The sequence below is a fragment of the Sitophilus oryzae genome, unplaced genomic scaffold (genome assembly GCF_002938485.1).
Source record: "Sitophilus oryzae breed Bouriz unplaced genomic scaffold, Soryzae_2.0 scaffold_1436_pilon_pilon, whole genome shotgun sequence".
Lineage (NCBI taxonomy): Eukaryota > Metazoa > Arthropoda > Insecta > Coleoptera > Curculionidae > Sitophilus > Sitophilus oryzae.
Window position 1 is genome coordinate 5,127,304 of NW_022146100.1, and position 126,547 is coordinate 5,253,850.

At 32.8% G+C, this 126,547-nt stretch overlaps 4 protein-coding genes across 6 annotated transcripts; 2 read left to right on the forward strand and 2 right to left on the reverse strand.

Annotated features, from left to right (window-relative positions):
* Positions 1-2,005: 2,005 nt before the first annotated feature.
* LOC115876526 (putative nuclease HARBI1) lies at positions 2,006-3,775 on the reverse strand. Of its 2 annotated transcripts, none has more exons than XM_030892337.1 (3): positions 3,435-3,775; positions 2,798-3,379; positions 2,006-2,736 (listed from the first exon to the last, which is right to left on the reverse strand). In XM_030892337.1, exons 2-3 carry the CDS (start codon positions 3,371-3,373, stop codon positions 2,212-2,214), a joined length of 1,101 nt encoding a protein of 366 aa, XP_030748197.1. In that variant the 5' UTR covers positions 3,374-3,379; positions 3,435-3,775; the 3' UTR covers positions 2,006-2,211. The 2 variants fall into 2 exon arrangements, with proteins under 2 accessions (XP_030748197.1, XP_030748196.1); XM_030892336.1 differs by having other exon boundaries at positions 2,012-2,736; positions 3,449-3,775.
* Positions 3,776-16,097: 12,322 nt separating this feature from the next.
* LOC115876527 (guanine nucleotide exchange factor MSS4 homolog) lies at positions 16,098-30,710 on the reverse strand. Of its 2 annotated transcripts, none has more exons than XM_030892338.1 (2): positions 30,368-30,710; positions 16,098-16,447 (listed from the first exon to the last, which is right to left on the reverse strand). In XM_030892338.1, exons 1-2 carry the CDS (start codon positions 30,560-30,562, stop codon positions 16,193-16,195), a joined length of 450 nt encoding a protein of 149 aa, XP_030748198.1. In that variant the 5' UTR covers positions 30,563-30,710; the 3' UTR covers positions 16,098-16,192. The 2 variants fall into 2 exon arrangements, with proteins under 2 accessions (XP_030748198.1, XP_030748199.1); XM_030892339.1 differs by having other exon boundaries at positions 30,437-30,697.
* A 1,137-nt stretch (positions 30,711-31,847) lies between these two features.
* LOC115876528 (BLOC-1-related complex subunit 5) lies at positions 31,848-34,441 on the forward strand. The gene is made up of 4 exons (XM_030892340.1): positions 31,848-32,208; positions 32,445-32,655; positions 32,714-32,861; positions 32,918-34,441. Exons 1-4 carry the CDS (start codon positions 31,980-31,982, stop codon positions 33,131-33,133), a joined length of 804 nt encoding a protein of 267 aa, XP_030748200.1. The 5' UTR covers positions 31,848-31,979; the 3' UTR covers positions 33,134-34,441.
* Positions 34,442-39,575: 5,134 nt separating this feature from the next.
* Positions 39,576-120,674, forward strand: LOC115876529 (outer dense fiber protein 3-like). Its single transcript, XM_030892341.1, has 4 exons — positions 39,576-39,743; positions 39,801-40,016; positions 97,124-97,325; positions 120,281-120,674. The coding sequence occupies exons 1-4, from the start codon at positions 39,725-39,727 to the stop codon at positions 120,552-120,554; spliced, it is 711 nt and encodes a 236-aa protein (XP_030748201.1). The 5' UTR covers positions 39,576-39,724; the 3' UTR covers positions 120,555-120,674.
* The last annotated feature ends 5,873 nt before the right edge of the window (positions 120,675-126,547 follow it).

Sequence of the window (126,547 nt, forward strand, 5' to 3'; positions counted from 1 at the left end):
TTTAAGATTTGGCGATTCGCAAGATTTAAAATTTGGGGGCGGGAAAGAATGTTTTCAACTTTTGCGAATATTCGCGCGATTTGGGTACGCGTTTGCGCAGAATGGTGTTGTGATCCGGTTATCGATTATTTGACGACGCTGCACCGTAACTTCAAGCATTTCTCCAGTTGAAATGGGTTCTCGTACATAATATGTTTTTGATATATGGCGACAATTTTTCCTTCAACCAAGTTATCAAACTCCTATACAGACAATCTGAAAATTCCAGTACTATGTTTCTTCTTTATTTTGAATTAAACTGCGACAAGCACCTTGTTGCTGAAATTTGAATATTTCTGCATGTCCCCAAATGGCCCATAAATGACCTATAAACCTGTGCTATAAACCCATTCTCTTCTACGTTTAACAATAAGTAAATAGCAATTTTACACCTTATTCTATTCCAATCCAATCGTAATCGATATTCATAATTATTAAACAAATTTAAACTCATATTGCATACTTTATAAAATATAAAATAAAGATCGTAAACACGAATAAATATGTATAAAACAAATTAAGTTATCTCCAGGTTATGATTTTTTTTTGGTAGCTTTCAGTGGAGCAAAAATGAATGTCCCTAAAATTCGCGACTGTATGAAATAGATTCCCAAATTTTGCGAATATTTTTAGCGAATCGCTTTTTCGCAATTCGCGATTCGCGTCTATATGAAACAAGCTTTACTGGTTGCATAGGCATTCTTCTTCTTTTCATTTATAAAACTAACCTTACTTATTATTTAAATTTTCGTCTTTGCTTTTACTTTTGTGTTTATTTTTCTTACACAAAATGGATAAAAACAGTAAGTTTATTTATAGAAACATCTTTTATATAAAATGATTTATTAACATATTACATTATTTTTAAAAGATAACATGCCTCAAAAATTAAATGAATTTATTATTATTAACGTTAGTCTGACGATTCATCTGTTTCAAAACAATCAGACTTATGGACCTGGACAACTAAAAATACAAAGAATGATTGATACTTATGCTGAACTAAAGCCGAAGTTAGGGTACTCATGCAGTAAAATATAGAAGATTTAGTAGGAACAGCTGAAAAAATGAATGGGCCAGTTACACCAGCTCAGTGTGAAAATAAGTGGAGAGTATTAGAAAGAGCTTACAAAAATATATAGATAATCAAGTACTGATTTGTGCTAGAAAGTTTTTTGAATAATATGCAGAATGGACTTGATATTTAAGGGGGAAAAAAATGTGCAGCCTATTTTATTACTCTCTGACACCACAAAAGATGATCTTTCAAATTTAGTAGAGGATGATTTAGACAGTTTTTGTGAAACTAATGTGGATTAAACCATCGTCTTAGATACAAGCTGAACCTGAAGTAAAACAAAAGAAAACACTTTCTCCAATCCAAGCACAATCGGGCTAGGTGAAAGAAGCAATCCCGTGTTAAATAGGAATATTACTTTGGAGAAAATGAGACAGGATGGAAAGAATATTACAATGCACATTCTACAAGAGAAAGCTGAAAAGATAATCTCTTGAAAAAAGAAAGAAATACTATCAAGAAAAAATCAGAAATTTTGAAGGCAAATGTCTAGAACATAAAACTGAGTTTAATAATACCTGTGTAGGTAATACCATGGTACAAAAAAAAACAGGTATGATTAATAGAAGCAATTACGTCATCGCTACCATGTTTCCATAAAAACGATTGGTTTTTAACCAATCAAATAACAGAACGAGAGGAAGTTTCTATGGAAATGTGGTCACCACATGACATTATTGCTTCTATCAATCATACCTTGTTTTTTTTGTACCACGGGGTAATACCAGTTTGTTGTTATTTGTTACTTTAATTATTGTAATACCTATACTTACATACTTATAGACTTTTTTTGTTTTGTATGTTTTATAATAAAAATTGTTAAAACAAACAGTTAAAAATAACATTTATTTCAAAAACGTGTAAAAATATGTAATAATAACAAAATAATAATGATTATTATATTATTGCAAATAATAATCTAAGTAAGAATACATTGTGTAGGTTGCACAAGCTTCGAAAAGGCAATTTTTCTTTTCACAACTGATTTTGGCTAAGCGAAAATTTAAATTTACCCGCATTTTCTTATATCTCCTAAAATACTCCTGGGTGGTTTAATAATATAGAAAGACCCTGTACTAGGCCTATCACTTGAATTATTCTAAAGTATTTACAATCATGTTTCTTTTTTGTACAGCATCCTGATTTGCGTGTTCTGCAGCATCTTGGATATCAAATAAATTTACATTATTTTCATTTGCTTCTAAATTATTATCACCTTCTATGTACAGAAAATTATCATTCAGTCCTAAGTTATGAAGTACACAACATGCCCTAATAAAATGAACTATTGTACGTATATCTCTTAACTTAATATGATATAATTGGCGCCATTTTTGTTTTAATAAGCCATTGCAGTGTTCGATACAAATCCTATTGGACGAGTGTTGGACATTATAGTTAATTTGGTTTCTAGTTAACATTCCCCTGTCTGGAAAAGGAGTCATAAGATTGTACATTAAAGGATAGGCACTGTCTCCTAAAATATGGAATTCATTACACTTCTCTTGGAGTGAATTAAATAGGTCTGATGTTCTGAAAACACGTGCATCGTGTACCGAACCTGGATATCCAACAAATAAATTTGTTATTTTTAATTGATGGTCACAGACAAGTTGTGCCTAAAAAAAACTGAATGTACTTTTATAAATTAAGTCTATCTAATAATTTTAATATGCTTACCTGTATTGAGTAATACCCTTTCCTATTTATATAAGAGTCTGGATCCTCCAGAGGCTTGTCTATTCTGATGTGGGTTCCATCTATAGCTCCTATAATTCCTGGATACCCATTTTTTTGGCGAAAATATCTTTCAATATCAGCTTGCCTTTCATTGTTAGGCCATATTATTATTTCAGGCGCTAAATTGCTTAGAAAATATGTCATTCGTTTTACTACTTTATGTAGGGAACTTATGCATATATTAAATCTATCTGCCACATCACGGAAGCTGGCACTTTGATGCCCCGCAAACCATAGAAAAATGTGTGTCTGCTTCAATGAGGTAAGTTTTTCATGTGGTCCCAATTGCCACTTATAATATTCACTATTTTCAAAGCGAACAGCGATGTCGGCAGCAACATCTTTACTTACACGGAAGTGTTCTATGTGTTCTTTATCATTAAACTGTGGTACAATCTGTTCAAAGAAAGTTTGATTTTTAGGCCGAATTCTTTCTTCTAACATAATTTCCAGATCTGAATCTGTTTCAGACATTTGGGAGAATTCAGATGCATCGGATGAAGAAAAACCAGACATTTTTCACTATAACAAAATTAGTGCATTAGTGCGCATAAATAACAATATTTAATATATTTACATTAAATTACCTACCACAAATCACAATAATTGTTTCTTTGAATTGTTTTTTGTTTTAACCTCAAACACAAAGAAAGATTTCAAAACAAGCTTGACTACGCAGAGTGACTACGCAGGAATATAGGTACAGTGATTGTCCAAAATATAGCGAATTGCGCATGCTCCAACTCTTTACTTGGAGATAATCCGCAAACTCTTCTTGCTGCTAGCAAACTGTCACGAATTGATGTGTGAACAACCGATTCTTAGTTTGATAACAGCTAGAAAGTGATGTGTGAACGCAAAAAAAGGTATTGCGCAGAATCTAAACATCAGAAACAAGTTTCAAACTGATGTGAAAACAAACCTATTTATCACGAAGCGGCTGCTTCTCACAAAAAAATTGTTTCCTAGGATGCGGCGAATTTCACTTCTAGATGCGCGACGAAGTAATTGGCTCCATTATGGCTATTATGAATGAATTTGTACCGGGTGGCCAACTAAGAATGGACGCCGGCTGTATCTCAGAAACTACTTATCGTATAACTTTGGGAGAAAAATCCAATAAGTATATCGACCAAGAGAAATCGCTGGAAATTATTTTCAAGTTCGAAAAATGTCCGCTAGGGGGCGTTTCTCTGATAGCCAATCAGAAAACAGGGTTTTTCTCAAAAATATGCAGGTGAACAGGTATTTTAAATATTTCTATTGTAATCATCGAGAAATTTGTAATTTTTTTTATATAGAGTATTTTACTCTATCTAATAAAATAAAGTGGTGGGGGAAGGTTAAACTAGCTTTTATTAAAATAAGGATTAACTCTGGTTTGGGTTAACCGATTTAAACAAACTAGGGCTCGTTTAAAAGAGCTTTTCTTCCTTAATGATATCCAGTATAAATTTTGTTTTCATAATTTTTTTCGTGGTAGCTAGAGGGCGCTGTTTGACATCATAACAGATATTGCGCTTTTGCATAAAAAATTTAAATAGAAGGCTATATTTCTCTTTGCACAGTTAAATAGAGCACAAAATTTCCAAAATATTAGCGCAAACTGCAACTTTCTACCTTGTCTCTAACCGAAGATATTAAGAGAAAAAATCATGTTAGGCTGCCGCTTAGAATTATATGGTCTAAAAATTAGAGTAGTAGGCTAGGAAACAAAAAGAGGTAAATTAGTTAGGTCAAAATATCAAAACATATATTTTAATTTCATTTCAATACCATTTAATTGTTATTTATCCATGTCCGTTCTTGCTTCGCCCCCATAAATTAAAACCCAGGCATATTGAATCCGATGACCTAGCTGGCCATGGAAATATGCCGCTCCAGCGTCTCTATCTACTAAAGTAAGTTGTATCCAAGAAGCCCCACACATTCATAGCAGAAAATGCGACCAAGCTGCACCAACTGCATCATCTACACCAACTGCATTCATGCTGATGAAATTGCAACAAATGCAATTTCATCATGATGGATCCCCTAACAAGATTGACAATTCATCTCTTAGAAATTATGAATAGTTCATTTCATTCAGATAATTAAAAAAATCCAATCATTCGCCATCCTAGAATTTCTGCCTAAACATGTAGGTACCGACCAACGGTCTTGGTGCTGAACTACTTGCATTCAAGGTAGATTTGGACCAGTAGTGCATATTGTTAAGATTCGCCCCTTCGGGTGTATATGAAAAGTGACCCAAAAGATATAAACTTTATAATATAATAATAAACAATACAAACAACAGGTAAAACACGAAAACAAGTGAAATCAAGAACGAACTTGAATTAATAGTTAAATGATCTTACATGAAATAAACCCTTAGTTTCGGCCATACGAAATTTGTTATTGTTAAAAGCAATATGGCGGCACAAAATTCCTAGAAATTTTAATAAAATTATTGATTGTCCGACTTATGGACATTTTAATCTGGACATTTTAACCTGCGTATAATTAACCAAGAAATTCGTAAAAATTATGTGAATGGACGATAATGTTACATAAATACGTTTAAAAATTTATGACGTCATTTTTTTAAGAAAACGCCCGAAATTCGAATGCATGAAAACTTAAACGTTTTGATATTTTGACGTAATCAATTTACTTCTTTTTGTTTCCTAGCCTACTACTATAATTTTTAGACCATATAATCTTAAGCGGCATCCTAACATGATTTGTTCTCTTAACATCTCCGGTTAGAGAGAATATAGAAAGTTGCGGTTTGCGCTGATATTTCCAAAATTTTGTGCTCTATTTAACTGTGCAAAGAGAAATATAGCCTCTTATTTAATGTTTTATGCAAAAGCGCAATATCTGTTATGATATCAAACAGCGCCCTCTAGCTACCACGAAAAAAATTATGGAAAGAACATTTATACTGGGTATCATTAAGGAAGAAAAGCTCTTTTAAACGAGCCCTAGTTCGTTTAAATCGGTTAATCCAAACCAGAGTTATCCTTATTTTAATAAAAGCTAGTTTAACCTTCCCCCACCACTTTATTTTATGAGATAGAGCAAAACACTCTATATCAAAAAAATTACAATTTTCTCGGTAATTACAATAGTAATATTTAAAATACCTGTTCACCTGCATATTTTTGAGAAAAACCCTGTTTTCTGATTGGCTATCAGAGAAACGCCCCCTAACGGACATTTTTCGAACTTGAAAATAATTTCCAGCGATTTCTCTTGGTCAATTTACTTATTAGAATTTTTCTCCCAAAGTTATACGATAAGTAGTTTCTGAGATAAAGCCGGCGTCCATTCTTAGTTGGCCACCCGGTACAAGAATGATTCAGCAAGGCCCGCGCCGCACGGCGAGGAGAACGGCGAGTAACGTGGAGATGTGAATTGCTCCACTATGTTTTTTACCTTTAAGGTAAACATTGTTTTGTTTTTAAAATACGTTACATTAATTTACTTCCGTTGCATAATTTTTCAATAAAAGGTAACATATATATGGGTGCAAACATTTTCTACCTGATCCAACCTTGACCTGGTTTTGTAACGTCCCTTGCATGGCTTCAGTGGTATCGTTGCGCTTTTATCGTCCTTTTATCTTGGTCGCTATGTCATTGGTTGACACGGGTTGACAACCGTCGCCATTACCTATGACCACAAACTACCACTATGACCTATGGAGAGTGGAGGTACATGGTCATTACAAGTCTGAGTTATAATTTGGTCATTTTAAAATCTTCCTATGTTAATCTGCATCATCCGTTACTATTTCATCGGAAAAGGAAAGAGTTTTGATAGTCCACATTAATCTGAAATAGAATCCTTCTACCATCAACCCCTATTTGTTAATAGGGGTTGTTTTTTTTAATTTGTTACCATACTCCTCCGCACTGTTGCCAACTTAGCGGTTTTCCCGCTAGATCTGGCGGTTTTATTTTCTGTTTAGCGGGAAAAAATATTTAGCGGCTAGCGGTTTGATTTTTTGAATATTAACAATTGAATTATTAAATAAAATTTTTAACGATTTTTTTTGAAAATTTGTACTAATAGTCACGTAATTATCATATATTCTTAAAATATCTAGGCCTAGAATCGCCTAGAATCTTCGAAGTCTCTTAAAATATGTCTTATCATGTGATGAGAACCTTACCAAAAAGTTCACACAAAAATAGGCGACACTACAAAATTTCAGTTTCAATGTCGCTCCTAGCGGATTCTAGTGGTTTTTAATATACGAATCTAGCAGGTATGCAACTTCGAGCGTTGGCAACCCTGCTCCTCCGAAACGGCTTGATCGATTTTACAGTAGGTCTTAGAATAAGTTATCTATTTTTTATACCCTTAAGTGATAAGGGTGGCCCACCACAATTTTTTTTTATTTTTTAAAAAAAAATATTTTTATTTTTATGATGTGGCATTACAAAATACAGGCAACCCTAAATTTTCACCCTTCTACGTGCTTCTACCATCAACCCTTATTTGTTAATAGGTTTTTTTTTTTAATTTTTCGTTACCATACTCCTCCGTAGAGAGAGAGAGAGAGAGAGAGTACTCACTTTCATCACTCAAGGGACCACCTCTGTGCAAAATTACATACTGCCAGGACGGATTTTACATAAAAATTATACCGTATATAATATATACCTATATAATATACCGGGTGTTTTGGTTTGTAATCCCATGTAAATTTTAATGGGGTCAATTATTGGCTTCCCTAATTATTTTAGAGAATAATTCTATTTAGGTTTATTGAAGAGCACTAAAACCCACATTCAAAAGAATAACTTTAGATATTTTTGATTAGATCGTTTACGAATTATCGCCGATTTCTTTTTAAATATTTCTCCTTTCTTATGGCCCTGTATTTATTTATGAGCACCAGTCAAGGTAAAAGATAACTGTCAAATGAAGTTGTCATTTGAGAAATTTACCTATTTAGTGCTTTATTATTATTGAAAACTCATTCCTACATCGGAAATCTTAAAGATGTATTTATAAATACAAATTAATATGAATTAAAGTAAAATAAAGTAATCAATTACTTTAGGTTAATTATAGTATTATTACAATATCCAATAACTCATTAATTTAGGTACTATTAAATGACAACTTCATTTGACAGTTATCTTTTACCTTGACTGGTGCTCATAAGTAAATACAGGGCTATAAGAAAGGAGAAATATTTAAAAAGAAATCGGCGATAACTGGTAAACGGGCTAATCAAAAATATCTAAAGTTATTCTTTTGAATGTGGGTTTTAGTGCTCTTCAATAAACCTAAAGAGAATTATTCTCTAAATTAATTAGGCAAGCCAATAATTGACGCCATTAAAATTTACATGGGATTTCCTATGTCCCGCTCGACGATGCAACACCCGGTATAATTTTCAACCCTATTTTACTATTTTATATTTTCCAAAAACACAATTTTCTCATTAAATATATAGATTTTAGACATAGGAAGTACTTAACAAAACAAAAAGATCAAACAAAACTTCGTTCGATTAAGAAACAAAATACAGGGTGATCCATTTAAAATAGTGGAGAAAAATACATTTAGTTTTGACTCACACTGTATATATAAAAAAAGATTGCAAATATTGTTAGATTGAATTTTAAAGAAGACACCATTAAACACTACCTCAGGCTAAAAAAAATTAAAATTCTTCGAATTTAGAATTTTTAGAGGGCTTTAAATAATAAGCAGTAAATTTAGTTTTCAAACGGTTATATTTCAAAAACCACTCGGTAGAGTATATGACATTATGGTATTTTTGAAATGGGAATTTAATGGTAAATCCACTGAGCTAAAATATATACAGTAGTATTCCATTTAAAAATATACAACTTTTGTTTGAAAATATATTTGAATCACCCTGTATGTTGACGAGAAGATTTTCAAAACGTACGGTACTATTACCCCCACATTACGTAGAAAATAAATTGAAACAATAAAATGAAAATAAAATATAAATGACAGTTAAAATAAGGACACTGTATAGGTATAGGTAATACTATTGTATATGTATATGTTACGGTTAAGGTCCGATGTCCGGTTAATGTCGACATTACCCGCTTAATCTCGAGAATAACACCCAACAAAACAACCAAAAACATAACCTAACCCAAACATTAACGTGTTAATGTCGACATTAACCGGACATCGGACTTTAACCGTAACTATTGTAATGAAGTTCATAAAATTTCTAGGATACCCTGTATATTGTGTTAATATTATACTAGAATAATAGAGACTTCATTCTCTTTTAATAATGACAGTCAATGTATATTTTATTGTTAACTCATTATTGTAATGAACTTCATTAGTGTTCCTATTGTTGAATTAAATAAGTTAAATATTTAATTGCCATTTGTTAAGAGAGTTTTGATTGGTTTTGGTCGCTATAGTTTAATGCGAAAAACCGAACAGTTTGCGCCGCTCGCCCTACTCTGCTAGTGCAGGCCCAGTGGAGGGGAGCGTCAGTCGAGTACCCTGGCTGCAGCAGCTCCATGTAGTCAGTTTGTGGTCGCACGTGAAACCAGGTGGATGACACTTCTTATGGGAGAACTGGAAATGGTTGAAAAATTGACTACAAGCGATTTTCTAGGAATCTTCCTTACCGATAAATTATTGACAAGAGTGACAGATAAAACCTTGACATTCTTTCAGTATAACTGTTCATCTCTTTTTCTTTCTGAAGTGTGCGTTGAAAAGAGACAAAAACAATTTTTTGCAACCCATAAATTGTTATTCGAACACCACTTTTCTCCTTGTCGGGTCGTTGAAGTTGACTTGTCGCCATTTTATTTCTTTTGTTTACACGCTGCAGTTTGCTTTGTAAATTGAATACATAAATTATTTAGGCAAATATAGGTTTTTGATAAAACTCCTTGGACTAACGTGTAGGTAAGTGTTGATAAATAAGTTTTTTTTCATCTTAACATGCTCATTGTCATTCTCCTGATTTAGGTGACAGAAAAGGATCATCAAATGAAATTGAATTTTATATTTTTTCATCCCAGGACCGATAATAAAATATATATTTTATGGATACCTTCCTAAATATCAACGAGATGAGCCATCGGAAGAAAGGGACCATAGTACAAAACAGAAAGGTGATCTTTTTTCTTTCCACTTAGGATATTGAAATTATTATATACTGTAGTCGTGTTTGGCATTATGCTCTTAGAAATATAGGTAAACAAAGAAGAACAGATATAAAGCATCCCAGAGGAAAAGAGAGGCAATACCTGTACTCTCTCTCTGATATTTGTGAAAGTTACGGCAAAGTATTGTTGTAAATGTCATCTTTTTAATCGACCTGAAAACTTCGAGCAAAAAGATGACACTTTCAACAAAACCCTGACAGATATCAGAGACGATACAGGTTTTTCCTCTCTTTTTCCCTGGAATACTTTTAATTTATTATTCTTTGTTTATCTAGATTTCTCAGAGCACTATGAACGAACTCAGCTTGTATGTTTGAAATAATCGTCCAGTTGGCTTCAAAATGATGATCGATGACATTTCCTATATAATTTTACTTTCAAAATTATGATATATATCGTCATTTCTAAGCCATCTATGACGCCATTTTTTTCAGTTTTGTTATAATTAATTTTGTCTCTTGATCTACTTGTAACATTATTTTTTAATTTTATTAATTTATTGTGGTGAAATTAATTTCTGTTGTATATTTGATATTGATATTAAACATATTTTTAAAAAATGGTGTATTTTTTGTGTTTTTATCTATGTCATAATTAAAAATAAATGAAGAATTAAAATTTTTTATTTTTTTAAACTTCCCGCCATGCGTGACAATCTAGTCCGTAGTTCCTACAAGCGATATTGGGGGCGCTAGTAGCAGTAGACTTGTCAACAGTGTCAAATTTAAACGTCAATTTCACTTTCCAATATTTAGCAAGGCGCTCGCACTTCTCCTTGTGTATGTATTTTGTGCGTGAAACAGTGAGTTTCGAGTCCGGAGTGCCCTGCCAAGTGTCCTGCTGCCAGCCGCCTGTCGCCGCACTGTATAAGGTAAGCACCCACCGCCAACGTGATCGAGAGTAGGTCGTATTCTTTTTATTGTTAATGACGTTTACTTTACTGCCTTAACGCGTTACAGGGATAAGGGAGACAGAGATATTTATATTCGCTCAGGTAGGCCGACTGTCCTCTACGGAGGTTGGGGGCTATTTGACCGAAACGCACGAACGCAAAAAGATAGGAAAGCTTATATTCGCTCAGGTAGGCCGACTGTCCTCTACGGAGGTTGGGGGCTATTTGACCGAAACGCACGAACGCAAAAAGATAGCAAAACTTATATTCGCTCGGGTAGGCCGACTGTCCTCTACGGAGGTTGGGGACTATTTGACCGAAACACGCGAACGCAAAAAGATAGCAAAGCTTATATTCGCTCAGGTAGGCCGACTGTCCTCTATGGAGGTTGGGTTGGGGATTTTTTTTTGAAAATTTGTACTAATAGTCACGTAATTATAATATATTCTTAAAATATCTAGGCCTAGAATCGCCTAGAATCTTCGAAGTCTCCTAAAATATGACTTATCATGTGATAAGAGCCTTACCAAAGAGTTCACACAAAAATAGGCGACACTACAAAATTTCAGTTTCAATGTCGCTCCTAGCGGATTCTAGCGGTTTTTAATATACGAATCTAGCAGGTATGCAACTTCGAGTGTTGGCAACCCTGCTCCTCCGAAACGGCTTGATCGATTTTACAGTAGGTCTTAGAATAAGTTGTTATCTATTTTTTATACCCTTAAGTGATAAGGGTGGCCCACCACAATTTTTTTTTATTTTTAAAAAAAAAATATTTTTATTTTTATGATGTGGCATTACAAAATACAGGCAATCCTAAATTTTCACCCTTCTACGTGCTTCTACCATCAACCCTTATTTGTTAATAGTTTTTTTTTAATTTTTCGTTACCATACTCCTCCGTAGAGAGAGAGAGAGAGAGAGAGAGTACTCACTTTCATCACTCAAGGGACCACCTCTGTGCAAAATTACATACTGCCAGGACGGATTTTACATAAAAATTATACCCTATATAATATATACCTATATAATATACCGGGTGTTTTGGTTTGTAATCCCATGTAAATTTTAATGGGGTCAATTATTGGCTTCCCTAATTATTTTAGATAATAATTCTATTTAGGTTTATTGAAGAGCACTAAAACCCACATTCAAAAGAATAACTTTAGATATTATTGATTAGCCCGGGCTAATCAATAATATCTAAAGTTACTCATTAAATATATAGATTTTAGACATAGGAAGTACTTAACAAAACAAAAAGATCAAACAAAACTTCGTTCGATTAAGAAACAAAATACAGGGTGATCCATTTAAAATAGTGGAGAAAAATACATTTAGTTTTGACTCACACTGTATATATAAAAAAAGATTGCAAATATTGTTAGATTGAATTTTAAAGAAGACACCATTAAACACTACCTCAGGCTAAAAAAAATTAAAATTCTTCGAATTTAGAATTTTGAGAGGGCTTTAAATAATAAGCAGTAAATTTAGTTTTCAAACGGTTATATTTCAAAAACCACTCGGTAGAGTATATGACATTATGGTATTTTTGAAATGGGAATTTAATGGTAAATCCACTGAGCTAAAAAATATACAGTAGTATTCCATTTAAAAATATACAACTTTTGTTTGAAAATATATTTGAATCACCCTGTATGTTGACGAGAAGATTTTCAAAACGTACGGTACTATTACCCCCACATTACGTAGAAAATAAATTGAAATAATAAAATGAAAATAAAATATAAATGACAGTTAAAATAAGGACACTGTATAGGTATAGGTAATACTATTGTATATGTATATGTTACTGTTAAGGTCCGATGTCCGGTTAATGTCGACATTACCCGCTAATCTCGAGAATAACACCCAACAAAACAACCAAAAACATAACCTAACCCAAACATTAACGTGTTAATGTCGACATTAACCGGACATCGGACTTTAACCGTAACTATTGTAATGAAGTTCATAAAATTTCTAGGATACCCTGTATATTGTGTTAATATTATACTAGAATAATAGAGACTTCATTCTCTTTTAATAATGACAGTCAATGTATTTTATTGTTAACTCATTATTGTAATGAACTTCATTAGTGTTCCTATTGTTGAATTAAATAAGTTAAATATTTAATTGCCATTTTGTAAGAGAGTTTTGATTGGTTTTGGTCGCTATAGTTTAATGCGAAAAACCGAACCGTTTGCGCCGCTCGCTCTATTCTGCAAGTGCAGGCCCAGAGGAGGGGAGGGTCAGTCGAGTACCCTGGCTGCAGCAGCTCCAGGTAGTCAGTTTGTGGTCGCACGTGAAACAGTGAGTTTCGAGTCCGGAGTGCCCTGCCAAGTGTCCTGCTGCCAGCCGCCTGTCGCCGCACTGTATAAGGTAAGCACCCACCGCCAACGTGATCGAGAGTAAGTCGTATTCTTTTTTATTGTTAATGACGTTTACTTTACTGCCTTAACAGGGATAAGGAGGCGTTACAGGGATAAGGGAGACAGAGATATTTATATTCGCTCAGGTAGGCCGACTGTCCTCTACGGAGGTTGGGGGCTATTTGACCGAAACGCACGAACGCAAAAAGATAGCAAAACTTATATTCGCTCAGGTAGGCCGACTGTCCTCTACGGAGGTTGGGGGCTATTTGACCGAAACACGCGAACGCAAAAAGATAGCAAAGCTTATATTCGCTCAGGTAGGCCGACTGTCCTCTAGGGAGGTTGGGGGCTATTTGATCGGATCACGTGGACGCGAGGAACGATTTCTTTTGTTAAAAGGGAGAGAGTGAGCCAGCTAACGGTTAGGGTAGTACAGTAAACGCACGGGTCGCGAATGTTCACGGAGCTAAAACAAGACCTCGCCCAAATCCCGAGGCGGGTTTTGTAGCTCCCGTATTTTCTGGGTGTGTCGTCCGGACGGCACCTTGCATCAGTGACGCTGGACGGGATCTCGCCGAAATCCCGATGTTTTTCTGACCGGGTGGTGTGTGTGCGGGCTGCGCTTATCCAAACGACGTACAACTCGCCGAGACGTCGCTAACGTCTACGTCACTCCGGGACTCGCGTTTGTGTATCCCTCGGGACGCGGTTAACTTCGCGATCGATCCAGGGCTCGCGTTTGTGTATCCCACGGGACGCTGTTAGTTTCGCGATCGATCCAGGACTCGCGTGTGTGTATCCCACGGGACGCTGTCTAACTTCGCGATCGATCCAGGGCTCGCGTTTGTGTATCCCACGGGACGCTGTTAGTTTCGCAATCGATCCAGGATTCGCGTTTGTGTATCCCACGGGACACTGTTAATTTCGCGATCGATTCAGGGCTCGCGTTTGTGTATCCCTCGGGACGCTGTTAATTTCGGGATCGATCCAGGACTCGCGTTTGTGTATCACGCGACATTTTTAACTTCGACGCCGATCCAAGGTCCGGGTTTCGCTGTCAAAACGGACGCCGTTCCGAGAAACATTTAGCTGTGACCATCGGGACGCCTGTAACGACGTCGCCGCCGTTTAGAGAGTCGCGTCATAGTAGAGTGTGTTGCTCCGGTACTTACGTGTCTGTGTTCATTAGGACGCCGCTAAATTCGACGTCGATCAGGAACTCGCGTCGTCTTATTTAATAGAACGTCATTTCGGGAACGCGTTTTGAATTCGCGGAATAGAATCAGTCAGAGAGTTACATATCGGGAATAATCGATCAAAACTCTAGAGGTACATGGTTGTTATTGTAAATTTTACTTTACGGGTCTTTAAATATACATTTTATTTCACTATTGTTACGATTCGAGGACGTGAACCTTCCTGGATTATTTTTTGTACATAATTAATTAGTTAAATAAAAGCCTAGTGTTACGTTATAGTTAATTGTGTGTTTTATTTTCTTTTCATCTCATCGCTCCCTGGTATCTCTACTGTTTTGTGTTTGATTTTTAAGATCTTTATTAAAGGTAAGGTTTAAGTTAAACGTCTTTGATTTATCTAACAATTTTATTTAATAATCCGAGAAAGTGAGGTGAGGTAACCTAACCAAGTCCAAATGTTCGTGAATTTTATTTTTTAACAATGTAATATTTACAACGCCATATATTTTTACAAAAAAAAATTGATCAACTCCATATTTTTGTACATAAATTCCACAATGTGATATTACACAATTGTTCAAGTCCATAATGTAAAAAATACACGTAAATAAAACATTGTTTCTAATGGACGTCACTTTCTCTTGTATTCCAACGATATTTGTTATGTGTTCTTAAATCTGGTACTATAATAAATATTATACTTTTAAATCTGTTGTTTTATTTGTCTGTAAAATGTTTCATGGTATAATTTTCTGTAAATTAAAATAAATTATTTATTGTAGGTTTTTATGCACATAAAATGATATAAGCAAACCATTTAACACTTTACAATAGTTTAACCTGGTTTAACCTTTATATATAAATCCTTGTTTTTTACCATTTGACTTGTTTGCCAACTTAGGACCAATCAGATGACTACACATTATTTTGTAGAAATCTGATTGGCTCTAACTGGCGAACAAGTATACATACGTCTTGCTTAAAAATAAATTGCATTTATTTAAATTTGCCGCCACATTTGTTACTTTCCTGGGTGGCTAGATGGCGCCACTTCAATATACAGATTACAGATTTCTTTACAAATTTGAAACCGTTTTGAAACTAAAAAATGCATGGGAGTTAGCGTTCTTCTTTAGTGTGTTCTGTGATTCGGCGTCCGTGACCTTTCTCTAAAACGGGGGAGCGTCACACTATACATTAATATACATTAAAATACTTATTTATTAGAAAGAGAAAAGTATTTTAAATTAACGTCTCCTTTAAATATAAGTTTTTCCTAATACTTGTGACACTGATGAAAAGAAAAATAGGATTCATAATATAATCCAAGAAATTGAATTAAATTTACTAAATTTACCACAATATATGAAAATATGTACTTCTAAGATAATAGCATGATAAATAATTCTGTTGGTCAAAAATGTTAAGAAAGAGATTTAAAATATCTAAAATTAATTCTCTTAAATAAAATATACCACACTTTTCTGACTACTTAAGTTACTTATAACTATATCTTTGTTACAAATAAGTTACAAATATACAAATCTTAGTAATAAACCATATTAAACAAAAATAAATACACCAATGGAAAGGAATTACTAAATATTCATATATTAACAAGTGCATGCTTAATAAAAGCTTAATATCTATTAAATTACTAAATAAGATACAAATCTGCAAAATCAATTCTTTTCAGTTGAATTTGAATGTAATACTCTTGATAATGCCACATAACTCATTTTGCTGGGAATATCGTGATATCCAATAGGACCAGCTTCGCAATCTGCACATGTAAGATATTTTGTATTTCCCACTGTATTTGAAAATCCTACATTGTAAAACGTCATCATATCTTCCACAGCCCAAAAATGTATTATGTCTTCTGTTTCTGGATCTGACTCACTACCTTTTGTTTGTCTAATATGAGGTAATTTATACTGCAAATAAAACAAATTATAAATATAATATTAAAAGTATTATATCATAAGATACCGGTGAGTTTAGCATATTTATATACAGGGTGTTTCAAAACAAATGTAAAAAACTTTAAGGAGCTATTCTAAAGGAGCTAATAAAGGGAAACTTGTTATATAAACGTTGGGTAAAAAAATATATAAACAAGGGTAAAAGTCAATCATTAGCGAGGTATTGCGGTACAAAGGTGGTAGAAAAACAAAGTTTTATTTTTATATCCGTATTAACTAAAAGCGATAAAGTAAAAGCATAAAAGTACGTTACCTATGGGAAAGAATATTATAGTTTTAAGAAGGCTCGTCTGAAAGTTTTCTTTCTTTATAGTACGTTCATAAAAATATCATCATAGGAATTTAATAAATAGTTTCGTTCAAAAGAAAAAGGAAACGTCAAACTATAAATATTTTTATAGACTAATGATATTTTCATGTTATATTTTTATTTATTTAAATATATTTCTTATTTTTTATTTAAAAAGACCCGTCGGTTCGATCGTGAAATTACGATAAAAACACAGGTTTTGGGGGCATAATAGAGCCGGGACCCCATTATTAGGCCAGATGCCACGCAACGCCACGCTATCCTAAGTGAGTCCACGTGTTGCGACGGCGACGTGGGAAAGAGTATACACATGAGATCTGGGACAGACGAATCGCCCACGTGTGATAGCGTGGTACGGCGTGACGTGGGGTGGCGTGTTGCCTAGTGTGTACGCAATACGTAGTAAATATGCAAAGATACTGCCTTTTACTTACATATTTACACTTGTGACTTCTTTTTACTTCCAAAATGGCGACCTTATGTCACTTGCCGCTTTTTTAAAACTTCAAAAATCGTGGGAAAAAATTATTTTTGGGTATTTAGATAGAGTAGGATCACATTAGTCTAAAAATGCAAAAATCTCAAAATTGAAAAAATTCACTTGCCGTCTTTTGAACGACTTATGCAAATTCCTTCAAAAGATATTCACCGGCTCTTTTTTCACGCTTCACAGAATGCAGTTAGGAGGCTAAACTACTTTATAAATACCGTGTGGTGGACAGGGGACACAGGAATACCCATGTAAATTTTGAAAAGGTCAAATATTATCTCCCCAGATGATTTTATGTAAAAGTTGTATTAGACTTTTTTAAAGAGGCGTTAAAGTTGTACTTTTATCTAGAATTTCGTTTTATTTAGAATCGGCATTTAAAAGTTAATTATACAGGGTGTCTTAAATAAGTGCACACATTTTCAGGGGTGGTATATTTCGACCCCAGTAACAGGTCTATGAAGTTTTTTTCGCTAAAAAAAGATCAATCAAGCATTTTGGACTTATCTGAAAAATGGTAAAGAGAAAATATGTTTCTTTTATCGAGATCTTTTGCGCTTATTTAAGACTCACCCTGTATAATTTATTTATTTTTGATTTTATATTGGAAGTGACGTTATATTTGAAGAATGAATATTTATATTGGAAATAACATCTACAAAACTGAGAATAGTATCCGCGCTGTATGACTTGCTGTTCGTTACTCGATCATATTACGACATACATCCATAATAACTGAAGAAATAATCGAAATATTTGTAACTAAAGATATTTTATTAAACAACGATACTAATTAATAAAATGTCCACAGAATCCCCTATTCACAGCCAAACAATACTCCAAATGATTGTAAAATTCACGCCTCGCAATACAAACACGTTAAGAGGAGATTGGCATTCCTCCGAGATGTCGTTTTCAGTTCATCTAAATTTCTTTATTTAGTATGCCTATAAAAACGGTTTTTGAGTGTACTCCACAGGAAGAAGTCGTTCGGCAAAAAATCCTGTGATAATTACTTACTGTATCCCCAATAGATGGAAGTCAATGTTTTTCTTTTCTTCAACATGAAGAAGAATATTCAAGTCATCGTTGTTTTCTTCATGTTCATTAGTTTGGTCTTCACACTTCCATATGCTTAATACGGTGCCTTTAGTTTAAAACCTCATCTGGTTTATTCTTTAAACTGTTGACTTATTCGGTGTAGGCTTTGCGGGAGACTGAGTTGCGAACATTATCTAACACAAATACTATTTCCAGCAAAATGCCGTTTAACCATTTTTCAGAAGTTGTGAAAATCATAATTATTTTATACAAAATTACTCTATTTTATACCATAAAGCACAGAATATCTAGCTACGCAAAAGAAGCCTCGTTACATGTATAAAATCGTAGGTCTCAAAAGGAGACAGGCTTTTAAAGTCTGTCTCCAAATCAGATATTTTGATGCGGTAGTTTCACTACTACATAACGGAGGGCGATAAATTTAAAAGAAAACAGTTTTCTACAAACGAAATTTAAAAGAATTTTATGCAGTGTTGCCATTGTGTAATTTATATTGTAATACTTCCTGATAAAGCCTACCTTCAAATTTGCTACATCATTTAAACATATTAAAATAGATTAGAGCTCTTTTTTCAAACGTTTAAGTATTTAACTTGCCATGTTAGTTGGAGTTAAATCTTGAGCTGAATTAAAATCACTTCCTGACGTTTGATTCTAACTGAATCCTGAATTTTGATTGTAATTCGGCGACAATATAATAAGTATTGTTCTACTATTATGACACCACTTCCTGACGTTCGATTGTGTTCATACCGTACGATTGGGAAAAAACGGCGTTAGCGATGGCTATGAAATGAAAATCGCTGTCATTTTATGTGAAAATTTATATGGGAAATGTCATCGATCGTCTTTTCCCAGCCAACTGGACTCCGTTTTTTTTGGCATCATACGGTATTTGATATATACTTGCGTATTTTTCATGACATTGCAATATTATGGTATCATGAAGCATATGAAGTGATACCGTAATATAGTACCATATTACGATACATGGCGTTCGATTGGGCTTAAACTTGGTATATTACGTATCTTCAGTGACATTGTAATATTATGGTACCAAAATATCATGTACCATATAAATAACATGGCAAACAGAAAAAAATTGTTATTATAGTATTTTTTTAGTCAATTAACATTTTTTGTACTGCATTTTAATAAATCATTTCCATTATTATTAAACGTATATTTCATTACTAACGTTTCAGCATTAATAAATATCGCTATCAATCGCCCTGTATATTATTAATTTTAAAGGTAATTAAAGTTATTTTCTTAGTTAACATAATAAAGTAGTGTATATTAAAAATGTATTTTGAGAGCATATGTTTTCTAATAATATACTTAAAATTAAAACTATTTTAAAAGCCAAACGAATAATTAATATAAGTGTATCTGACAAGAAACGAAGAATAGAAAGAAATTATTATACACCAGAAAAAGAATGGGATGCCAATTAAAGTCTGTTTGAATCTGGCAACTGTGAATATTTAGCCCAGCTTTAAGGCCGTCGACGTGCCGTCGATCTACGTCGATCCAAAACCGAAAGTTGAAAATTTCCAATTATATTCTGATTATGACATTGTCGCGCCATCTAGTATTTTATTTGTGCAATTTTAGCTCTTTCATTTCGAGTATTTTTCTGTTGCGTAGCTAGATATTCTGTGCTTAAAGGCTACCTTCAAACCCCTGTAAACAAAACGTGATCGAATTTGACAATGACAAAATCGCATTTTGGGCCGTATTATAAATTTCCCTAATTTGAAGGTAGATTTTTGCAAATAACTTTTAAATGCCGATTCCAAATAAAACGGAATTTCAGATAAAAGTACAAGTTTAACGCCTCTTCAAAAAGTCTAAACAGCTTTTCCATAAAATTATGTGGGGAGATAATATTTGACCTTTTCAAAATTTAAATGTGATTTCCTATGTCCCGTGTTCCAATGCACCACAAGGTACTTCACAATGCACCACATGGATTCAGTGCGCAGGTGGCGCGGGGTTACGTTTATTTCTATGTACAGTAAAAATCGTCGGTAGCTCTTAGTTAAGTCGTCCAGCCGGTACTAATTTAGTACGCGTTGAGCAACCGGCAAAATTTCCTGTTAATGTTAAAAAAATAAAATCTATCCGATAAGCCGACGCTCTTTTAAACGGACGTAGACACTAAATGATTCCCGCGTATGTGACTAAAAATATCCCAAAAGTGGACGCGAAACTCTAATAGCCGGACAATTTTTTAGGTCTGCTTACATTAAACTCGGTAATGCTCCGTTTTATATTAGGTTACTTTCTTAGCTAGATTGGTATACATGGCGTTCGTTTGTATTTTGTCTTTAGTTCAGACAGGTTCTGTTATATATTGATACAGATAGATTTATATTATTATCATATATTATTTGATGCATATAACAAAGTATTGATATAAAGCCTAATTAGTCAGGGAACATTGTTAATTCAAAAATTAATATAAGCCTATAAATTAATAATACCTATATATTTTAATCAAAAGAATAGTTTAGATTGGTCTACAATTAATAAGAAAAAAATATATATTTAAAACGCCTGTACGCTATGTTTTATGAAAAAATGTTACGAAAAAACATTTCTGGAAATACTTTCAGAGGTAAACTCAAATATAATAAAATATATAATAAAAATTAGTTCCCACCTTTCCTGAAATTGATCGAGACGCGCAGTGATTGGTTGTTTTTTATTTTTAACCCAGATTAACACAGGTTAACAATAAAAAACAAACAAACAATCACGGCGCGTCTCGATCAAACGCGGGAACTAATTTTTATAACACGGGCTTCTATTTATCGTACTATTTTGTGAAATAGCACGAAGCAATAATAGTCTAATAGCTAGCAACGTTTTCGAGAAAGTATTTTAAGACGTCTGGCTCTTTGATATATATTTTACTATGCTCTCTGGAACAGCATACGGCCCGTCTGGCTGCCGATACCCGTTGCGTTCACTACTGCGCATCGAAAGAAGATCCTATATTTTTTTTATTAATTTAGTCCTATAAATTCTAGTATTGAATATAAATCGAACATGTCTCCATAGCACAGTGCGTAGAGTTTCCGACCACGAACCGAAAATTCAGAGTTCGAATCCGGGTCAGGTCAAAGACTTTTTTATTTTATTTTCGTTTATATTCTTCTATCTCTATCTCTTGCGGTGTTTATGAGCTCTCCTATAGTCTTCAGACCGGTCCACTGTCTGATGTTTCTCGCCCATGACAGCTGTTTTCTACCTATTCCCCTCTTGCCTTCTATTTTTCCTTCAAGTATGAGCTGCAGAATGTTGTATTTTTCATTTCGAACTATGTGTCCTAAGTAGGAGGTTTTCCGTTTTTTAATTATATTTAATAGTTCTCTCTCCTTCTGCATCATATTGAGTACTTCTTCATTAGTTATCCTATCGGTCCAAGATATTTTCAAGAGACGCCTGTATGTCCACATCTCAAAGGCTTCTAATTTATTTATAGTATTAGTTTTCATGAGCATGAATAAATATCATTAATTTGTAATGGAGTGTAATTTAATACCAGTATATTAAACTGAAATCAAAAAAAGGTGCATTTAGAAAACAGTTACCGATTATCAATCAATCAATCATTGCTTTATTATTATAAGATTTCTCTTGTTTACAAAGCTGTGGCAAATAATAAATAAACGTAAAACAAATACAAAATATACGAAACTTTGTCAAAATAATAAAAAAAAAACAAAAATACAAAATAGCACAAAATATACAAAAATCTTACAAATAGTTCATTAGTATAAGAGCCTAAATTTAAAAAAAATATATCTACAAATAAAAACAGAACAGAATAAAAATATTTCCTGACAGTCAAACAAGTAAGTCGCATCTCCCAAGAATCAGCGAAAAACTCCTCCACGTCATAATATGCCCTCGCAACCAGCAAGGACCTGACAGCCTTTTTAAATGCCCTATGAGGATATATTTTTATTATATTCAGTAGCAGGTGATTAAATATCTTTTTGACACTGAAAACAAAAGATTCGTGGACCAAACTCGATGATGGTATGGGGAGCATACACACAGAGAATCACATAGGATTGTCGGGTATTAAAGGTGGGCACGTTCCGAATCTGGTCTCTGAATTTCTTATGCATTAGACATGCAGTTTTCAATATCAAAAGACAGTGTAGAGTTAAGATGTCTTCCCTTTTGACATGACTCCCGCTTACGTCAACAACACACAAATTTCTTATTGCCCTTTTTTGAATTATGAAAACCGCATTGAACAGTCTTCTGAAACATGCCCCCCAAAAACATATCCCAAATCGGAGCTGCGACTCAATCAGTACATAATAGGCCCCTCGAGCTGTCTCTTTATCCAATTCACCTCTTATAACCTTCACGGCATAGCAGGCACTGGAAATCCTAGATAATGTGGTTGGCATGGACCTCAAACTTTAATCTGTTATCCAGGAATATCCCTAAGAATCTATTCAGTGTTTTATTTTCCAATGTATGAATCTCAATATTGATGCTGGAAATATCACACTGAAAGACATAACACTAGTTTTTTTTTTTTAATTTAAACACATCTTATTAGCGTCATAAACTATTTAATTAAAGCCATATCTCAACTTACCAAGTCTGTTAAAGTATCAGACTTTTCACTCCAAAGCATTGTGGCATCGTCTGCAAAAAGTGTAAACCTTCCGGAAATCCGTAAGCTGGCCATATCGTGAATATATATGTCGCACCCACTTAGTGTAATTGTCCGTTTCATGAAATGGATATCCACTTCGCGAACTGGTTAGATTAGTTGTTATTTGTATAATGTTTTGTACCTATTATCTTTTGTTTGTTTGTGTACCTTGTTTGTTTACTTTGTTTGTTTAGTTTACCGTTGGGCTCAAACACACTGACGAGCAGGTCGCACCGGCCAGGCCGCTGCTACCTCTAATGCCCAGGGTTGCCACAAGCTACACAATTGTGTATTTTGCTACATATTTGCTTCCATGATTGCACAGCTACACCACTATCAGGCGATAGTGGTACTACACATTTTGAGAATTTACATATTTCTTATAAAATATAATACCAGAACAGTAAATCAGCTGAGAAAAAGTGTTTTTTTTGCTTTTAAGTTATCTAAGTTACATTAAAAGAGGCCGCAAGTGAACTTTTAATTTTGAACTGACAAATATCATTTTCCGTCATCAGTGTTCAGGTGTTCAGTAAAATGTCAGAGTATGAACCAGAGTATGAACTGGGTCATGAATCAAGGACCGTCTATTGATCGATTCAAAAACGGTAAATAGACAGGATTGTCGGTAAATAGACGGTAAATAGATTGGAATTCCTTAAATAATACATAAAACGTCCTTTGATCAAATTTCACTGCTCAATTACGTCACTGTAGTTCAGTCACACTTCTACTCGTTGTCATACGTAAATATTATTTAATTCCTATCATTTCCTATTTCACTTCCTCCCATATCAGCAAGGACTGCAGTTCCTATGGACAAATTTGGCCGATTAAACAGTCCTCAATAGTTTACAGTTTTTAAACAGACTTTTCTAACAGGTCTAATTGGTCCATATAATCGTTAGTTTCGCGGCATCAATTTTGGCGTCACTGCAATATTTGCTGGCATGAAAGGAAATTAAATGGGAAATGAATATATTGACGTATACAAACGACTGGAAGTGAGACTCGTAATCATGCTTTAAAATTTGGTGAACGTCTTATTCTTGGTCTTATTGGATAGTTTACAATTATTGGTCATGGATGGCTACACAATGCTACACATTTTTATGGTCAAGTTCTACACAATCAAAAATTTTCTTGTGGCAACCCTGCTAAAACCATTAAATCAAATGATACCGCGCACACTAACCTCCTGGCCGTCCGTTGGTCGTTGCGACCAGTAGACTGCACTAAAATATTATTATTTTCTGCCGCTTGTTGCCGGTTTTCTTCCAAATTAATAATTTTTCAGATGAAATACCTCAAATTCAACGCACAATATTTTATTTTCTATAAGATATAGTGTTTTAGTGTAGTTTTTGCACAAGTGCAGAAAATCCAAAGAAATAGTATACAGACTAGATCAAAGGGAAACTTAATCTAGTCCCTTTTTTTATCAAGGGTCTATTCTAGTAAAAATTCAAAACATTTTTATATGACATACTCTATTTATGGTTTGGTTTGGTTGTGAGTGTTAAAAAATAAAAAAATCATATTTAAAGTTTTTCTACAACCACTTGTTTTTTTTATTAAATTATTTTTTTTAGTTGTATTGTAGTCATGTACAAGGAGGACAACTGTATTTTAAATATTATATTTAATTTAACGTTTTTCAAACAGGGTCCATTAGACTATATTTCTACTAGGTACATTATTTTTTAAAAAAATTAAGAGTAAAAGTAACTTAAACATTCATAAAAATAGAACTATTTACTGTTGTAGATTCTCAGTAACAATAAAAAAGAGGAATTTATATTGTAAACAGTGAAATATGAATGGAAGCTAAACTTTCTACCTGCTTATATTTAGAGCCAGTATCTGACGACTTTTTTTTTGCGATGACCTTAATATGTTTACTTCTAAAGTCGATAAGAGCCATCAGTAGAAGTCCATAGCAGTAGAAAAAAGAAACAGAATATCTTCCTTTTTGTCGGTCGCGCGTACACAATGCTTTTTGTTCTGCTTGTTCATGGGCGCTCGGTTCGTCCGGGCTAAAATGCCCAAGTCTGGACGCACCTTTAGGAACAATACTGTTTTTGTCCTTTATTGATATAATGCTGAAAATCTCACGAGTTACATGTCTCACTCTACACATATTAAATTACATAGACGTAAAATGTAGAATATTCTGTTATGAAACGACTGATGGAATAGCAGGCATCGCGGATTTGAACAACATGGAAATAACGACGTTATCGTATAGTCGGGGTTGGAGATTTTACTTACTCCATTTACCACACCAGTATTTATTAACGAAAAATCCAAGAATATTTTAAATGCATTATTTAATATTAGAACATATTATTTAATAAGCTCATGAATAGCAACTTCGCTTTTTAGTTAACTCGAATATTTTAACATTTCTGAAACTTAATTCTTTCTGAAACAATATTTTCTAATTGGTAAAACGTAAAAAATCGTTAGATCTGACAACTCTGTTGAAACTGGTCTTTCATCTGGCTGCAGCTATAAACGCAATACATCCGGCCAGCCGACGGACAGGTCGTTGCGACCTGGTCGTCAGTGAGTTAGAGCCCTTTGTCTACAAATTGTAAAATAAATTTGACAATAAAGGCATTTATTTATTTATTTATTTAGGTTAGGTTCGCGAACTGGTTGGTTTCAATTAGCGAAGTGGATATCCATTTCGTGAAACGGAAATTATACTAAGTGGGTGAGACATATATAAGAAATAAAATGGGACCCAATACTGATCCCTGTGGAACGCCACAACTTAAGACCTGTCTCCTGGATGAGCTGGCTCCAACTGAAACGGACTGCTATCTATTGGACAGATATGATTTAAACCACTTAAAACTTGAACCCCTGAATCCATATATTTTCAACTTGCGCAACAGGATGCTATGGTCCACGCAATTAAACGCCTTAGCTAAGCCACAAAACACCGCCGCGGCCATTTCTTTGTCATTAATGGTCAAGTAAATATCTTCAAGAAAAGCAAAAATAGCATCATTTATATCTTTTTTCGCCTGGAATCCAAAGTGGGATAAATTTAATAATATGTGTTTCTTCTAATGTTATACAAGAATATTTAGTTTTAATCATTGACTAACATTATTAATTACAATATAGTAAAAAAAATATATTTCCAAAATTTAAAATAGTAAAACTGCTGGGCAATACGCAGTGACTAACTGTCCTGGCGGCTGGCGGTCCGCCTTTTATAGGTTATAATCCACGGTGTTAAACCACGGCACATAAAACAATCGGCACGACAACTCTGCTCAGATTCCATTGTTTAAAATTTCTATAAAATTTGACCTTGACGGCGCCATTATCGTTTCCAAGTCAGGGCCGGATTAAAACGTATCAAAAAAATTTCTATAACTATTGATAGACAGGGTCGTATTAAAAAAATACTGTAATTGAGTGAAACTGAATTTTATTTACACAATACTTTTGTCCAAACAAATGAATCCTTAACCGCGCATACTCCTTGAAAAGTAAAAATAATGAAAAAATCAATTAAATATTTCACTGTAGAGAATAGACAATTAAAATTAAAAAAACATGCAACTAACAAAAACATGCCAGGAGTTACAAACAAGAATTAAAGAAATACCAATAAAATAATTATTGAACAATATAAAGAGGCTACATACAAATTATTAGCCATGGGAACTATCAAATGAATTAGACTATCGAATGGTTACTGAATGAATTATTTCAACTATCGAATGGTTTTATTCGAATAAAATCATTCATTCATTTGTATACTAAAGCATATGTGACAACCTCGCCGTGCGACTAAATGGTTATCGTTGCGCCACGAGCCACGACTATCGAATTCTTTTGATAAATGAAATTTAGTATTCGTTTTATTTTTGTGTGCGTCAGTGCATTATTAGTTCTACCAAATTTTTATAACTTCGCCTTGTAAATACTATGCTATTTTTGCGTTTATTAAAATATTTAAAATACTAAAATAGTAGCTTTTTAATTGACGATTGTGTGCGAAGTGGTCAAAATTTTTCTGAAAATTTGTGTGATTTTCCGTAGTCCGATCTTTCAATTATTTAATTTTATATGGTATATTATGGTTAGGTTAGATTGCATTTTTTTAATGGGAAATTTTGAGAGGTCGCAATTTTTAAGAGAGATGAGATGAACTTACAATTAATTTTAAAAATACATATTTGTATTTTAGATGTTTTAATAATATGAATTAGTTGAACTTAATAATCATATTTAAGTAATGTGGTTAAGTAAATGGTTATCGAACTCAAATTTTGGGGTGAGAAAATTAAACTGAAAGTTTTACACGTGCCAATTTAAAAAAAAAGTTAACAATGTTTGTATTTTGTTTATGCTAATTCTCTTACATGTAGTTTTTTGCGAAGAAATATTTCATTTATTTTTTAAAGTAAATGCCAGTAAAAGTAAATATTATTTTTAAAGCAATAAAAAGTAATATAAATAATTTTAATTTTTAATTTTTAATTTATAATTTCCTTCCATTACACTGCATGCTTAGAAAATTAATAAATGTTTATATTTCATAATTTTAAAATTTGTTGTTAATATAACAAATTAGTTCTGTAATTATTATTATTATTATTATATAATAAACCAACGTTGCCATTTAGAGAATATATTATTTTTAAATAGGATCTAATATAAATACTTTTGACTTCTATTTGTTGTTTATATTTTGCTACTACTTAAAAAAAAGTTGATATTATTAAAAGATTTTAAATTTTGTTGTTAATAGGTATAACAAATTATTACTGTTATTATTATTTATTAAACCAGTATTTGCTTAAAAACATTAAAAATCATTTTCCTACATCCAAAATAAAAAGTATTATTGCAGTGTAACAACAGAATATTAATAAAAAAAATGCAAAACATATAGACATACTATCCCTAACTAACTAATGCTAAAGAATAATATTCTTTGCTAATACCAACTAATACGAATATATGGCAACAGCGCCCTTCATAATGTTTTTTCTGTGTAAATACTAGCACCTCAATAAAAAAAATGTGTCCTTTATTTGACTCCGCAAAAAATCAAAGATGCCGGCTTCTTTCATAGCATTGCCACCGACCGCTGTCGGGTTTCTAGGAATGAAACCTACGTCGCCGGACGACAACAGCAATTTTATTAATGTTCAAATTTCACAAATTAACAAATCCACAATTTTTTTTGAGAAACTTCTATTTTTTTCATGGCAGGAAACAAAGTAGGTACCGCATTGTATTTTATATGGTTACAAAGTGAATTGGTAAACATTTTAAATTCAAAATGAACCGAACACAACCTGTACCTTTTGTGGGCCTTATTTATATCTTCAATCAAGTCTTCTCTATTAGCTGCAATTGCCCATGTCCTTGCCCTAAAAATGTATTGTTAACTTATTTTCGATATACTCATTTTATTTACTTTTATAATTATATTTAAATTAATAATATAATGATTTTTAAATTTAATTTTTAATGTCTAGATACAACATTAAATTTTACTAAATATTTAACATTAAATCTTACTAATATTAAAGTTTGTTAAGATTTTAAATTAGATCTTCCTATTTAGCTGAATGTCCTAATATGTATACTACTATGTTTTTTTTTCACAGCTAAAATATGTTAAAATAATTAATCACATATATACATACCTAATAGGATCTCTATGAAACAGAAAGAAACTTTTATTGAACAACAAAAATAACACTACTAAAACAAATTATATTACATAAGAAACGAAAATAAAACTAGAAAAACCAAATATATCACATAATAAAGAAAAATAAAACAACAAAAACAAAATATATCACTCAAGAAAAAATCAAAATAAATTCAGCCGCACGCTACTGACTCGAATCTGCCGTAACGCCGTAACTGTGTGTTGTCGCTGAAAAAACTATGACACTGGCAAATACGTTTAAATTTATTGGACACTGGTTACTTTCTGTTGATGGAAACGCAAATGGCGGCGTGCACGAGGGTATGCGCGTAGCGTTCCCGCTAAAGCGAGTTGGCCTGCCGATTGATTTATATGCCGTGGTTAAACCATGGTGTTAAACTTTTTAAAAAATCGTTAATATATTTCTTATTTTTAAATGAATTTATATGAAACCATGTTATTATTATAAGTAAAAGTATCACTTATTGACATCAGGTCAATCAATAATTTTCCCAATCAGTTCGATACATCGTTGATGTTGCCAGTATTACTCATCAAGCGATATAATACTGTTATATTAATTAATTAAGACCGCGTAAACAAACATAACATGTACAATTTTATATACTAATTCCCATTATAATAAAATTAAATAATAAATATATTGTAATTATATTCCTGCAGATTGAGTGAAAAGTTTTATTCTTAAATATCTACTCTACATATTATAAACGCGTGTTCAAATATTAATTTTGTGGAATATGTATCAACATAAAACGATATGTAATTAACGAAATATGATTGTAACAACAACTATTTTAGAAACGTCTAGGTTTTCACTGAGACTTATGAAAAAAAAAATGTCCTTTGCTTCGGGTACAGATACCGCCACATTTTGGAAATAGTTCAAAACGAGACAAAATTGAACGAGGCAACTTTTCCCGACTAGTTTCCAGGCGCTTAAGACGTTAAGTTTTCAGGCGCAAAAGTAGATCGAGGCAAACCGAAGTGGGTCAAGACAACTGGAAATAAATTGAAATGCGACAAAGTTGGACTACGAAATGCAACTTTGGCCTGTTTCGAAGAGTTCTCGGCATAGTATAGAGGCTGTTTAACATTTTCGAACTTGGAACGAATCTCCCTTCACTCTACTTCCTACGTAAATAATAGTAATAGTAGGTCCACGAACGGGTCGTTTGGCGGTCGACGCGAACTTGAAATGATTGATCGTTATTTATGTACGAAGATAGAGTGGAGAGAGATTCGCTCGGAGTTCGAGACGGCTTCGAAAGCCAGACGACCCGTGTGCGGACGCTCTAATGAGTACCACGATATGAAGCATAATATAGGGGCTAATGTCCAATTACGACGCAACTTGTTAAATAATGTCTATACCTTTGTATTTGAATTTGAATTTAGTGGGTTCATTTCTTGAAGAAAGTATAGGTATATCGCCCCTCGCCATCGAAAAGCATAACTTCTCTTTCAGTGGCGATATAGGTACCCAAGCTTTTTTTCAAGAAACTTGTTAAATAATAACCTTGGGAATCACCATTTTAAATTTTTTACATTTGTTTTGAAACACCCTGAATAATATTATATACTATCAAATATTACCATTTACCTACTATAATAATAACAGGTTCATACATTGTTACATGAAAAATAATCAAATTAAGACATATATATTTTCTAACCTCTAATCTTGTAAATGAAGCACTAGAAGGTGTTAAAATAACTGAAGAACAAAATTTACATTTTATCACACGTTTGTTTCTTCCTTCACTAATTTCTGTTTGGTAATATTCACTACAGTCAGGCATATTTGCACAAAAATAAACGATAACTGACGATAAGCGTCTGTATTCACGTTATATTTATTAGTATTTATTCCAAATTCCAAACCAAACCTATGAACCAAACACAGAACCAGAACCAAACTATTCAAACTTCAAAAACAGCTGGTGCTGTCGACCATAGATTCCTGCCATAGATTACTGTCGACTAGCGTCTACGTCCCACATGCGTCCCACTAGTGCAGGGTGCGGAAAACTACATGTTACTTTTAAAAACTACATAAACTACATTACATGTAGTTAATGTAGTTTATGTAGAGGATGTAGTTTATGTAACCTATGTATGTAACTTTCAAATATCAAAGGTTTGAGGTGAGGTTATAATAAGTTGAAGCTTTAAAAACACATACACAATGTATTTAAGAAAACAGAAGAAATATGGCTTAAATATAATATTTACATCATATTATCTCTATTTCACCTCATACAAAGGAAAATTATTCAGAATATCAATACAGAGTTTATTAATGTAGTTTTCATGTAGTTAATGAACGGGAAAAGCCGTAGTTTTTGAAGAAAAACTACACGTAGTTAATCAGGTAAATTACATCTTAATTAACTACTTCCGAACCCTGCCTATGTATGTAACTTTCAAATATCAAAGGTTTGAGGTGAGGTTATAATAAGTTGAAGCCTGGTTGAAGCTTTTAAAACACATAATGTATTTAAGAAAAAAGAAGAAATATGGCTTTAAATATAATATTTACATCATATTATCTCTATTACACCTCATATAAAGGAAAATTATTCATAATATCAATACATAGTTTATTAACGTAGTTTTCATGTAGTTAATTGAACGGGAAAAGACGTAGTTTTTGAAGAAAAACTACACGTAGTTAATCAGGTAAATTACGTCTTAATTAACTACTTCCGAACCCTGGTTTGAGGTGAGGTTATAATAAGTTGAAGCTTTAAAAACACATAATGTATTTAAGAAAACAGAAGAAATATGGCTTTAAATATAATATTTACATCATATTATCTCTATTACACCTCATACAACACCAGGAAGACTATTCATATATTATCAATACATAGTTTATTAACGTAGTTTTCATGTAGTTAATGAACGGGAAAAGACTTAGTTTTTGAAGAAAAACTACACGTAGTTAATCAGGTAAATTACGTCATAATTAACTACTTCCGAACCCTGCCCACTAGTCTACTCCTGTCTACTCCATATGGAGTGTACTACTCCATAAAGTCTACTCGTCTACTCTGCCTGGCGACCACAATGACCACAATCACTGACAGTCAGCTAATGTCTGTGGCTAATGTAAACTGTGATGTAAACACCATAAACACATATTACATTTGTACGGATTTGTACCTTTTCTTTATAAATGCGTTATAAATAATACACTAATTTTAAAATATTACAATGGGTTCAGAACACTCTAGTCAATTGTCTCGAGAAGAGCTTCGAAAAAGAGATCAGGTTAAATCAAACCTTAGGAGGCAACATACCATAGCCAATCCTGGTACAAATATCAGCTCTGATCAACCTACCGATGGAGCTGATAATGGGAGGTGTATCTCTCCAGGGCCTAGTGTTTGTAGTGATACAGATTTACCATATATTAGTTACACTGTCAATAGACCTATTGGTGGTAAGTGAAGGTGCCAATTATTGTATATGTTACGGATAAAATGGATAATTGGCTAGTTTTCAAACTAGCCCGCTATTTTGCAAACAACCAATACAACCACCACCGCAAACTAACACCTAACCAACAAAATAACAGCGCTATTTGCAAAATAGCTGGCTAGTTTGAAAACTAGCCAAGTATCCATTTTAGCCATAACGTATATAATAACACTTGAATTAATACATTTCAAATTTTAGATTCCCCAAAATTAGCTAATAAGCAACTGCTAAAGAGCAAGTCCGTACCTAAAAGACCTCAATCCTCCAAACCAATAAAAAGTAAAAATGCTCACAATATCGTTATAGTCAGAGGAGCTGAAAGTAATACCAACAGTATAGAGAAAGATCCAGATGTACTACGATTACAGTGTATACCAATGTTTTTACCTATTATGAGAGCAACTTTAAGGTATAATTGTTAGTAGATTTGTTTCTATTTATATGATTTTACTTTATTATCTTACTAGTTTGCCAGCTGCAAGGGACCCAGAAGTTTTAGAACGTTTGGATCCTACTCCTTTTAGAAACCTTTGTCTGCAGTACCAACATCACTTGACTTCAGCTGCTAATTTAGTTGCTACAGATCAGAATCAATTAACACAGAAAATTAGAGAAGTATTTGTCAACTTTTATGTTAGTCTCAAGAAAAACATTAATTTCCAATTTTTCAGGTTGATGCTGATATAACAAAACTGGTTACTTCTGCCACAGAAAGGCAAAAGAAATTTGCAAAATATGCAGACAAATTATCTAAAGTTCAAGAACTGTCTCATCAGTTGAATAGGTGCCATATGGTACTGAATCAGACTTTGGAAAGTATGGAAACTTTGAACAATTACCTAGATATTGAAGATAGGCTAGAACCTTTTGTGTGGACAACTGGATGAGATTAATGGAACCTTTTTATTTAATATTTAAGAGTTATTTTTATAATATTTATATTGAATGATCATTACTAAAGTCGTTCTTTTTTTAATTTTTTTTTTGTTTTCATCATCATTTAAGAATAGATTTTATTGTGATATTTTCTTACATAAGGTCGTATTTATTTGTTGTATATTTTTCATTTATAAAAATACCTGGGAAAACACTAGGTTTTCATTTGATGTAGTTATACATAGTAACAAAAAATAGATAAGTTAATCTCTTAAAATTATTTTAAGACATTAACTTATTTAAGACATTATTCCGTTTTTAAAGATAGAATGTTTATTTAAATAACAAACTATTATTTATTTATTTATATATGAGAAGTATATTACATGACATATTCTTTGATTTTAAAAATGTATCACACATGTTTTCACACATCACATGTATGTTCACACATGTTCTAATAGTTTTATAAATGTTTTATCTGTAAAACTAACCATGGCTAACTTGAAAACCAATAAATATTTGAACATTGGTGTATATTATGTCCAATTTCAATAAAACTGTTAAAAACAAAGGGAACTTGTGATATATTTTTGAAATTGTGAAAAAAATTGCTAATATACAGGGTATTCCATTTAAAAAAGATTATTCCAATAATTATTGACATTTAAACAGCCCTTGACATTGTTAATATGCAAAAAAATTGACTAAAAATTCTACAATTTAATTTTGTAATGATATTTTTATCTCCAAAAATTTAAATTACAGCCTGGTTATATAATGACAAAATACCCTGCTGGTCATCCAATTTATGTGGTCTGGATTTTAATGACTGTGACAGAGAATAATATAAATGACCGGTTGACAGACAGAGAGACAAATTTGATCGGCAAATGCCGACAAATGAAAACGCGCCCTTAGTTGTACCATCCAGTACATTGAAATTAGAAAATATTCTTTTTTTAAAAGCGGCAAGGAAAAAAATCTATCAGTAACAGATAGAGTTCGAATTAGCAGTAAGTATCCGAATGGCCCCGATATTCAAAACAAAGACAAAGTCAAGAAAAAATAAGGTGATTGTGGTTAATTTTCGAAGTATGTATTAGATATTAATCATTATATGTTATACCTACCGTATGATCGAAAAAAAATGTCCAGATGGCTTGGAATTTTTATGACATTCTCCATATAATTCTATATATAAATAAAATGACAACGAGCTTCATTTCATAGCCACCACTGACGCCGTTTTTTTCGATCATATTGTATTATCTTAATGAATAATAATGTTATATAAATATAAATAGAATATTGCGTAATTGTTATTGTCTTATTTTTTAAAATGTTCACAGTGTTGAAAAATATTCAAGTGAGTTTTTCTTTTGAACAAATGAAAAATTACTGAAAATTAGGGTATCGCGTTGGTGGGAATTGATGATTTTAGCACTGCATATTCTGAAACTTCTAAATTTGATATTTTTAGTTAGATTTCCGTATGTTATGTCGAAACATCGTTTTTGGCTGATTTTCTGATTCTGAAATGAAGTTTCGGAATGGCATACAGTAAAAATACCAAATTTGGAAAGTTTCTGTTTGATAATTTTTGAACATTTTGTATAAATATTTTTAAAACATATTTGTTGCTTATGTATATTTGTTACATGTGCAACATATGATATTGTTTAGTGATGGGCTTATTCGAATGAAAAATAACCTGTTATTCGGTTATTAAAATAACCTGTGTAATTCGGTTTTCATTTCAAAGTATTCGAATGAAAAATAACCTGAAAGCTGAACCGTACGAACTACGAACAAGTCTCGTCGTCGCTCGTCGTCGATCCGTCGGGTGTCGGGTGAACAGAACATCGGGTTAATCGGGTAAGGTAAGGAATAAAAGACGTTTAAAATTCAATTTATGAAGGAAGTTTCGATGCCATCACTTGAATAAAAAACGAATTTTAAAATTTACGAGTAGGTAGTGGCAACGGCAACTGTTATTTATTATTTATTTGTAATTACTGTTTAGAGGCTATTGATATTGATAATGATATTATAATAGATTTAATATGAATTAATAATAATACCTAATTTTGCCTAAAATATTTACTAAATTAACTAAATTTACTAAATTAACTTGTTGTTAAATCGAAAAAGTACGACAACCACCGGATTAACAACTGAATACTGAAACTGAATCGCCAAACCGGAATCCGGCTAAGCCAACCTAAACCTAACGAAAAATGAAACTGAAAGGGGAGCCCGAATTTATTCGAATGATTATTCAAATAATCATTCGGTTATTAGTATTATTCAAATGCTAATAATCCGGTTATCAAAATTGTTCGGTTATGCCCATCACTGATATTGTTATCGCTGTTATATATGCTGTAACAATGGGTTATAATATTACCAACTTTACAACAGTATTATTTTAGTAAAGTTGAATAAATATGACTTCTGATTAATTTAAAATATGCCTATCAAAATATTATTATAATAATAAATGTCTTTGTTGATTTTAAAAGGAAATAATGATAAGCTTTTTCTTTAAACTTCTAAAAAATTTTATTTTTTGATAGGAACATTTCAAATTAATTCAAAAAGTCATATTTATTCAATATTACTAAAGTAATATGTTGGCAATATTATAATTGCTGTAACAATGGGTGGTATTAATAAAGACTCGCATATGCTTATACTACAAATTTAAGAAGTAGATATTTTAAATTGTATTAATTAAATTTAAGAAGATGCTAATGCTACTAGTACTTGATGATAAGGATAAGTATTTTCTAATGTTTACTTCAAAGTATCAGGATATCCTTAAAAAGTATTAATAACAACCAGTAGATACTTTTACAAATAAGTATCTCCTAGAAAAATTATAAGTTTATGGTTCCTCATACTTTTTTTTAATTTTATTATAATTTAGTGGTTATTTGATAGCATATCAAGTAGCAGTTAGTTTTTGGCAATCTTTAAAATGTTTTTCCGGATCCGAGCGCAAAAAGTTTTTAAACCGCGTCGCGAAAATCCTTCTAAACGCGACTTTATACAATTATATCGATTTACTAGTGAAAATGTAGAATGGATTGCACATCATTTTCTGGGGGAAAGTGAAGAAAGACGAGGAGGTGCTTTAGACCCAGAACAAAGATGAAGACGTTTTTAAGACATATTTCCGATCCTGGTGAGTTTCTACAATATTTATCAAAAGTTTAAAATTATAATATAAGCGATGAATTAGGTTTCCAGATAAGCGTGGCTGAAGATATTGGTATTAGTCAACAAGTCAACCTACGGTATCCAACACTGTCAAATTTGTAAAGTAAAGTCTTATTGAATCTAAGACACGTGGGGTAGGGATATTAAATTATCACAATTGACTTTACTTATATTTTAATTTTAATACGATTAAGTGAAAATGATAGCTATTATAATAAAATATGACTTACTTTGAAACTCTTCCTATAACAACTACAATGCATAATTTTCCCTCTGGGTGATTGAGGGTGTTTTTCCTTTATCAAGGATAATTACGTGTTCTTTCACAAAATTTGCAACAAATTCTAATTCCGAATTTGGTTTTTCTTGCACACTGGAATCGTCACTACTCTCGGAGTCCAACATTTTCAGATGCAGAAAGACGTTTATTTGCTCGTTTGTTAAAAATTCTTGAAATGTTTACTTGTCATGTATTGATAGAAAACTAGATATAAACTACATGATTTTTTTCTTATCAGTTCTTTAAAAAATGGAACCCAAATAACTTTGCGATTTTAGTAGATACCGACTAGGATTAAGCACATACTTATTAGTATTAGCATTTAGTTATTAATATAAATATCAGCATTTACTTCTAGCATCTGCTGATACTTAAAAATAAATGCTAGTGCTAATAGTAGGTACCTACTACAAAAGCATATACTGGTTTTTATTAATACCACCCATTATCATGTTGCCTACAGGTATAATTTTAATGTGGTAACACATAGCAACAATATGTTTCGAAAATGTCAGAGAGAAACTAATAACTAAAGTGAGAGGGCTTGTGGAATAGGACATTTCATAGACAAGTTTATTTTGTCACCGTGCATCCCAGCCGCGCATAGCGTTTAGGCGGTCAAAAAAGGAAGTTTTCAACTTTGCAAGTTAAACATTTGACAGGATTAATTAGATTGTCAGTAGCTTTTTCTATTTCTTAGCTCTAGAAGGAGATAACGAAAATCTGTTGATAAACGGAGCAAGACGGAGTAATAAATTGTTTTTAACTGAATAGTGCCTGTTCTTTTAGCTTGTCAGAAGAGAAGATTATTGTCATTATTGATTATTTCAGATTCCACGATTATTCGGCATTTTTGTAATTTTTGTTTTGTGGTTGAGACCCAGACAAAACGTTTCCTTTACAGGTAAGTTTTATCTCGGTAATTATTTTAACATACCTAATAGTAATAGTGAGTGCACATAATAATCGTACATTGCTAATTTATTTTTTTTAATTTAAAACATCACATTCTTTTCTGATACCTATGGAACGACTAGGTATTATACCTGGTATTATTTCCAGTAATACAAATTATTTTCTTTAACTGCTAGGTTCTTGTTATAGAATAAAGACTATCAAAAACATTGAATACCTACGGGATACCTACTGATACTCTGTGCGAGCTCCCAACCGTGCTTCCCTGCTCACTCCCAATCAAGTTAGATAAAAAAGATACTGAAGATTGCAGCCTTGAGTTGGAGTATGGCAAGGAGTATGGAGTTAAATAAATTATTATGTTCCTACACAGTATTTTATTTATAGGTTTTAATGCTTTAAAGTCTAATAATAAATTTTCGTTGTCAACAAAATAGTCTAAAAAAACTACGAAGGTTTCTTATTATAAACTTGAAAGATTAAGATTCGGTTCAAATATACAAATTTTAAATTTTTGGCTCCAGTATATAGGTATGAATGCAACCTACTATATCGATAATGCGCTCATAGTTTGAGTTAGACGCCAAAGGCCGCGCCACTAACACAGTCTTCAAAAATTAACGTTGATCGGTCTCTCTCACTTTAGTTATTAGTGTTCTCTCTGCGAAAACATCTATAAAATGTCACATAAAGATACATTAAAGATCTCAAAAGAAATGTGTCCAAAATATTGCTTTAATATTAAATTTGGTGATATTGAATATCATAGAATCTATATGTGATCATAGTGTGATATTGAAATCCGGGACATAAGGTATCGCATACATATCACTTGGGCATCAACACGATATCTTAACCAACATCACGGTTATTAAAAAGGTTCTATATTAAGACACGGTTGTTTGTAACTTTGACCAATAGAAGAAAAGCTGTCCGCTACGTCATGGGTATGCTAACAACGTAAAAGAGCAACGAACAATGAGAGATAGATGGGCAGTGTCATGAAGAGGACAGAGAGCGACTTATGTGGATCATTAAATGTATATTTGTTTAATTATTAATACTGGGATTATTATTGAAAATAGGCTACATATTAAATACTTTTGTTCGTAGATGGAGCTAAAAGCTAAGTAGGGGTTCCATATAAAAAAATACAAATGCGCTTTATACAAGTGCTGGTAGATCTCGATAAAAGAAACATACTTTCTCTTTACCGTTTTTCAAATAAGTTCAAAAAAATAACCGAGTTATTTCAAAATAACCGAGTTGTTATTCAAGTTTTAAAATTAAAAAAAATATATTTATTTAAAAAAAATTGAAAGCCGCCGGATTTGGCTAAAACATGTTGAATTTTAGAGATATTATCTTCAACATTATTATAATATTAAAAAATACCCGTTTCATTAAGTTGGAAATGGTGCTTGCTGTAAAAATATTCGTGTGTTTTGAGGATCAAGTTTATCTTTTCTTTGGTAAAGTCGAATCCATTGTTTTCTAACTTCTGTTATTTTTTGGAAGCGTGAAAAATCTTATAACACCTTTTTTACTTTCTCCCGATTCCTTTTGCAAGTAGCGATACTGCAAATTTATAGTACGTCTATCCGTTCTGTAGCTACGGTGCATCCGTAAGGGGGGAAACGATTATCTCTCGATGTTTCTTGTAAAAAAATTAGACGACGCGTCCCATCAATAAAAATTCGACAGATTTGCAAGTAGTCAATGAAATGAGGGGGAGGACTGTTTTGCGGTGACATACTCGTCAAGTACGTGGACTCTCTGCCGCTTCTATTTAGCTAGGGATTTATAAAATATATTGCTGTTTATTTAAATGTTTTTTGTCCGCATTCCTTTGATAGACACAGATCCAGTAGACGCACTTTAACTTATTAGGAATTCTCCGCCCCTGATAGCTACTCGTATAATAAAAATCAATATTATTTTTCAAAATCCTGTTCTGTTACATCAGATTAACCACCCTGTATCACATGCTTACTCTATAGGAACCTTTTTGTATTGAACAAAAGGTAACTCGCAGGTAATTCAATAAAAAAAAAACGAAAAAATTGTCATGTGTCATCAATTTCCTCGAAAGTTTTCGTAAGAAGACTCCATTATATTTCTTTTCATTTCATTCTACCATTTTGTACAATTATTCTTTTAATCTTTAAAAACATCACTAAAAATGCCACGTGTACATATAGGTAAAATTATATTTTTCTACAATTTTTAAATATATATTTGAAAATATACATTTTTAGGTCCCGGTCCTGGGAAATATATGCTCCCGCCTGTGGTTGGGTACGAGCATCATGATTTTACCAAGCATAGGAATCCTCAGTATTCTATGGGACTAAAATTGGGATCGACCAGCAAGGCTATGGGTCCGGGACCAAAATATCCTATAGAAAAAATGACGAGGTATGGGAAAGCTAGCCCACCTGCATATTCCATAAAATCGAGACAAAGAACCATAAGTAAATTAACAATAATAATTAATTTTTTATCAACATAATATGTGAGGAGCAGATTTTCTAGATGCATTTTGTCCATTTTTTCGAATTTTGGCAAACAAAGAAAAACTGGTACGCTTTTTGCAAAACTTATCGAAAAATAGTATACTTAAAAAATGGCTAAAAAGTCATAAAAATAGTACATCTACATATGAAAAATCTAATTTTGATGATATCTGAAAAAATTGAAAAAAACTATTGACTGTTCTTTAGACGTGAAATTTCTCTTTATTTTTCTGCTAGCACGCGGTCCGTATCCTTAAATATATCGTCCCAAGTCATAGTTCCATTCATTATTTTAAGTAGTGTATTATTCAAAAAATAGCTAAAATTGTATTACAAAAAAAATCACTCTTCATCTGGCAAAGACAAACAAACAGCAGTATGTCCACACCACGCAAGGACATACTTCTGTTTGTTCGTCTACCGCCAACTTCACATACAGCCAAGACGTAGAAAGTCTATGGTATTTTCGCCATTTAATTCGAATGGGATAAAATGAATTTAGAACGTCGTTTCTGACATAACATTGTAACTCTGTATATGTAGTTTGCAATGCCACCTTTAGTTGAAAATATTAAAAAATGGACAAAAAAAAATGCACACACACACACACCTATACACGTATGACCATATTTGTGACAACCGTGCAGTAAAGACATTTGTGGTAGCATCTCTATTTTTGTACGAAATGATACGAACTCGCTGTCCACGACCTAAAAATATAATTTATATGTCTATACACTCCACCGTAAGAAAGTTATTGGCATTTATTAATTGTGGAAACCTGTTCCACAAATATTATAATTTTAGAATGTGTATTTGTGCTACCACAAATACCTTGCACCATAAAAGTGTGTAATATAGATACCACAAATATACAAATTTCAACTTCCTGTGAAAAGGACTCCACAACTATTGTCGAATGTGAGTAATTATCAATTAACCTTTTAATATAAAATTTTTAGTAATTTCCGTGTAGCTACGCTGATTCAGAATTAGTGTTTGTGGATGCTACATATTGCTATTTGAAATCAATATTTTCGTTCAAGCAGCTGTATTATATTATCACATATTTACCGAAAAAAATCGTAACGTACCATACGATCGAAAAGAAAAACGGTGTCAAAGACGGCTGGGGAATGATAATCAATAATTATTATTATGAGCGAGGTCAAGCCCTAGATCTCCATTTACTTGGCCCGTACTATTCTCTATTTTTTCATGGCGCTTACTGCCAATTGACTTTAAGAACGTTGTTATTTATTTCTATATTAGTAAAAATTATTTTTTAATAATGTAATTTAAAATTCGAGAAAAAATACTTTTTTGGAAGTAGATTTGTGAGTCTGGAAACATTCAATCATTTTTTAGATGTTAGAAAATTAGTATTAATTTTTGATAAGTTTTATGTCAATTTTTAGAAACTGGCGTCTAGAGATTGACCTCGCCGAAACTAGCAACTATTATCATTCCCCAGGCGTCTATGACGCCGTTTCTTTTTCGATCAAACGGTATTTCTAACCCACTGTTCACAAATATTTAGCCAATACAACTAACGATATAAAAAAAACTTTCACTCAGTGTAAGTAGGGTTTCCAATTATTTAAAATCCCGGAATAAGAACCTATAATCTCGGAATCGCGGGGATCAGAATGAGAAATTTAATCTAAAGAAATATTTAATAAAAATGCAGCTGCATAATATATCAAAAAGAAAATGAGGAAAGAGCTTTATTAAAATAGAATAAACAAAGTAATTTTCCATATGTAGTTAGTAAAAAAAATAAAATTCTTGTTGCAAAAATAATATAGCAAACACGGAAATATAACACTTAGATATTGACGTTCGGCTTACAACGCTTTCAGATGGAGCGGACCGTCCGCGCGTATGTTTTTTCAAGATAGCTCATCCGGACGGAACATATGCGATCCATGTGAAATTATGTTCATTTAAATTCATGGAACTGGTGGACGGTCCGCGCGGACGTTCCGCTCCATCTGAAAGCCCTGTAATGGACCTCGCGGACGGTACGCGCGGACGCTTCGCTCTATCTGAAAACGCTGTAACAGCGCTTTCAGGACTCAGCGCGACCGTACGCGCGAAGCGTCCGCACGGATATTTTTTCAAGATAAGATAGCCGTCGACGATCTCATCCAGACGGAGCATACGCGCGACCCATGTAAAACTGTTCATTTGAACTAGTGGAACACGCGGACGGTACGCGCGGACGCTCCGCTCCATCTAAAAGCGCTGTTAGTATAAATAAAATATGATATTTGAAAGACTAACTCGAATCATTTTAGATTGGGCATTAAAATTTTTCGACATTTTCGGAATCCTGGGATTTAATATCGGTATTTCGGGGATAAATATGCACCGGGCACCCGGTTTGGTAACCCTAAGCGACCGACGGGATTTTCCTCTCGGTATATTTTAATATGTTATGGTAATAATATATAACTAATATACAGTATGTCTCCGGATTGTCTTTACAAGAGGAAAAACATATTTATTATTAATATTTTGAGAAAAATGCATTCTTAATAAAAATTTTTGCTTGTTCTAAAATGGTTAATCCCGTTTGAAAATGATAAACATGAAAATATAGTTGATTTTTTCTAAGCCCTAAAAATGAAACCGAGTTTTTATGGTAATATAATTTAGATTTCATTCTTTGATAGATGGGTATTATTAATTTTGGTTAATGACATATATTTTGCTATTGTTAAGGTATCACATTTTCCGATAACCATTATCATCCTTTCCGTAGCATTCAACTAAATAAATTTTGTGTTTCTTTATCATTTTAAAACGCAAAAAATATGACGTTAATTAAAATTCTATCAATAACAACAAAGAACGAAAACCATAGAAACGCGTTTTGATTTTTAAGACTTTCAAAAAATTCAACCATATTTTCAGTTTTTTTTAATTTTCTCTAAAACGGTATGGAAATTTGGAAAAGTATAAACGGGATTAACCATTTTAGAACAAGCAAAAATTTTTATGACGAATGCGTTTTTCTCAAAATATCAATAATAAAAAGTTTCTCCTCTTGTAAAGACAATCCGGGACCTACTGTATAATTAACCTTTTAATAATATATTATGATATAAGGGTGTTCCTCAATGAGATTTAGAGGCGACTCTTGAGTTAATTTTCCGCCAAAACGATTCTAGGAACCTTGTCCACTCTGTATCTCAGTTATCAAGTTGATAGGTTTAGGAACTAGTTTCCTGTGAAGTTTTTTTTTCTTAAAATTAACCAATAATTTTCCTCGTGAACCCAACTATTTCATTAAGAAACACCCTATATATATTTTTATTAAATATTCTAGGATATATTATGTAGTTTTTTTGGCGCATTTATATTTATATAAAGGAGTACCTGAAAGACAAGATAAAACCGATCAAAATTGAATTGTTTTAAATGGAGAAACTCATAGCAGATATTGATTCTAAAAAAAAATTTTCATTTGATTCTAATCAAATTTTTTTGTAATTTTTCATTTAATGTATCATACACTGATTCAATTACTTTTGAATTATTTATGTTTGAAAATTATATTTTTTTAGTATTTTTTAGATTTGTCTATACCATTAATTAACAGCCAAACCAGGTTGTGTCTATGTTCTTATATCATTATTTAAAAGTCTTTCATAAGGCACATGAACTGCGTTTCAAAATCTGAAAATGTCAATTTTCAAATGTAATTAATTAAAAACAGTAAAATTATTCATAATATTAAGTTAAATGAATAATACTTATTTTTAATTAAAATCATAATATATCAAAATACGGGGTGCTCCATTTAAAAATGCATTTGTGTTTGTCCATGCGCAGCTAAATGATTGAAAATCTACCTTATACAGGATGGCTCCTCTCATACGCCGCGGAAGCTCCAAGGAGAACGGTAGTTTATATCGAAATGACATTTTGGCATCAAAGTTATGTTTTTTCTAACGGAACACCCTATATATTAATTGTTTTCTGGATTCTAGCAAATAAAAAATAAATGTGAGTTTCATTAAAGAATCTAAGGATTTTGACATATTTCACATTTTTTTTTCTAACGGAACACCCTATATATTAATTGATTTTTGGATTCTAGCAAATAAAAAATAAATGTGAGTTTTATTAAAGAATCTAAGGATTTTCACATATTTCACATTTTTTGAAAACGAAGAATTTTAAATTTCGATAACAGCTACCTAAATTTTAGTTGATCTTGTATAGCCTGATATTTTTTACAGTAACTATTGTATGTTAAACCAAATTGAAATTTGACTCGAAAAGTTATACAGTGAAACCAAATTAATATGGAACATTAGCCACTTTTAAAAGCAAGTTACTCCTTTATTTTAAAAGGAACATCCAGCATATTTTCCCGGTGTTCAGTTGGGAATTTGTATATCTTCAAAATATTATTAAGGTTGCCAACCCCTTAGACAAAGATATTCTTAGATATTTTATTTTTTATGATTTTACGTCGGTAAATCTTTATTATTTGAAGAAATCTAGGGTGGCTGTGTGATACTACCTTTTGTAAATTTAACAAAAATTAAAGATTGTAGAGTAAAATACTCAACGGTAATAAAAAGATACACGTTTAAAACATATTTTAATTATGACAGAATTAAAACTAGACATAAACCTATAATTATGTGACAAAAATGAAATCAAATGCTCAAAATGCTTCCTTTCCTGTTTGCATACTACTAACTGCATAAAATAATTGTCTTTTCAAAAGGATCTTTTCATTTAAAAAGGCATATGTGGAGTTCTGCCTAGAAGAGCAGCTACAATGATTTCTCTCATGTTGTCGACAATAGTTGGTCGAGTTTTGTAAGCACTGTCTTTAACATATCCCCATAAAAAAACCAGACTTGATAAAATCAGAAACATTTAAGTATTATATTAATTGGTGAATGCACACTGCAAATACAACCTAACTTAACAACACCAACTAATAGAATGATATCAATTCTTTCTGATGTAGGATAAGTTTGCATTTTCGGCAAATTTCTGAGAAATTTTTTTGTTTTAACTGACACAAAATGATAACTAGTTGTTAAAGTTTGATTAATTAGACAGCTATGTTGAAGTAACGTCAGACATATCAGAGCCACCTAGATTTTATCTAGGTGGCTATTTTACACCTAAATAATAAAGATCTACTTAGATCAAATCATGTAAATGAAAATATCTAGGAAAATCTTTGTTTGAGGGGTAGGCAACCTTAATAGTATTTTGAAGAGACATGAATTCTCCATTGAATATCTGAATAATACATTGGGTGTTCCATTTAAAATAAAAGAGTAACATTCTTTTAAAGGTGACCAGTGTTCAATATTAATTTTCACTCACCCTGTATAACTTTTTGGATCAAGTTTTAATTTGATTTAAAGTACAATAGTTAATTTAACTATATATTAGGCTATACCAGGTAAATTCCAATTTAGGTAGCTTTTATTGTAATTTAAAAATTGTTCTTTATTTCTAGAAAATGTTAAATAAGTAAAACACCTTACATTTTAGTCATATATTTCTCTTATAGAACTCACCTTTATTTTTTTCCCAGAATCCGAAAATCGATTAATATATAGGGTACATACATATATAATACATTACAAAAAATACAACTTTGATATGTAACTTTTTTTGGGGACACCCTGTAGAAGTCTCTATATTTTTAAAAAGTGCTCTGAATTAAACTACATATGCTCACAAAATTTCATTTCAATACAAACTGTCGTTCTCCTTAGAGCCTCCGCGGCGTATGAGAGGCGCCACCCTGTACATTCTCAAATATTTCTTAAAAATTTGGAACGCAACAGAAAACATAAAAGAATAGAAATTAAATATGGTGTGTATTCTGAATCGGTACATTTCGGGAATGTACGCATCTAAACGCCGGATTTACCACAAATATGAGTGTGTATAAAAATGTAGATGGCGCTGCGATACAGGGAACTTTAGGTTACCACAATTCTGAAAGTGTGTGATACCAATAAATATTATGATTTGTGGAAACTTACACACGTAATTTTTCGGATCTAGCCGACCAGACTAATTTTGACCCGAGGATATCGAATTTGCTATCAGAAAATTGTGGTATACGCGTGTATGTATACCATAATTGAGACGTATGTCACAAATACTACTACTGCACACACAAGGTGTCACAAATATGGTCACACATACACACATTTAGTAAGTCTGCCCCTCGTACTTTATACGGGGCGACCCAGGCTTCCGAAAAAGCTCTATATTAGGTTTTTAGTCTGTGATTTTTATTTTAATTTTTTTACGTAATGTTGTGGCAATGATTAGGTTAGCACATTTGGAAAATGTTTTTGTCAACATACAGGGTGATTTAAACAAATTTCCAAACTAAAGTTGTATATTTTTTAATGGAATGCTGTATATCCCTTTAACTCAGTGCATTAAATGTCCATTCCAAATAATATACAGGGTGGTCCGAATTGTATTCCGGATACTTCGGCAGCATATTTTGCAGATAAAAATAGGTAAAAAAGTTCGCATAAATGTATGTCCTAAAATGCTTAGTTTCGGAGATACAGGGTGTAGAAATTTTATTTTTATTTCGATTTTTTCCAAATAATTTCTGAAGTAACGTCAATATTTAGATGAAAATTGGTGTCTGGAAGTTTTTTGACATGAGAAATTTGATTTTGATGTCAATATGACTCCGACTGGTAGAGGGCGCCACCTACATGTGTTTTAACTGTTTTGCAGCGTAATAACTTTTTGTCCGTACCTGTATATAACTACCGAGGGAAAAAATATATATCACTGTGATTTTTTACGTAAAAAATATCTGTTTGCAAAAATTGCTACAAGCAACCGTTCTCAAGATATTTAGAATTGAAATAGTCAATACATGCCATCATGGCCGAAAAATAAACACGTGAAGTAGATAGTTATTTCATTGAAATAGTAAATTTGGGAAATTTTAATTTTTTTAGAATAATCATATTTTTTCTGCAAAAAAAATGATGATAAAACAGTTTTTGTTGAACTTTTGGTACAAAAATATTTCAAATTGATTGTTGTATCTTTTGCGCTGGTTATGGTACTAATTAAACTTCTCTTCTAGTGGACTGTATTATTTATTTGGGTATTACAAACTAACACTATTTACACTGATTTTATAAATATAAGGTAATTCGTCACCGTGTGCTTTTATCGTCTACCAAGAACCTATCAAGAATGACTTATGTCAAAAAATGTGTACAGTGGTGTACTCAACTAAATTATTAAATGTGATCAGTGGCGTGACAGATAAACATAATACAAAATCCAACATACCGCCCGCCTTGAACTATCTTAGATAGTTAAACAAAAAAAGGAAAACAATGAACATTAAGTTAAACAATGAACATTAAGAAAAACATGATTTAAAAAACATATATGGTGTGATAATAAGCACGAAATAAACATTCAGGTTAATATAATGTCATTATGCGGTCACAGCGCTCTTCCATCCTCTTCCACTGGTAGGACACAAACTTTTGTCACTGATCTCTTCACCTCACCAGACGATGTGCGCACCGTCACAACGCGCACAACACCATCAGACCCTGGATGAAGCAATGCTATTCTCCCCAACCTCCATCTGAGAGGGGGAAGGTTGTCCTCTTTCAGTAGAACCAGAGATCCAATGCTCAGTTGATGATTTTGGTTGATTCTCCACTTGCCCCGTTCTTGGAGTGTGGAAATATATTCTTTGACCATCTGGTCCAGAAATGTTGGAGCACCTGGGCAAACTGCTGATACTTTGATAATCTATTTGTTGGTGTGTCCCGTAAGTCACTCTCGGGTAGGGAAGAAAGGGGGACCAATTAGGAAGTGTCCAGGAGTCAGTGCGGAAAAATCGCAAGGATCATTTGACAAAGGATGAATAGGTCGTGAGTTCATACATGCTTCTATCTGACAAGTGATTGTAGAAAAATCTTCGAACGTTAAATTTAAATTACCTAGAACTCGTTTAATATGATATTTAGCAGTACGGACTGCAGCTTCCCACAACCCACCAAAGTGAGGCGATCGTGCAGGAATAAAATGCCACTGTACAAATTCAGAAGTTAAGTAATCTGTATATGAGGTATGAACAGGTCTTGATTTAATAAAGTTAAAAAATTCTTGTAAGTTATTTTGAGCACCGACGAAATTTGTGCCGTTGTCGCTATAGATATTGGTAGGTTTTCCACGTCTGGATATAAAACGCTTTAAACAGTTTAAAAAACATTCGCTGCTGAGGTCACTTACCAATTCTAAATGACAAGCTTTTGTTGAAAAACATATAAATATGCATAAGTAACCCTTGACTGTTCGATTACCGCGGTATTTATGTAGTTTTATGTTAAATGGACCCGCATAATCCACTCCACAATTCTGAAAAGGTCTTGATGGCGTAACTCGGTGTATAGGCAAGTTACCCATTATAGGTGTTACATTGTTGGCCTTTTGTTTAAAACAAACAATACATGTTCTTAGTATGCCTTTAATAGTGTTTTTTGCTGATAAAGGCCAATACCTCGTTCTGATAGTAGCTAATAGGGTTTGAGTTCCTGCATGAAGCATTTTATAATGTTCATGTCTGATAATAAGCTTAGTAAAATGATGTTTACCCGGAAGGATTATCGGATGTCTTTGTTCATAGATAATATCTTTGGCATGTTTTAATCTTCCTCCTACTCGGATAATATTGTTGTTATCTAAGAATGGGTTTAAGCTTAGTAGTTTGCTTTGTTTGGGAATACATCTGCCATTCTGTAATGCATGTAGTTCTGCTGCAAAACATTCTTGCTGCACAAGTTTTAATAAGAACCATAAACTATTCTGTAGCTCAGCAACAGTTAGTTCTCCGGTTTGCTTGATAGTTGTTTTTGATATATTATGTTTAAATCGGAAAATGTATGCTGTGACTCTTTGGAGTTTCATAAGTGATGAAAATCTTGTTAATAAAGTGGTGTCTAACTGCTTGCTAAAACATACTATTGATGACTTTTTCTTATCAGGAATTTCTTCTGTGGCGAGTTGAGTGTGTGTTGAAGGCCATGTATCGAAATTCTCTCTCAACCACTTTGGTCCATACCACCATAGTTCTGAATGACTCAGTTCGTACGGTGTTGCACCACGGGATATAATATCTGCTGGGTTACACTCTGTTGACACATGATTCCATACACCTTTAGTATTTTCTGTGATTTCTTGTATTTCTCTAATACGGTTTGCTACAAACACTTGCAAGTTACAAGGTTCCAATTCTAACCAAGCTAAAACTATTGATGAATCTGTCCAATAGTAGATTTTATCAATATGTACCGATAAACAATTTAAAACAGACTGCATTAATCTTGATAATATTAATGCACCACAAAGTTCAAGCCTAGGTATTGTTTGCGTTTTTATTGGTGCTACCTTTGATTTTGCTGAAATAAGATTAATGGTATGTTGACCTGTTTGATTGGTTGATCGAATATAAATTGTTGCTCCGTATATTTTTTCACTAGCATCGCTGAACCCATGTAGCTCAATCTTAACTGGATTGCTGCAAATTGTTTGTCTGTGAATTTTGATATTAGTGATTTCGCATAGTTGTGTGCTATAGTGAGACCATTCTTGATTCAGTGTTGCAGGAATTTCATCATCCCATGATAAGGATAATAACCACAGTTGCTGTAAAAAACTCTTTGCTCTTGCTGTAACTGGTCCTATCAATCCCATAGGGTCATAAATTTTCGATACCATTGATAGAATAGTTCGCTTAGTGATCCGATTGTTCGTATTTGTTTGATTGAATGAATATTGTAAGGTATCTGAGGTGGCATCCCAGATTATACCTAAAGTTTTCTGAATTTTATCAGAGATTGTTTTTCTCACCTGTGCCATGTTCTTCAATAAGTGAGGAATGATTTGATTTCCACTTTGACAATGTGAATCCACCTGATTGTAAAATTTGTTCAAGTTCTTGTTTTGTCTGAGACAATTCCAGTAGGCTGTTTGATCCTGTAAGAACATCGTCGACATAAAAATCATTTTTAATGATATTACTGGCAGTTGGGTATTTAACTTCGTTTTCAATCCCAAGTTGGTGTAGTGATCGCACTGCCAGAAAAGGTGCAGAACCTGTTCCATATGTTACAGTATTGAGTTTATATGTTTGTATCTGATCTGACTTATTGTATCTCCACACAATGCACTGAAATTTTCTATGTTCTGGTTTGACATATACTTGTCTGTACATCTTGACTATGTCTGCAGTTAATACAAATTTATACTGTCGAAATCGTAAAACAATATCAAATAAATCTCTTTGGACTTTAGGTCCTACCATGAGAATATCATTGAGAGAAATACCATTAGATGTTATTGCCGATCCGTCAAATACTATTCTAAACTTATTGGTGTCTTTCTGTACAGCATGATGTGGAATAAAATTTAAGTTTTCATCATCTTCTTGGTCGATTAAGGACATGTGGCCTAAATCCTCATATTCTTTCATGAAATTATGATATTGCTCTTGAAATTCAGAGTTTGTCTTAAATCTTCCCTCAATTTGACTAAATCTCTTTAGTGCTATCTCTTTTGATTCACCTAGATCATGTTTTTTATGATTAAAAGGTAACTCTACAATAAAATGTCCTTTACAATTTCTTTCTGTGGTTTCAGAGAACAAATATTCGCAATACTGCTCTTCCTTTGTGTATGATGTGGTTCTTTCGGGATAATTTTCGATTTCCCAAAATTTCTGTAGTTGTGATTGAATTTCTTTGTTGATATCATTAGTTGCTAGATTACATATGATCTTATTTCCTTGCCTCTCTGGTATGGATCCTGCAACTATCCATCCTAGCTTCGTTTTCTGCCAGATAGGTGAGTTTGGTTTAGAATTAATCCTGCCTTCACAAAGAAGTTCATAAAATACTTCAGCGCCTAATAATAAATCAACTGTACTGGCTATGTTAAAGTTTTCATCTGCTAGTTGTATGTTGTTCGGAATTTCAAATCTAGATTTGCTAAAACTAACTGATGGAATATGATTTGTTATATTGTCTAGAACTAAAAATGATTGTTTAACAGAAAAATTATTGAATCGTGATTGTATAATTGCTGATACTCTATTTGTTATAAATGTGCTAATTTGGTTAATTCCAGAGACTGGTACGTTCACAGGTGTTCTCTGTAACTGTAGTTTATCTGCAAGTGATGAAGAAATAAAACATGATTGCGATCCTGAATCGAGTAACGCTCTGGCTTTATGATATTTACCAGCTGAATCCATGATGTCTACAATAGCAGTAGATAACAGAACCTCCCTGTCTCCTTTGTTTTCATAACCTGATATGGTTATCTGATTTTGTTGACTGGTATAACTTTCAATTCCTCTAGATGACCCTGATCTATTTTGAGTGTTGTGTTGGGAATTTGACCTGTTGGTATGATGATTGTGATCTGAACGATTGTTCGATGAACTACCTGATTGCAGTTGACGTTCAATATGTAACAGTGTGTTATGACGCCTTCCGCACTTTTTGCACGTTCCTGCTCTGCAATTTTCAAGACTATGATTCGATCTTAGACAGTTTAAACACAGATGTAGTGCCTTTATGTCGTTGATACGCGTGGACACAGGCTTTGATAAAAATGACTCACAGTTGTTAATAGTATGATTGCCTTTACAAAAAGTACATATGAGTTGATTGATGTTTGCCACCATTGCATGTCCTCCTGACTTTGTTGAAATGCGTGGCTTGTTGCCTTGTTTTGTGTCTATTTTGTCTAGCTTGCTCTCTAGCGTCTCTAATAGCTGACATCTATCTGAAAGAAAGCTCAAAAAATCATTCATATCAGGTAAATCTGTCTTTATGGTAAGACTATGCGATTCCCATTCGCGTTTTGTCGTTGCGTCTAGCTTAGCTGAAATTAAATGTATTAACAATGTACCCCATTGATCTGTCGGTTGTTTCAACGCTTTTAGAGCTCTCAAGTTCTTTCGAATATCATTCAGCATTCTTTTTAAACCTGTTACTGATTCCTTATCCAACGGACTTAATTCAAATAAAGATCGCACATGACTATGAATGATTAAACGCTTATTTTCAAAACGTTCCCTCAGAAGATTCCAAGCTACCATGTAATTTGAGGAGGTGACCTCAAGTGAATGAATTACATCTGCTGCTTCATCTTTTAAATATGATTTTAAATAGTAAAAACGCTGAATATCATTTAAAGTTTGATTACTATGAACTAAAGAATTAAACGTTTCATAAAATTGCCACCAATCCTCATAAGACCCTCCAAATTTGGGGAGTTCAATTGCAGGCAACTTTATGTTGTTTGAATTTTGAAATGATTGATCAGTAAGTAAATCAGAATTTGCAGTATTAGTGACATCAGCAGCATGAGTTGGAATTAAACTTTTCGCTTGAGATATAACGTTAAAATAAATGTCTTCAAATCTTACGCGCTCGTTTACTTGTATATCTGACTTGTCTGAAGTTTCAATATCAAATTGTACAGTGTCAAATAAATCCCCAAAGCTCTTCACCCCGCTTGATGCGTTCTGGAAGTTGAGATGCGCTGCTATCAGTATAGCTGATAACAAATTCTTTAAGACGCTCCAGTTGATTGAACAGGCTGGTACGCTTAGCTTTCAATTTCTTTAGTTCTGACATGATTGAAATGTCAAATGATTAATTTTGTATGATATGTTTATACGTATTGATATGATTAGGTTTTTATATTATGATTATTGTTTGTTATTGTTTTGATAGACTGATAACTAGAATTGAGAATGTTAAAGGAATGAGAATGTTAAGGAGAAATAAAGGAAGTGACTTACATGTATGTGCTTGCTTTTGGTTGGTTTATGTTGCTTGAGCTGCTTGGTAGAGTGCTTGAACTGATGTTGGTTGTTGGTGACGAACTTGATGTAATGCAGAAATGATGAATGATGATGAATGTGGTGAATGACTTTGATCGCTTCTTGATAATATGATGACTGATTGATGATATGCTTGATAATATATGGTAAATGGTCTGCTTGCGGACAAAATGATGAAATGGATATTTTTCAGTTTCTTGAATCTGCCGAATGCGCCGGAACCAAACTTGATATCTGTATATTCTTAAAAATGGTGACTGCGCAAGGCAATTAAGATGGCGAGAATATGTTGATATATGGCGAATGCGCCAGGTAAGGATACGATTTTCTTCGTGTATTGTGGGTAGAATACTTGCTAATGCGGCGTCGCACGGCTGCACGGCGTCGTCATTGATCTGATCCGGAAATAACTGGATTGATAACTGAATTGTACCTTGAAATCCGGCTCGTTTGGACCAAAAATTATGTTGTATCTTTTGCGCTGGTTATGGTACTAATTAAACTTCTCTTCTAGTGGACTGTATTATTTATTTGGGTATTACAAACTAACACTATTTACACTGATTTTATAAATATAAGGTAATTCGTCACCGTGTGCTTTTATCGTCTACCAAGAACCTATCAAGAATGACTTATGTCAAAAAATGTGTACAGTGGTGTACTCAACTAAATTATTAAATGTGATCAGTGGCGTGACAGATAAACATAATACAAAATCCAACATTGATGATCTCAGTCTAATAACTATTTAGTCATTCAGTCATATTTTAGTCAAAATTTATGTCAGTGGTGACAGGTATTGATAATTTCGATTCCAAATATTTCGAAAACCATTACTCGTAGCGATTTTCACCAAGAGACCTTTTTTACATAAAAAGCGTCGTAAATGTATATTTTTTTTACTCAGTAGTTTTATACAGGTACGGACGAAAAGTTATTACTCTTCAAACCAGTTAAAAAATATGTAGGTGGCGCCCTCCTCTAGTAGGAGTCATTTGACATAAAAATCAAATGTCTCACGTCAAAAAACTCCCAAACACCAATTTTAATCCAAATATTGACGTTGCTGCAGAAATTATCTGGAAAAAATCGAAATAAAAATGAAACTTCTACACCCTGTATCTCCGAAACTAAGCCTTTTTGGACATACATCTATACGAACACTTTTACTTATTTTTATCTGCAGAATATGCTGCCGAAGTTTCCGGAATACAGTTCGGACCACCCTGTATATCATAATGTCATAAATTATATCTAGTGTTTTTTGAAATATAACCGTTTTTAAACTAAATTTACTGCTTATAAAATAAAATTAAACTCTCTCATAATTTTATATTCGAACAATTTTACATTTTTTTAGAATATATCTTTTTGGTATATCTTCTTTAAAATTCAGAATACCAATATTTGCAATCTTGTTTGATATATACAGGGTGGGTCAAAACTAATTGTTATAATTTTTTTCCACCATTTTAAATTAACGAAAATGGTATTTTATATCATAATCGAACACAGTTTTGTTTACTCTTTTTATTTTATTAAACATAGCGTGTACCCGTCGAATTAATCATTTGTAATGGTGATGATAAAGCAAAGCAAGAATTTCCATTAACATACAAACTGGATAAAATTTTCTCACATTTATGTCAGCATAAGAAAAAACAAAATGGCGATATTATTATATAACTTGGTAATATTTGAGGGGTAGTTTCATCTCGTTGGAATTTAAATTTCGAAAAATTCGTTTGTCAAAAATAAGCTTTTTACGTCAAGCAGTTTATGCAGAATCGTGGTTAATGAATTACCCAACTTTTTGGAACACCCTGTATGATTTTTTCAAAAATTTCAAAATATGTAAAAAAACAAAATAAATTATGCGTCTCCAAGCGCTTTCCCGAAAGACTAACCGTTTTTTAAATAACAAATATTGTAATATTTGAGGGGCGATTTCACCCTCTTGGAATTTGAGATTCGAGAAACTACTCCTTATCGAACCTTTACACCCCACAGTCAATCCGTTTGCCAAAAATCAGCTTTAAACGTGAAACAGTTTAAGCAGAATCGTGATTACTCAATGGTCAGATTTTATGAAACACCCTGTATAATTTTTTTAAAAAATCTTCATATATGTAAAACAACAAAATAAAATATACGTGTTTAAGAGTTTTTCCGAAAAACTCACCGGTTTTTAAATAAAAAATATTCTAATATTTGAGGGGTGGTTTCACCCCCTTAGAATTCGAGTTTCGAAAAATCCCTTCTTATTGAACCTCTACACCCAAAAGTCAATCCTTTTTCCAAAAATCAGCTTTTTACGTCAAGCGCTTTAAGCAGGATCGTCATTAATCAATGACCAGATTTTTCGAAACACCCTGTATACACTTTTGAAAAATCTTAAAATATGTATAAAAACAAATTAAAATATATAAGCGTTTTTTCGGAAACGTGACCGTTTTTTAAATAAAAAATATTGTAATATTTGAGGGGTGGTTTCACCCCCTTGGAACTGGAATTTCGAAAAATCCCTTCTTATCGAACCTCTACACCCTAGAATCAATCTATATGCCAAAATTGAGCTTCTTAGTTGAGTGGTTTGAGCAGGAGCGTGATTACCTATATCAAAGAATATTATAGTTTTAAGAACTCTCGTGTGGAAGCTTTAGTGATTTGTCACACGGTGGCGCTTTTGAACATAATCTGTGGGCGTTCTGACAGTATGCCTTCTGACAGCCCGCCACAGATTAGTTTACTCCACGGCAGGAAAGTAGCAACCCTCAATGGTCGTCCAGCTGATGTCTGTCAATCGAGGAAGAGAAAAAAGAGTCTGTGGATATATTCGACCTTCGACACACACATTTTCGCGCTAAGAAACCGAATTCTCATATTTTGTAATAATGATTTAGTTTGTAACTACTTATCGAGTTAATTAAATAACTTAATTATTTAGTGTGCCTAATTTACAACCTGTAACGGCCACATTGGTGACCCCGACGTGATCGTGTAGCTCGCCGCAATTCGCGTGTGTACAGACTCGTTAGTTTCAAAGTTTCAAGTGTCCAATTCGAACGTACATCACCTGCATCATGCACAACTCTGACTCTAATGGAACGGATTCGGCCTCCGCCTCAAACAGTGATAATTCGGCCCCAGCAACACTACAACAATCCCAGACACAACAATCCATCGATGAAGTGAACGAGGTAAGGAATATCCGACTGCCTCCTTTCTGGAAAGCGAATCCCAACCTTTGGTTTGCACAAGTGGACGCTCAATTCGCAACTTTCCGCCTCAGATCTGATCAGCTCAAATATTTCCATGTAATTTCTGTCTTGGACATCGATACCCTCCAACATGTATCAGATCTAATTGCTAATCCTCCGGAAAACAACAAATATGAATCGCTGAAAACGACCCTCATTGATCGATGCAGCGACTCTCAAGAGCGACAAATCAAAAAGCTACTCAGCGAAATTGAGTTAAATGACAAGAAACCATCACAATTACTCAGGGAAATGCGAGTTTTGGCCAAACATTTCGTCAGTGACACCATTCTACAAACTTTATGGCTACAAAGACTTCCTACCAATATCCAAGTAGTCCTGTCAGCGTCAGCAGGGCTAGATCTGACAAAAATGTCTGAAATAGCCGACAAAGTCATCGAAGTCACATCAAATTCTCCAGCTTTCATCGCTGAGGTATCCAGTAAGCCCAAACAAAATCTATGCGGATGTGAATTTCCCAGCTATCACAGCAAGTGTCTGAAATGTCAGAAAAGCTCGATAACCTACTCAGATATCGTAGCAGATCTCGACTTAGGAGTTCAAGCAGAGGAACAGCTCTTACTGACAACAAGGAGTATTGTTTCTACCACAACCAATTTGGAAACAAGGCAAAAAAGTGCAACACACCCTGCAGCTTCAACCAACCAAAAACTAGACGCACCGTTGGAGATAGAGGAGGCAGCCAACACAGGTGTAACAAAGCAATACCGCCTCTTCATCAAGGACAAAGCAACTGGAGCCAACTTTCTAGTGGACACTGGCGCCGACATCAGCGTTCTTCCTAAAAGTTTTGGTAAGAACAACACTATCAATATTGATTTTCCATTACATGCTGCAAATGGCTCAATTATAGAAACTTTTGGGTACAAAATTCTTACTTTAAACTTCGGCCTAAGACGCCCAATTACCTGGAAATTCATCATTGCCAATGTTCCACGTCCTATCATTGGAGCAGACCTTCTAGCTTATTTTTGGCCTTGTCGTGGACCTCAAAAATCGAAAAATTTCTGATTCCATAACAAATCTTCATGTTCCTGGACGTTTTCTACCCTGCTCTGAACCTGCAGTCACCATAGTGTCAAAAACATCAAAAATTTCACCTTTTACTTCAAAAGTTTCCGGAAATTACAAATCCCTCAATAGTCTCCACAGTCAAGTCAGGATCAGTTTTCCACCATATTGTTACCAACGGACCTCCGGTGGCAGATCGGCCCAGAAGATTACCACCTGAGAAATTCAAAATTGCGAAGGCAGAGTTTGCATACATGATGTCGCAAGGCATTTGTCGACCCTCAGACAGCCCTTGGGCTGGTCCCTTACATCTTGTGCCCAAAAGACAGGTGAATGGCGTGTTTGCGGAGATTATCGCCGCCTCAACTCAAAAACCATTCCAGACAGCTATCCAATTGCCCACATTGAAGACTTTTCATACAAACTTCATGGAAAACAATTTTTTTCGACCCTTGATCTGGCCAGAGCATATCATCAGATACCCGTAGCTGAAGAAGATATCCAAAAAACAGCTGTCATCACCCCCTTTGGACTGTTTGAATTTCCTGTAATGACTTTTGGTCTTAGAAATGCAGCACAAACATTTCAGAGGTTTATTGATCACATACTTAGAGATTTTGACTTTTGCTACAGTTACATCGACGACGTCCTTATTGCCTCGGACAACGAACAGCAGCACCTTCACCATCTTGGCCTGATTTTCAAGAGATTTCAAGATTATGGACTCAAAATTAATCCTTCGAAATGCACTTTTGGAATGTCACAAGTACAGTACTTGGGTTACGAAATTTCGTCACAGGGAACCAAGCCTCTTCAGTCCAAAATTGAAGCAATCAAGTCCTACAAAAAACCTCAGACAGTTGTCGAACTAAGAAGATTTTTGGGCATGGTCAATTTTTATCGAAGGTTCATCAAAAACGCGGCACGGAATCAAGCACTTCTAAATGAGTATCTTCATGACAGCAAGAAGAACGACAAGACTCCAATTGCATGGACTCTTGAATCAGACGAAGCATTTTATAGTTGCATCAACGACATCAGTAACGCAGCACTGTTGGCACATCCCAAAGAGAATGCTGCACTCATACTAACTTGTGATGCTTCTGATCTTGCCATTGGTTCCACACTAGAGCAAATGATTGATGGTCATCAGTATCCTCTTGGATTTTTCTCTAAGAAACTTTCGCCTACTGAGAAGAACTACTCTACATATGACAGGGAACTTCTTGCCATCTACGAATCAATCAAGCATTTCCGTCACATGTTGGAAGGCAGGATTTTTGTCATCAGAACTGATCATCGTCCCCTCACTCACGCTTTCAATCAGAAGCCTCAAAAAGCATCACCACGCCAAATTCGACAATTGGACTTCATTTCTCAGTTCAGTACCAACATTCAGTACATACCAGGTGAACAGAATGTTGCTGCTGATGCTCTTTCCCGTTTAGATACAATCACCATGCCAATTTCTGTGTCAACTGAGGAAATTGCTGAGCAACAGAAAGAGGATGAAGATCTACAGTCTCTTCTATCTGGAGACGTAACAACAGGACTGAATCTGCAAGCATTCTCCCTGGATTCAAACCAAACCATCATCTGTGACACTTCAACCAACACAATCAGACCCTTCGTCCCGAAAACTTTAAGAAGAGTTTTTGATATGGTCCATAAACTTTCTCATCCCAGTGCCCGTTCGTCAAAGCAGCAAATCAGAGGAAAATTCATCTGGACCTCCATGCACAGAGATATTGTCTACTGGTGCAAAACATGCATACCTTGCCAAAAATCGAAGATCCATCGTCACAATAAACTAACACCTCTGAATTTTCCTTTGACTGACCAGAGATTTCAACACGTTCACATAGACATTGTTGGACCGCTTCCACCATCTCAAGGCTACCAATATTGTCTAACCATGATCGACAGGTTTTCTCGTTGGCCAGAAGCAGTTCCAATTAAAGACCAGACGGCTGACACCATCGCCAAGACGTTCTACTCAGTGTGGGTTTCACGATATGGTTCTCCCAAAATCGTCACTACCCACAAGCTAATGGACTTGTGGAGCGCTGGCATCGCTCATTCAAGGCAGCCATTAAGCGTCATCAAACTGCTGACTGGGTAAATATCCTTCCAACAATTCTACTAGGCCTCAGAACCTGCTACAAAGAGGACCTCAAGGCTTCAGCTGCTGAATTCCTTTTCGGTTGCACCCTTCGACTTCCTGGAGAATATTTCTTAAATGATGATATGCCTCCAGAACCAGACACTTTTCTACAACACTTCCGTGAGGAGATCAGGAAAATTCAGCCAGTTCCAGCAAGTCATCATGTCAAGAAGTCAGTCTTCATTCACAAAGACCTATTTACCTCCAGTCATGTCTTCATACGAGATGACTCTGTCCGGACTCCTCTTCAACCACCTTACAATGGCCCTTACCAAGTTTTGTCAAGGACCGACAGAAACTTTCCATTCAAGTTGGAGACAAGCAACAGACAGTTTCGTTAGAGAGGCTTAAACCAGCTTTTCTGCTCAAGACAGAAGACGACCCCGCTCACGATCCAGGACCTCAACCGCCACTACGTACCTATATGGGACCCCGAGCTCGTAAGCAAGTTCAATTTTCCCTATGAACTTTATCCGGGGGGGAGTACTGTGGGCGTTCTGACAGTATGCCTTCTGACAGCCCGCCACAGATTAGTTTACTCCACGGCAGGAAAGTAGCAACCCTCAATGGTCGTCCAGCTGATGTCTGTCAATCGAGGAAGAGAAAAAAGAAGTCTGTGGATATATTCGACCTTCGACACACACATTTTCGCGCTAAGAAACCGAATTCTCATATTTTGTAATAGTGATTTAGTTTGTAACTACTTATCGAGTTAATTAAATAACTTAATTATTTAGTGTGCCTAATTTACAACCTGTAACGGCCACAAATCGAAGCCTGAAAATGCTAATATTTTAAATTTTGAGGACTAGGCGCGGCGATATTTCGTACGGTGTTGCCAAAACATATTTTATTTCTCGATATTTAAAGAAATATGTATTGATTATATATTTTGTATTCGTTAGTACATGAGGCATCCTAAGGCTATAAAAACGTAGCTATGAAAATAAAATTTTAGATTTGAGGTCCGTGCCGTCGGCTTGACCTATATGAGATTACCCTCTTGTATTTTCAGCTCTTTGGTCGTCTATCCCTATCTAATCATTTCCTCTCCCCCACTTCCACGTGTCAAGCGACCCCCGCCGCCGTGCCAGCACCGCGCGCAACCTCCTAGGCCACGCGGCGGGTGGTCCATGTTCAGTACGCTTCTGTATTTCCAGCGATGCGTTTCGTCTATCCCCTAACGGCGTAGTTCCGTTCGAAATAATTTATTGGTGATTGTTTAAAGTGCAGTGTGTGCTCATAAAAGTAAGTCATTATTATTTTTTATTTTATTGCAGTTTTGGTTTATTTTAACACAGAAATGATGTATTGTTTTTAACGGCGTCTCTCGACCCGTTCATTAACAACAATTCGCTGCTCCTACTTAAAGAATAAGTAAATAAATAAATAAATCGGCGTTTTCACCCGGTATTTATATATTTAATTTATCCGCACTGCTATCTGCTCTCGATAATTGATATTACGGCCTGATTTGAGGAGCCGTACCCAGGGCTGATTGACGAGGCCTTACGGGCTGATTTGAGAAGCCGTACGGGCTGATTTGACGAGCCGTACGGGCTGATTTGAGGAGCCGTACGGGTTGATTTGACGAGCCGTACGGGCTGATTTGACGAGCCGTACGGGCTGATTTGACGAGCCGTACGGGCTGATTGGACGAGCCGTACGGGCTGATTGGACGAGCCGTACGGGCTGATTTGACGGGCCGTACGTGCCGATTTAAGGAGCCTTACGGGCTGATTTAACGATAGCTGTACTGTACTGATTCGAGCAGGTACACAGCTTCTCACGAAGCCTTAGTTTTTTTCTAATGGCTCTCTTTCCTTGTTCTAGATGCTGTCTCCGAGCACAGAACACTTTACTTCAATTTTGGAGTTATTTGATCTGCCCACAGACGATGAGAAGGATCAACCAGTTTTGGAAAATCTGAAAAAACTGGCCAAGGATTCGCTTCCAAAAGGTTGGGAGAACTGGAAGGTGGCATGCTATGATAGGGAGGTTCTCTCTTGTTAGAGTCCGTTGATCCCAGCATACTTAATAAACTCCGTTTTGCCTTACCAACAGTTGGCATTGCTAAAGCATTTAATCCTAAAGCCCACAGTTTACCAGAACAAGTTTACAAAAACTACAAACTCCGGATGCTATCTTGGCCACTGTGTGTGGCGTTAATCATCGGGCCTCCAGCTAGATTTATCATCCACGCATTCGAGGTTCATCCATCCACCATGAGTTGGTTCTGGCGGCTATAAGTGACCTTAAGCCGCTCCTGATTTCTCGTGAAAAGGCTTGTCTTCACCTTCAGAGTTACGACAAAGATACTAATCTGTGGGACGATGAAGAGGGCTGCTCAACATCGACTTCGTCGAAACCCAAGAAAGAATCACGCTTGGAAAAAGATGGAAAGGGATCATGAATGAATTGAAAGAAATGTTCATGAATTTTATGCATCGTTTTCAATCTCAACAAAGATGCTATGGACAATAATGAATCGGAAGATAACGAAGCTCTCTCTATAGAGTCTTCGGATAAAGATGAATCTGATATTTGCAGGAACCACCCACATCTCCAACTTCTCATTCGAGTCAGAGCCACAATCATCCGGAAGAGGAATTGGTTTTGAACCAAGGACACAAGAAATAGAACCGTCTGTCTCAGCGGCAAAACATCACATTGAGCAGCAGGGTATAGAATGCCAACGGTTAGGGTTGTCATCCTTCAATAAAATTAGATATGTAGATGCGCAGAAGAAACTACAAGCTTCACCGGTTTTTGGACCATTAAAAAACCAATTATCAATTAAGAACTTAGTGCCAAAACTTCAGTTCCTGAACTTTTGGCAAAAATGGATGGCTCTTTTGGGACAATTACCCACGGACTCCTCCTTCAACGGGATAGTTTTTCTCAAGGTATCAAGGAACTAGTGACTAAATTTCCACAAATCAGACAGGAAGCTGGTAATAATCGGGGGGTCCTGACTCACAGTTTAAGCAAAATTCTAACGATCTGCTACAATTCGTGTGTGGTAAAAGAGCCGAGACAATAGAATTGCGTAGAAAATTGTTCAGACCTCGAAATGGCATGGTGGCATCGTTACTGAACAACATACCTCCATCCAAATCCCATCTCTTTGAGGAAGCTGAATTATCGGAACTGTTTAAGCAGCACCAGTCATCTTTTAGACCGCCCTTTCGTTCCCCAAAGTTTGACAACCAAAACAAACATCCACAAGGTACATTTCGAAAGCCCCCAACTCATCAAACGGGATCCAGACACAAAAATTTTCCAAAGACATCAAAAGATTTCAACAAGAATGCACCAACCACTTCCAGAGGCAAGCCCAGAGACAAGCCATACACTAGATTCTCCAACAAAAACAATAAAAGACAATGACTATACACAGTTCAAAGGAGGACGCTTGCAAAATTTTGTGGCGAAATGGGCAGAAATGGGGGCACCAAGTTATGTTCTAAAACAATAAGGGCTACTCCATCCCTTTTGTATCCAAGCCCCTTTGATACACCTATCAACGACAAAAATTGCGACGACCTGCCCTATCCAGTATGAACAACAAAATAGACGATCTAATAAAACAAGATATAATAGAGCCATCAGCCGAGAAGACTGCTTTCGTTTCGACAATGTTTCCGGCTATAAAACAAGACAGCTCCAGTTCGCCCAATTTTCAATTTAAAAGCGCTAAATTGCTACCTTCAGCCAAAAGAAATTTCGTCTAATCCATCATCAAAAAGTCCCAAATTTTCTCCAAGATCAAGACTATATGGTAAAATTGGATCTTTATCAAGCCTTTTCCACATTCCAATAAAGCACCAACACACGCAAATTCTTAACCTTGTTTCACAACAATCTATTCTATCAAATGACTTGTCTCCCGTTCGGACTTTCAACAGCGCCGCTTGTCTTCGCAAGAATATCCAACTGGATGGCGGAGTGTTCTCAGAAAAAAGAGGTGTCCGAGTAATAGTTTACCTGGACGATTTCCTTCTGGTAAACCAAGACCTGTGCACGTTAAGAGATCATCTCAGCATGGCATTCGATCTGTTCAGAACGTTGGGATGGGTTATCAATACCAACAAATCCACGGAAAATCCAACAAAACAGATTCAATTTCTGGGAATTCAGTGGAACACAGAAGCTGGAAGCATTGCTTTACCAAAAGGCAAAAAGGACTCTCTGAAAAGGATTTTGAAGAAAATCGTAATAACTCAGGCAGGTGGAATTGGGCAGATGCGAGAAGAATTTTGGGAAAAGTCAACTTTGCCTCATTTGCGATTCCTCTAGGAAGGGCTTCATTCTCGACGAATTCAGATATCGGCCCGGTGTCTACCAGAATGTCTTCCCTCAAAAGTATTTCTGGTCCAAGAGTTGTACTAAAAGAGTGCCACTGGTGGTTGCAAAACTTAACAAAAACAAGTCATCTGTTTCCAAAGAATCCTCAGAGTCTTTCTGACCACCGATGCTTCAGACTTAGGTTGGGGGGCACAAGTCGACGACAGGTCACTAGAAGGTTCGTGGACACCCCAGCAAATGTCCTGGCATGTAAACAGGAAGAGATTGTACGCCGTCCTGGTTTCAATCAAAGAATCCTCAGTATCTAACAGGAAAATCGGTCCTTATACAGACGGACAACAAAACAGTGGTAGCATACGTGCGAAATCAAGGGAGGAACTCGATCGCTAATCTTACTAAAGATGGTAACCGAATTGCTGACAATGGCCGCCAATTTGAATATATCTCTGTCGGCTCAATTTATCCCGGGGCGCTACAACGAACTAGCGGATGGCCTATCCAGAAACAGACAATTAGCCGATTGGCATCTATCAAGTCAAATAACTCACCAGATTTTCCAGAAATGGGGAAAGCCCGAAATCGACCTATTTGCCAGCAAGAAATCGAATTGTTCAGGATTATGTCACAATGGATTCCAGAGATCGTCACGCGAAATTCATAAACGCTTTCAGTCAGAAGTGGCTGTACAAGTTAGCCTGGATTTTCCCGCCCCGTCAGTCATACCTCGAGGTCCTTCAACACCTCAACTCTGCACAGGGGACATTCCTGTTGACGGTTCCTCGATGGAGAGAAGGTGTTCTGGCGGATTTAAGACGCAGGGCAATTGCTCCCACCATTCCAAATCAGGAATCTTCATCTTCATCTCACCGATATGTCAACGTCGCTTCCTCCACCACAAGTTCAAAAATTAAAATTGGAGGTCTGGAAGATACAGGGGTGGCCCTAAATATATAAGCTCTTGGTCGGAAGAGGATAGAACACTTTTGGAAAAATCCTGGCGTGAGTCAACTCTCAAAACCTATGCAGGACCTTGGAAATGCTGGTTAAAATGCGCAAAACAGGAAGGTTTTTTACCAGATAACCCTTCTTCAGCGAATATATGTCAATACCTGGGTTACTTGCACAGAGTTAAAAAATTTGCCCCTGCAACGATTAAAGTGCATAAATCAGTCATTGCGACATTCATGGATCCAAGCAAAAGTGACTCTACTATCACAAACAATGCACTTGGCAGAAACGCATGCTACGATGCTATCGACTTGAGCCGCCCCCTTTCGAACATCAAATGTATATGGGATGTAAACGTAATAGTTGATTTCATGGAGAATATAGATCTAACTACATCTAGTTTATTCGAGGTTTCTCGCCATGTATCTCTTATCTTATTATTGGCTTCGGGCCGAAGAATCCACGATCTTACATTGCTAAGGATCTCCAGAGAGAGTTACAGAGACGATGGGTCCTCGTTAATATTTTGGCCGGTTTTTGGATCCAAAACGGATAGCGGTACTCATAAGCAATCTGGCTGGAGGTTGTCTAGCTCAGAAAATAAGTTCTTAGACCCTGTATTCTGGATAAGGAAATTAATTGTTTTATCAATGGATAGAAGAGCAGCAGGAAAAAATGTGACGAGCTTGTTTGTAACAACTAGAGGAAAGGCAGGACCGGCATCAAGAGCCATCATAGCTGGATGGGTTAAGACAGCCCTGACAGAAGTCGGTATACTCTCATCACCTGGTAGTATAAGGTCTGCCATTGGCATCATCTCGTTTAAATAACGAGATTCCTCTAGACTCTATTTTGAAACAAAGGAAACTGGAAAAGAAAAGAGAATGTCTTCAAATTCTATTTCAAAGAAGTTACTCGAAACCCAAATTCAAATAGCAGCAACAAGGCTCGTGAGCTGATCCAAGAGACTTTTTTACCCATATAAGACTGTTTTAGTTAGGTATCTCAACCTTAATAATATAGTAATTAAGCTGATTTTGTTACGCTCAAATTTTTATCCGTTGTCACATTAAACCTGAAATTCGTTAAGATTTATTATGTTTTTTTCTTTTTCAATATTTCTATGAAGGAGGAATTTTATGTTGTGTTTGTATTTGTTTTTGTTTTTCTTTTTTTTAAATAAACCAATGTTCTTCAGTTCATACGAATAATTTACTCCCCCTGAAAATGTGTTGCTTTTAATAATTATTATTAATCACAGTACGCATTCCACGTCGTCAGGAAACCAAACACTTCTCATATAGGTCAAGCCGACAGCACCGGACCTCAAATATAACCGTTTTCCCCACGAAGGGAAGAAAACGGATATTTCTGTGGTCCTGCCTAGGCTTTAATTCGCTTTAACCCCTGACGACGCATATGAGCGTAGGTACTGAACATGGACCACCCGCCGCGTGGCCTAGGAGGTTGCGCGCGGTGCTGGCACAATGGCGGGGGTCGCTTGACACGTGGAAGTGGGGGGAGAGGAAATGATTAGATAGGGATAGACGACCAAAGAGCTGAAAATACAAGAGGGTAATCTCATATAGGTCAAGCCTAGGCAGGACCTGAAATATCCGTTTTCTTCCCTTCGTGGGGAAAACGGTTATATTTTTAATTTTTTTTGTACCTTCTAATAAAAATCACTTCTATTCCAATAAAAAATTAACTAGTATGATTATGTGTTATCTGTGCTAGTATTAGGAAACTGGAGTAAATACGGAGAATATTAATTCGTTCTCTAAGATGAGCACTACTAAGTAATTTTTTAAAATTCGACCCATAAGGGGGTGTAATTAGATAAAGGGGTGTAATTGTACAAAAAAAATCTGTACCTACTAGGAGTATGAACTTTTGCACAGATGTGGCGCATTTGAACATTGATAAGCGATTTTTGGAAATGTATAGCCTAAAGGTTGTCGCCCACTAGACCGCTGCGCGGCGCGGCGCTGGGAAGTGAATTTTTTCCGGCTGCGAAGGGACTGCGCCCACTATAGCGCGCTTTTGAAACGCGGCAACGCTATTTAGTTATAGTTGAAGTGTTTTTTACTTACTGTAGTTTAGTTTTTAAAGCAATGAGTTCAAGTACGGATGAAAGCGTATTTTTGTGCTCTTCTAACAGAGGAAGAGGGGGTGAGGAAAAGTTTGGACGCATACGATTAACAAAAAAAGAAAGAAGTTTGGAGAATTTTACTATCTTTTTCCAGATTTAATAAAAGACAAAATCATTTTTTTCAGTATTACAAAATATAAAGGAAACATTTTACGCACTCCTCAATTGAGGGTTTTAGAAGAAAAAACACCGGGCGGATATTTTTTCAGAAGAGACAAATTACTAATATTTTTGATAATTCTTATTTATTCTGATGTGTATATTAGTTATGTGGTCAAAAAAACCCTGATCTTTTTTATATATTTAGGTAATTAGAACTTAAAAATTGGAGATTGTCACTTTTGTTAAAAAGTGGAGTTTGCCGGTTTTGCCTCTACACCCCTCAATTATATTAAATCTTTGATAGAAAGGCATTTCGTCCATCTGTCTCTAGTGGGGGAATACTAAAAATAATATCATATTCCTTTATGAAAATCGATTTGCCTAATTTACCTTTAAAAATACAATTCTGCCATTGATACATATCACTAGTTCCTAGTCAAAAAGCCAACTGAAAAGACTCGAATGCAAAATTATTTCCCTTGTGAGTACGCACACTGCAACGCGCCGAAATGCGTGAGACGGAAAAAAGTTGCTAGAGAAGTCTTCCGACTTCTTGACGGAAATCCCGCGGCGCGCTTCTGCGCTGCGCGCTCTAATGTGCGTTGGTCCATTTAAATACATGGCAAGCAGACAAAAGAAATTTCCACATGGCGCCGCGCCGCGTCGCGCCGCGGTCTAGTGGGCGACAACCTTAAGAGTAGTGAAACTGGGGGGGTGAAATTTTGTACAAAAAATGTTAGTTCTAGGAGTGTGAAATTTTGTACAGAGTTTCCTTAAGTGACGAAAGTGAGAAAAATTAGCTTCTGGGTACTAATTTTTGATATTCATCCCCTAGAAATAAGGGATGAAAATTTGTACAAAAGTTTGTTACAATCGGTTTTAGAAGTATGAAATTCTGCACAGACGTTCCTTATGTAACGTAATTTAGCACTAAGTAGCACCTTTTGGAAATTCGCCCTCTAAGGGTGTGAAATGAGGGGTGAACGTTCTGAAACAATTCTGTTGAAGGAATATGAAAATTTGCACAGAGGTTCCTTATGTAGCGTAATTGAATAATTAGAGTGATTTTTGGAATTCTTCCATAAGGGGTTAAAACTAGGGGTGAAAAATTTGTATAATTTTTTTATGTAAATCCGTTCTAGGACTAGGAGTATGAAATTCTGTTCAGAGGTCCCTTAAATGATGAAAAGTGAGTACCTAGAAGCGAATTTTAGGCATTCATCCCCTAAAAAATAAGGGATGAAAATTTGTACAAAAATTTGTTAAAATCGGTTTTAGAAGTATGAATTTTGCAGACGTTCCTTATGTAACATAATTTAGCACTAAGAAGCAATTTTTGGAAATTCGCCCTCTAAGGGTGTGAAATGAGGGGTTGAACGTTCTGGAACAATAAATTCTGTTCAAGGAATATGTGAATTTGCACAGAGGTTTATTATGTAGCGTAATTGAATAATTAGAGCGATTTTTGGAATTCATTCCTTAAGGGGATAAAACTAAGGGTAAAAATTTGTATAATTTTTATGTAAAATCCGTTCTAGGACTAGGAGTATGCAATTTTGTACAGAGGTCCCTTAAGTGATGAAAGTGAGTACCCAGAAGAAAATTTTGGACATGCACCCTGTTGCGTACTAAAACGCTGATTTTTGTGTGTGGTTTTATTAATAATATATTTAACAATATATAACTAATTACGTAAATAAGTAAAATGAAATGATGCGCCCTATCTGACAGTAGAGGCGAATGTGTAATGGCCGCGGCTTCTTCGTCTTCGTCATAGAGAAATATAACATAAAAGAGTTGTCATTTCCATAGTCAAAAGTAGGCAACACGTTTAACGAGGATCGATTGTAGCGCACCCTTGAGCCCTAACTGAACTAATTGAAATATGACAGACGTTATCGGTAAAATAGGTATCTGCATTGCCTACCACAAAAAAGGCGGGCTGTTTAAATGTGAATATAAAATTTTATGTATTTTAAAAATATTACGAAATTAAAACTGCAAAAATATAATGAAAGTTTATTTTTAAAAACGGAATATTTGAAAAGTATAAACTATTGTACACTTTTCAAATGCTTACAGTTAAATGCTAAATTAAATTTGATAATATAAAACATATATGCTGAATTAACTTCGAGGGGTAAACTCCTGATCAATTTCTGTACACTAATGCCAAAGTAATGCCAAATAATTTAGTACTAATACCAATAATGCAAATCTTGTACACCACCAAAATACACCAGCGGTTTACCCTTCGATTTACCTATAGTATTATAAAACGTATTTAACAACGCCACTAACAAAGCATATAAGATCGCAGGGTTTGCAATCTATGCTATTATAACAGATAAAGATTTAAATAAGACATCAAAAAATTAATTCACCTTTAAAAGTTGAATTTATAAACTCAGCAGTCAGCAGTTGAAGTTCAGTTGAGGTAGCAAATGTTCAACACTGTTAAATGAAAGGCGCAAATTTATAGTCAGTTCGTTTTACGTTCACAGAGTTCAGAGATGGGCAATGTCTTTACATATCGAACTTGCTTTGCATGATACCCTTTCCTGGATCGTGTTTAAATCATTGTTCATCGGCTGAACAAAATATTACATGATGATGGCAAAACACAGCACAAAATATAAAGTTCAAATCATAGAGAAATATAAGGTCTCTCTGGTTCCTCGGGAAATAAAACTTCGTCCATAATTTCTGTACGCACAAACACAAAACAAACAAAGTTTATGCTACAAAATAATAACAAAATTCCAAAATTCAAAACAAAATTGTAAACAATTGCAAAATACAAATAATTTGCTGTCATGTCACTTGTCATTCTTGTAATGACACGTGACAGGTAGCAGGTGGCGACGCTTTGGAGCCCTAACTGAACTATGCAACATTATGGCCAAGTTAGACAACCTTTCAAACACTCTTTTATTTTAGTTACTTTATGGTCTTCGTCTTTCGGTGCTGGTCGCCGACGGTGGAGGGGTGTTGCACGCGTCACAAGGAAATGAAGCGACGTTGCCGTTGTGCGTTTTTATTCACCACACCCCCTAAAAAATAAGCACTCCCTATAAAACAATTAAAATAAAAAAAATTGTCTAAAAAATAAAAAAAAAGTTGGAGTGGACCACTCTTATCACTTACCCCCGGTGTTTTCAGGTACGGATAGCGTGTTATAATCTGCCAGATATATTTTATTTGACGGATAGCAGAAAAACGCGTATCTTCACCTATAGATAACAGTATCTATTAGATAAATTAAACTTATCTCCAAGATATCCTACCTGGCGTCCGAGCTGCCAAATAGTGCTTGTATTTTGTCGGATAAAAATTTGACGCATGAGCAAAGGTGCATGAGGAGATATTGATTTTATTTGATATTTGACAAAATTGCTTAACATAACCAAGACATTGTTATTATTGAAGATTTCGTTTATTCAATAAATTCGATTTTTAGATTATTTGGAAAAAGACTTACCTATTCTGAGTATATGTAGGCTATAATCATTTTAGAACGTATGGGGTATAAACACCAATAAACACATTGAAATGGTGCAAAAAGCTATTGTTGCTAGTGCCGGACTTTATAAGGACTGTTACAAAATAAAGAGAGTCTCTGTTCTGTTAGAGCATCAGAACGAAGAGAATGCATTAAGTTAGGATAATAGTGATAAAACAGTAATTTATAAATTATTTTATTTAAATCCTTTCAATTATAAACCATTACTACATATTATATAAAATGCTAATGTTTATCTCTGTCGTCTCTACTGAAGTAACGACTTGTTCTAGAAAGTTGCTTTTTACTGAAAAGATAGCTAAATGGCTCTTCTAAAAACTGTCTTCGCCGGATTTTTGTTTTCATTTAATTAAAAAAAATAAAAAAGTATGGTTGTCTTTCCTGATCTCGTGGCGGATGCGCCAGACTTTAGTTTTTAATAAAGCTCCAAAGTAGGTAAAAAATAATTAAAACTTTTAAATCAAACTATTTATTTCATTTTTGAATTCGCATATCTTAATTCATTAATATTATAACAGGAACCTTATAAAACCTGTTATTCAACTCACATTTGCTTTTATTTCTTTTGTTATTTACAATTTTGGTTTAATTTCTTGCACTATGTACCTTATACCGTATGATCGAAAAAAAACGGCGTCCAGTTGGCTGGGAAATGATGATCGATGATATTTCCCATATAAATTTATGATATGAAATGACAATCTTTATTTCATAGCCATTGCTGACGCCGTTTTTCGATCATACGACATCTCTTCTCCATGCTGTTTTTAAGTAACTCTCTAGCTAAACCTTGCTAAAACTGTATTGTGGTCCTTTGAATTCCAGTTAGTTCAACTTTGTTTTAGACAAGATTTTTCCTTTATTTTTTCTATTTTTTTGAAGTTCCATCACTTGAACTGTCTTAAAATAAAAGTAATATGACAAAATTGTTTTTATTTAATTTTTTTATTAAATAATTTGTACATATAATGTGTAAATGTAACAATTATTATAGGTACTATTCATTTATTATTATTAAGACAAAAGTATAAGTGCATTTATCTATTTTATAAAATAAAAACTCACCTTAATTACTATCATTGATGCTATCCTACCTCTTTCTTTACTATGAGAAGCCCTAGAACAACATATTTGTTATTACTAACAGTCTTATGCTATTTGTAATTTTCAATATTAATAACTTACCAGATGGTGGTTTTAGGATTGGTTTATAAATCTCTGCTTGCACTTCACCAGCTTCTTCCATATTTTCTATTATCAATTGTACTAAAATGTTAATATAATAAATATAACAGTAATATCATGTAATTAAACTATAAATTACTTACAGATTATTTTTTTTTTGTTTCAATTTCTTATAAATCGCATTCCCATCAATAGATCTATTGCACCACTCTACACTGCTGAAATTGAATTATCTTTCCCTTTTTCCATAAAGGTAAATTTAAATAGCCTATACCATAATAGGACTAGTTGGAGTTGAACACAAAATATATTTTAGTTGAATTTTATTGTTTTTATTTTCATTTTGACGATCTTTTGACAACTGAACAATAACCTCACTTTTTAATCTAACGATTTGAAATTCCGAGTTTCTGTCTCTGTCTGTTGTATCGACTGTTCATATATAACCATCTCAATTTCAGATATCTTATATTGGCAACACTTTCTCTACGGAGTGTCTACCGGTCCGTAGGCGGCCGTCCTCCAAATTGTTATCTATTGGATTATTTTGTATGAAAATACCCAAATGTTGTGTACCCAGGCTCTAGATTGTTTATCTTTTAGATGGTTATTTGTTAGATAAAAGTTATATATTTATAACTGAAAAGACCGCGCCTTAGGGGTATAAAAAATAGATAACCTGGGAATCGGTTGTGACCAGAGAAATAGAAGGGATAGAGAATGAGCGTCAACACATAAAATAATTAACTAGAAAGAAGTGTCAACTCTGTGTTAAATCGTGGAAACACGATACGCCACCGAAAGCCTTCGTTGTCGTCTGGAGAACTAATTTTCCAATTGACAGGTTGACATGATAAGGACATGATGGCTTAATTTTCATTTCCGTTTCCGGTTATTCAATGGCGGGCCCTCTTTCAGTTCAAACGTATTTTGTATTTTTTCTTTTCATAAATAAAACCAAAAAATAATTTATTCACATATATTTATTTGAAATATGGAACAACGTGACTAAATAAATATAAGAATATAGAGGATTGTATTGTTTCAATACCAATTAGTTAATTATATGTACTTTTAACGTAAATTAGTTAAGGTATAAGCATGACTTACAGTAATTTGTAAATAAACACACGGGTAACACACGTATTCGCAGACTTCAAGGACAGAAACGGACACAGGGACATGAAAACGGGAGCCTTATACAAAAACCTGGGTATACCAAAACCTGAAAACAGAAAAACACATTTTTTATATACTAAAATTAACAATGTAAAAATATCAATATTAAATTTATTTAATATTGATATCTTAAAATATAAAATATAAATATACTGTTTAAAAAGCGTCCATTATTCCCAAGAGACCTGGCTTATAAATCAAAAAGAAGCAAAAAGAGACTTTTTAGTCGGATAACATAATCAGATTATCAGTCCGATTTATTGCATTATTGACAATAAATCGCACATACTGTGGAGATAACTAATGTTGGCTATAGTTAAAAATGATCTTACCTTGCTGTAAATTGTTTCCATTTTCAAAAAAATCGCCGATCAAAGAGATTATAACACCATTTTCTTGCATCTAAAAAATGTAAAAAACTGTTTATTTACTACCTTTCATATACATGGGACATACCTATTACTGCAGAAACGTCATTTTCTCAGGATTCTTCATGTAATACATATTTTATATACTTTATTACCTTTATAATTATAAATTTCAGCCGAAATATTAAATTGAACTTTCAAAACGGAATGAATTAAAATGGCGTCGAATATTTTCAATTTGTTCTAGAACAAATCTGAAGTTGTCTCTGAAACTGAAATCTGTCAATTCTAAACTGTGAAGTTAGACAATAGTTAGACAAAAAACAATGCTGTCCTTGTCTAGGCGGCCATACTTGTCGTGAGGAGAATGACAGGAATGACACTAATGACTGTTTCCAATTTTCCTATTTCACTGTCACCTGCGTCAACATGCAGAAGGTCTAATCAAGTTAGAGCGCCATAGAATAATTAACTGAAAGAAAATGAAAAGCTCCTATGTTAAAGCCTGGAAACACGCGCTCGACGCGATCCAAGCGAGCTACTGGCAGAACTAAAAGTTCGCGCCATATTTTTAAATGGACCTTTACTGCCAGTTCAAAAGTTTTTTACTTATATTTGGTAATTTCAATCTAGATTATGAACTTATTTGTAACAAAACATTTTACAAAATAAAAGTAATGTATTTTGATACAAATAAATTAATAATCTAGTTGAAATTATCCCTGAAATTAGAATAAAACACGCAAAATTTGTAATCTCTGATTATTTTATTATAACATTGTTAATAAAATTACATATAACACATTCAACACTATACAAGTATATATATAAAAGTTATCAGAATTTATACAATCAGTTATAAGTAATTATAAAAAAGGTTATAAATTATAAATAAATAATTTATTATATAAAAGACATATAGTTACCGTGAATATAATTTGGTATAACTTTAATCTCAACTTTAATGACCTATTCAAATAGAAACATCTTACAATTCACATTATATAATACACAAAGCCAAGAGACAAACTTGTTATTAAATCTATTCTCGATGACCCCAAGCATTTTTTTTTAAATAAAACAGGACATATAGGGCTTATAAATAATACAAGGGTATAGAAAATATATAAATAAGTAAATACAAATATATTTTCAACCTAATGATTAATGATTATACTCGTTTAAATAAATAAATGATCTTTTTAAAATTACTTGTTTGTCTTTGCAAATTTGTATATTTAATATTTATCTAAAAGCGTACTTACATAAATTACTGCACAACCTTTAAAATTAAGCTTTTAATATGTTATACAAATTCTTGATTCGATATAAATACATAAATAAAACTTTAAAATTAATGATCTTCCAAATTTCTGAGACAGCCATTTTGTTGAAAGAATTTGTTTTGATTATAAAAAAAATTTCATAAAATTATCACAGGGATTAATTAATCTTATATATTAAACTACTTGGCTTTTAAATTTCACAATCCTATCGTCCAAAATACTCTAAATTCGCAAAAAAATCCGTAAAATATTCCCCATAAAAACAAATCACAATTCACTTCCACTTCACAGAAACTGACAGACATTGCCAAATATGGAATGACGTTTATTTTTCAATTTATTTTACTGATCTAACTGATCCGGGTCACTTAGAAATTAAATTTTATTAAATTATTTAATTATAATTGTTTCTGGCGAAAGCAACTTCATATCAATGTTTATTCATTAGGGTAACAAAGCACATCGCTGTTAAATCATCAACATTTTATATAAATATTTATATTTTTCAACTTCTCCAACTACTCCAATTACTCCACAGAGAATCAAACGAATTGTTAATTAAACTATACTCTGTGGATGACTTGATAAAATCATGATGAAATTAAAGTCCCTAGATGAATATCTAGGGACTTTAGATGAAATTTCTACGCAGCGCCATCTATCCCTCTACTGGCAGAAACTCCGCCGTGTTTCCAAAATTCAAATGGCAGTTTCATCCGCCTGTTGGGCGCCATATTCCAGGTCTTCGTGTCATTTTGTATATAGGTGGTAATCTATAAGTAATCAAATATCAATTTGCTGTTTTCAACATACGGGGGGCAATTTAAATTTAGTGAAATTCCATCATTTATTATGGTTAGTTAACATTAATATGATTTATTTAATTATCAGTTTCAAAACTGCGTACAATATTGGTATATAATACACTAAATATACGAATATTCTGAGAAAAGACGCTACGGACAGATGACCTTTTCGTCGTTAACACTCGAAATGATATTAAATAAGTATTTACAATATTTTATGTTTACTTGTACTGAATTACGCGTTTCAATTTAAATTTTTTGCAAATTTGGTAAAAATTGTTCTAAAGTTAATTTTGAGGTTTTTGTGGAGATGTTTTTAAAAACATTTATTAAACAAGCGGGAGTACAATACGCGTTGATGGATTCTGAAGGAACCCTGTGCCTGCGTCGTGCAGCGGCTTAAATATGAACATAAGTGCTGATGAATATAAAGTATAAGATTTCTACAGGGTGTGTTAATTATACAATTATAACTCCTCCCTTCGTAGAGGTGGAGCTACCCTGGATTTCCTAATTATTATTTTTTAAGTTTATAAATTAAAAATCAATAATAATGTAATAAAATAATTAATCAATTAAATGTTAATAGATAATTGAATATAATGTAAAATAAAATGAATAAATGTAAAATATAAAATAGCAAAATGTGATTAAAATAAGCACTTATATTATTATATCGTCATTATCGTTCTTAACAACAATGCGTGTTTTATTTTTAAAGTATTTATAAGTAAATAATAAAGAAAGCAAAATCAATAAAATGTAGATTAATATTGTCCAAATACTAAGTCTTTTTACTGAAATATTATTTAACGAACTGAGAGAAAGTCTTTGTTCTTCTAGTTCTTTCTTGATATCTTGATTATTTTTCATGTTGATCACGTTGAGGTTCCATACAGGTGGGTTAAAGATGATGTCTTCTTCGGCAAAGGACATGTTGGTCTTTAACTTTGGCAGTAGAATTTCTTCGAACAGTGTGTTGCTGCTTCGATGTGTCTTCAAGATGAATTTTTCTAAGTGTATCTCGCAGAATGGGGTTGCTTCAATCAGATATGTACCATATAGGGGTACATTTTCTTTTTCGTTGTTGCACTTAAGTGTTGCCAGTGTTTTGTGAGGAGTGGTGATGATCCATCGTCCATCAGAGATTCGCTCAATTTGAATACTTTTTATCGGAATACGGAACGGATGACAATTATTCGTGTCTTGCTCAAAATTAATAAGTTTTACTTCACATGGCTCATTTCCTTTAAGTCTCAGGGGATGAGTCTTCTTACAGAGGTATTCTTGTAATATTATTTCTTGACATTCTTCGTCCATATATGCATACTTCGTATCACTTAATGCGAGGTAAGGTTTGAAAGGAATTATCAATGAAAAATCGGAATTGTTTGTTGGAATTGGTAGAGGTAACAACTTATAATAGTAATACAAGTCTGGTTCTACTAAAGGAATTTCCATAATAAATGTTATTGTATAGTCTTTTGAGTAACTTTTTATCTCTATAATTTTTTCAAAGTTTAGAATATTTTCTATCTTTATTTCCAAAGGGAAAATATCTTGGTTTATTTTGTTTTTATAATTTTCTATTTCTTTTAATAACTCTATCGGATTTACAATTGAGTTGTGTAAAACATTTATTTTTGCAAAGGATATAGCTACCTCTATTTTCTCAAAAATATCATATATATTTTGGAAAATTGAATACATTTCATTTATAATAATCATATTTTGAAAATATCTTTTTTCTTCATTATCTTTATTTAATATCCTTTTTAATTGATCTTCTAGATATATAACTTTTGTTCTAATATTATCTTGATTTCTGGATATATTTGATATAAGTTCATTGAAATTCTCTATCGATTTTTGCATTAATGTGATTTGTTTTATTGATATATTTTTTAATTTATTTTGGTTTAATTGTAACTCTGTTATAAGTTTTTCGTATCGTTCCGCATCTGTAGAATCTAAGTTCCCAGTTATGCATTTTATAACTGTTCCTAAAGGATTTAATATTCCTCTTTTATTTCTTTTATTATTAGGATACAATTGATATATTTGTAATTCGATTTTATTCTCTATATTTATTAGTTGTTGTTTGGCAACGTCATATTCAACTAATTTTAATGTTTCTATAAATTTATTATTAAATGATTTTAGTCTATAAAATTCGGTTACTAGTGTTCCTAAATTGTACACTTGTATGATCGATAATTGATCTGATTGAATTTTTGCTTTTCCCAATTTAAATGGTAGTATACCAGGGTAGTTATTTAAGTTTACTATATTTGTGTTTTTTCCTTCGATGACGAACAAGAAGGCTGCGATACATCTGAAATATTTTTAGTTATTTTAGTTTCATTTTTATGTATTATTTCAGTTTTATTATTTTTTGTATTTAAAATTTCTAGTTTGCCGTTTTCTAGTATTTTAGAGACCGTGTAAGGACCTAAAAATTTATTCTTTATTTTTGCATCTCTGTTATCATTCTTTTTGTAGATAGTTGTTCCTATTTTGACTTCATTAGTCTTTTTATCTTTGTTATGATAATCTATCTGTTTTTGTTTTTTATTTAAAGTAGTTTCTTTAATTTTATCATAAAGAGTTTGTGTATTAGTTTTATGTGTATAAATATAATCAGAATAGACTTGTGTTGGTATAATTAACATAGGATCTCTAGAGTCGGTATGACCTAGGGTTAATTCAAAAGGAGTAAAATTTGTTTGAGAATGTATTGTACTATTATAGGCAATAATAGCATATCTCATGAGTGTATTTATATCTGAATTTTTATCTTGTTCTTTTAGTAGTCTTATATGTTCTAGTAATGTAGAATGCAATCTTTCTATAGGTGCATTGGATTCATGATGATACGGTGTAGTAAAGTGTATATTTATTTTATGTACTTTTAATAGATCTTTTAATGTTTCATTTTTAAATTCTGTCCCGTTATCGGCGACTATTTGTTTTGGTATACCCATAAATGAAAAGAAATTTAATAATTGTTCACAAGCTGAAATAGCTGTTCCTAGATAAGGTAAAGATTGTGCATATTTTGAAAATTTGTCTATTATAGTTAGATATTTTTGATTAGATATTTTAAATGTATCTATATGTATTATTTCGAATGGTTTCGAAGGTGTATTAGTTAAAATTAAAGGTTCATTCGGTGGTTTTCTATTATACTTAGCTCTATGACAGATTTCACAATCATTGATATAATTAGTTATATCAGTTTTCATTTGTTTCCAATAATAATTAGTTTTAATACGTTTTGTAGTCTCTTCTATTCCACGGTGATTAGTTTTTCCTTCGTGTGAATATTGAATAATTCTTTTCCTTTCGTCAGGTTCAACATTATTGACTAATTTTGAACATTCAATTAAATTAAAATGATTGAAATGATCGGTCATTGCTTTATGAAATATTGGTCTTAATTCTTTAGAAAAGAAATATATATAAGTATTTTTATTTTTTAAATAGGTTTTAAGAAAATTGACAATAATATTTAAATCGTTAGGTAAGGTTGCATGAATGATTCTATGATCATCAAACTTTTGATATTCCGTCTTTTGATAAGGGATATAAGGAGATTTTTTTATTAAAAATTGATCAGTTTTATTATTTATTATTTCATCTAAAAGTTTCATATTAGTTTGTGTCTCATTTTCATTGGCACTATGAATTGTATTGATTGATTTCTTTTCGATAACTTTTTTATTTGGAGGTCTTAGTTGAATGTCTTGTAATATTATAATTTTAGGTTTAGGATTCTCAATATTTTCAATTTTAGGTTTAGGTTTTTCAGTGTTTTCAATTTTATGTTTAGGTATAAGTGTTTCAATATCCTCGAGAGTGTCAAAAATGTCAAAATCACATAAATCTTGTGGATTAAAGTCTCTTTCTAAAAATTGATCTATGTCTTCGGTTATATCACCTGGATTATTTAAAATTGACTCTGTTTCAATAGCATTTAATTGGATTCGGGATAATGCATCCGCGTTAGTATTTTGTTTTCCGCTTTTATAAATTATAGTGTAATCATATTCTTCTAATTTGAGTCTCCATCTCATTAATTTCGAATTCGGTTCTTTAAGATTAAATAGCCAAACAAGTGGTCTATGATCGGTATAGATTTTAAACTTTTTTCCGTATAAATAGGGTCTAAAATATTTACATGCCCATACTATTGCTAACAATTCTTTTTCTATAGTAGAATATTTTTGTTCGGTTTCGTTTAGCGTGCGCGAAGCATATGCAATTGGGTTATCGTTTGGAGGATTTCCTTGACTTAAAACTGCTCCGAGTGCTATATTAGATGCGTCAGTGGTTAATATAAATTCTTTTGTAAAATCAGGGTACTTTAAAATCGGTGCGTTAATTAATAAATTTTTTAAATGATTAAAGGCGTCTATGAATTGAGGTGTATGATCTACTTTATTTCCTTTTTTCAAACAATGAGTTAAAGGTTTACTTATTTTAGCAAAATTCTTTATGAAACGTCTATAATAACCTGCTAATCCTAAAAATGATTTAATATCTTTTTGTGTATTAGGTATTGGAAAGTGTTTCACTGAATTTATTTTATCCGGGTTTGGTTTTACACCATTTTGAGTAATTTTATGTCCTAAATAATCGACTTCTTTATGTAAAAATTCCGATTTGTCTAGCTGAACTTTAAAATTTGCGTTTCTTAGTCTTTCAAAAATAGTTTTTAGTCTTTGTATATGTTCTTCAAGAGACGTTGAGAAAATAATAATGTCATCTAAATATACTGCACATATTTCATTTTGTAAACCGCGAAGAATATTGTTCATAACACGTTGAAATGTGGCAGGTGCGTTTTTTAATCCAAATGGTAATCTTTTAAACTCATAATGACCTGTATCTGTTGAGAATGCTGTTTTTGGTATATCTTCGTTTTTCATTTCTATTTGATGAAAACCGTTAGCTAAATCTAGTGTACTAAAATATTTTGCTCTTCCTAATTTATCTAATATATCTGTAATATTCGGTAATGGAAATTTGTCGTCTACAGTTTTTAAATTTAATTTTCTAAAATCGATTACTATGCGCCATTTTCTTTTTTTACTCGCGTCTAATTTTTTTGGAACTATCCATATTGGACTTGACCATGGAGAATTTGAATGTTGTATTATTCCGTCATTTAACATTTTATTAACTTGAGTTTTTACTTCTGTTTTGTGAATTTCGGGGTATCGATATGATTTTGTATAAATCGGAGATTCATCTGTTAGTTTTATTTCATGTTTTATTTGATTAGTAAAACTTAATGGTATTCCGTCACAATGGAATATATCACGATATTGATAGCATAAATTTCTGATTTTTAAATATTCTTCTTTATTACAATGTTTCAATCTTAGGTTTTTTAAATTTTGTTTTCTTAAAGTATCAATATGAAAATCTAATTCTGTATTGGTTTCCATTTTTTCAATAAAATTTACTTCATTTTCTAATATCGGTTCTGTGTCAAAAGGTTTATTTATAGTTATATTAATGTCTTTTTCACGTGCGTTAGTTAGCATTACATATGTCGAGAAATTTGATATTGTGATTAAAGATTCGGGTATTTCAACTCCATCGCTAAATTGTATATAATTAAAAATTGCTGTACCGTTTTTTTGTTTAACAGGCAACTTGATCTTTTGAGTAGTACGTGCTGGTACTGAGAAAGTATAAGGTTTAAATTGATTTTTATTTTTATTTTCACAAGTATCATTTTTAAATTGGTTATAAAAAAGAGTAATATCTGCATAAGGCGTTCTTAATATGGAATTACATATGTCTAGATTAGCGTAAATTTGTTTTAAAAATTCAATTCCTAATAATCCGTCATATTTTTCTGAAAAATCAAATATAAAGAATTTATGACATCCGTCTATGTTAAAACATGGAAATATAGGTATTACTAAAACTTCGTTGTGATAAGAAATAGCATGCGCTGTTTTTACTGTAAAGTTTTCATTATAAATATATTCTGGATAAAAATGATAAGCTAAAGAAGGGTTAATAAAGCTTTTTCCTGATCCTGTGTCTATTAAAAATTTAGCATTTAGTTCTGGTATAAATATCATTGGTAAATGTGAATAAGATGTATTATTTAAATTAATTATGTCGTTTGTTCTGATTTTTCGGTTATCTGAAAATTTTGATCATTTTCTAAATTTTCATTATTATCATAATTTTCATAATTATATTCCGGATATTGATATTGATTTGGGTCATAGTTATATTCATTAGAATCGTATTGGTATTCATCTGATTGTTCGAAATAATTTTCTTCATCATAACATTGATTAAAATTATCGTTTTCGTATTGATTTGATTGATTATTATCGATAGCAAAATTAGGTATTGGTTTTCGATTGCTTATTCGTGAATTTCCTGAAGATGTGTCCATAGGCTCTACAGGTGGTAGTTTAGAAGTAGATGGGTTATTTTGAAATGGTCTACCAAAGGTATTATTAAATTGTGGTCTTGTAAAATTATTTGTTTTGAACGTACCTGAGTTTGTGCGTTTAAATGGATTTTGATTATGGTTATTATTATTAAAAGAATTAGGTGGTCTAAAATTGTTATTATTAAAATTATTATTATTATATCCGTTATTAAAATTAGGTCTAAATCCAGATTGATTATAGTTAGGTTTTGGAAAATTATTAAATGATTGATTTGGTTGTTTAAAAATATTATTTGTATTATTTGGTCTTTGCGTAAATTGATTATTGGTTATTGGTTTATGCATAATTGTTTGATTTTTAAATTTTAAAAAGTTTTCTTCTTCTCTTACAAATGCCATTGCTTGCTCGAGTGAATTTGGGTTTTTTAATCTTACTACAAGTTGTGTGTGATAATCTAAGTTATTAATAAATGTCTTTAAACATAGTTCATCGTATTGTTGTATTTTTATTAATTTAACTGGATCTAAATCATCAGAATTATTAATTTTGATACATAACAAACTTCTAGCGTCTTGTAATCTTAATGCAAAATTTTGGATAGGTTCATTTCTAATCGGTTTCATAGAAATTATATCTTGAACTAAACAATCTTCGGATCGTTGATCAGAGAATGTTACAATTAAAGAATCTTTTACTTTTTGCCATGAATCTAATTCTACTCTAGAGGCAATTATATCTGCTGCTCTACCTTTTAATTTTCCTATTATAGTGTCAAATAAACAAATATTTATTGGTGCATCAGGCGTGTTTGGGTTTTGATGATTTAAAAGAAAGTGTTCGCAAGATCTCAAAAATCTACACAATTGTTTAGAATTACCATCAAAATTTGGGATGTTATCTGCTTGATATTTAATAAACTGATAATTAGGTGTAGCCATTTTATTTTCGATTGGTTTTTTAATATTAATTGATTCAGAACTTATTGATAGGTTGTTGACTAGATTGATTAAATTCTCGAAATTTTCGCACATCAAAATCTGGATGATTTGAAAATTTTTATTTTACTTGTATTAATATTATAGTTAAAAATAAGGTAAATTGGTTAAAATACTTAGGGCTAAAAGGATAGTTTGAAAGGTACTTACATTAAGTGACTTTTCATGGGGTTTCTGGGTGGTTTGGTTGCTTTGTTTCTCGTTGTTTTCGTTTTCTTCTTAATTATGAGCTTCTGGCGATTTTTGTCCTTCCGCTCTTTCTAGTAGGTACTTGACGATTTTTGTTCTTTCCCCTAGACAGGTTATCTATGGAATTTGGGCGATTTTTGTCCCTCCGTCCGCTCCTTTAGGTACTTGGGCGATGTTTGTCTCGTTCCCCAGGACTTGGAACCTTCTTCTTCCGATATTGCACTGGTTTCACTTGATTAAACTCCGCAGACAGTTTGTCGATTAATCGTTGACACGAACGAGAACTTTTCCGCGAAAATCCGGACGATTTTTGGGCGAATTTTTCGTTTCAGTTCACTCCGACGGTCTATCTTTTACAATCCTACCGACTGCGCCAGTTAATTTTGAGGTTTTTGTGGAGATGTTTTTAAAAACATTTATTAAACAAGCGGGAGTACAATACGCGTTGATGGATTCTGAAGGAACCCTGTGCCTGCGTCGTGCAGCGGCTTAAATATGAACATAAGTGCTGATGAATATAAAGTATAAGATTTCTACAGGGTGTGTTAATTATACAATTATAACTCTAAACAACTTTTTGTTCAAGTTGTATATTCATAAAAAACATTTGGTTCATAATTATTTTTGATGATTACCTACCTTGTATTTTAATATAAACCTAGAAAAAATATGTTTTTGTTTTATTTTTTTATTCGTCCCTTCAAATTGTGTTTCAAAAACTGTTACATAACATGTCCTCTAACAAATATTTTCATAATACACAAAACATCATTGATTTTTTATTAAGGGTATTATTATTAGTATTTATCCTGGTTTTTGTCGACAATAAAAACTCAATCTTGTAATAGAACATCAATTTTATATTTCGTAAAATTATTTTGATACAAATTCAATTTGTCAAAATTCAAGTCATTAATATATTGATAAACAACCTAAATTATTCCTAAATATTTTATTATAAAAAAAAATGTCACCGGTAAGTTTGTAAAACACATTATGGTTTAACGTAATACTAGAAAAAATCATTTATTTTTTGCACAAAAGAAGCTTGTCGATCCTTATTTGTCCATAACAAAATTCTGTATGTACAACATACATATACCTAATTTATTATTAAGAAAATTAGATTATATGATCTCAGAATTTTAAGAAATTTTTTTTAAGATAAAATAGTTTCTTCTCAACTCTAATATTGTCAAGTTTGGCCTGTATTTTATCTATTTAAAAACATGGGATTGACAATCTCCTTACTAAAATACATACTGGAAGGTACCGATTAAGTTCCATTGCATCAAATACCTTTGTTATAAATCCTGGCTCACAATTTAAGGCCATTGCAAAATGCTTTTGAACTTCATCATAGATTTTACAAGAATAAAAGTGTAATATTGAAACAAAGTAACATTGTAAGCTTCATGACTAATAGTCTCATTTTTAACACTCTTTAAATATCATCTGTTTAACAATTATGAATATTATATGATTTTTCTCAGTGATTTGTGGTACAGAGACAAATTAATATATGCCCCATAACAGTTTTTAAATAAGAAACTTCTGCCTACAGATTTAATTTTCTTATTGGCATAATACCCTTTCTTCCTATATAAATCTTGCCATTTTTTCAGTCCAATGTTCCTTGTTTTTACAGTTGTAGGAATACTAAAAATGTTGACAATAGAACTTGATACTATGTTTGAAAGAGCCTTCATACCTGTAACTGTGCATAAATCTAATTAACTGAATTCTCCTCCTCTTGACACTCTGAACACTGCTGCTGCTAATGTTAGAAATATTTAGCACAAAACTACAACTACCTACAACAAACTTTACAATAAAAATGTTAAATTTTCGCTGTTCGATTAAAATACCCTATCTTATGTTTTCTTTTCCTCCAAATAATCTTGTCAAGTAAGGACCAATCTTATTTGACATATTTCTGGTACACTTGAACTTGTGCTTTCATGGACACTATAAGAGTGCACTGTTTTACAGAAGCACGAACATCGATTCCAGGTATCTTCTTCCTCCACACATAATAAAAACATCCTCTTTAAATGGCCACATCATACACTTATTTTTGACCATTCCCAATTACAATCACGACTTTTACAAATCGCCTTTAGGAAAACTAAAAATAAACAGTTTTGGATCATCTGTAAACACGATTATGTTGTATAAACTTACACATGAAAACTAATCATTTTTCCCGGCGTATTAGCTTTCTGAGAATGACTATGACAATATACAACAAGTCTTTTTGAATTAGTGTTTAGAATAATTGAGATAATAATAAATTTTAACTAGATAACAACACAAACGAAAAAAAAACAAAACAAACAGATGTCAATTAAAGAGGGGAAGTGACAGCGAGACCTGGAAGATGTCTGCCATCTTGCCGTCGACAAAAATTTGGATGCGCACTCGTCGAAGCTCATTCTCCCACTTCCATATCTCTGGTTGTGACCAAACCAAACCAAACCAGATCTACTGAATATACATATAAAATTTTATCAAGCTCGGTCTAGCCGTTTCGGAGATGGTAACAAAATTTAAAAAAAACAACCCCTATTAAAAAATAGGGGATGATGATGGAACGGTGAAAATTTAGGGTTATTTGTATTTTTTAATGCCAACTAAAAAAATAAAAACATTTTTTTCTTTTCAAAAAATAAAAAATGAGGGTGGGCTACCCTCTCGGCTACCCATACCACATAACGGTATAAAAAAAAATAGATAACAACCTGTTCTTAGACGTACTGAATATACATATAAAATTTTATCAAAATCAGTCAAACCGTTTCGGGGATGGTAACAAAAATTTAAAAAAACAACCCTATTAAAAAATAGGGGATGATGGTAGAACAGTGAAAATTTTGGGTTCTTTGTATTTTTTTAATGCAAAATAAAATATATTTTTTTCAAAATAAAAAAAATGGAATGGGCTACCCTTATCACTTATGGGTATAAAAGATAGATAAACTATTTTCAGACCTACTCAATATACATAATAAAATTTCATCAAAATCGGCCAAGCCGTTTCGGAGATGGTAACAAAAAAACAACCCCTATTAGAAAATAGGGGATGATGGTAGAACGGTGAAAATTTAGAGTTGTTTGTATTTTTTAAGACCAAATAAAAAAATTATTTTTTTTTTCAAAAATAAAAAAATGAGAGTGGGCTACCCTCTCGGCTACCCTTATCACTTAAGGGTATAAGAATAGATAACAACCTATTCTTAGACGTACTGAATATATGAACATATAAAATTTTATCAAAATCGGTTAAGCCGTTTCGGAGATGGTAACAAAAAACTTAAAAAAACAATCCCTATTAAAAAATAGGGGATGATGGTAGAACGGTGAAAATTTAGGGTTGTTTGTATTTTTTAATGCCAAATAAAAAAAATTAATTTTTTTTTTTTAATAAAAAAAATGGGGGTGGGCTACCCTTATCACTTAAGGGTATAAAAAAATAGATAACAACAGCTATTCTCAGACCTACTGGAATATACATATAAAATTTCATATCAAAATCGATCAAGCCGTTTCGGAGATGGTAACAAAAATTTAAAAAAAACAACCCCTATTAAAAATAGGGGATGATGGTAGAACAGTGAAAATTTAGGGTTGTTTGTATTTTTAATGCCAAATAAAAAAAATTAAATTTTTTTAATAAAAAAATGGGGGTGGGCTACCCCTTATCACTTAAGGGTATAAAATAGATAACAACGTATTCTCAGACCTACTGAATATACATATAAAATTTCATCAAAATCGATCAAGCCGTTTCGGAGATGGTAACAAAAAATTTAAAAAAAACATCCCCTATTAAAAAATAGGGGATGATGGTAGAACGGTGAAAATTTAGGGTTGTTTGTATTTTTTAATGCCAAATAAAAAAAATTTAAATATTTTTTTTTCAAAAAATAAAAAAAAATGGGGGTGGGCTACCCTTATCACTTAAGGGTATAAAAAATATATAACAACCTATTTTCAGACCTACTCAATATACATATAAAATTTCATCAAAATCGGCCAAGCCGTTTGGGAGATGGCAACATAAAAAATAAAAAAACAACCCCTATTAAAAATAGGGGATGATAGCAGAACGGTGAAAATTTAGGGTTGTTTGTATTTTTTAATGCCACATAAAAAAATAAAAACATTTTTTTCTTTTCAAAAACTAAAAAAAAATGAGGGTGGGCTACCCTCTCGGCTACCCTTATCAGTTAAGGGTATAAAAATAGATAACAACCTATTCTTAGACTACTGAATATACATATAAAATTTTATCAAAATCGGTTAAGCCGTTTCGGAGATGGTAACAAAAAATTAAAAAAACAACCCCTATTAAAAAATAGGGGATGAAGGTAGAACGGTGATAATTTAGTGTTGTTTGTATTTTTTAATGCCAAATAAAAAAAATATTTTTTTTTTCAGAAAATAAAAAAATGGGGGTGGACTACCCTTATCACGTATAAAAAATATATAACTACAGTACGTCTGTCCGTTCTGTAGCTACGGGGTATCCGTGAGAGGGGAAACGATATTCTCTCAATGTTTTTCGTAAAAAATTAGACGACGCGTCCCATCAATAAAAATTCGACAAATTTGCAAGTAGCCAATAAAATGAGTGGGCGGAGCGATTTGCGGTGACGTACTCGTCAAGCCGACGTATAAAATATATTGCTGTTTATTTAAATGTTTTTTTGTCCGCATTCCTTTCATAGACACAGATCCAGCATACGTACTTTATCTATTCTCAGACCTACTGAATATACATATAAAATTTCATCAAAATCGGTTAAGCCGTTTCGGAGGAGTACGTTAACCAAAACTGTAACACGGGAATTATATAGTTAATATTATATGAAAACTGCGGAGTGCGGAGAGCGGAAAGACTGATTATAGCAATAGATAAAATTTAAAACTATAATTTAAAACTATTCAAGAAAGTACACACAAAACAAGGCAACGCCGCGCGTCTATTCGTTCAATTCCGAGCAAAATAGCGAGGCCCCACGAAGTTGGGGCATCGCTCGCCAAAGCGAGGCCCCATCGACAGGTCAGATTTTGATGCGAGACGAGACTTCTAGGGTATTAAAATATTCTTTGCCTATACCTAAAATCTACATTTAGTGAGGAAATTGTGTTTTTTTTGAAAATATAAGACAGAAGTTGGCTTCCGCCCGTTCAATAGCAGGCGTTAATTATTAAAAGTGTCATACCTATCTACAACAAAGTAGAACAATCTTTTAATTAACTCAATAATCATTTTTTCACGTTCAAGAAATATTGGACTTGAATATTTTCAAGAAGAATTTGTCTTCAAAGATATCCAGATAAGGACACCTCAAATACCCGTATTCAAGAAATTAAAACGAAGGTTTGATAGTACGGGCAATGTGGATTATACAAAAAAAAAGAAATGTTAGATGTTGTATAAAAGTAGAGAGTAAGCTGAATGTGTTATCACAGATTAGGTATCGTATAAGTATAGAGATAAAAATTTTGTCCCTAATTCGTGGTACGAAAATTGTTTTTTATGACGATGAGCAAACGAGTAAATTTTCTTGTGCGCAAAAATAAACTCCCGTTTAAACAGCGTAACAACTCTCCCCGTCGGCGCTGTGCACAATTTTAAAGGCCATAGGTGGGCGTGCTTGTGCGCAAACTAGTAACCTAACTAGTGCGCGACTCCAAAAATTGGCACCACGAAAAACAATGCTTTTGACGATAAGTTTATAATCTGTATGATCTGTGGTGTTATTAATATCAGAAGAAAATCCTAATGCTTCCTCTCGAGAAATACTCGTATAATATCGACTAAAACGAACGTTTCTTAGAGTAGTGTTAATAGAAATATAAAAACACATAAAACCTCATCCTTATCAATTGGAACTACATTAAGAGCTAAATGAATTTATCAATAAAATGAATTTTGCAATGCATATGCTTAATACAGAGTTCATTAAGATTGGGGTATTTAACTAAAATCTTATTCTCCAATGAGTAAACTACTACATTTAAATGTTACAAAATGACAAAAGAAAGATAAGGATATATGTACTTTATTTCGTTGTATAATCTTTTGAATACAACTCAATGTTTCGGGATTACCTAATACTTTTGCCTGGCACTCAATGCGATACCGGCAACACTATTACTTCTTCGGAGTCGTAGTGTTGCCGGGTAACGCATTTCGTGTCAGGTAAAAGTATTATTCGGTAATCCCGAAACATCTTGTGGTATTACATTCGATAAACGCCTACTATCGACAGAGCGAAAATCAAATCTTGTCTTATATTTAAAAAAAAAACACAATTTTTTCATTAAATATCTATTTTATGTATAGGAAGTGCTTAACAAAACAAAAAGATTAAACCAAACTATTTGATTAGGATACAAAATGCAGGGCATTCAATTTAAAATAGTGGAGAAATTTACAACATTAGGTTTTGACTCACCCAGTACACCAAAAAAGATTGCAAAATTTAGTAGACTGAGTTTTGAAGAAGACATTATTATACAGTACTTCCTGTTAAATTTTTTTGAGAAGGCTTTAAATAAGCAGCACATTTAGTTTAAACACGGTTATGCTTCAAAAACCACTGGGTATATGACATTATGGTATTTTTGGAATGGAAGTTTAATTGGAAAAATCTACTGAGCTAAAAAAATATTCCATTTTAAAATATACAACTTTAGTTTGAAAATATGTTTGAATCACCATGTATGTTGATAAAAGTATTTTCAAACTTGCGTTACCATTGCACACATTGCGTAAAAAAATTGAAATAAAAATCACAAACCATAACCGTAATATTATAGAGCTTTTTCAGAAGCCTAAGTCACCCTGTATTTAATTATTTGTAGTATTCTTATAATTATTGTAAATAAGGGTAGAATAGTAACTCCAAAATAGACAGCTATTAAAAATTCCGAATCTACCTCTGCTATTGGATTTTCTAGTGTCTATTATAATTTTCTTAAAAAAATAGGTTAAATGTTTATTCTCTCCAACCACAGAGAGGTTAGAGAGGATAATTTCGACAGACGATATCCCAAAATTGACAGAAAAAAAAATTTGGGTCTGGCTCCGCCCATTCGTAATAATAGCAGCAGCTCGTGACGTCACGTCGCACTCGGCGGCTATTGTAGTATTTGTAATCTTCTATACAGGGTGGTAAGAATTGTATTCGGGAAATTTATGCAGCACAAATATTCTGCAGATAAAAATAAGAAAAAAATCGTATAAATGGATGTCCTAAAATGCTTCGTTTCAGAGATACAGGGCGTTTTCTTTCGATTTTATCAACTATATTTGGATATAGTACCTGGAAGTTTCTTGACAGGAGAAATATGATTTCGATGTCACTATAACTTCTACTTATAGGGGGCGCCACCTACATATTTTTTTAACTGGTTTGAAGAGTAATAACTTTTCGTCCGTACGTGTATAAAACTACTGAGTGAAAAAATATAATATGTTCGTAATTTTTTACGTCAAAAATTCCCCGTGGTAAAAATCGCTACGAGCCAAGATATATGAAATGGAAATAGCCAATACATGTCATTACTGACGAAAAATAAACACGTTGACTAGATAGTTATTTGACTGAAATTAAAAATTTGGGAACTTTTTATTTTTTTAAGCTAACAATGAATTTTTCTAGAAAACAAATATGATAAAACAGTTTCTATTGAATCTTGGGCACAAAAACATTTTAAATTTATTATTTCAGACTAATAACTATCCAGTAAACATGTATAATTTTTGTCAATTTTGACATGTATTGACTGTTTTACTTCCAAATATCTTGAGAACCATTACTTGTAGCAATTTTTACCAAGAGACATTTTTACGTAGAAAATTACGGTATGTAGATATTTTACATACCGTTACATTTTACGCTCAGTAGTGTAATATAGGTATGGATGAAAAGTTATTTCTCTTCAGAAGAGGCTACAGTATGACTCCTACTTGTGGCGCTGTCTACAAGTAGGAGTTATACTGACATCGAAATCGAATTTATGATGTCAAACAACACCCAGACATCAGTTTTCATCCAAATATCGGCGTTAGTTTAGAAATTATTTAGAAAAAATCCGAATAAAAATGAAATTTCTACGCCCTGTATCTCGGAAACGAATCATGTAAAATTTATACGCATGCTATAAGCAATCATCTTGTGATGGGTGACACTGGTTTTGCACAAAAAGCAACACCTCGATTAGCATTTAGTTGGTTTATTACAAATAGTGTTTTCCCGACTATTGCATAAAATTTTAATGAAAGAAATGCTGATTCAATATAATATAATATAATATGTATAATGAAATATAAAAATCTTAGTCAGACAAATATTCAAATAATTTCTTTCTTTAAAGTTTTATTTGCATTAAATTACTAAAAATACTATTTATTTCAAGATTTTCTATGTAGAAAGTGCATCTAGTAAAAATCTATTAAAAAAGAATTGCAAGAGTCTTAAGGCCAAGACTGGACCCTGTAAGACCAAGAGAGTCCTGATCTTGCATATAAGCAAATGCAAGATCAGGACTCTCTTGGTTCTTTGCATCACTGCTTCTTTGCAACCCGTCATAAACTTTCTTTTCAACTAAAAATGTGAGACATATCAAAAAGTCGGAATTTTGTCCCATACAACATGAAAGAGCCAGTTTTTGGCAAACTGTCACTCTGTGCTTATCATAGACTTAAAATAAAATATAGACTACACTATTTGCATTTCAACGCGGACAAACATTCTTTTTTGTACACATGTTTACTTCTGGGTACAGTCGACCGAGCCTTCCTCGTCCAGCCTATGTTGTCACGTCTTTAATATTATCAATATTTTTTTTCTTGTTATACACATATATTGAGATATTAATACTGCAGATTAATAAAGTAGGTTTTAATATTAAATAGTCCTTATACTACTAAATTATAAGTCGGATACTGTTTAAAAAGGATAAGTTCTTTACAATATGACAACACCGATTAGAGGCGAGGGAGCCTATTCATTCATTTATTACCTTGTAGTACGTGTCGGACGTGTGCGGTAAAGCTTTGTTGCCGCTATCTCCCCGGCTGTATTAACGCATTTTCTTAGCTTGTAGTCCTTAAGTGTTTATTTTATTAACTTTTTCTGTTCAAGAACTATAAAATATGGTTCGCCAGTGCCAAATTTGCAAGAAATTTGACTTAAATAATCCATTTAAGTCTTGAAACGACTTTTGACCGGTAGGCAACTCTCAATTTACCCATTAGGAGTCAGTGGCGTTGTTGTAGAAAGGCGCTTATTTAGATAATATTTTAGTAAAATGTAAATCTGAATTTTTTCTCTTACATTACATTATTTACTTACTTACATTGCAACAAAATCATAATTATAACCCTGTTAATAATTAATAATGTTTTTATTAAAAATATATTCCGGTTTATTCTAAAATTATCTTCAGAATCTAAAATAACATACAAGAATTTTAAAATGATATTACATTATGAAACAATATTTTTTAATATACCGGGTCGTCTCAAAGTGGCTCACCCCTACAACTTTTTATTTTTTCAGATAAAAAAAAAACAGATTTGTATGTTAGTAGGTATATGACATAAATTAGATTTATTGACGTATTCAATTGTTTTGGTCTCTTCCTGTTTTACCGAAATGATTACATCTTTTGATTTTTAAAGGCACCCTCGGTATATTGCTACTTTATTCGATAAAAATGACACTCTGAATAGAATGACATATCATATGTCAACTTTTGACACTGTCGCTTAAAAACAAATCGTATTTTAAATTTCAATCCAGGGTGCCATGGTGTTGTTAAAAACACTAAGTTTTAATCAAGGAGCCTTGGAAAAATAGTTTTGATCGTGTAATGGGTTTCGTGTCCATATGCGAAAATGTCAAAAGTTGACATATGATATGTCATTCTATCCAGAGTGTCATTTTCTATCGAATAAAGTAGAAATATACCGAGAGTGCCGTTTAAAAATTAAAAGTTATAGACATTTCCGGTGAAACAGGAAGTGACCAAAAACAATTGAATGCGTCAATCAATCCTAATTTATGTCATATACTAACATACTAAATCTTGTTTTTTTATTTGAAAATATAAAAAAATTATGGGGGATGAGCCACTTTTGGGACGCACCCGGTATAATAAAGACAGTACCGAGTTAAATAAATGTAGTTTTCATTTTATCCACTTCCTATCACCTTCCTTGCTTTAATGGAACAAATTTATGTTTTCTCTAATTTACATAAGACATCACTTAACCAGAAAAAAAGTTACAACAATCATATTTTTTTTCTCTCCCTGTCGCCGATTCTATTATATCTGTGGAATAGATCCTGTTTTGATTAATATTAGGGGTTATAAATGTTTGACTAAAATTAATAATTTATTATTAATTTCAAAAATTACGTAATTTCGATTATAAAACTTCTTCTATAACGTGTATTTTATTATTTTTATCCTTTTTGGACTCTAAGACGTTTTTTCTAAACTTTTATTTAAAAAACCTCTCCTAAATCTTAATAAAATATAAAAAAGTTTAAATATGATATATTTTTAATTTAATTATAGCTTCATTAAAATAAAAAAAAAATACCCGGCTATGATACGGAGAGTTCAGGCACGGCACATAAAACAATCGGCACGCTAATTCTACTCAGGGTGCAGCCACACTATCCTAAAAACGGCGTATCGGCGTAACGGCGTAATGACCTTGAATAGATCTCCAGTAATTCTATTGGCTGAAACATTCATCTGTCAGAAATTTTATCTGTCAAATTCATCTGTCAAAAATTTCAGCCAATAGAATTACTGGAAATCGATTCAAGGTCGTTACGCCGTTACGCCGATACGCCGTTTTTAAGATAGTGTGGCTGCACCCTCAGATTCCATTGTTTAAAATTTCTATAAAATTTGACCTTGTCGGCGCCATTATGGTTTCCAAGTCAGGGCCGGATTAAAACGTATCAAAAAATTTCTCAGAAAATACGACAGGGTCGTATTAAAAAAATACTGTAATTGACTGAAACTGAATTTTATTTACTATACTTTTGTCCAAACAAATGAATCGTTAACCGCGCATACTTCTCGAAAAGTAAAAATGAAAAAATCAATTAAATATTTCACTGTAGAGAATAGACAATTAAAATTAAAAAAACATGCAACTAACAAAAACATGCCAGGAGTTACAAACAAGAATTAAAGAAATACCAATAAAATATTTATTGAACAATATAAAGAGGCTACGTACAAATTATGCCCATCAATGGGCGTAGCAAATTGTATTAATATTCAAATTTCACAAATTAATAAATCCACAATTTTTTTTGAGAAACTTCTATTTTTTTCATGGCAGGAAACAGTAGGTACCGCATTGTATTTTATACGGTTACAAAGTGAATTGGTAAACATTTTAAATTCAAAGTGAACAGAACACAACCTGTACTTGTGGGCCTTATTTATATCTTCAATCAAGTCTTCTCTAATTAGCTGCAATTGCCCATGTTCTTGCCCTAAAAATGTATTGTTAACTTATTTTCGATATAATCAGTTTATTTATTTTTATAATTATATTTAAATGAATAATATAATGATTTTTAAATTTAATTTTTAATGTCTAGATTCTAGATACAACATTAAATTTTATTTTACTAAATATTTAACATTAAATCTTACTAATATTAAAGTTTATTAAGATTTTTAATTAGATCTTCCTATTTAGCTGAATGTCCTAATATGTATACTACTGTTTTTTTTTCACAACTAAAATATGTTATAATTAATCACATATATACATACCTAATAGGATCTATAGGAAACAGAAAGAAACTTTTATTGAACAACAAAAATAAAACTACTAAAACAAATTATATTACATTATAATAATAATAGCTCCCGTATATAGCGTTTGACGCCTTGGGAGTACCAAGGTACAGCTTGCCATACTAGAGCCATTCGGTATACAAAGGAAGGTAATGTGGCTAGCACTACGCTTCAACCGCCTATTATTACCTCAGGATTGTGAATCCCAAGTACTCATTTAAGGCTGAGTCGACATAGGTACCCAAACTATTTTTATTTTAATAAAAATTGTCGGCTGATGAAATGCCGGGTGTGGGATTCGAACCCACTCACAACCTTGAGATTGGTAGACGAGAGCCTGTACCTCTTCGCTACCGGGCACCTATTGGCAACTATATTACATAAGAAACGAAAATAAAACTAGAAAAACCAAATATATCACATAATAAACAAAAATAAAACAACAAAAACAAAATATATCACTCAAGAAAAAATCAAAATAAATTAAGCCGCACGCTACTGACTCGAATCTGCCGTAACTGTGTGTTGTCGCTGAAAAAACTACGACACTGGTTACTTTCTGTTGATGGAAACGCAAATGGCGGCGTGCGCGAGGATATGCGCGTAGCGTTCCCGCCAAAGCGAGTTAGCCTGCCGTGTGATTTATATGCCGTGGTTCAGGTGTACTTGAGAAACGAAAGACAGTGTTGTGTTTCTCGGCAGAGTCGTCAGGGAACAGGGCCAGTCAACTGAGATATACGACCTTGAACGATCTGTTTTTGGGGTAGTAATTTCCTGGGGCGCTAGATGGCGTATTTTTATTTTAATTTTTCTAGTTGCCTAACAATTGCGTACAAAATTGTTTTTATAGTTGCCTAAATAGGCCTATTAATTATGTTCTGTCATTGTTCTGTATGTCAAATCAGTTTTCCGTTTCCGGCTTCCTCCTTCCTCTTCAGTTGTGTTTTGCAATTAAACGGAGATGTGCGTTTCGCTGTTTTCTGGTTGTTTGGCTGTGTTTTTTGCAATCTTCATTTTAAAATCGTGATTTTGTATTTTTGAATTTTTTTGAACTTTGTTTTGTGTTTGATTTTTAAGATCTCTATTAAAGGTAAGGTTTAAGTTAAAGGTCTTTGATTTATCTAACAATAGGGAGTTTTCGTTGCTTTAAAAAATTCAACGGTACGGTTAACGGATACGTAACCATAACCGCTATTTTGACAGATAAAAAAACAGTTTTCGGACTTTCGGTTCATCGGTTCGGAGCCGACATACGATACGATAACCGAAAACTGACAGCTGACTGAGAGCACAGCCCGTAGCGTAGTGTTTTGATTTTTGGTTTTTGTATTGTTGTTTGATTTGAAAGTGCTTTATATGACTTTATTGGGTATCGCTATATAGGATGAACAATTTCACTTTCTCTTGTATTCCAACGATATTTGTTATGTGTTCTTAAATCTGGTACTATAATAAATATTATACTTTTTAATCTGTTGTTTTATTTGTTTGTAAAATGTTTTATGGTATAATTTTCTGTAAATTAAAATAAATTATTTATTGTAGGTTTTATGCACATAAAATGATATAAGCAAACCATTTAACACTTTACAATAAGCTTAACCTGGTTTAACTTTTATATATAAATCCTTGTTTTTACCATTTGACTTTGTTTGCCAACTTGGGACCAATCAGATGACTACACATTATTTTGTAGAAATCTGATTGGCTCTAACTGGCGAACAAGTCAATACGTCTTGCTTAAAAATAAATTGGATCTATTTAAATTTGCCGCCACATTTGTTACTTTCCTGGGTGGCTAGATGGCGCCACTTCAATATACAGATTACAGATTTCTTTACAAATTTGAAACCGTTTTCAAACTAAAAAATGCATGGGAGTTAGCGTTCTTCTTTAGTGTGTTCTGTGTCAGGGAACGACCGTTACGACAGAGACAACCTATCTATCGCTCGTGTCGCACTCGTTATAACCTAAAACAATAACACAACAATAACAAGACATTGTCTGACCGCATGTTCCAGCTATTTATGAATGAGATGCTCAGTCTATATTTTATTTTAAGTCTATGGTGCTTATAGAATTCCCGATTCTACATAGTTCTAATAACTTTAACTGACCTCTATTACAAAACAACAAGAAAAACAAAAATTAAAAATGCAATACAAATTAACGATTAAAATAGTTAATTATCTAGTATATTTTTAGCATTTTTTAAAAACTATATTTGCTGGTGACTTTCAAATACTGGATAGAAATACGTAAATAGATGATGTTTCAAGTAATTTAAAAATTCATGCAAATTGTCCATTAATAAACTTTTTTCTGCATAAGGCTAATTATTACGAACACACTGTATAATAAAGCATATCGATTTCAGGTCGTTTTCAAACACCCGGACCTGGTACCTACGCCCCCGAGAAAGCCCCCCGCACCAAAGAACCCAGACCTCCAGCTTACTCTATGGCGTCCAGACATCAAGGATTCAAACCGTATCTGACCCCTGGACCTGATAAATACGAAGTACCGTCTACCCTAGGTCCCAAAGTACCGGATAAGCCAGCCAATGCGGCTTACAGCATGTTAGTACCTATGTACCTAATATAGTAAACGCCACGAATGTTTGGGAGTGATTCATCGGTCGCTACCATGTGAACTAATCTATTCAAGGTTACATAAAACTTAATTCCAGTGCCGTGGTGTTTCAAGTCATATAATAATCAATATATAATCTGTTGTAATTTGTTGTTTTAACTGTCAAAGTCTTGTCAAAACATATATTTGGTTATAAATATAAATTGGAATGCCCCATTGGTCGTACTGCAAGCACACCAATGGACTGACGCACAAAAACGAGTCAATCAAAGAAACGCGATATAGTATCGTCTTTGTCAATCACGCTAACATTTTAGAATAAGTAGGAGAAGTGCAGGCAGATGATTAGACCGGGCCTTTAAAACCTACGTCTGCGGTAAAAATTTACGTTTTTAATGTAAAAATGATAGCGCGCGTGTCGATTCTAACTTCATCAAGCGATGAATCACTCCCAAACATTCGTGGCGTTTACTCTACCTTAGATCTTATAAACTTCGCGGATAGATGCCATATGTACAGGGTGGTCGAAATTGTTCTGTTTTAACAGAGAAAACCTATTTCCTTACTAGATAGAGCAAAACCGACATAGATGTCATGGGCTCGATTTTTGAGAAACGTTTAATGGCGTAAGCCGCCTGTTGATATTTTCACTGCCAACTGAGATACGGGGTCTTTTGGAATTTTTTACCATTTTGAAAATTGCCCATAACTTTTTTTATTTTGCGGAATAATAAAATTCTGTAAAAACGTTATTAAGGGACTTTTTTAGGCACAATCCAGTGGCGTAGTTTTAAAATAGTTGGCCCAAGCGGTTTTTCCATCAAACTGTGGAGGCTTGTGTTCATTCACCACTTTTGTGTTGGTGAATTCGCCTTCGCTATTTCGGCCCTTAAAATTTCTACCTTTCTGTTTACATCGTCCTCAATCTGTATTATTTTATCTTGTAGCTCCGTAAAATTCTCTATAGTCTTTTCTTCTAATTTCCTGGAATTTTCTGTTATCTTGTTGTATAAACTTTCTTCTAAATTAACTATCTTGCTATTCAAATTGTCGTTTAAATTGTCTTGCAAATTTTTCAATGACGAGGCAAGTTCACCTTCTAACTCAAAGCAAAATGTATCAGGATCCTCACCTTCCTCGAACATCTCTTGTCAACAACATCTCTTACAACAAATCTGGCTTGCAGAATGCTTTTTTTCCATCTGTCTCGCACACTCTCTATTCCAATATGCATTTTAATTCAGACACTTTCAAATCTTTCAACAAGTTTTTCGAAGCCATTTTTAGTCTTTTTATTTATCTAGTCTGTTATCTATTATCACACATCACACACGCCACTTCACACCAATTGTTACGTTTTTCGTCGGTTCCGTGTGGATAGAAAGTATAATTTATTTAAACACAATTTATTTTACACTAAGTAACAAAATAATAACAATAAAACACTTAAAGAACTATTTACAAACTTATTTACTACTATTTATTTAAAAAGGGATATATTTGAATTTATTTTAAAAGGCGCGAGCATGACCGATTGTTTCTGTCCTCCTCGCATAGGCCTCGGTTTATCCAAAGACAAAGATACCAGAATGTTCCAGTCTTTTCTTAGCCGCTTTCTTTCTGGCGAATTCCGCCAGATTAAATGGGGATGGGGCATATTATTCCGAGGGTTGAGTCCGCAACAATACTATTAGGTATACTATTAATTACATACGGTATGACCGAAAAAAACGGCGTCCGGTTGATTTGCATGACATTCCCCATGTAATTTTAAATATAAAATGACAGCGGTCTTCATTGCATAGCCATTGGTGACACCGTTTTTTTTTTCGATCATATATTATATATTTATAGTGCTTTTATATACAAAATTTCGATGTAGAACCACTCCTTCATCATTTATTTTCCAAATTCCCTATTTGAAGTTTAGTTCAAAACCTCTAGTGGTCATGATGTCAAATGTGGGTGGCAATCCCATACTATCTGTCATGAACATCCGATAGATGTCTTTGAAAGATTTTTCCTCTCCTCAAAAAAAATATTTTTAGTATTGAAAATACTTCTGACCGCGTTTATATGGGACCCATCTTTGAAAAAACGACATGCTAGAAGCAACATGGGTTCAATAACCTGCCTGTCAACACGTACTTAAGTCGATAGAGCCTGCATTGATGAGCGAACAGGGCAAGGCCGTTCAAATCTGGACCGGCGGATAAAGAAAGCGATATTAGGGAGTTTTCGTTGCTTACAAATTGCAATTCCGGTTAACGCTAATTGACAACTTTGACATTTCAATTTCGATTATCGTATATCGTAACCGCTAGCTGCCGATATTTTACGGACGTTAGCCAAAGCCGTTAACATAGCGGTACGCATGCGCACTAGCGCAGTAGAAACACAACATTGAAAAATACAGATCTAACCTAACCTCATTCTATTTTGTTTATGTTTTGATTATTTATTTTATCTGTGTTAAACTCGTTGGGAATTCTTAGTGCTTCAACTAATCGAGGAATGTCTTTTTTTTTCAAAGCGGAAGTTTTTCAAGCTTTGCACTCTTGGTCAGATAATATTTCTAGGTTGAACTCCCCATAAAGTTCTGCTCGATATTCGATGTTGTTTTCAAACCCTTCCAACAGCATAGCATCCTCCAAATCCGATTCATCACTAGAGTCCAATAAAATTAAATTGTCCATCCTATATAGCGATACCCAATAAAGTCATATAAAGCACTTTCAAATCAAACAACAATACAAAAACCAAAAATCAAAACACTACGCTACGGGCTGTGCTCAGCGTTTCGGTTATCGTATGGTATGTCGGCTCCGAACCGATGAAGCGAAAGTCCGAAAACTGTTTTTTTATCTGTCAAAATAGCGGTTATGGTTACGTATCTGTTAACCGTACCGTTGAATTTTTTTAAAGCAACGAAAACTCCCTATTATTTTAAAAGAAAATATATCAAGGCATGGGTTGTTGGTACAGTTTGGCTATTTTAATCTAACTATTTCCGTAAGGGGCAAATTATACGAGAAAGAGCATAATTACATAAATAATAAATTTAGACTAATTACCATATTTTTTTGTATGATTATTATTTTTTTAATTAACAACTTAGGACAAAGAAAAAGCTTGCATGGTTTCCACCGCCAACAGGCGTTAAAACAAATGAATCCAAGGCGTTGTCAAATATTTATTGGGATAAGTTGATAAGTTTTTACCGTTTGAATATTGTTGTAAATAATAATTATTATCATTTAATTAGTGCTAACTTATCAAAGTTCACAACACGGCGAAATTTCAATAAAATCGGCCAACGGATCTTTGAGATGTTAATAAAAAAATGTCTATTAGGAAACATCTTGACACCCTGTATCTTTAAAATTATGGATTTCCGGACACATGTTTAAATTAACTTTTTACCTTAAAAACACTCAAAGAATCGCGTCCTGAAGTTGGCCAGATACTACTTAATTAACACCCTGTATTTAAAAATGGCTAGCTAGTGATTTTGTAAGTAAAGCTATGTTTATTTTAATAGAAAAAAAAATACATTTCATAAAAAATAAACAAACCCATAATTCAATTACTATACACTAATTAATTAACTTTAAATGTATCTAAATAAGCACTTTAATAATTGAAAAATGGACATGAGCACTTCATAGAGTATACCAAATATGTAAAAAAATATCAATAAAAATCCACAAATGGCACATTAAAATCTGCATTATCTGAAATCAAATTATAGGTACCTAAACGGCCAATCAGCCAGACAACAGTGACAAGACGCCGACATCGATAACGCGATGAGCAGTTTTTAATAATTATTCCGAGTTAATACTTCAAGTAGCATTCCTTCAAATAAATTTTAATTTAAGTATTGTTAATATAGTCATATTAATGATTATAGCCTGTATGATTTCTAAAATAAAAAATCAAGCGTGTTTTTATCAGAATAATTATTAAATGATTAAATAGAAATAGTTAATATTTCTTAACTTCCCAAGTAGCATTTTCACGACTTGCGACCACATGTTTACTAAACACAACGTTGGATTAGTTACAAAAAATAGTTAGCTCTCTACCTTGGGTATTAAAATAAATTTAAACGTTTTTATAACGTTGTGCCGACGTTGGACTAGTACTACAGCAAAGTAGAAGCTTCTGCGACGTCGAATAAACGTTGTCTTGTAACCTTTTTTGCTTAAGTGATCTTTAGGTGATTCGGATAACGTAGTTACAACGTTGGACAATATTGAGTTTTCCGACGTCAGTTTCAGGACCTATTCCAACGTTATGCAAACGTCGTCTGTTTTACTAATTCCAACGTTGTTTAGATTTCCTTATTCTTACGTTGGTAGGACGTCGAGTCACTACCTTTTTGCAACTGTATTGAACCATAACCTTAAATCTTAAAGTTGTTTGCGTTTAACTTTTTTGCCTTGGGTAACGAGTTACAGAGTCGGTTAAAGTGTTTCAATAATTATGATCTTCAAACATCCTCCACACTTAAATACTTTTGTTTTGTTTTCCTTCACTGCCATCTGACATATGTCTCTAACTAAATCATAAAAATAATATTTTTACTATAATTATCCCAATTTAGGATAAAACGCGACTTAGACGCCATATTAGTTTTGTATTTCTATGAATTAGGATTTTAAACAACGTTGCAGTTTGTACTAAATTAGGCTTCTAGCCAACGTCGGTATCCAACGTCGTTTCGACCCAAAAATTATTCTCCAAACTAGTGCAGACTAGGGTTGGCACGAGGTTGTGCCGACGTTGCGCCCCGACGTTTGGTCGCGTGACACAACGTTGTCCCGACGTCCAAATGCTGCTTGGGTTCGTAAGTGTTACATTTTAATACCGTATGATCGAATAAAAGCGGCGTCAGCGATGGCTATGAAATGAAGATCGCTGTCATTTTATATGTGAAATTATATGGGAAATGTCATCGATCGTCATTTCCAAGCCAACTGGACGCCGTTTTTTTTTCGATCATACGATATAATTATGGATTTAATAATTAAATAATTATCTTAAGGTTAAATTGTGGTAAACTTGTTATGAGTTTCAATCATTTATATTTAATATCTTAGGGAGGCAATATAGATTTTAGGCAGAAGAACTCAAGGGAAGGACTGTGTAATTAGTAATTAAAACTTTACATTTTTTTTACTTGCCATTTTTCTTGTCTTTCACGTTGCACGTTGACTCTTCGTTGTGCCACACACAATCTGAATTTCGGATATGATGCAGAACTGATAAATTAGACGAAATATATTAATTGCAAGGTATGAAAAGAAATATTTTTGTTAACTTTGCAAATACTTAGGGCATGCAATAATTTAAAAAAAAATGACGTGAGATTACTTCCTAATTCTTGAAAGTCTTGGATGATAAAGATTTTAATTATTATGGGTCTGTTTTGTTTAAGAAGCTACTAAATAATTTCAAAAATTATCAACTATCAAAATATAATGGTAGAAAATGTTAATTGGACATACTGAATGTTAACTAGGTATACATAGTTGCTGCAATCGATAATATATGTTGCTGCTTATTTTACTCATAACAAAAAACCATCAATACCGCTACTCACATTATGGGCACCTTTTTATACTTAAATCTCATAATGATTTTTAAAAATACATATGTAGGTACATATTATATGTACAGAAATGCAGTTGTGGACTGTATTAATTTTAAATTTTAGTTTGACTGGTCTTATTTTATCAATGTAAATTACGTTAATAGCTGGGAGAAACCGCACAGAGAAATGAGAAACCTGCTCCTACCTTTAATGGTCGTCTCAGACAGCTTCAGAGGGCCCTCTTCTCGATCTTGATCTTCTCAGCGCTAATTTTCACATATACACTAACATGAATCGTCTTTGAAGGGATTTTTAAGTTCAGACTTTCGGCGCGTACCGGTTAGCTGACCAATTTCGTCGTACGACGGTTTGTAATAGACTGTGTGCTACACTTCCTAGTGTTCGGGTATGTGTACACTAATGTTGCAGGAAGCATGTATAAGTGCGGCAATTTAAAATTTAAAGAAATTAAAATAATTAATCTCAATCTAAGAAACTACATAAAAAGAAAATAATTTTATATAAAATATTAAGTTTCCTTAACATTCCACCCACCAAAACATATGTTTTTAAAAATAAGATAAAGAAAAAAAAATAATGCAAAGTTAAGAATAAAAAAATGTATAAAGAATTATTTTACCTTATTAGCTGCCAGGTAAAGGGCAAATTTTGACAACTGGTCTTTGTAATATCCCATGTGCAGTTTTAAGTGTAACTACACGAACAATATTGTCTTTTCCGGGATGAAGCTTTATGACTCTACCCAATTCCCAAGATAACGGAGATTTTGTTTCATGTTTGATCAGAACTAATGAATTCAATTTTATTTCAGGAGTAGGTTCGGTCCATTTATGCCGTTCTTGCATTAAATGTACATACTCCTGAGACCAACGTTTCCAAAAATCAGTATGCATACGTTGAATTAGTTGCCATCTTGACAATCTATTAAGAGGGATAGAGGTCAGATCAGATTCTGGAAAACCAATTGTTAAAGGTTCTAAGGTCAGAAAGTGACCGGGAGTTAATGGTTGTAAATCATTGGGATCGGCACTTATAACCGATAATGGCCGAGATTTCAGCACTGCTTCAATTTGGGTTAGAATAGTGGAGAATTCTTCATATGTCAAAATCTGAGAGCCGATTGTTCGATATAAATGAGATTTCATAGATTTTACACCGCTTCGGCCAGGCCATTAAAGTGAGGACTGCCGGGTGGATTAAATTTCCAAGTAATGGATAAAACTTGAGCCGCAACCTGGGCGAATTGAAGCATTTGGTTGCTGGCACCTTTGAAATTAGTACCTTGATCACTAGAAGTAAAAGAACATCTGCCACGACGCGAAACAAAACGCTTAAAAGCGGCCAAAAAAGCCTCAGAAGTAAGGTCTGAAGTAGCTTCAAGATGTATTGCTTTGGTAGCTGAGCATACAAAAACACAAACATATCCCTTATAGATCTTGGCTTTTCTGTATCGATGCATTGTTAGAGAAAAGGGACCTGCAAAATCAATACAAATGGACGAAAAAGCCTTCAATTGTGAAATACGTAACGATGGCAAGTCAGCCATATAAGGATTGTATGATTTAGGTTTACAGCGAAAGCAACGAATACATCGATTTAAACATTTGTATATAGAACTTCGTGGAGATAGTATCCAAAATTGTTGAAGTATTAAACAGTGCAGTGTCTTTAAACCTGGGTGAAGGTTTGCTTGATGAATCCACTCAATAATCAAATCAGTAAGTCTGTGTGATTTAGGCAATAATATAGGGTGTTTTACATCGTAAGTGAAGTTGCTATTATTAAGTCTGCCACCCACCCTGACAAGACCTTCCGAGTCCAAGAAAGGCGCAAGTTTCCGAAAAGGTTTAGGCAGTAAAGCATTTGATAGAATTTTATCTATAATGTCTGAAAAGGTCTTTCGTTGAACATGTCGAATAATATAAATCAATGATTTATGCATTTCAGAAGATGAAATAAAAGAGGTTTTACTTTGCAGTGAATCTTTAGATTTAAGGAAAAATCTTAAAACATAGGCTAAAACTCTTTGAATTTTACGTATCGAAGAAAACTTGTGTAGCAGATCGCATATGATATCTTCTTCTAATGAAACATGGAGAGATGTTTGTTTTTCTTCACTGTAGACAGATTCACACATTTCTAAATGAGGTTGAGCAGGCCAGACATCTCGGTTGCAATGTTGAAGAAAGTTTGGACCGCGCCACCAAATTTTGTGTTCTAAGAGTTGAGATGCAGTTAAACCACGAGATGCGCAATCTGCAGGATTGTCACTGGACGGAACATAACGCCAGGAAGTGTTAGAAACTTTGCCTTGGATATGACTTACTCTGTTAGCTACAAAAGTTTTCCATTTATGAGGACTGGCAGCTAACCAGGCTAAAACGACAGTCGAATCAGACCATGCATATATGGAATTAAAACAGAGATAATCTGCGTAAGTAGTAGTAACAAAAGTAAGCAAATCCGCCAATAAAACAGCTGCACAGAGCTCTAGACGAGGCAATGAAACAATTTTTAATGGAGCCACTTTACACTTAGCAGTGACCAAAAAGGTACTACTTGACCACTATCATTGATAGTCCGAAAATATATGACGGCTGCGTAACCAGTTTGGGAAGCATCACAGAAACCGTGCAGTTCCATACAAGAAATATTATCAGAAATTACACGTCGAGGTATTCTAATTCCAGCTAGTTGGGATAGTTCGGATTTATACCTATTCCAGACCTGCAATATTTCTGTAGAAGGAGTTTCATCCCAAGATATATTAGATTCCCAGAGTTTTTGTAGAAGACATTTTGCTAATAGAATAACTGGAGAAATAAAACCAATAGGGTCATATATTCTACTAATTTCGGAAAGTATGTTCCGTTTAGTACATTGGCGATCAACTGGATTAAAAGAATAAGTAAAATCGTCAGATTTTGGACACCATTTTAGACCTAAAACTTTAATGAACGAAGGTTCTTCTTTGTGAAAGCTACAAGACATTTGTACATCAGAAGGAGGAATATGGCTTAACAAATCAGGTTGATTACTTGTCCATTTTCTCAATTCGAACCCCCCAGTACGCATAAGATCAACAAGTTCGTGTTGCAAACTTAGAGCAGAATTTAGATCATTTGCACTACAAATTGCGTCATCTATATAAATATTTTTCTTTATTGCCTTTGCAGCTAAAGGAAAACGAGACTCTCCTTGATCAGCAAGTTCTTGCAGTGTTCGAAGAGCTAAATATATGGAGCAGATGATACCCCGTATGTCACTGTAAGCAGTTTGTATTCTTGAATTGGTTCATCCGAGGAAAACCGCCATATGATTCTTTGAAAGTTTTGAAATTGTGGTTGAATAAGAATTTGTCTATACATTTGCTTAATGTCACAAATAAAAACATATAGATGAAATCTAAAAGTTAAAAGAATAGAAGCAATATCCTGTTGTAACTTAGGTCCTATAAATAAGGAATCATTGAGAGATGGAAGAAGGAATCCATTCGTGTCTCGAAAACTAGCATTAAAAACCACCCTAAGCTTAGGTCCAGATATCTCATTTTTTATAACAGAATGATGAGGTATGTAGTAAGCTGCAGGAGAGTTATAGGCTTCCGGAGGGATCAATACCATATGTCCATTGTTGAGATAATCCTGCATAAACTCACAGTAAGCTTTACGAAGCTCTGGATTTTTAGCAAGCCGGAACTCTAGTGATGTAAATAGTCGACGAGCTTGATAACAAGTATTACGGAAGAATGGATTCGGTATTTTAAACGGAAGAGGTACACAGAATCGGCCAGACTGATCTCTATAAGTTAGCGATTTTTGAAGCTGAATATCTAAGTTATTTTCAATAGAAGTATGGCAGCTTAGCAAAGTTGAATTATGTAACGGTACATGGTCAGAAACTGCCATGCCTTGAAGAATATATCCGAAAATTGTTTCTAAAGCAACAGGTTGACCCGGTTCACCTAAAACCCGTCCCGAACGTAGAATATGAGGTACCAATTCAGCATCAATTAAAAGGTCAATAGGACCTGGTTTTTGAAATGAATAATCAGCTAATTTAAGATTCTGGATATGTGTCCAAGACGAAGGATTTATATTTATCTTAGGTTGGTCAGAACAAATTTTCGGTAAAATTAAACCATCAAAAGAGAATAGAGGATTAGAATCATTACATGGTTTAATCGTACAATGTGTGACGCCCTGATTTGTTTGCGCCGACATTCCATTAAGTCCTTCAATGGGAATAGAAAAACGATATATATCTATAATCAGTCTTTCCGCTCTCCGCTCTCCGCTCTCCGCTCTCCGCACTCCGCAGTTTTCATTATATAATTCCCGTGTTACAGTTTTGGTTACCGTACTCCTCCGGAACGGCTTAACCGATTTTGATGAAATTTTATATGTATATTCAGTAGGTCTGAGAATAGGTAGTTATATATTTTTTATACCCTTAAGTGATAAGGGTAGTCCACCCCCATTTTTTTATTTTGTGAAAAAAAAATTATTTTTTTTATTTGGCATTAAAAAATACAAACAACACTAAATTTTCACCGTTCTACCTTCATCCCCTATTTTTTAATAGGGGATGTTTTTTTAAATTTTTTGTTACCATCTCCGAAACGGCTTAACCGATTTTGATAAAATTTTATATGTATATTCAGTACGTCTAAGAATAGGTTGTTATCTATTTTTATATCCTTAACTGATAAGGGTAGCCGAGAGGGTAGCCCACCCTCATTTTTTTTAGTTTTTGAAAAGAAAAAAATGTTTTTATTTTTTTATTTGGCATTAAGAAATACAAACAACCCTAAATTTTCACCGTTCTGCTATCATCCCCTATTTTTAATAGGGGTTGTTTTTTGTTTTTTTTGCCATCTCCGAAACGGCTTGGCCGATTTTGATGAAATGTATATTGAGTAGGTCTGAATGTATATTGAGTAGGTCAATATGTATATTGAGTAGGTCTGAAAATAGGTTGTTATATATTTTTTATACCCTTAAGTGATAAGGGTAGCCCACCCTCATTTTTTTTATTTTTTAAAAAACAAATATTTTAATTTTTTTTATTTGGCATTAAAAAATACAAGCAACCCTAAATTTTCACCGTTCTACCATCATCCCCTATTTTTTAATAGGGGTTGTTTTTTTAAGTTTTTTGTTACCATCTCCGAAACGGCTTAACCGATTTTGATAAAATTTTATATGTATATTCAGTACGTCTAAGAATAGGTTGTTATCTATTTTTCTATCCTTAACTGATAAGGGTAGACGAGAGGGTAGCCCACCCTCATTTTTTTTAGTTTTTGAAAAGAAAAAAATGTTTTTATTTTTTTATTTGGCATTAAGAAATACAAACAACCCTAAATTTTCACGGTTCTGCTATCATCCCCTATTTTAAATAGGGGTTGTTTTTTGTTTTTTTTTGCCATCTCCGAAACGGCTTGGCCGATTTTGATGAAATTTTATATGTATATTGAGTAGGTCTGAAAATAGGTTGTTATATATTTTTTATACCCTTAAGTGATAAGGGTAGCCCACCCCCATTTTTTTTATTTCTTGAAAAACAAATATTTTAATTTTTTTTATTTTGCATTAAAAAATACAAGCAACCCTAAATTTTCACCGTTCTACCATCATCCCCTATTTTCTAATAGGGGTTGTTTTTTGTTACCATCTCCGAAACGGCTTGGCCGATTTTGATGAAATTTTATTATGTATATTGAGGTCTGAAAATAGTTTGTTATCTATTTTTTATACCCTTAAGTGATAAGGGTAGCCCATTCCCATTTTTTTATATTTTGAAAAAAAAATATTTTTTTATTTTGCAGTAAATAAATAAAGAGCAATCAATAATTTTTCACCGTTCTAACCATTCATCCCCTATTTTTTAATAGGGGTTGTTTTTTTTAAATTTTTTGTTACGCATCCCTGAAACGGCTAGACGCTGATTTTGAATAAAATTTTATATGTATATTCAGTAGGTTCTGGTTTGGTTTGGTTTGGTCACAAACTATTCCCAGGTTATCTATTTTTTTATACCCTAAGTGATAAGAGTGGTCCACCCCAAATTTTTTTATTTTTTGACAATTTTTTTTAATTCTAATTGTTTTTATAGGGAGTGCCTATTTTTTAGGGGGTGCATGTCCAAAATTTTCTTCTGGGTACTCACTTTCATCACTTTAGGGACCTCTGTACAAAAATTGCATACTCCTAGTCCTAAAACGTATTTCTTTGACTATGAAATTATACAATTTTTACCCTTAAGTTTTATCCCCTTAAGGAATGAATCTCAAAAAATTCGCTCAATTATTCAATTACACTACATAATAAACCTCTGTGTGCAAAATTTTCATATTTTCCTGAACCATAGACCATTAGGATAATAAAATATAGACTACAACTATTTACATTTAAGCGTCTGTGTCAATTATTAATTTTTGTAAAACATGTTTACTCCTGTGTGCAGCTGACCTCGGCCGTCTGAGTCTTTCACCTCCAGCCTATGTTGTCAACGTCTAAAAATATATTAATATTTTTTTGTTGTTATATTTTTTTTTTTTTTTTTTTTTTTGTATTTTAATAAAGTAGTGTTTAATAGTAGAAAGATGTAATTAAATAGTCCCATACTACTAAATAAAGTCCGGATGACTATTTAAAAATGAACAAATTCTTTAGCAATTGGCAAAACACCCATCAATCGCCGGGTCGCCTGTTCATTCTTTATTCTCTCGTAGTACAGAGCCATAGCTAAGAGTAATTAGTACGTGTGCGGTAAAGCTTTGTTGTCACAGTTTCTCCATGGCTATTTATTGTTTTATTGGATGTTTGATTTTGTATTTTTTGGATTCGTTATCTTTAGTTTTTGTGTTTATTTTGTTGTTTTCTGTTTTTTTTTATTGTTTATTGTTTTAAATTAAAAAAAAACTTGTTATTTTATATTAATATCTATATAAAACATGGTTCGTCAGTGCCAAATTTGTAAAAAATTGGACTATTTAAGTCCTGGAACAACATTCCACAGGTAAGTCAAATTTACTATTTTGGCGTCAGTGGCGTTGTTGTAGAAAGGCGCTTTTATTTAGAATAATAATTTAGTAAAATTATAACTCCTGGAAATCTGTATTTTTTATAATTTTATAATTTACGTAAAGGTTCTTAATAACCTCGTTATTAATATAACAAGTAGATACATTATTAAGTACATAATAAGTAGACACATTATTTCTGGCATTGGGTAATTAATGCTTTTTTTTAATGAAAAATGTGTTTCTTTTTATTCTAAAACAATCCTTAGAATCTAAAATAACATACCAGAATTTTCCCCAGAATGATATTCCCATTATGAAACACAATTTTTAAGGCTTAATTTAATAAACTATAATAAATAAAAAAAAAAAAAAAAAAAAAAAAAAAAAAAAAAAAAACATTTTAAAAAATACCAAACATTTCCTTATTTTTTTTCAATGACTAAAATATTTTACAAACATTACTTTTTCCCTATAGTTTCACATCAGGTATAGAAATAACTACGTTTTATGATAGGGTCACCAATGATAACAAATTAATGACGAACATTGGTCCAGAAATGTAAACAAGTACATATTTTTTGTAAAATTATTTTTCTTACCGGCTTGCCAATTTTTGTCCAATTATTATTTCACATGTATACCAGGGGTTTCATGTAAACCAGGTAGAATATTTCGTTTCTTTTTAATATTTTTAAACCATAAAGATTAAAATAAATATGTGCCATTTTAAAATTTACCCAGTACTTACCTAGAGTTTTTTTCTTTTTTTTTTTCTCGACTGTTAATCTATTTATAATTTGTAATACCGATGATTCGAAAAAAAGGCGTCAGTTGGCTTGGAAAAAACCATGAACATATCCATATAATTTTTACATATAAAAATGACAGCGATCTTCATTTCATAATTTTTTTTTTTTTTTTTTTTTTTTTTTTTTTTTTTTTTTTTTTAATTTCAATTTTTCTTTTAATTATTTTTTTTTTTTTTTTTTTTTTTTTTTTTTTTTTTTTAGATATTTTAAGAATTAAACCAAAACGTACAATCTTTAATAAAAACAATCTTTTTATTAATTTGCCATAATATGTCATGTATCCCAAGAAAATAATTTTTTTTTACATATTATTAATTATATGTTTAAACTGTTTTTTTATCTTTATTTGAAACTCAGAAATGTTGCATTGGCTTTCTAAAAAAATGAACTTTGTAAGTTTTTTAAAATGCTTCGTTTCGGGAGATACAGGGTGTAAAGAAAAGGGTTTCATTTTTAATTTCGATTTTTTTCCTTTAATAATTTCTGAAGTGACGTCAATAATTGGACGAAAATTGGCGTTTGGGAGTTTTTGACATGAAAAATTAGATTTAGATGTCAATTTGAATTTGATGTCAAAATTAACAAATATAAATAATATTTTTTAAGTTATTTGAAGAGTAATACTTTTTGTCTGTATCTATATAAAACTATCTGGAGAAAAATTTAAACATTTTCCAACGTTTTTTACTTAATTAAGGTCTCCTTTGTTGACACTTCCGCCACAGTATATTCTCAAGAATTTGGAAACGAATTAATTACATACATTCTTTCCATAAATTATTTTGGAAAAAGCGAAAAAATAAAATGAAATTTCTATCACTTTGAACTCTTCCTGAAAGAAATCATTTTTATAGGACATTAATTTTATACATATTTTTTTTTACTGATTTTATTTGCAGATTATGCTGCAAAAGTTTCCTGAATACAATTCCGACCACTCTGTACATTCAAGATATACCCCATTACGTACTAGTTTTCCTTAATAATTTTCTATACATTTTCCAAATATATAAAAAAAAAAAAAAAATACAAATACATAAAGCTTCAAACAAGCTTGCACGTTGACAGTAATACCTACAGTTATATTGTATTATATTAATGTAATATTTTTGAACCAATGTTCAATATTACTGTAGTAATACTGTTTATACACATGCCTTTTATATTTGTTTGAATTTGGTGCATATTTCCATTGAAGTATAGTCACCATTAACCATTATTATACTTACTCTATAATAAGACAGTCAGAAGTTAAATATAAATGAGTTTCATTTTATTCACTTCCTAAAAGCTTGCTTTTATGGAACAGATTCCTGGTTTTTTTTTTCTAATTTTACATAATAAGACATCACTTTTACCGGAAAAAAAAATTAAACAATTATAAAGTTTTTTTCTCTTTCTGTTTTTTTTTTTTTTTTTTTTTTTTTTTTTTTTTTTTTTTTTTTTTTTTTTTTTTTTTAACTAAAATTAAATTTTTATTAAATTATATTTATTCAGCAATTTCAAAAAAATTAAATAATTCGATTATTAAATTTCTTCTATAACACGTTACTTTATTATTTTTAAATCGGTTTTGATTTATGTTACAAATAAATAGATAAAACAACATAAATAAATTTTATTTATTATTAAACTATTTTCTTTATCCTAAATCTTAATAATATAAAAGTTAAATACGAATATATTAAGTTAATATAGCTTCATTAAAAATTAAAAAAATACCCGCCTATGATAGGGAGAGTGCAGGTGCACTGTTAAGAAATCAAAAGACAGTGTTGGCGTTGGGCGGCAGAGCCGTCAGGAAACGACCGTTACGACGGAGACAACCTATCTATCGCTGGTGTCGCACTCGTTAGAGCCAAAAAACATAACACAACATAACAAGACGTTGGCTGACCGCATGTTTCAGCTATTTATGAATGAGATGCTCAGTCTATATTTTATTCACTAAGTCTATGCCTTGAACAGAATTTATTGTTTCAGAACGTTCAACCCCTCAATTCACACCCTTAGAGGGCAAATTTCCAAAAATTGTTCCTTAGTGCTAAATTACGTTTACATAAGGAACGTCTGCTAAATTCATACTTCTAAAACCGGTTTTAACAAAATGTTTTTTGGTACAAATTTTCATCCCTCTATAGGTGTTATTGCATGCCTAAAATTCTTTTCTAGGTACTCACTTTCATCATTTAAGGGACCTCTGAACAGCATTTCATACTCCTAGTCCTAGAACGGATTTTAATAAAAAATTATACAAATTTTTTCCACCCCTAGTTTTACCCCCTTAAGGAACGAATTCCAAAAATCACTCTAATTATTCAATTTCGCTACATAAGGAACTCTGTGCATATAATTTCATATTCCTTCAAGAGAATTGTTTCAGAACGTTCACACCCTCATTTCACACCCTTAGAGGGCGGATTTCCAAAAATTGCTTCTTTAGGTGCTAAAATTACGTTAGATTAAGGAACGTCCTGCAAAAATTCAACTTCTAAAACCTATTTTAACAAATTTTGTAAAATTTTCCATCCCTTATTTTTTAGGGGATGCAAGCCTAAAATTCGCTTCTAAGTACTCACTTTCATCATTTAAGGGACCTATGAACAGAATTTCATTCTCCTAGTCCTAGAACGGATTTTAACATAAAAATTATACAAATTTTCCCCCTAGTTTTACCCCCTTAAGGAATGAACTTTCCAAAAATTATCTAGATTATTCAATTATCGCTACATAAGGAACCCCTGTGCAAATTCTCATATTCCTTCAACAGAATTGTTTCAGAACGTTCAACCCCTCATTCACACCCTTAGAGGGCGAATTTCCAAAAAGTGCTACTTAGTGCTAATAAATTACGTTACATAAGAAACGTCTGTGCAGAATTTCATAATTCTAAAAACGGACGGGAATTTGTAAACAATACTTTTGTACAAATTTTTTCATCCCTTATTTCTAGGGATGAATGTCAAAAATTATCTTCTGGGTATTCAATTTCGTCACTTAAGGAAACTCTGAACAAAATTTCATACTCCTAGAACTAACATTTATGTAACAAAATCACCCCCAGTTTCACTACCCTTGGGATATTACATTTCTCAAAAAATCGCTTATCAATGTTCAAATGCCCCACATCTGTGCAAAAGTTCATACTCCTAGTAGGGTAATATTTTTTTTTGTATAATTTAATATAATTTTTTTGTTATGGAATATTATTTGTTTTCCGAATTTTTAAATAATTACTTAGTAGTGCTCATCTTAGAGAACGATTTAAAATTCTCTGTATTACTCAGTTTCCTAATACTAGCACAGATAACACATAATATACTGTTAATTTTTTTATTTGGAATAAAGTAATTCTTATTAGAAAGGTACAAAAAATTAAAAATCTAAAATTTATTTTCATAGCTACGTTTTTATAGACTTAGGATGCCTCATGTACTAAACGAATAAGAAATATAATAATCTGATACATATATTCTTTTATATATATATCTGTATGTATATTATATAAATACTGTTTGGCAACACCGTACGAAATATCGCCGCGCGTAGTCCTCAAAACTTAAAATATTAGCATTTTCAGTCTTCAATTATGTTCAAAAGCGCCACCGTGTGACAAATCACTAAAGCTTCCACACGAGAGTACTTAAAACTATAATATTCTTTGGTATGATGAAAAGAAGCTGCAAACTAAATTATCGTTGGAGCCAACTATATTTTAATTTATTTTTATCTACAGTAACTATGCACGGTAAGGGTTCAAAATATCCCTATACTGTGAGGCAACTCAATTCGAGTATAAATTAACACTTATATTCCAAGTATCTTCTTGGTCTACCAGCGCGGCACCCCGTTCACCCTTATTCCATCATTTCTATAAAAAATAGTTTTTTTTTTTTTTTTTTTTTTATATTTTTAATTGAGAAAATTGGTGAAATTTTGTTGTAAGGCGAATTTAAATTTATGGGCCCTCCATAAATTTACACCGTAAAGTTCGAATATTAGTTAAACCTAGGAATACCCAGGTATAGCCCGAAATATGCAAAAGAAGGGGAGAGTTTAGGTTAGATAAGAATTAGGTTTTAGTTGTTTGAAAAAATTAAAAACAAAAAAAAAAAAAAAAAAAAAAAAAAAAAAAAAAAAAAAAATTAATAGTTTAAAAGAACTCTCATGTTGGTGGAAGCTTTAGTGTATTTGGTTCCACACGTGGCGCTTTGAACATAATCGAAAAGCCGAAAATGCTTAATATTTTTAAATTTTGAGGACTACGCGCGGCGATATTTCGTGCGGTGTTGCTCCAAAAACATATTTTTATTTCTCGGATATTTTAAAGAAATATGTTTGATTATATTATATATTTTTTTTTTTTATATATAGGTATAGTTTTAATATGTATTCTCATATAATAATACGTAGCTATGAAAATAAAATTTTTTAGATTTTAATTTTTTTTGTACCTTCAATAAATTAATACTTCTATTCCAATAAAAAATTAACTAGTATGATTATGTGTATCTGTGCTAGTATTAAGGAAACGGAGTAAAACGGAGGATATTAATTTGTTCTCTAAGATGAGTACTACTAAGTATTTTTTTAAAATTCGACCCATAAGGGGGTGTAATTAGATAAAGGGGTGTAAATTATACAAAAAAATCTGTACCTACAAGGAGTATGAACTTTTGCACAGATGTGGCAAATTTGAACATTGATAAGCGATTTTTGGAAATGTATAACCTAAGGGTAGTGAAACTGGGGGGAAATCTTGTATCAAAAAATGTTAGTTCTAGAGTATGAAATTTTGTATCACTGAGTTTCCTTAAGTGACGAAAGTGAAGTACCTAGAAGCTACTTTTTGACATTCATCCCTAGAAATATAGGGATAAAAATTGTACAAAAGTTTGTTAACAATCGGTGTTTAGAAGTAAAGAATTCTGAACAGACGTTCCTTATGTAACCTAATTTAGCACTAAAGTAGCACTTTTGGAAATTCGCCCTCAAAGGGTGTGAAATGAGGGGTGAACGTTCTGAAACAATTCTGTTGAAGGAATATGAAAATCTGCACAGAGGTGCCTTATGTAGAGTAATTGAATAATTAGAGTGATTTATTTGGAAATTCATTTCCTTAAAAAGGAATGAACTAAGGTATATAGGGTGAAAATTTGTATAATTTTTTTTATATTTTAGAAAATTTAGAAAATTAGTGAAATTTTGTTCAGAGGTCCCTTAATGATGAAAGTGAGTACCTAGGAAAGAATTTTAGGCGTGCATCCCCTAAAAAATAGGGATGAATAGTACAAAATGGTTATATAATCGTAAGTAATTGGAATTTTTGCAGACGTTCCTTATGTAACGTAATTTAGCAATAAGAAGCAATTTTTGGAAAATTCGCCCTCTAAGGGTGTGAAATGAGAGGTTGAACGTTCTGGAACAAAAAATTCTGTTCAAGGAATATGAGAATTCGCACAGAGGTTTATTATGTAGGTAATTGAATAATTAGAGCGAATTTTGGAATTCATTCCTTAAGGGGGATAAAACTCAGGGTTAAACATTTGTAATAATTTTTATGTAAAATTCCTGTTCTAGGAAGGAATATGCAATTTTGTACAGAGGTGTCCCTTGAGTGATGAAAGTGAGTACCCAGAAGAAAATTTTGGACATGCACCCCCTAAAAAATAAGCACTCCCTATAAACAATTAAATAAAAAAATTGGTCTAAAAAATTAAAAAAAAAGTTGGGGTGGACCATTCTTATCACTAGGGGTGTATAAAAAATAGATAACCTGTGAATAGGTTGTGACCAAAACCAAACCAAACCAAGACCTACTGAATATGGACATATGAAAATTTTATCAAAATCGGTCTAGCCCGTTCGGGATGGGTAAACAAAAAACTTAAAAAAACAACACCCTATTAAAAAATAGGGGATGATGGTAGAACGGTGAAAATTTAGAGTTGTTTGTTTTTTAAATGCCAATAAAAAAATTAAATATTTTTTTTTTCAAAAACAAAAAAAAAAATGGGGGTGAGCTGCCCTTATCAATTAAGGGTATAAAAAAATAGATAAACAAAAAAAAACTATTTTCAGACCTATACAATATACATAATAAAACGTCATCAAAGTCGGCTAAGCCGTTTCGGAAATGGTAAAGATAACAACCCTATTAGAAAATAGGGGGATGATGGAAGAACGGTGAAAATTTAGAGTTGTTTGTATTTTTTAAGGCCAAATATAAAAATTTTTTTTTTTCCAAAAAAAAATAAAAATGAAGGGTGGGGGCTACCACTCTCGGCTACCCTTATCATTTAAGGGTATAAGAATATATAACAACCTATTCTTATGACGTACTAAATATATCATTTAATAAATTTTACAAAATCGGTTAAGCCGTTTCGGAGATGGTAATTACAAAAAACTTAAAAAAAATACAACCCCTATTAAAAAAAGGGGATGATGGTAGAAAGGTGAAAAATTTAGGGTTTGTTTGATTTTTGCCAAAATAAAAAAAATTAATATTTTTTTTTCAAAAAATAAAAAATAAAAAAAAGGTGGTGGGCTACCCTTATCACTTAAGGTAATAAAAATAGATAACAACGTATTCTCAGACTTACTGAATATACAATAAAATTTCATCAAAAATCGATCTAGCCGTTTCGGAGATGGTAACAAAAAATTAAAAAACATCCCCTATTAAAAATAGGGGATGATGGTAGAACGCTGAAAATTTAGGGTTGTTTGTATTTTTTATGCAATCAAAAAATTAAAATTTTTTTTCAAAAAATTATATAAAAAATTGTTTTTTTTTTAATATTTTTATATATGGGTATATAAAATATAGATAACAACCTATTCTAAGACCTACTGAATATACATATAAAAATTTCATCAAAATCGATCCAAGCCGTTTCGGAGTTGGTAACAAAAAATTTTAAAAAAAAAACATCCGCCTATTAAAAATAGGGGATTATGGTAGAACGGTGAAAACTAGAAGTTGGTTGTATTTTTAATGTCAATAAAAAAAATTAAAAATATTTTTTTTTTTCAAAAAAATAAAAAAAATGGGGGTGAGCTACCCTTATCACTAAGGGTATTAAAAAATAGATAACAAACTATTTTCAGAACTACTCAATATACATAATAAAACGTCATCAAAATCGGCTAAGCCGTTTCGGAGTATTGGTAACAAGAAAACAACCCCTATTAAGAAATACGGGATGATGGAGAACGTGATAAATTATGAGTTGTTGTATTTTTTAAGGCCAAAATAATTAATATATATATTTTTTCCAAAATAAAAAAATGAGGTGGGCTACCCTCTCGGCTACACTTATCACTTAAGGGTATAAGAATATATAAAAGTTTTTTTTTTTTTTTTTTTTTTTTTAATAAATTTTATCAAAATCGGTCAAAGCCGTTTCGGAGGAGTATGGTAACAAAAAATTAAAAAAACAACCCCTATTAAAAATTAGGGGATGATGGTAGAACCGTGAAAAATTTAGGGTGTGTATTTTTAATGGCCAAATTCAAAAAAAAAATTAAAATTTATTTTTTTTTTCAAAAAAAAATAAAAAAAAATGGGGGTGGGCAACCCTTATCATTTAAGGGTATAAAAATATATAAACAACCTATTTTCAGACCTACTCAATATACATAATAAACATTCATCAAAATCGGGCTAGCCGTTTCGGAGATGGCAACAAAAAAAAATATAAAATAACAACCCCCCTATTTTTAATAGGGGATGATGATGGATCGGTGAAAATGGACGAGTCTCGCGAGAGCCTCGCGAGTCAACCTACAGAGCCTCGTTGCTATCCGTCCCCTGTCGATTTTTCAACAGCCGATCAAAGAAAGCTCGAAAGTCTGGACGTGTTTTTGGTAGGCTCGCCCGACTGCGAGATATTAGGTCTGATTTATAAATTTCGACTGTTTAAAATTAGGTAATCTCAAATTTTTAAATCGTACACTGTATGTATTATCATTTTTTCTGATAGAATTTACAAATTTTGCGTCACTGATAATTTTTACCCTACCGAAATCCAACATTTCTTTAAACAAATAGAATTATCATCTATTAATTTTAGATATATAATATCAAAAAATGCAAGAAAAGTTACCGAATAGTACGTATGTATAACCCAATAATAAAATAAAAAATAGGGTATTCCCATTAGAAAATATGTTATATCCGCAACACTTTTTTAAAGTACCCTGTATACTCTATAGTAATGTTAAAATGTGCTTCTTAACCTTACCAATAACTTTTCTATTTAACATTTTGTTCTAAAAACGTTAAAAAACGTATTATGTAAAAAAAAGTCGCCGTCGTGTAAGGGATAAAGGGGAAAACCGACGATGAATACCATGTTAAAGACCGAATCCCATATTAAAGGTACAAAAAATTATATTACTTTATGCGATATTATTTGGCCATCATTTGTTATATTCAATTGCAATTTAATATGTGTTTGGCTTCCTTTCACTATGATCCCACTCGGCTTGTCTCGTGGCAGGTTTGCGTAAAAAATGGATAGAAAATGTCTCGCTCTCGTCTCGCTCTTGTCTTGCTCTCGTCTCGCGCTCGGCTCGTCAGGTCTGGACGCACTATAGACTGCCGGAGTGGTGACGTCACGAATGTCAAATTGATTTCCAAACAAGGTTTAGTTCTTTTATATTTCTATTGAGCTCTTCCAAATGACGTTACAAGTTAATATAAAATGTAAAAAAAACAGGTGATTGCCGACAACCGCCGACTTGTGTCTGGTATTTTCAATACGCCTATGATGGTTGCGCATGTTGCAAAATCTGTGAATTTTTTTATTGATATAATACTGCAACTGTATTACAGCTCATTCTCCTATCTCCATATCTCTGGTTCTGTATAACTTTAAGATAATTTTTAAAATACACTTCTGTTGTGAGACTAGTTAGATCACTACAACTTAGACAGTTAAGCTATACGACTTTCTCTGACAGTGTTCAGCTCTAAAGTTTTTTTTCTAAAAAAACGTCTGATTTTCGATAAAGTATTTGATATCAAAATTCATGAAATTTTACAGATAATTTGAATATATAAGAAAAAATATATAAAATGGTGGGTATCCATTTAAAATATGAAAAATATGTCAATTTCCGATACTTCCGAAAGTGCTGCTACATTGAGAATATTTTTAATTGAGATCATTTATTGTGGAACATTAGTGTGCAAATAACTTCCAATCTAGATATTTTCTAACTCTAATGATTATATATGTTTAATATATATGTTTAAATATGTATTAATATACTAGTCTTTGATTTAAAATTCATTTTATGTATAATGTGGTTTATGCCTAAGTTTAACAGTAATTTCTGAAATATTTTTAATTTTAGGTCAAAAATTACATTTGCAGAACGAACAAATTTCATTGTTAATTAATTTTTAATGAATCTATGTTGAAAAAAGAACTGAAAATGTTTAATATAATCTCTCTATAATCCACATTTCAGGTCATTCAGACAAAAAGTCCTGGGTCAGGAACGATCTCCGGGTCCGGCCAAATACAACAGTGCTAAAACGGAGCTGTATAAGAACAAGGCACCTACATATAGCATGTCCCCAAGAGTGTATCCACCCCTCGACAAGAATCAAACTCCTGGGCCCATTTATCTACCCAAGCTCCCCAAAAAACCGGGCTACTCGTTCGGATTGAGGACCGATACTGATCCTTATGTAACCGCAGAAGACGACATGCCTTGTATTGACAGAACCAAGGGGTGTTAGAAGACGTAAACAACTATCAACAAGGAGACTACCTTAAAGGAAATTGGAGTTGAAAAATACTATACTGCCTCCAATTTTTATATGTAACTTAAGAGGAAAAGTAAATCTATTCATTTTAAGTACGAGTGTTTTACTTTCAATAGCCGCCCTTTTTGTGTTCGCCCCTTTAGAAAAAAATCGACGGACGACATCCAAAACACTCTATCTGTGCACTCTATTAATGCGCGAGTATCTAAATTTAACTTTCGTAAAATGTCTTCTCCGTCCTTAAAAACCGTTCTCAAAAAAAGGTAAGTAACATTCACCGGTCAACGTATGCTCGAAAATGTATGACCAAGAAAAGTTGAACCAATAATATTACATGCTTTTCATCATTTGAAAAATTCATATTTACAATTTTTGTTTATTTTAATTTACAAAAGTTTAGATGTAAAGTTTCACATTTCTGAGAGCAACGACGATTGAACTTGTTTCCATGGCTAACTAAGTGAAATTGTTTAAAAATTATAAGAATTGGCTAATAACTCGGTAATTTTTCTAAAAAAAAACATATCTATACTAATATATAAAATCCTTAAGTGACTGACATACTGATTAATCACGATCCTGCTCAAACCACTCAATGTAAGAAGCTCAATTTTGGCATACAGGTTGATTCTAGGGTGTAGAGGTTCGATAAGAGGGGATTTTTCGAAATTCCAGTTCAAAGAGAGTGAAACCGCCTCTCAAATATTACAATATTTTTATTTAAAAAACGGTCAAGTTTCCGAAAAAACGCTTAAACACGTATATTTTATTTTTTAGTTTTTTTACATATTTTAAGATTTTTTAAAAATGTATACAGGGTGTTTCGAAAAATCTGCTCACGATCCTGCTTAAAGCGCTTGACGTAAAAAGCTGATTTTTGGAAAACAGATTGAGTTTAGGGTGTAGAGGTTCGATAAGAAGGGATTTTTCGAAACTTGAATTCTAAGGGGGTGAAACCACCCCTCAAATATTAGAATATTTTTTTATGTAAAAACCGGTGAGTTTTTCGGAAAAACTCTTAAACACGTATATTTTATTTTGTTGTTTTACATATTTTAAGATTTTTTAAAAATTTATACAGGGTGTTTCATAAAATATGACCATCGAGTAATCACGATTCTGCTTAAACTGCTTGACGTTTAAAGCTGATTTTTGGCAAACGGATTGACTGTGGGGTGTAGAGGTTCGATAATGAGGGGTTTGTCGAATCTCAAATTCCAAGAGAGTGAAAACGCCCCTCAAATATTACAATATTTGTTATTTAAAAAACGGTTAGTCTTTCTGGAAAACGCTTGGACACACATAATTTATTTTGTTTTTTTAATATTTTGAAATTTTTTAAAAAATCATATAGAGTGTTCCAAAAAGTTGGGTAATAGATTAACCACGATTCTGTTTAAACTGCTGGACGTAAAAAGCTTATTTTTGGCAAACGGATTTTTCGAAAGGCAAATTCCAACGAGATGAAACTAACCCTCAAATATTACCAAGTTATATAATAATATCGCTATATTGTTTTTTCTCATGCTGACATAAATGTGAGAAAATTTTATCCAGTTTGTATGTTAATGGAAATTCTTGCTTTGCTTTATCATCACCATTACAAATGATTAATTCAATGCAAACGAAGTCGCGGGTACACGCTAGTAGCTTTATATGGCTGAAGAGGTTAAAAAATTGCCCTGTATATTTATAATCCAGATCGGGACTAACGTTGCTTCGTTTTAAACAGTTAATCTGCATTATAATACATACAATTAACCCAATGCACGGATTTTCGCAGCGCTGCTCTTCTCACAAGTGTACGACAAGCTTAACTGTTACAAGGCTGTTGCATGCCTGGCTGTTACTAAAAATTGCTCAAACCCGTTAAGAGTGGTAAAGTAACGCTGCTGCATAGGTCGATTGTCGATATTGGGCTCGCAACAGGTTGGAGAATTACATAGAAAATAAGCAGTTATTTTAGATACATTGTTTTTAACCTGTTACGAGTATAACGGGCGCGCGGCGCGGCGGTCGAAATAAGCGGACTTGGAAAATAATAGCTTTTTTGCCTGTGTGGCTCGATCGCGGTGTACGGTGGCCTTAGAATTTAATTTTTAATACATATATTTGCAAAAATATAACTAAAAGATATTTTGCGTTTTCTACAACATATCAACAGTCTGAATTTATTTCAATAGTTTGAAAGTGGTTTTATTTTGTCGGATTTCTGGGTACTTTTTGGCATCAATAAATGGATGATAAATAAAAATAATTATTAATTATATATGAATTAAAGAAAATTGTCATGATTAAGCTTCTGTTATTAGAATCGTTTTGAGCAAGTTTATTTTACTATTTTGCTTTCTGCAAACTTATTTTTATATACTTATTTGCATTTTAAAGTTTTGTTTTGTAAGTTTCAGTACTTAGTTATTAAGTTTCAGTTACTATGTTTTTACGTCATTTTTATTAATATTTTTAAATATGTACTTTACTTCATGTTTTTGCTACGTTTTAAAACTCTTCAGAGGCAATTTTACTTGCCTATTAGCAATAACGATATCAAGAAATTGTGAATGGTGATTAGAAATGTTAAAGTGCTTTTCAACCAGTTGCGGATACAGAGGGGGGGCCCATGGGCCCCATGGGCCCCCCCTCTGTATCCGCAACCTCTGGGTCCCCCCTCTGTATCCGCAAACCTCTGGGTCCCCCCTAAAATCTGTATATTGTGTTAAATATTAGGCTTTTGGGTTAAAAATGGCGCCCTAAAAAGCATTATTCTACATTACATTCTATTTTGGGCCCCCCTAAAATAAATTCCTGTATCCGCCCCTGTTTTCAACTACTTAAATAAATAAAGACTGTCTAAGCTATTTTTTTTTAATATTAGAAATATTGATTTTTTTAATCATTATTTTCTTAATTATTAATAATATAATAAACATATTCTAAAAATTAAAACAGACTTTATGATTTGTTTATAAATTTTATATTTTACATATTAGGTTAATAATATTTACATATTATTTCACATATTATTTAAGTACATCATTTTTTATAAATAAATAAATATGAAGATTTTTATGATTTTACTACAATTTGGACAGTGAGTATGCTATTTTAGATGTTTAACATTAAAGTCAAAAAATAACAGAAACCTGTTATTTTAAGCTGTTATATATGTATACAAGTTGTTAATTTGTTTATTACTCGCGGCAAGAGCTTTATAGTTGAAATATGGCAACCTCGGCCCGTTCGTCGAGAGACGACGCGACGCGACGAGTCGGCAGCAGAGTTGTTAAACTACACGTAATTAATAAACTACATTTACTACATGTCACACGTAGTTTTTTAAATGTCGAGTAGTACATGTATAGTTTATGTAACTCATGTAGTTTTTTAAATAACAGTGAAAAAAACATAACCTAAAAACTTTGTTGGTCAATTTAAAGAAATAAAAAATCTATATTTTGTGAAGTCGTTCCTTATGTGATATTTTTGATACTTGGTAGTTAAAAATGCTTGAAAGACGTCAATGTCTCCATACCATCTGGGAAGAGGGGAATTATGAAGTTGTGCCTTTAGATGTAAAAAATCATATATTCTCCTGGAGAATGTCTATGGAAAATTTCTCCATAAAAATTTATAGTTTATTTTGTGTTCAATGTTACTTTGTATTTCGTAGAAAATACACTTTTAAAAACTCTAAATGTTCTCTAACCCAGTGTGAGTACATATTATCAAAGTAAAACCTTTGAAGGCGGGTAAGGGGACAAATAACTCACAATCTTTAAGATGTTTATTTAAATTTAAATGCTTCAAAAAAAGCAGGGAGGCGACATGTTTCGGGACTTAAACAATTCCCATCATCAGGCCCAGAAAGACAAACGTTAACCTAGGAAGTACCACTACTGGGAAGAAATAAAATAAAGCGCCTCCCTGCTTTTTTTGAAGCATTTAAATTTAAATAAACATCTTAAAGATTGTGAGTTATTTCGTTATTTGTCCCCTTACCCGCCTTAAGAGGTTTTACTTTGAAAATACACTTTTGTTGAAAAAAAAATTGTCTTTTTTTCTGATGTTGGTTAACTTATACAAGTATAATATAACTTCATACTTCCATGATAAGAATTTGGCTTGATTTTTGTTTAAAGTCTAAATGTTTATGTTTTACTATATTTATGTAGGTAGTTTCTAACGTAGTTTTTGTGTAGTTTTTGAAGGTAGTTTTTAAAATTTTAAAACGTAGTTAATACAAAAAACTACGCGTAGTTTTTGGCGTAGTTTCTTGCTTCATAAGCCAGTGGCGGCTCGTGGGTACATAGGAAGGTGAGGCGACATGAAGTTAATTTTGATCAAATACGAATAAATATCCACGTCACCTATGAGGTATTATTCTGCGACGCGTTGACTTTTTTTTAAATGGAGGTCATCGCCAATAGCCTAATAAACCATTAAAATAAAAAATAACTCTAAAAAAAACACAAACAAGGTTAAAAACAAAACATATCTTAACGCGCTAAAAGGTGTCGGAGTGAGTTCGAAAAGTAAAAAAACAAAGGACTCAGAAAATAGGAGGGCGCGTGGAAGGTAAAAAACACTGAAAAAATAAAAAATATATTCTTAAAAGAAAAACAAAAAATCAAATTTTTTTTTTTTTTTTTTTTTTTTTTAATTTTAATGTCAAATTTTATTAGGCACTATATCGCGGCATATTTACAAAAATTACTTTTTGAAAATTTTTTTTTTTTTTTTATTTTTTATAATAATCTAATACCTACTAATATTTGTTCATAAATTGTGGTATTACTAAGGTTGTCAGTAAGTCCTCTGTTTCTATAGACTCATTCTGCTAATCCCGAGAAGCGCTCTTGTGTCATGTGTAGCCTAAATACGTTCTAATCAGAGATATGGAAGTGTGAGAATGAGCTTCGACGATTGCGCATCCAAATTTTTGACGACGGCAAGATGGCAGACATCTTCCAGTTCTCGCTGTCACTTCCCTCTTAATTGACTCGTTTGTTTTGTTTTTTTTTTTCGTTTGTGTTGTTATCTATAATTATTATCTCAATTATTCTAAACCCTAATTTAAAAAGGCTTGTTGTATATTGTCATAGTCATTCTAAGAAAACTAATACGCCGGGAAAAATGATTTATTTTTCATGTGTAAGTTTAAACAACATAATCGTGTTTACAGATGATCCAAACTGTTGTATTTAGTTTTCCTAAGGCGTTTGTAAAAAATCGTGGATTGTTAATTGGAATGTCAAATATAAGTGTATGATGTGGCTATTTAAAGAGGATGTTTTATTACGTGTGGAGGAAGAATATACTTGGAATCAATGTTCAGTGCTTTTGTAAAACAGTGCACTCTTGTGTCCATGAAAGCACAATTTCAAGTGTACCAGAAATAAGTCAAATAAGATTGCCTTACTTTGAACAAATTATTATTGCCGAGGAAAAAGAAAAACATATAGATACGGGTATCTTTAAATCGAAAGAGCGAAAATTTAACCCATTATTATTATAAAGTATTTTGTTGTAGGTAGTTGTAGATTTGTGCTAAATATTTCTAACATTAGCAGCAACAGTGTTCAAGAGTGTCAAGAGGAGGAGAATTCAGTTAATTAGATTTATGCACATTTACAGGTATGAAGGCTTTTTCAAACATAGTATCGAGTTCTATGTCAACATTTTTGTATTCCTAACTGTAAAAACAAGGAACATGGACTGAAAAAATGCAGAAGATTTATATAGGAAGAAGGAGATTATGCCAATAAGGAAAATTAAATCTGTAGGCCGAAGTTTCTTATTTAAAAAACTGTTACTGGGGCATATATTAATTTGTATCAGTGCCACAAATCACTGAGAAAAATCATATTAATATCATAATTGTTAAACGAGATGATATTTAAAAAGTGTTAAAATGAGACTATTAGTCAGAACACTTACAATGTTAACTTTGTTTCTAAATTTACACT

What these genes read in the sequence shown, in the direction of transcription:
- LOC115876526 (XM_030892337.1), bottom strand. Translation starts at nt 3,373, where the DNA reads ATGTCTGGTTTTTCTTCATCCGATGCATCTGAATTCTCCCAAATGTCT. An exon ending in AAGGGTATTACTCAATACAG is followed by an intron (nt 2,737 to 2,797) that starts GTAAGCATATTA and finishes AGTTTTTTTTAG; the next exon opens with GCACAACTTGTCTGTGACCA.
- LOC115876527 (XM_030892338.1), bottom strand. Translation starts at nt 30,562, where the DNA reads ATGCCTGACTGTAGTGAATATTACCAAACAGAAATTAGTGAAGGAAGA. An exon ending in ATGAACCTGTTATTATTATA is followed by an intron (nt 16,448 to 30,367) that starts GTAGGTAAATGG and finishes TTTTATTTGCAG; the next exon opens with TATAAATTACCTCATATTAG.
- LOC115876528 (XM_030892340.1), top strand. Translation starts at nt 31,980, where the DNA reads ATGGGTTCAGAACACTCTAGTCAATTGTCTCGAGAAGAGCTTCGAAAA. An exon ending in TGTCAATAGACCTATTGGTG is followed by an intron (nt 32,209 to 32,444) that starts GTAAGTGAAGGT and finishes TTCAAATTTTAG; the next exon opens with ATTCCCCAAAATTAGCTAAT. An exon ending in ATTATGAGAGCAACTTTAAG is followed by an intron (nt 32,656 to 32,713) that starts GTATAATTGTTA and finishes TTATCTTACTAG; the next exon opens with TTTGCCAGCTGCAAGGGACC.
- LOC115876529 (XM_030892341.1), top strand. An exon ending in ATCGAGACAAAGAACCATAA is followed by an intron (nt 40,017 to 97,123) that starts GTAAATTAACAA and finishes TATCGATTTCAG; the next exon opens with GTCGTTTTCAAACACCCGGA. An exon ending in GCCAATGCGGCTTACAGCAT is followed by an intron (nt 97,326 to 120,280) that starts GTTAGTACCTAT and finishes TCCACATTTCAG; the next exon opens with GTCATTCAGACAAAAAGTCC.